The sequence below is a fragment of the Herpailurus yagouaroundi genome, unplaced genomic scaffold (genome assembly GCF_014898765.1).
Source record: "Herpailurus yagouaroundi ecotype Mexico unplaced genomic scaffold, PumYag 530, whole genome shotgun sequence".
Taxonomy (NCBI): Eukaryota; Metazoa; Chordata; class Mammalia; order Carnivora; family Felidae; genus Herpailurus; species Herpailurus yagouaroundi.
In genome coordinates, this window is record NW_024412747.1 from 3,156,711 (window position 1) to 3,300,889 (window position 144,179).

The window sequence follows — 144,179 nt, forward strand, 5'->3', positions numbered from 1 at the left end:
AAGAGATATTGTGAAATTTACCTTGCTGGGTGCTGGATATTTTTGTGTTCCTTTAGACGTTCTTGAGTTTTGCTCTGGAATATAGCTTGATCACTTGGAAACAGTTCTATCTTCCACAACTTGATGTCGAGGTATGTTAGGTGGCACTGAAACAGGGCTTACGTATAGTCAATTGCTTCAATTACCCCACTTCTGAGGCAAGACCCTTCTATGAACCTACCCAGTCGTGAGGCCTTCATGTCACTGGTAGGGCTCTATTCCTGGCCCTGTGTGAACGTGGGCACTGTTCCCTCTCTTCCCTTCAGATGGTTCTTTCTTCAGCTTCAGCAAGCCCTGACCAGCGCTCGAGGGGGACCCTCTCCAGATCTCCACCACTCGCTGTCTTCGAGGGTTTCTCGTCCTCAGTATTCTGCCCTACAAACTTTAGCTACTTGTTCTCTCTGGACTCTTAGTTCCGTATCTTCAACTCAGAGAATCCACTCTTCCCTGCCTGAGTTTCCTCTCCTTGGGCTGTGGCCAGGAAACTCTCCCAAGGCAACCATGGGGCTCCCCTCTTTTATTTCATGTCTCTCTGGGATGGCTGATAACTTAGTTGTCAGATGTACGGTGTCTTAAAGACTGTTACTTCATATATTTTGGCCATATTTTGATTGTTTCCAGTGAGAGTGTTAATATGGTCCTTTGATTATTCCATTCTGTTCCAAACTATAATTTCTTTCAGTGTTTTGGAATCTATTCTTGTGTATGGATTGAGAGGAATTTCTATTTCAATATTTTTTTTACTCCACCCAAATTACTCACCTCAACATCAGTTGTTGAATATTTTCTTCCCTGATTTTCTTTTATTTTAAATAATCTCAGAGAGGGAAGATGGCGGCGTAGGAGGACGCTGGGCTCACCACGCGTCCTGCTGATCACTTAGATTCCACCTACACCTGCCTAAATAACCCAGAAAACCGCCAGAGGATTAGCAGAACGGAGTCGCCGGAGCCAAGCGCAGATGAGAGGCCCACGGAAGAGGGTAGGAAGGGCGGCGAGGCGGTGCGCGCTCCACGGACTGGCAGGAGGGAGCCGGGGCGGAGGGGCGGCTCGCCGGCCAAGCAGAGCCCCCGAGTCTGGCTTGCAAAAAGCGGAGGGGCCTGACGGACTGTGTTCCGACAGCAAGCGCGACTTAGCGGCTGGGAGGTCATAAGTTAACAGCTCTGCTCAGAAAGCGGGAAGGCTGGAGGACAAAGGGAAGGAGAGCTGCTGAGCCCCCGGACGACAGAGCTCAGTTTGGTGGGGAACAAAGGCGCTCGCCAGCGCCATCTCCCCCGCCCATCCCCCAGCCAAAATCCCAAAGAGAACCAGTTCCTGCCAGGGAACTTGCTCGCTCCGCACAAACACCCAACTCTGCGCTTCTGCGGAGCCAAACCTCCGGCCACGGATCTGACTCCCTCCTGCTGCCACAGGGCCCCTCCTGAAGTGGATCACCTAAGGAGAAGCAAGCTAAGCCTGCCCCTCCTGCCCCTGTGCACCTTGCCTACCCACCCCAGCTAAGACGCCAGATCCCCAGCATCACAAGCCTGGCAGTGTGCAAGTAGCCCAGACAGGCCACCCCACCCCACAGTGAATCCCGCCCCTAGGAGAGGGGAAGAGAAGGCACACACCAGTCTGACTGTGGACACAGCAGTGGGCTGGGGGCAGACATCAGGTCTGACTGCCGCTCCGCCCACCAACTCCAGTTATACACCACAGCACAGGGGAAGTGCCCTGCAGGTCCTCACCATGCCAGGGACTATCCAAAATGACCAAGCGGAAGAATTCCCCTCAGAAGAATCTCCAGGAAATAACAATAGCTAATGAGCTGATCAAAAAGGATTTAAATAATATAACAGAAAGTGAATTTAGAATAATAGTCATAAAATTAATCGCTGGGCTTGAAAACAGTATAGCTGACAGCAGAGAATCTCTTGCTGCAGAGATCAAGGGACTAAGGAACAGTCACGAGGAGCTGAAAAACGCTTTAAACGAAATGCATAACAAAATGGAAACCACCACAGCTCGGATTGAAGAGGCAGAGGAGAGAATAGGTGAACTAGAAGATAAAGTTATGGAAAAAGAGGAAGCTGAGAAAAAGAGAGATAAAAAAATCCAGGAGTATGAGGGGAAAATTAGAGAACTAAGTGATACACTAAAAAGAAATAATATACGCATAATTGGTATCCCAGAGGAGGAAGAGAGAGGGAAAGGTGCTGAAGGGGTACTTGAAGAAATAATAGCTGAGAACTTCCCTGAAGTGGGGAAGGAAAAAGGCATTGAAATCCAAGAGGCACAGAGAACTCCCTTCAGACGTAACTTGAATCGATCTTCTGCACGACATATTATAGTGAAACTGGCAAAATACAAGGATAAAGAGAAAATTCTGAAAGCAGCAAGGGGTAAACGTGCCCTCACATATAAAGGGAGACCTATAAGACTCGTGACTGATCTCTCTTTTGAAACTTGGCAGGCCAGAAAGAATTGGCACGAGATTTTCAGTGTGCTAGACAGAAAAAATATGCAGCCGAGAATCCTTCATCCAGCAAGTCTGTCATTTAGAATAGAAGGAGAGATAAAGGTCTTCCCAAACAAACAAAAACTGAAGGAATTTGTCACCACTAAACCAGCCTTAAAAGAGATCCTGAGGGGGACCCTGTGAGACAAAGTACCAGAGACATCACTACAAGCATAAAACATACAGACATCACAATGACTCTAAACCCATATCTTTCTATAATAACACTGAATGTAAATGGATTAAATGCGCCAACCAAAAGACATAGGGTATCAGAATGGATAAAAAAACAAGACCCATCTATTTGCTGTCTACAAGAGACTCATTTTAGACCTGAGGACACATTTAGATTGAGAGTGAGGGGATGGAGAACTATTTATCATGTTACTGGAAGCCAAAAGAAAGCTGGAGTAGCCATACTTATATCAGACAAACTAGACTTTAAATTAAAGGCTGTAACAAGAGATGAAGAAGGACATTATATAATAGTGACAGGGTCTATCCATCAGGAAGAGCTAACAATTATAAATGTCTATGCGCCGAATACCGGAGCGCCCAAATATATAAAACAATTACTCATAAACATAAGCAACCTTATTGATAAGAATGTGGTCATTGCAGGGGACTTTAACACCCCACTTACAGAAATGGATAAATCATCTAGACACACGGTCAATAAAGAAACAAGGGCCCTGAATGAGACATTGGATCAGATGGACTTGACAGATATATTTAGAACTCTGCATCCCAAAGCAACAGAATATACTTTCTTCTCGAGTGCACATGGAACATTCTCCAAGATAGATCATATACTGGCTCACAAAACAGCCCTTCATAAGTTTACAAGAATTGAAATCATACCATGCATACTTTCAGACCACAATGCTATGAAGCTTGAAATCAACCACAGAAAAAAGTCTGGAAAACCTCCCAAAGCATGGAGGTTAAAGAACACCCTACTAACGAATGAGTGGGTCAACCAGGCAATTAGAGAAGAAATTAAAAAATATATGGAAACAAACGAAAATGAAAATACAACAATCCAAACGCTTTGGGACGCAGCGAAGGCAGTTCTGAGAGGAAAATACACTGCAATCCAGGCCTATCTCAAGAAACAAGAAAAATCCCAAATACAAAATCTAACAGCACACCTAAAGGAAATAGAAGCAGAACAGCAAAGGCAGCCTAAACCCAGCAGAAGAAGAGAAATAATAAAGATCAGAGCAGAAATAAACAATATAGAATCTAAAAAAAACTGTAGAGCATATCAACGAAACCAAGAGTTGGTTTTTTGAAAAAATAAACAAAATTGACAAACCTCTAGCCAGGCTTCTCAAAAAGAAAAGGGAGATGACCCAAATAGATAAAATCATGAATGAAAATGGAATTATTACAACCAATCCCTCAGAGATACAAACAATTATCAGGGAATACTATGAAAAATTATATGCCAACAAATTGGACAACCTGGAAGAAATGGACAAATTCCTGAACACCCACACTCTTCCAAAACTCAATCAGGAGGAAATAGAAAGCTTGAACAGACCCATCACCAGCGAAGAAATTGAATCGGTTATCAAAAATCTCCCAACAAATAAGAGTCCAGGACCAGATGGCTTCCCAGGGGAGTTCTACCAGACGTTTAAAGCAGAGATAATACCTATCCTTCTCAAGCTATTCCAAGAAATAGAAAGGGAAAGAAAACTTCCAGACTCATTCTATGAAGCCAGTATTACATTGATTCCTAAACCAGACAGAGACCCAGTAAAAAAAGAGAACTACAGGCCAATATCCCTGATGAATACGGATGCCAAAATTCTCAATAAGATACTAGCAAATCGAATTCAACGGCATATAAAAAGAATTATTCACCATGATCAAGTGGGATTCATTCCTGGGATGCAGGGCTGGTTCAACATTCGCAAATCAATCAACGTGATACATCACATTAACAAAAAAAAAAGAGAAAAACCATATGATCCTGTCAATCGATGCAGAAAAGGCCTTTGACAAAATCCAGCACCCTTTCTTAATAAAAACCCTTGAGAAAGTCGGGATAGAAGGAACATACTTAAAGATCATAAAAGCCATTTAGGAAAAGCCCACAGCTAACATCATCCTCAACGGGGAAAAACTGAGAGCTTTTTCCCTGAGATCAGGAACACGACAGGGATGCCCACTCTCACCGCTGTTGTTTAACATAGTGCTGGAAGTTCTAGCATCAACAATCAGACAACAAAAGGAAATCAAAGGCATCAAAATTGGCAAAGATGAAGTCAAGCTTTCGCTTTTTGCAGATGACATGATATTATACATGGAAAATCCGATAGACTCCCCCAAAAGTCTGCTAGAACTGATACATGAATTCAGCAAAGTTGCAGGATACAAAATCAATGTACAGAAATCAGTTGCATTCTTATACACTAACAATGAAGCAACAGAAAGACAAATAAAGAAACTGATCCCATTCACAATTGCACCAAGAAGCATAAAATACTTAGGAATAAATCTAACCAAAGATGTAAAGGATCTGTATGCTGAAAACTATAGAAAGCTTATGAAGGTAATTGAAGAAGATTTAAAGAAATGGAAAGACATTCCCTGCTCATGGATTGGAAGAATAAATATTGTCAAAATGTCAATACTACCCAAAGCTGTCTACACATTCAATGCAATCCCAATCAAAATTGCACCAGCATTCTTCTCGAAACTAGAACAAGCAATCCTAAAATTCATATGGAACCACAAAAGGCCCCGAATAGCCAAAGTAATTTTGAAGAAGAAGACCAAAGCAGGAGGCACCACAATCCCAGACTTTAGCCTCTACTACAAAGCTGTCATCATCAAGACAGCATGGTATTGGCACAAAAACAGACACATAGACCAATGGAATAGAATAGAAACCCCAGAACTAGACCCACAAACGTATGGCCAACTCATCTTTGACAAAGCAGGAAAGAACATCCAATGGAAAAAAGACAGTCTCTTTAACAAATGGTGCTGGGAGAACTGGACAGCAACATGCAGAAGGTTGAAACTTGACCACTTTCTCACACCATTCACAAAAATAAACTCAAAATGGATAAAGGACCTGAATGTGAGACAGGAAACCATCAAAACCTTAGAGGAGAAAGCAGGAAAAGACCTCTCTGACCTCAGCCGTAGCAATCTCTTACTCGACACATCCCCAAAGGCAAGGGAATTAAAAGCAAAAGTGAATTACTGGGACCTTATGAAGATAAAAAGCTTCTGCACAGCAAAGGAAACAACCAACAAAACTAAAAGGCAACCAACGGAATGGGAAAAGATATTTGCAAATGACATATCGGACAAAGGGCTAGTATCCAAAATCTATAAAGAGCTCACCAAACTCCACACCCGAAAAGCAAATAACCCAGTGAAGAAATGGGCAGAAAACATGAATAGACACTTCTCTAAAGAAGACACCCGGATGGCCAACAGGCACATGAAAAGATGTTCAGCGTCGCTCCTTATCAGGGAAATACAAATCAAAACCACACTCAGGTATCACCTCACGCCAGTCAGAGTGGCCAAAATGAACAAATCAGGAGACTATAGATGCTGGAGAGGATGTGGAGAAACGGGAACCCTCTTGCACTGTTGGTGGGAATGCAAATTGGTGCAGCCGCTCTGGAAAGCAGTGTGGAGGTTCCTCAGAAAATTAAAAATAGACCTACCCTATGACCCAGCAATAGCACTGCTAGGAATTTATCCAAGGGACACAGGAGTACTGATGCATAGGGGCACTTGGACCCCAATGTTCATAGCAGCACTCTCAACAATAGCCAAATGATGGAAAGAGCCTAAATGTCCATCAACTGATGAATGGATAAAGAAATTGTGGTTTTATATACACAATGGAATACTACGTGGCAATGAGAAAAAATGAAATATGGCCTTTTGTAGCAACGTGGATGGAACTGGAGAGTGTGATGCTAAGTGAAATAAGCCATACAGAGAAAGACAGATACCATATGGTTTCACTCTTATGTGGATCCTGAGAAACTTAACAGGAACCCGTGGGGGAGGGGAAGGAAAAAAAAAAAAAAAAGAGGTTAGAGTGGGAGAGAGCCAAAGCATAAGAGACTGTTGAGAACTGAGAACAAACTGAGGGTTGATGGGGGGTGGGAGGGAGGAGAGGGTGGGTGATGGGTATTGAGGAGGGCACCTTTTGGGATGAGCACTGGGTGTTATATGGAAACCAATTTGACAATAAATTTCATATATAAGTGAAAAATAAATAAATAAATAAATAAATAATCTCGACACCCGACATGGGGTTCAAACTCATGACCCTAAGTTCAAGAGTCACATGCTGTACTGACTAAGCCAGCCAACCTCCCCATTCCCTGATTGTTTTTGAAATTTACTTTGTACTATATTAAATACTCACATATATTTGGGGTCTATTTCTGGATTAGCTCTTTGGTACTGTAGATCTATTAATCTTTGTCCCAAAGCTGTATCTTTTACCTGAAGTTGCTTTCTCATATATTTTTATTTAGTTTATTTTTTTTTTAATTTCTTTTAGTTTATTTATTTTGAGAGAGAGAGTGAGCATGAGAGGGGAACGGGCAGAGAGAGTGAGAATCCCAAGCAGGTTCTGCACTGTTAGCACAGCCCAATGTGGGTCTGGATCTCATGGACTGTGAGATTGTGACCTAAGCCAAAATCAAGAGTCGAGTTGCTTAACCGACTGGGCCACCCAGGTGCCCTGTTTCTCATATATTTTTAATACCTAATAATGTTAATCTACCCTATTACATTTTTCCATGAAATTTCCCTCTGAAAATTTTAAAAATGTATTCTGTTATACTTATCCTTTTCTATCCATTTAGGAAACATTTTGTCAAATTTTAAAAACCATTCTGGGATTTTTCTCAAGACTGAATTAAATATGTAAGTTAACTTGAAGATGACACATAGACATTTTATATAATATTTGTCTTCCTTTCCAGGAGCATAATATACTATCAATCTTCACTCATTCAAATCTTTTGTTTTAATTTTCCGTAAGTTTTTACTGTTTCTTCACAAAGCTCTTGTGTATTTTTCTCTCAAGCCCTTTGTGTGTGGGTTTTGCTTTTGGAAATTGGCCCCTATTTGTAGGGTTGGTTTCCTATAATTACAGATAAAATGCTACGGACATCACGTGTGTGTGTGCATGTGTGTGTGTGTGTGTGTGTGTGTGTGTGTGTGTATGCTTGCACCCATACAGTTTCTTACATTCCATACAATATCCAGCTGTTTCGAGAGCTAAATGCTTGGCTTTCCCAGGTGCATATATAATCATGTTACTGGGAAATAATGGCATTTTCATTTCTTTATTTGCAATACTTAAATAACCCACATTAAACTAAACTGGTTTAATGGGTCTCGAAACTAGTTACAGCATGGAGTTATCCTACTAAAAATATTATTCTGGCTCCTAGTTAGTACTAAAAATAAACTAAAATCCTCAGAGAAGTCTTTTTTAAGATTACCAAAGGGAGGCTCTCTGCTCCTTCCCACTGGACAGACAGTCTCCTCTTCTGGTGCTTTGCCAGCCACATCCCTGGGACACAATGGGGAAGCTCAGAGTAAACGGATTTGGCCATCTCAGGCACCCGGTCATCAGGGCTGCTTTTAACTCTGGCAAAGTGAATACTGTTGCCATCAATGACCCCTTCATTGACTTCAAGTACGTGGTCTGCATGTTCCAGTATTATTCCACCCAGGGCAAATTCAACGGCGCAGTCAAGGCTGAAAACAAAACACCGGTCATCCATGGAAAACCCATTTTCACCTTCCAGGAGGGAGATCCTGCCAACATCAAATGGGGTAATGCTGGTGCTGAGTATGTTGTCGAGTCCACTGGGGTCTTCACTATCATGTAGAAGGTTGGGCCTCACTTGCAGATGGGCCTCACTTGAAGGTTATCATCCCTGCCCCTTCTACTGGTGCCCTCCACATTTGTGAGTATGGCGACACCCTCAAGATTGTCAGCAATGTCTCCTGTACCACCAACTGCTTGGCCCCTCTGGCCAAAGTCAACAATGACAACTGTGGCATCATGGGGGTCTCGTGGCCACGGTCCATGCCATCACTGCCACACAGAAAACTGTGGACGACCACTCTGGGAAACTGTGGCATGATGGCCGTGGGCTCGCCCAGAACATCGTCCTTGTTTCTACTGGCACCAAGGCTGTTTCTCCTGGCACTCAGGCTCAACCCTGAGCTGAAAGGGAAGCTCACTGTCATGGCCTTCTGTGTCCCCACCCCTCCCACGTGTCACTGGTTCATCTGACCTGCTGCCTGGAGAAAGCCGCCATATACAATGATATCAAGAAGGTGGTGAAGTGGGCACCAGAGGATACCTTCAAGGGCATCCTGAGCTACACTGAGGACCAGGTTGCCTTCTGCAACTTCAACAGTAACACTCATTCTTCCACTGTTGACACTTGGGCTGGTATTGCTCTCAATGACCACTTTGTCAAGCTCATTTCCTGCAATGACCACTTTGTCAAGCTCATTTCCTGGTACGACAATGAATTTGGCTATAGCAACCAGGTGGTGGACCATATGGTCCACATGGCCTCCAAGGAGTAAGAGCCCCCTGGACCATCAGCCTCAGTGAGAGCAAGAGGAAGAGAGAAGCCCTCAGCTGCTGGAGATTCCTTGCCCCAACTTATCCCCCAACACACTGAGAATCTCCTGGCCTCTACACAGTTTCCATCCCAGACTCCCCTGAAGAAAGGGAGGGCCTTGGGGAGCCCTCAATGAAGTGTACTGTACCATGTAATCATCCATAAAGTGTACTGTTCCAAGCCCCCCCCAAAAGAATACCAAAGAGAGAATACAAATGTAACAATAATAAAACTTAAAAAGATTGTTTTTCTCTGTTCACTTCCTATCTAATATCATCTTACACAAGGAGCTGTTCTTTTCTTCATCTCCAAACTCTTCTCTCTACCCCAAGTTCTTCAAATCCAGCCCACAGAGAGCTGCACCCTTCCCTTCCTCACCAACCACCTAAACTTTCCTGGGTTTTCTAATAACTCTTGTCATTATGTTTCTATTAATTTCTCCTTGCTGGCTTTCCCAGTCGTCTACCTCACCATGACCCTACTCAACACAAAAATCTCCCCAGCAGCAAATATTCAATTGAAATGAACTTAGAATGAGGTGAGGTTGGGGAAAAAGGGATTCAGCACATCTGCACCTACAATTAAGTGTATTTATTGAACGAATGACTGAATAATGCTCATTAGCTAAGAAAATCTAAATATTTTCGAATCCTGTGGTTCTCTAAATGCTTAAAAACATTATTTTTATGGCATTTTATAATACATGGAAAATTCTAGAAACCAGTTTCTTTAAAATTGTACACAATTTTTAAACTTAAAAAGTTTGAAAGCGGCTATTCCACGCGTTGCTTGGGGATACTGACTAATGGCCTCCCAGGATCAGGAAATTGCTTTAGCGCCATCTGCTGGCTCCTGGAGATATACCAGGCACTTACTCCAATGGATTGACTGATAATTTTTTATCCCAACTCTTAGCTCCCTACCACTGCATTTCAAAATAACCAGAAAAAATAATTGTAACTTCTGGGGACAGCACCACAAGTGCTCAAGTTCATAATAATTTAAATGGCTTTGACTGGGACGTAATGGGAAGAACCAATACTTAACTGCTCAGTCCATTTACCAAGTCATGTGTTTGTTGCCTAAAGTGTAGATTTCCCAGGCCAAATTTACATTGCTCATTTTATACATCTTGTTTCATCTTTCATCAATAGATATATTGTCAAGTATCCCATCAATTGTGACATATGATGCAAATAATGTGCAAATGAAAAAATTTTGAAGTTTCTGAATAGTTTACTTTCGTTATAGTTAGAATATCTCTCAGTCATTCCTGTCACCATACTACTTTCATTCACTTACATTCTGATATACGTTTCTTGACTAAGAAAGAGATACAGACAGAAACAGCTTATACACATTTACATTCGTTCACTCATTTGTTCAGCCAAGAAATATTTATTGTCAACCATGCCCCAGGCACGTTACTTCCCAGCACAGATCCGTTAGTAAGCATGAGAAAGCCCTGTCTTCAATACCACCCTTGGGCCAGAGTAAGGCCTGAATTCATATCATGAATACATTTAAAAATTTGTTTAAAGGGGCGCCTGGGTGGCGCAGTAGGCTAAGCGTCCGACTTCAGCCAGGTCACGATCTCGCGGTCTGTGGGTTCGAGCCCCACGTCAGGCTATGAGCGGATGGCTCAGAGCCTGGAGCCTGTTTCCGATTCTGTGTCTCCCTCTCTCTCTGCCCCTCCCCTGTTCATGCTTTGTCTCTCTCTGTCCCAAAAATAAATAAACGTTGAAAAAAAAATTTAAAAATAAATAAATAAATAAATAAAAATTTGTTTAAAAATGTGGGATCCTGTCCCTCAAAGTCTGCCTTTTAGAACTGCTGCAGCATAACTTGAACATCCAGTCTCTGATTTGTGTATTCAAGCATCAGGGAAATAGGTCTCTTGTCCTGTGTCCTCAAATAAAAGCAAACCCTGTTTGAATGCTCTGAAGGCTTATGAGTCGTACTGGCCTTGGACACTGTGTCAGAGCACAAGATTTGTACGTAAAAGGGCTTTAGGTGAAAGACAAATTGGTTAACTTGTCACGTTCTTGCTTTCAGACTGCATGAACACAATAGATTTCTGCATGATGTATTGTTATTCCCAAGCAGTTCCAAACACGTACTTTCTCGTTTCTTTTTGTTTTCCAATTTATGGGTTTGGATGTACTCATGAATTAGCAAAGTATTCCCAACAATTGGACATGGTAGCTGAAGATTGTTTCCAATATTAAATAATTCATGTGACTCTTAATTTGAAAATAGATATAGATGTAACATGAATGAAAGGTGATACTGATTCCTTACACTGGCAACTCGATGGACATTGAATGACAAACTTGTGAATAATTTATTTTTTGTGAAAATATTTAATAGGGTAATAACATTTACCAAAAAATAAAAAAGTTCCACTTTAATTTTATTTGAAAGTTTGTCATCAATTGTAATCTATTTTGCCTCCCTAAAAGAAAGACAACTGTTGAAAACCAGTGAAAAATAAAACGTATTGACTTTTTAGTTAATTTCCATTTTTATGAAAATATATTCAAGTTTTGTATACTTTGAATATAATTAAATTTTTTTAAATCTTTTTTTATCATTTTTGTCAGTGGAATGCCATTGATGAAAATCTGGCTTAAATAACATAACCGGTAATTTTGCTGAAATGAAAGCCGAATTTTTATGGGATAAATATATAGGAAATGTATTAGCTTTGTATGTCTTTATTTCTCATCCAAAATCATCAGTCAATCAACATTATACCCAGACAGGTGCAATAATTAAGTACTGTCATCTTTTATATTTTGCTGTCTTTCGTTCATATAAAAACGTTTTTATTTTATCATAAATGTTTACTTGTCAAAGTTGGAGGTTATCCCTCCAACTTAACAGTAGAGGAAGAGGAGTTAACGGTGTGTTAGGTTGACTTATAACTATTTAGACTGATAGTAGTTCAATGTCTACTTGTACACTTGCCCAGCCCCCGTGATCTTAGGGGCAGGCTTCATGCCAGCCTATATGAAGACAGTATTCAGGTGAGAAGACACAAGAAATAAGTAAGCGAACAGATGAGATCGATCAGGTAGTCGTAAGCGCTGTGCAGAAAATAGAAGCTTGGTGTATCTGATGGACAGAAAGAAGCTCTTTCTGTGACTGGAATGGAGTAAATGTCAAGATCAGTCCTGTCCGGGATGATCTCCGTATTGTCAAGAATTTGCAGTCAAGTCTCAGCTTAAATGTTCCCTCCTCAGAGATTTCTTCTCCAACCACTCAAACTAACGATGTCTTTTCTCTGTCACCCCTATCGTATGGCTTTGTAGCAGGATCATTAGAGTCCTTCTCACATTCCTTGATGCTTTTCTGGTTTATCTTTTTGCTTACAGTTTGTCTGTCTCTTCCTGGTGATATGTGGAGTCCATAAGAGTAGAAAGGCCAGCTGTCTTATTTACCACTATATGCCTAGCCTGGCTTAAAGGACACATGGAATGAATCAAAGTATCATTACTATATATTAAAAGGGGTGGGGCGAAGGAGGGAGACTATCTTTAAAAAAAACAACTCGTGGAGCACCTGGGTGGCATTTAATCCAATTGAGCACTGAAGTCCCCTTTGACAGTTCAGTTTGCAGTGGTCAAAAGCTCTAGGGGCTCAGTGGGTTAAGTGTCTAACTTCAGCTCAGGTCATGATCTCATGGTTCGTGGGTTCGAGCCCCGCGTTGGGCTCTGTGCTGACAGCTCAGAGCCTGGATCCTGCTTCGGATTCTGTCTGTCTGTCTGTCTCTCTCTCTCTCTGCCCTTCCCTGCTCACACTCTCTCTCTCAAAAAGAAATAAACATTAAAAATTTTTAAGAAAAAAAGAAAAAAAAACCAACTCATTTATTCAGATCACTCTTAGAAACTGTGGGGGTGGAAATAGAGTCCTTGCCCTGAATAGTGATTGAAATGAGGAACAAAATTCATTGCTCTGTCATAATGACATCCCTCATCAGATGAAAGAACATACAGTTAAACTTCCATCTCTGAAAGCCATGTTTATCCTTGCATCAAGAAATACGTATCAGTCATAGCTAAAATTATGGATTTAATGAATGTAAAATAGCAAAAGCTATGAAAAGAATTTTTAGGTAGAAGCAATGGAGAACAACACACGCCGTACAACTGATATTTTAAATTCAAATAACAACTGCAAAAGTAAGTTTGCTCTGTTCCTCAAATGAGTAATCAAACTGGGAGATGGGCATATAGTCACAAAATCCAAGGAAGAGATCATCAGAAAACAATCAGGAATATATCCAGAGAATTCTTCTAAAATGGAGAAAAATATCTAATTCAAAATCACAGTATATTTTAAAGTAAATGCTTTTTAAAAACATATATATGTATATATACATGCTGTGTATATATATCATACATATATATATTTCATATATATATATATATATGAAACTTTGACTTGTTTTCTTACTTTCCTAGTTTACGTCCAAAGTAAAATTCAACATGGCACCGTATACCGTTGGAACTGACATAAAAAGGCATAAAACATTTCAACGTGGAGCAAGCCAGCCGAGCTGAGCCTAGCTCTTTTAGGCAGGGTCGAGAGGCCAGAAAGGAGGAAGGCTTTAGGCACGTCCTCACAGGAGGAACCATGAACTTTTTGCCAGCTACAAGCCTTCAGCCTGGACTTCACTCCCTCATCACCATGACACCTGGATCTTTCCAATTAAGGAGGCAATTCAATTTGACAAGTTTCAATCCCTCATTTCTCTATTAAGCCAACCAATCCCAGTTAACCTACTTTTAATCCCTATTTTGCATAGAGGCCCTAAATGAAAACTGTACTCGTGACCTTTCACCTTTATATCTCTGCCCCCTCTTTGTCTTCTTCAGAGTGCAATTCAGGTTTCTATCTGACTCTGTCTTCCGAATTGCAATTCTCAGTGCCCAAATAAATGCCAAGTTGCTTAAATTCTCTGTGAATTCTTTCTGGGTAGATGAAGAGTTGAACCAAATACCTGTAGCACTTTTTCTTTTTAACATTTTCATTTTGATAAAGCTTTAAAAAAAATACTCAGAATTTTGTTTTAAAGTGGAAAAGCAAATATGCTTTGTGGATAAACTGGTACTGGTTTTCATTTTTTTACTACTTTAACTTCTCCCTAAGTTGATTGCTCTTGTTAAGCAAAATTCTCTTGACACATTAGAACAAAAAAATTCCTTTGAGAGGTCTGCTTGGTTGGATGAAATAGATATCACCAGAAGTTAAAAAGATCATGTTATTTTCCTAAGGCAATTAACACGACATAGTTATTATTGTAAAAGATTATTAACTACCTACAGATATTTTGGAGGTTGTTTTGAATGCTGTTAAAGCAAAACAGCAAAAGACTGTGCTAATGGGGCACCTGGGTGGCTCAGCTGGTTAAGAGTCGGACTTTGGCTGAGATCATGACCTCACAGGTTAGCGAGTTTGAGCCCTGCATCTGGCTTGCTGCTGTCAGCAAAGCCAGTCTGGGATCCTCTATCTCTGTCTCTCTCTCTCTCTCCTTTCCTAGCTTGCGCGCTTCTTTCTCAAAACAAAACAAAAAAACAAAAACAAAAAAAAACCATTAAAAAAAAAAAGACTGTGTTAATAAAAGGCAGAGAATACTTGTTAAGTATATAAGCAGGGAGCCCCCAAATTTGTAACTGTGTTTCCAACAATCTTCAGGGAAAAGGGTGACTGAAAGAGTGACATCCTGGTACGGAAGAAAGTTCCACCTCTTGAGAGTAATGAATGCATCCAGAAAGAGATGTAGGATATCCAATTACTCCAGCGACCTGGATAGCTTCTTGGAGAGACCACTCCGCTCCCTTTTGTAGTACCTACCACCTGCTTCGGAAACAGATGGTGGTATAGCCATGTTATTCAGCACCATTAACCTATATATTAAGAATATTATTCAGCAACATTAACCTATAATGATGCCAAGACCAGTGGTTGCCTGCGGCCAGGCGTAGGAGTGGGCATCACAGCAAAGGGGCAAGAGGAAACTTTTGGAGGCAATGGAAACTTCCTATGTCCTGAATGGGGAGAGAGTTACATCTGCATTTGTTAAAACTCATAGAACTGTTGAACTGAGTTGGGCAATTTGGTTTGTATATTGTATCTCAACAGGGTTAACTTTAAAATAAAATGAAAAAAATTAAGTATGCGTTTTCCAGGAATGCAAAGTGGTCGGTGACAGGATGGTCCCCAAGATCCAAGGCGGTGGCAACCACCATTCATAGAGCGGCTCGCATCGTTCGATCAGCAGCTCACCTCATGAAATTCTCAGCCTTTCCCCACTTCATAGAGAAGGTAACAAACTCAGATGAAATAATTCGGTGGAGCTCAGGGGCGCTAGCGCCGGGATTTGAGCCCACTCAACGTGACTTCATAGCTCACATTTTTAACCGCTGGCTAATCTGCTGGTACACAGTGAAAGCTGGTTAAACGTATGTTGAATGAATGGTTCCAGCTACAGATCCCTAACGCTCACAAAAGGCTAGCCCTGAGACTGAAACCCTCAGGCACAAAGCCCGGCGCGGACCGCCAGCCCCAGCACAGGAGCCGGACCCAACCCAGACCCAGAGCCTGAAATCTGGCACGGCGAAGGGGCGGGGCTTCGACGCAGGGAGGCGGAGCCATCGTATCGTACTTCTGGCAAGCTTGTACCTCTTCTCTTGCCGTAGTGCCTGAAACCGGAAGCCCCTGTGAAGCATGCTTTGAATTTCCGGGCGAGAGCCGGCCGCTTTGGTAGCATGTGGGAACTGCCGTGAAGGCTGGTCACTCCGGACTTGCGTCCCGAATTCGAGCTCTCGGTGAGCAGGAGCTGCAGGGGAGTAGACGGTGTACCAAGGGAGGGTGAGGTGTCCGCGGGTTTTCGAGTCTCGCGTGGTCGGGGCTGAAGAAAGCCACGGCGCGGCCCCAGGAACCTGCGTTAACGCTGTTGCTGTGGCGTCTGTACCCTGGGGTCCGTGAGTCCCGGGACAGCCGGCTGTGTGTCCGTGACGGCGCTGAGTGCGAAGAAAGTTACTTGTATGCGAGGCATTAGAGGCTCGTGGTTCAGCCACCTGTGGTTTTCTAGAGACTTCTCACAGTGTCTTTGTTTTTTAGCCTGTGTTTTTAGAAATCCGCCTGCGTGGGAGATGACGTCCTTAGCCCAGCAACTCCAACGCCTCGCCCTCCCTCAGAGTGACCGCAGTCTGTTATCGAGAGATGAAGTTGCTTCTTTGTTGTTTGACCCCAAGGAAGCGGCCACCATCGACAGGGACACCGCTTTTGCCATTGGTGAGCTACCCGTTAATTAAGAAAAGGTCTTCGAAGCACCTGTTTTGGGGATGTTGCTGTATTGTTTTCTCTTCTGACCCTCCCTCTTCCGTTAAGAGTTTCCAATTTGTTGACTTATGTTGTTCAGAGAAAGAGGATAACAAATAATTATGTGCTTGATGCTTGAAACGTGGCAGTGTCTGAATTTCACAGATGAAGAGACAAAGGTTGGGAGGTTAACTAATGTGTGGAGTGGACAGTCAAAAAGAGGCTGGAGGCGTGGCTGGGGTCGAGGAGGAGTCTTCCCAATTCCTATGGGAACTGGCCTGATTCTTGCAAGGGATTTTTTTTTTTTTTTTTTTTTTTTTAAAAGAATGGTACCTGCCAGGCAGAACTTTCTGTTCTGGTTGGGGAGATGATTTGTTTTTTATGTTGAAAACTAGAAATCTATGTTTGGGACTGTATTACAGGTTATACAGGATTTTTAGGGATAAGTAAAACTGAGTTTGCTTGCAAAGAATTGTTAAAAATACACCGTCCTTTTCCTAGGATGCACTGGCCTGGAAGAGCTGCTTGGGATCGATCCTTCCTTTGAGCGGTTTGAAGCACCGTTGTTCAGCCAGCTGGCAAAAACATTGGAGCGCAGCGTTCAGACCAAAGCAGTGAACAAAGAGCTGGATGAGAACATTTCATTATTCCTTATTCACTTGTCCCCTTACTTCCTGCTGAAGCCAGCACAGAAGTGTCTGGAGTGGTTGATTCACAGGTAACAAATTAATTTACAGAAATAACTATGGGCTAACAACTGTGATCTTTTTTTTTAAAAATTAGGCAATGAGAACACAAGCCAATTTAAAGCTGAGAAATTAGGTCTATGAAGAGGTTAACACGATGTCTGTAAGATGAGATAAGCTTGCCCTTCTGTTAAACTCCTTTTTGTTGACAGAAATACAACTACTGGAGATCTTGAGTTAATAGACCAACTATATTAGTTCCAAGGAGCTCACATCACTTTGCCACTACAAACTGTTACCGCGTATTTGGACCAAAGGATATTATTAAACTTCTTTCTTGCCAAAATAACAAAACCAGTGCTTTGGGAAGAAGCAAACAGTATCCTCTAAAATACTGTAACTTAAGAAAAACAACAATAGCTAATGTACATTGAGCATTTACATACCAGGTTCTGTGGTAAGCACTTTGCACGCACCGTCTCAATGCTCACAGCATTCCTACAGGAAGGTACGTGTGTTATCCCCATTGTACACTTTACAAAATTGAGGCATAGAGGGGTTAACTTACCTAGTCACACAACTAGTGATCTGAGATACAAGACTGTTTCCAGGGTTTGACTCTTTGGAAATTGTCTTAGTAAGGATATTCAAGTTTATTTCCTCACCGAATTGGTATCACATCACAGCTTACACACTTTTGTTTATTCTGCCACGTGTTGTATGTTTTAAAAGTAGAAAGAGCTTTATTTCATTAATTGGAGACATGGGGATAAAGTGATTTCCCTTCTGGACACAAGTGAGTCATTAAGAAAACGTTAAGTTTAACTTGGGTCTTCTGATGATCAGAACACTAGAGTCATCAGACAGAAAACAGCAATTCTGTAATATTTCCCTTTTTCTTCTAGCATTTAATTCCTTCCCCCCAGCATTGGTGGGATCATTAGCACAAGGAGTACTTTTTTTAATTTATTCATGTAACTAATTTATTAAGTAAACATTAGATTCAACACAAGGTTAAATAGGCTGCCCTTGGTTATTGTTTTGAAGTAAAGGTGTTTGCAAAGTTTGGGGCTGTTGTGCTGCCTGAAGTAGTTGAGGAAAGCTTCACGAAGAAAGCATCTTGGCGAATAAGTTTAACGTGTAATAGAAATAAGAGGAATCACTTCGCTGGGAGAATCAGGAAAAGCATCCTGAACACGGAAGCATTTGAGCTAGGTCTTCAAGGCTAGAAAGGCTTTAATGTATCTGATGTGGCTGATGAGCCTGTCTTACTATGGTAGAGGGACCAATACAGAGTTGTGTGAAGTTTAGGGACAAATTATATATAGTTGTAATCTGACAATTTATTCTAATTCAGAGAAAGTAATGTGATTTTAGTCTTCTGGTTTTAGAATTCTGATAAGCTGAGGAAGCTGAACTTTAGAGCATGGAGAGGAGCCGAGCATTGCTGCCTAGTTGACCAGTTGGTTTTCTGTTGATTTGACCACAGTGGTCCTGCAGTTATGTTAATTTAATAGTGTTTTTTGTTTTTTTTTTTTTAAGTTGAGAGAAAGTGAATGGGATGTAAATTTTTATATTGAATAGTAAAAACTATTACAGCATAAGAGTTGATGGAACTCTGTTGAGAAGTACTTTAATGCAAAGTAGAGGCTTATCACTTGGTGCTCTTTATCTTGCGTATCGTCATGTACTTGTTTTTACTGATACTTAATTCTGAGTGGTTCTAGCTCGTTGATAGAGAATCTGGACATGGAAGGAAATACGTGCTTGCAGGTTTTGTGTCATTTCAAATGGCTTGCTTTTCTCCCCCCAGGTTCCATATCCATCTTTATAATCAAGATAGCCTCATTGCTTGTGTTCTACCATACCACGAGACCAGAATATTTGTACGGGTTATACAGCTTCTGAAAATTAATAATCCAAAGCACAAATGGTTTTGGTTGTCACCAGTTAAGGTACGATTGTTGAATGACATGTGTCTATAATCATTACAGGTCTTGATTAAGGGATACAATTTGGAAAAAATGAAGTCCTTAGTGCTCCTACAGGTAGTCCAAGTATTATCTCCATCACTTTTATTTCCTGACTTCTAGTTGAATTTGGCATTTACTTGGCACCTGACATTAGGCTAGGCAATTCTCATTATATTATCTTTGTTTTTCACGAAACTGTTTTTACAGATGAGCACAGGCTAAGAGAATTACTTGCCCGAGTTCAAATAACTATAAAGTGACAGTTAGGATTTGAATTTAGATCTGATTTTAAAGTTAATATCTTTCCACTACACTACTGTCTGACATTTTAGATCTTGGAACTGAATTGCTTTTAAAAAAAATTGGAGGTGAAGAAAAGAAAAATACTTCAAAAAATTAAAAGGATAAGGATGATGGACTTAAGGAAATTATTAAAATTGATTAAAAAAAGATGCTTTCATTTAGTCTATAGATGATTAAAAGGATGGTTGCCTTACAGGAAGGGTCTGGTAAGGATCACTTAGCATGGTTTTGTGATAAAATGACTGATTTGGCCGTTTTCACTTTGTTTGCAACATACAGTAGAAGAAAGTACATTTATGTTGACAAGAATTTTACTGAATATTAAGAATGGCAATTCAGGCTAGGAGGAGCACAGATGGGGCAAAAGTAGACTAACAGACTGTGGGACCTTGAAAAGAGTTAATTTGATGTGTGATGATAGTGAGGTCAGTGATCAGAATTAGTCAAAAGAAAGGAATGGGAATTTTTAATTGGAAGTACAGTTTACGAGTTTGGATGTAAAGCACTTGAACCAATGAGTGTTCAAGAAGTGAAAGACAACCCATAATAAAGCTTACCAAACTACTCCCTCTGCTAATATAACATCAAGGTCATTTTTTTTCCCCTACTCTACACACAGACGCTGATGCTCTCTAGACACATTTGTTTCAGGTATGCACCTCCACTCACCTATTAAAGTTCACTTCAGATTCTCCTTTCTTTTAGTTATTCAGTGTTTATTGAGCACCCCGTACATGCCATGTGTGGTGTAAGCGGTGGGAATAGCAGTATAAGGTTTCTGGGTTCCTAGTCTATTTCTGTTACTAGTGTTCTTGTAAAGCAAAGACAACCACAGCACATTGGCTTAAAAACCCAATCTAACTAGTAGAGTTCCTAAGAATCTAGAGAATTCAGATATAGATAAATACATATGAAAATGCAGCACATGGTAAGTAGGCAGTATTCACTGAGTACCTCTACCCCCATTGCTGACCTCTTTTGGATTTCTAAAGTTTGCACAATTTTATATGTTCATTTCCTCTCTACCACCAGCTATATGGAGAGACTGTATTTTGTATTAACTGCACCAGTACAAAGTTGTACTGTGGTAGGTACTTTAAAAAATGATCAGTTGATCAATATCCCTAATGATGATTGGTTCTTTCTGTCTATAACAGCAACATGGAGTGCCCTTAGCTAGGGGAACTTTGATTACCCACTGCTACAAAGATCTTGGATTCATGGATTTCATTTGTAGTCTGGTGACAAAATCTGTGAAGGTGAGTAGTATCTGGTTCCCTGACTCTCTGATTCCATTAAAAGATTGCTTGCTTTGAGTGAAGAAAGGCATTCCCCGATAACTGTACTTAGAAGAAGTTCCTTTTGTTAAGCGAGCTACTGTTCTGGAACATGAGCAGCTTGAATCAGTCTTTCGTCACAAAAGGTGTTTTCCTACAAAAATAAATTACTCTGTTTCTTGTCAAATTCTGTTTACAGTGACTGTTCAAGAGGGGATCAGAAGTCAGGATTGTTCATTCTTGTCATATTTAATTGAACCATTGCATTTGTGTATTTAATGTTGTATATGGTAAACATAAAAATGTCAGTCTGAAGTAGTGGAGGGGAGCTGTAAACATTCTTATATGTTTATCTAATTGGCCTTTTTTTTTTTTTAACCTGTGCTCTGTGTTTTTTTGTTGTAGGTTTTTGTTGAGTATCCTGGGAGTTCAGCTCAGTTGAGAGTGCTCTTAACTTTCTATGCTTCTACCATCGTGTCTGCTCTAGTGACTGCTGAGGGCGTATTGGATAATATAGTCGCCAAGCTATTTCCATATATCCAAAAGGTTGGTCCTGCTCGGGTGTAGATTATTTTGTACTTGAAGGAGTTTCCTGGCTTTATGAAAATTTCACTTAGACATAACTATTTTTAAGTTGACAGCATAGTTCAGATGGTTGGCAAGATTTAATTTTTAGGTAAAAAATCTGACTTTTTTGTCTTAAAAACTTGCAAAAGTGGGATCTTATTTAGGGCTCATTAAGAATAAATGTTGGGTGGGGCGCCTGGGTGGCGCAGTCGGTTAAGCGTCCGACTTCAGCCAGGTCACGATCTCGCGGTCTGTGAGTTCGAGCCCCGCGTCAGGCTCTGGGCTGATGGCTCAGAGCCTGGAGCCTGTTTCCGATTCTGTGTCTCCCTCTCTCTCTGCCCCTCCCCCGTTCATGCTCTGTCTCTCTCTGTCCCAAAAATAAATAAACGTTGAAAAAAAAAATTTTAATAAAAAGAATAAATGTTGGCTATTTGGCCCTGACATTACCTTTCAGATTTGTTTTCTTAGCAGTCATCTTGACTCACTGGAAGCAGAATGGATTAGAAAGTCTCCATCAGGGCATATGCTCTTACTCTTTTTACAGTGACTTCCACTTCTCAGTGTTTCTTCTTCCCAGGTGCTTTGTTGCCTACCTACCACCCTCCCAGATTCCCTGTGGAGGTACTGCTTAGGTACTGCTTTCACTTCCTGCTGGTGTCCCAAAATTACTGTCTTTGTTTGTTTGTTTTTTTTTTAATGTTTATTTATTTTAGAGAGAGAGAGAAACAGAGCATGAGTGGGGGAGGGGCAGAAAGAGAGGAGGAGACACAGAATCCGAAGTAGGCTCCAGGCTCTGAGCTGTCAGCACAGAGCCCGATGCGGGGCTCGAACTCACAGACCGTGAGATCATGACCTGAGTCAGTCGGACGCTTAACCGACTGAGCCTCCCAGGCGCCCCTATTGTCTTTGTCTCTGAAGTCTCCTTTACACTGGTGGGTGTTTGCCCATAAAAGAAGAGCCTGTTGGCCCTTGTTAGCATATGTAGTGGATTTTCAAGTTGGGAGACCTGCTGAGATCCCTCCTCTCATCCAAGAGACTTAACCTCATCTCTGTGTGCTCAGGAAAGAGGCTAAATTCTGAAGAGTTGTTGACTCTTCAGCGTACGTTAGGTAGTATTAATCTCTCATTTATGGCATTTTTAATTTGTCAAGGTAAAGTGACATTTTAAGTAAAGTTAAAAAATACAGCTTATCATTTTTCCTTGTATCTTAAAAACTATTTAGGGGTTGAAATCATCTTTACCAGATTACAGAGCTGCAACGTACATGATAATATGTCAGATTTCTGTGAAAGTGACAATGGAGGACACCTTCGTCAATTCGTTGGCTTCACAGATCATCAAAACGTTGACCAAAATTCCTTCTTTGATCAAGGATGGATTAGGTTGCTTAATAGTGCTCATGCAGAGACAGAAGCCAGAGAGCCTTGGGAAAAAGTACGTACGATTGAATTGGGAAATGATGATAAATACAGGAGAATGAAAGTATTTTGAATAATTCTTTTTAAAGATAAATTGTATACTTTTTTTTTTAATTGCTATATATTATCTGACTTTTGAAGTTAGTATTTTATGTGCTTGTTTCTTCAAAGGCCATTTCCTCATTTGTGTAACGTTCCTGATCTTATTACAATACTTCACGGGATTTCTGAAGTCTATGATGTCAGTCCTCTTCTGCGTTACATGCTTCCCCATCTGGTCGTCTCCATCGTTAATCATATTACAGGTTCGTGGTTGTATATTATGTGTCCAGAAGCGTAACGTCTAAGATTTGATTCTCTTAAAATTGTTAATATCTGTAAGATATTTCAAGTTTGTGCTAATTGTTTTTGTGTAATTTTTTTTTTTTTTTAATGTGAAAAACATTTGAGGTGGGAGTACATTGGTTGAAGGAGATATTTGTTAATTGATATGCTCAGAATTCTGGTGTGTCTTTTTAATGTGTGTTCTATTTTAATGTTTATTTATTTTGAGAGAGAGAGTTTGTGCACAAGTAGGGGAGGGACAGAGAGGGAGAGAGAGAGAATCCCAAGCAGGCTCCACACTGTCAGCGCAGAGCCTGACACAGAGCTCCATCCCGTAAACCGTGAGCTGTGACCTAAGCCTATACCAAGAGTCAGATGCTTAATCGGCTGAGCCACCCAGGAACCTCTAATGTGTGTTTTTAAACAATCTCTTCGTTAAAAAGGCTATGGAATTATTTTAAAATGATTAACATATGTTACCCAGTAAAACTTTCCCTTCTCATTTAGATATTTAATGAACTTCAGTGACTCATGTACGACAAATATTCAGTTGCCAAAAAAGTTTTTCTCCTTGGAGTCAATGAACATAAAAGTCCTTTGAGTCACTGAACATGGCAGACCAAGAAAATCGCATACATAAAAAACCCAAATTTTGGGGCGCCTGGATAGCTCAGTCTGACTTAGGCTCAGGTATGATCTCACGGTCCATGAGTTCAAGCCCCATGTCGGGTTCTGTGCTGGCAGCTTGGAGCCTGGGGCCTGCTTAGGATTCTGTGTCTCCCTTTCACGCTCTCTGCCCCTCCCCCACTCACGCTCTGTCTCGATCTCTCAAAAATGAATAAATGTTAAAAAAAAACCAAAAACACCACGTTTTTAAGAAGCCGTAAAAACGGTTATTAAAAATGATTATTTCCATTATATGCTTTTTATCTTTCAATAAATAGAGAAGTACAAGAAGAAATGTTTGGTCCTGTTGCCACTTAGACTAAGAAAAACATACTAGGGAAGACATCTCTCAAGTGTGTCAGTTTATTGGAAAATGAGCTTTGCCTAACCGGATCTTGGTTTAGATATGTGTCAGAGATATGAGTAGCATGTATAAAAGTATATTTTTCCTATTCTGGTGGTGATGTGGTCCCAATCTTTGAAGGCAGGGCTACCAGCTGATTGGTAATATATGTGCAGTAAATGTGGAATAGAAGATGATGGCTCAGTTCAGTAAGGCGCATCAAGATGCAAGCTGAGCCTGCTTTCAGAGCTAGTTTCCTGGGCTCTAGGCTTGGGTCCCAACTTCAACCACTTGTAATATGACCTGGCACAACTATGTTTTGGACCTCTGTTTTATAAATAAAGCATGGAAAACTTGTTTTTAAAAACGTAGAGAATTTCAGGTAAAGCATAAGTGAGGGTAATGTATACAAAAATGTAAAAAATATACATAGCTGAATAGGTGAGATACACTTTTATAAACAGGTAAAAAGCTGGATACCAATATATATGGTTTAAAATGATTCCTGTAGAAGACTTTTCTGCTGTAAGTAAATTTAATAATGTAGGTGCAAAAGAATTTTTCCCCATCAATTTTGATTTATGTTGTATGCTAAGGTGAAGAAACTGAAGGGACAGATGGTCAAATCTACAGGAGACATTTAGAAGCTATACTTACAAATATATCACTGAAGAACAACTTAGACCATTTGCTGGCTAGGTAAGCTGTTATTTCTGACATGCTTTTGGTTTGTATCTTTGGGGCTTAGTATACGTTTTAGAGTTGGGTAGCAGTCTTCCAGTTTCTCTTTATGATGCATTTCTTGATTTGTCCATACCATTTCATTAATTACTTAGTGCAATAATGATGGCAGTAGAAGGAAAAAGTAATTTGTTTTTAATGCTTAAACGGGATTATGGAAAGTTAATAGTTAAGCTAAATTTGGGTTATAGCTACATGGAACTAGTGGTTGATTTGAGATTCCTATTAATAACTGCGTCAAAATGCCTGAAACAATGCATCACAGTTAGTATTTAGTAAATATCAATTAGAAACTTAATATTGAGGGTGTGAAGTGAAAATTCTTTCTTTTCTGTAAAGATAGTTCAGTCTCCCATTTTCTTTTTTCACTTAAAGGGCAACTTGATACAGTGAAAAGAATGTAGGCATTACAGTCAGACATGGGCTTGAATCCTTCCTCTCTCATTTCCAGGAGAGTAGAGTAGTAAGTTCTGAAGGTCAGACTGCCTGGATCTGGTTTTGCTGTTGTGTAACATTGGCCTTTCTGCTGTTGTGTGTCATTCGTGCCCCTCGCTCACGGAATTGGCTTGTGGATTAAATGAGAGTAGACGTGGGAAGTACTGTTGAGAGTGTGGGCCCCGGAGTCCAGCAGGCTTTGAGAACCTGCTCTACTGTTGATGGCACAGGAGGGCTCGCTGAGCACTGGCTGCGATGGCTGTCCTCTGATCGCAGGCAGATTACAAGAGTTCTCAGCCCTGGTTTTTGCATATGTAAAATAAGAATGACTGGTACCTTGTGGAAATATGGCAGAAGTATTTCTGAAGCATCTAAAATATAATGGGTGCTCAATAAATAGTAGCTCTCATGTCTGCTGATACTTGTTTTGTTTTGCAGCCTTCTTTTTGAAGAGTATATTTCATATAGTTCACAGGAAGAAATCGGTCCTGATAAAGTATCTTTGCTTAACGAACAGTTTCTTCCACTTATCAGACTTTTGGAAAGCAAGTAAGTTGTGTGTTTCTGCCCTTGTTGAATGTGTGTGTCTTGTTTTATTAAAAGAAGATTCACAGGTCACATCATAACATAGGGAATGAATTGTAAAGAGGCTGGTTCCGCGCCCCCCCCCCCCCGCCCCCGCCTTAAGGAAGACCGGTATGGGATTAAGTGTATTTGACCTATACTTTCATATAGGAAATAGGGGATGTTACTGTTGGAATACTTTTAAAGTTTTATTTGTATCTTTTTTATACACGTATCATGTGTGTGGTTAGTGACTTCGTTAAGAATAATTAGCTCTTTATTTTCTTCCCAGGTATCCCCGAACATTAGATGTTGTATTAGAGGAACGCCTAAAAGAAATTACAGATCTAAAAAAACAGGAGCTTTTTCATCAGTTTATCTCTCTTTCTACAAGTGGAGGAAAGTATCAGGTAAGTTTTTCTTCGGAGGAATTACTACAATTATGGGTATATTTGTGTGGTTATTTAAGGAATTCTGGAGATAAATTGGCTAGTTCACTCCTTTCTTTGCAACTTTCGTGGACAGGTGAGATTTAGTACAGTTTCCCTAGTTCCCTGAAGGGAAGCTGTGAGGCCTCAACTCAGTTATGCATTGAATTGTTGGAAAAAGGCATGGCAACGTAAATAACTGCATGTGATACTTCTTTCAGGAAAAGTATGTTTTGGAAATGTTATTAGCAGTCATCAAAAGGGGGCTTCACTCAGGTTTCCAGTGTGTCCTTATTTTTTTGCTATGTGTGCACTAGCCGCATGAGGCTGTTCAAGTCACTGGTGAGCATAAGGGAGGCAGATTTTAATTTCATGATCATGTTAGAACTTCAGAAATTTTCTGTCATTTCACCCTAGATCGATCTATTTCTACTAGAAGTTAGACATTTGAGCAGTTTTTACAGTTAGCCTTGAAAATAAATGTTATGAGGAGAAATGTGATTGTTTAGGTTTTTCTCTTTTGTAATTAGACCTTCATCTTTAATTAGTTTCATTTCCAATATTAGGATAATAGATTTCCTTTTTAGTCTTTTTACATAAGTGAGGTAAGTTGTCATTAATTTGACTGTCATTGTTTTATGATTTAGGTGAATTGCTTTCTGTGTTCAGTGACCAATTTTTTTAATTCATATTTTCATTTAGGTGCTAATACACTGATTTATTTCAGGTGTTTCTCAGTCTGAAGTTAGATCCATATAACGAATACAAAGTTACTTCACAGAATTGCTTCACTAAATAAACCTACACATAGACACAAGTGTACTCTCAAAATCACAACATTTACAATGCTCATTTTTTTCATCTATTGTAACTCATTACATTCTAGAGACAAAGATTTTACTTCTTGGTTTCTGGATTTAGATGGTTGTTATCAAATGAGTTGGGCATTTTAGGGCAGTTTTCTCTGGTTTTTATTCTTGATCAGATGCTCAGATTTAATGGTGAAATCATTTGGTGATTGTGATGAATTCTGTAGTTTTTAGCAGATTCTGATACGTCTTTGATGCTCAGTCTGAACCATCCACTTGCTCCTGTGAGACTTCTGGCTATTAATCATCTGAAAAATATCATGAAGACATCAGAGGTTTGTTTCAGATAGCTTCATTTGTGATATTTTTATCCTTAAAATGCACAGTGTAATTCTAGAAGAGGAAATTGGAACTTACCAACTACAATTGATATTATGTAATTACAGACACAAGGCAAATATCACAGAGAGTACATTGGACCATACATGCCAGTAACCATCATTTATTAGAGCAACCATGCTCTAATAACCTCTATATTCGTGTTTCCACATTGCAGATTATTACTTCATTGTTTTTCAGGCTATGATTTCTAGATCATTTACAGAGGTTCACCAATTATCTGAGAATGTTGTAGTTTTGAAATTTGACTTTGGTACTCTTAAGTTCAACATGAGTGTATTTGGGGACATTGGAATTACAGCTTTTCGAACACTGTTCCGTGATTTCAGTACCTCCGGTTATATTTGTTTCAGATTTTGGTGGCTGTGAATAGTAAGTACGAAGGCTAACTTAATTTGTAAATAATGTCTTTTTACCAAAATGGTATTTTACCAAGACTTTGCAGTAATTGAAATGGAGCAGTATTTTCTGAGCTTCAGCCATTCAAACAATTGTCACAATTTTTGCTGTTCGAGCTTATCACTAATACTATGTTTTTAAAATTTTTCTCTGGCTTTCAAATGGATTAATTTTTTTTTGCATTGTTGTCAAGTCATGAGTTTGAAGGGTTAACTGGTGTAGACATTTAGTGTAGTTACTATAAAGGAAGAGTGTTCATCTGTGTGATAATCTAAATCTTCTCATGTAGTACTATTGCATATTTGGAACATTTCGGAAGAGAAAAGTGGTCCTAGAGTTGAGTGTCCTCATGGCACACCATAGTATGAACATGCTGAACTTGAACTTGTGTCATGATAGCTAGAGCCAGATTCATATCACAAATAGAATTTAATTTCAGAGTGCAATCATAATTACCATAGTAAATTCATTTCAATTTGAGTTTTTTGGTTTTGCAGGGTTTTGTGATAGTGGACTTAAAATTTTTTGGTTTATATTTATGTTATCTTTGGTTTACTTTATATTTTTGTGTTACTTCGTTTTAAAATGATATGTAAATAATAATAGCAACATTAGGATTTGGGAGGATTTTTTTTTTTAACATTTATCTTATTTACGTATTTTTTGAGAGAGAGAGAGACAGAGACAGAGACAGAGAGACAGAGCATGAACGGGGGAGAGACAGAGAGAGGGAGACACAGAATCCGAAGCAGGCTCCAGGCTCTGAGCTGTCAGCGCAGAGCCCGATGCAGGGCATGAACTCATGAGCTGTGAGATGTGACCTGAGCTGAAGTTGGATGCTTAACTAACTGAGCCACCCAGGCACCCCAAGAATGTTTCTTTAAAAATGGTTGATGTAATACTCAAATTTATAATCTGTAGCTTTGATTCATTTCTGTTCTGGCATAAATTACCTCTCACAAGGTGTTGATAGGTTTGCGTTAGTGATTTGCTGGATAATTAAACCATAGCATACTGGTCTTCATTGTGATAGGAAGATCCCAGTGTCTAGAATGAAAAAAAGGATTCCTAGAAGCTCCTAATATTCTATCTGAAGGTGTTCTTGTCCTTCTTTTAATCCCTTTCTTTCCTGTCCACTTCTGGATTTGGTTAGTGTTTCAATAAAGGCCGTTGTACACATTCACCTTTTAGATTTAAGCATGGTTAACTGTCTTCAGATTGGGATATTTGACTACTTGCTAGCTATTTAGAAAATTTTGGTGATATTTGCTATGTGAAAGTTGGACTTCAGTTTGTGAATTCTAGGGATTTTAGTTTTATCTCCCAACAGAGTGCCTTATTATTTTTTGTAGCATTATTTATATTTTTTTCACCACCCATAGATAAGGATATACTTAGGTTGATTTGCGATCTTACCTTTTTGTTACTGTGAATGATTACGTGCTTTATTTTCTTTTGTAAATAAAAAAAATAATCTTTTTGGCAGACTGGATTCGCAGTGCTTGTCCTTACTCTTGTAAAAATCTTGATAATAATAGCTGACTTTAATAGTGTTTACTACGTAAAAGGCCTCGTTCTAAGCACTGATGTGTATTGTTTAATCTTGTAGCAGTTCTTTGGAGTTGGTACTGTTACTAGCTCTGTTCTCTGGAGGAGAATAGTGAGGCCTGGAAAGGTTAAATTACCCAGTCGGTCGCACAGCTGGTAGGTGGGTAATGCCAGAATTTAAACCTAGATATTCTGGTTCTTGAGTCTTTGCACTCTCAATATCCAGGCTCTGATTTAACAAGATGAACTTCTTAATGCAAAAATTATATTTGAATTATATATATTCTATTATATTTTCAGTAGAAACTGGAAAAAGTTTGTACCAAATAATTACTCATCTATAAAGGCCCTTTAGCATTGAGGAGGGCACCTGTTGGGATGAGCACTGTATGGAAACCAATTTGATAATAAATTTCATATTAAAAAAAATAATAAAAATAACAAAAAAATAAAAAGGCCTTTCAGAGATTATCTAGTTCAGTGCAGGTATGTTTAGAGTGTTTGAATTTGCATCTAGGCCAGAGCCTATATTTCTTACTGATAATCTGGAGTGCTTTTCACAAAACCAAGCTTCCTATCTAGGGTAAAATCTTAGGAGGTTTTAGCAGCAACTAAATATATTTTTTTTCTTATTTAGGAGAATGTCGATGAGTGTTTCATAAAAGAAGCTGTTTTAACCCGATTAGGTGATGATAGTTTAGATGTTGTTTTGTCGGCTATAAATGCTTTTGAGGTGAGTGAATTTGTTGTTTGTTGAAATACACAATTTGTAAATATTTCCTCCTCATGTGATTCTCTGCTCTAGGCAGGAATATATTGGAAATTATTCCTTCATTGGAAATTTGTTCTCTTGAGAGCATAGACTTAAGCCTGGTTAAGGAAAGCTTATGGGAGAAATCAGACTGCACAACTTCATATTACATAGAAGTTCTTCAAAAGGGAAAAGTGTTTTATAAATTGTTATCGATAGTAAATACCTTGGGATCGTGGAAAATTGGCTCATGAATGCCACTTTTGAGAAATAGCTCTCATAAAGCCTTGAAATAGTTCAAGGACTGTTGGGAGACGAATTCTTTACAATTCATTATTTTTTTAAGTGTATTTAACAAGTACCGTATGCATTTGAAGCAGGTGAAAATTTACTTATGGCCATTTTTTCCCCTTTAGATTTTTAAACAACACTTTAGTTCAGAAGTGACTGTTTCAAATCTTCTAAATCTCTTTCGAAGAGCAGAACTTTCAAAAAATAGGGGATGGTATGTATTCATTTCTCTTCGTACTGTTTTGAATTGACAAAATTCTTATACCTGTTTCATTTTTTGTGTTTACATGTTTGCATTTTCTAATTTAGTTATATGGTCATGGTAGTGGAATGAATCATAATGTAATTCTTGCATTATGTAAAGAATTAGGATTTGTGTGGCTTCATTATACTATTCTTTGAAATTTTTTCTCCATAAAATGGTGAGAGTCTATAATGTGTGACATAATACTGAAATCTGAGAAGTAGGGTAGTAGGGAGTTTTAGTTTTATTTGAGTTTATTTTTTTTGAATTTTTTAAATGTTATTTTTGAGAGAGACGGAGTGCGAGTGAGAAAGGAGCAGAGAGAGAGGGAGACGCAGAATCGGAAGCAGGCGTCAGGCTCTGAGCTGTCAGCACAGAGCCCAATGTGGGGCTCAAACCTACGAACTGTGAGATCATGACATGAGCCGAAGTCAGATGCTTAACTGACTAGCCACCCAGGCTCCCCGGAAGCTTTAGTTTTCTACTTTATATAATTCTATTTGATTATTTTTTCCCAGGATAGTGTATTACTTTATAATGAAACACGAACTTATGAAAGTAAGCACAGAGGCACATGGTTACCTTCTGTACTATTTGATGAGCTCATTTTTGGCATTTAAGCTTTTTTCATGGAAAAATGACTAAGTTCCTTAGAGGAAGAGAGCATGTCTTGCAGGTTTTTGTTTTGTATCCATCATATTTAGTTCTTAGCACATAAAGGAGATTTTTTTTTTTTTAATTTTTTTTTTCTTCAACGTTTATTTATTTTTTGGGACAGAGAGAGACAGAGCATGAATGGGGGAGGGGCAGAGAGAGAGGGAGACACAGAATCAGAAACAGGCTCCAGGCTCTGAGCCATCAGCCCAGAGCCTGACGCGGGGCTCGAACTCACGGACCGCGAGATCGTGACCTGGCTGAAGTCGGATGCTTAACCGACTGCGCCACCCAGGCGCCCCAGTTCTTAGCACATAGTATGTGTTCAGATTTTTTTAAAATTACGAGTCTGTGATTTCTAGTGGAGTTATATATAGTGTGACGTGTTTTATGTTATTATAGTTAGCCTAATGGTTTCTCAAAAAAAAAGATTTGACGGAGTTAGTTTAAAATTGTTCTCCCAAATAACTCACCTTTTGGCATGGATTTTAAGTGATTGTGTTGGCTGTGTCTGAATAATGTGTTTGTTGAGACCAGGATAATGTCAGCTGAGCAGGGACAATGCAATGATTTGGGGCTGAATTTAAGTTTCCTAATGGGTTTCTCAGCCAAATCTGTTTGTGTCTTAGGTACAAGGTACTTGAGGTAGCAGCAGACATACTAATTAAGGAAGAGCTACTGAAAGAAAATGATCACTTGTCAAATCAGGTGGTGGTACATCTGCTGCCGTTTATGATTATCATCAATGATGACATGGAATCTGCAGAGATGAAAATCGCTATATATTTATCAAAATCAGGAATTTGCTCTCTGCACCCTATATTAAGGGGCTGGAAGGAAGGTAAGAAATTCAGTTGCCTTGTAGAAAAAAAAAAAAAAACAGCAAATGTTGGCTGTAACTTATTTGAAATCACATTTGCTCTGTTCTGTGTCAGCAAGATTGTTTAAGATCAAAAATCTAAGATCAAAAACCTACAATCCTTGAGCAACAACAGATTTGAACTGCACAGATTTACTTAAATGTGGGTATTTTTCAATAAATACTGTACAGTACTCTGCATTTTCTCTTCCTTAGAATTATTTAAATAGTACTTTTTTCCTTCTAGCTTTATTAAGAGACTACAGTATGTAATACATATAAGATACAAAATCTGTGTTGTTGATGGTATTAGTAAGACTTCAGGTTAACAGTAGGCTATTAATGGGTTTTTGAGGAATCAAAACTTATATGTATATTTTCAGCTGTGTTGGGAAGTGGGGTTGGTGCCCCTGTTCCCACGGTCCGTGGTCAGCTGGACAGTGGAAAGGAAGCTGACCCACCCACAGATTCAGAATTGGACAAAAGGGAGAATACAGAGCAAACCTTCATAGGAAAATTATAAAACTTTTGCCTAAATTTCTTACTCTGTAGAATTCTTTAGGTGAGTATTCATGATACAAGGACCCTGTGTTCATTTTTTTTTTTTTTTAAACAGCTCTTGAAAATGTGATTAAAAGCACAGAGTCAGGAAAGCTAATTGGTGTGGCAAATCAGAAGATGATTGCATTATTGGCTGACAATATAAGTTCAGGGGATCCTTCTTCAATGTTAAAGATGGTAAGTTTGCTGTCAAAGAACACCCCTGGATTTCTCAGTGTTTGCTTCACTAGATTTTTTTTTAAATAATGTTTGCATTTTTGACTAAGTATATTCTGCAGATTGTTTTATATCTTTTAAGTTTTATATAAATTTTTTATTGTGGTTTTATATTGGACTAATAAGAATAATATGTACCTTTTTGCCTCCCTGTTTCCTTTTATTTAAAATATGAAAACCTGGGGGCGCCTGGGTGGCTCAGTTGGTTGAGCATCCGACTTTGGCTCAGGTCATGATCTCGCGGTCTGTGAGTTTGAGCCCTGCGTCAGGCTCTGTGCTGACAGCTCAGAGACTGGATCTTGCTTCGTATTCTGTGCCTCCCTCTCTCTCTGCCCCTCCCTCGCTCATGCTCTGTCTCTCTCTCTCTCTCTCTGTCAAAAATTAAAAAAATAAATTAAAAAAATAAAATATGAAATCCCGTTTTTTGTTAAAATAGCAAAATATCAAAAAGTTATGTTTTTGTTTTTTTTGCCTTAGTAAATAAAGCTTTGTCAAGGCATTAGATGTATAATTTTAAAGCATTTATCTGGTTGCCAAGTGCAGTTATTTATGTTCATTATAATTCTGAATTTTTTAATTTTTTTAATTACAAGTCCGTGCTTACTACTTTTTAAAGGCTTTGTATTTGTCATCTCACCTTAAATGTAATACCCAGATAGGTCTGGGGTAGAGAAAATTGTTTTATGTGAACTAAGAGCTACCAGTAATGGAGAATGTTTATTTTTCAAGGTGGAGGATTTAATAAGCCTTGGGGAGAAGGACTGCTTTAGTCTGAAGCAGAAAGTGACTTTTCACCTGGTCACGGCTGTGCTGGTTTCTTGCTGTTCATCTTTAAAGGAAACTCACTTTCCATTTGCAATAAGAGTCTTCAGTTTGTTGCAGAAAAAAATAAAGAAGCTTGAAGGTGTCATTACTGCAGTGGTAAGTAGTGCAAAGTGTCTGGAACGTTGAGTAAAGTGGCAGTCTGGCTTGTTAATCACAGCAAAACTGAAAATTGGGGGCTGAAACGCTGAATCTTTGGATTCAGTTGAATGCTGAATTAGAAAAGTTAATTGAATTACAGAATGTCAAGGTCGTGATGTTTTATACCTAATGGTTGATTGTCCCCTTTATTATCTTTATTGGGTAGTTATCTGAGTTATGCATAACTATCCTTCATGATGAAGAATTCACTATGTATGTCAGTGCTTGAATAAAATATTACTTCATTCTATTGTCTCCTAAGAATTGATCTTTTGTATTTTAATGTTACATCAGATTTGGATCTCACCAGCTTACTCTTTGTCTTTGACGGTATCAGCTAAGAAACATGTTTCAGTTGTTTGTATTTTTACCTAGTACCGTATCTTGAGGTAATAAGATTATTTCTTTTAATATCTGCCCCCTGTAATAGTATTTAGTTTTTATTTGTCCTCCATCATTCAGAGGGCTCTTCATTTTAGGATTTGCAGAATGAGTCAGCATCTTTTTCACATTTACATATACCCTCAGGATTTTACAAGTTCTGGTCATGGTCATTGTTAACCTAAAATCATATAAATTTAGAAAGAGTAATACATTTTTGTATTTTAAAAAAGTAGCCCAGATAAGCCCTTCTTGAATTCTTTCTTTCTTATCTTTTGTGGATTGTGGTAACCTGAAGGGTGTTTGCCCTTGGTGTTAAAAGTGTGAACAATTTGGGGGTGTGTGTGTGTGTATATATATATATATATATATATATATATATATACACACACATATATACATTGTGTGTGTGTGTATATATATATATATATACACACACACACATATGTATACATACACGTACACATATGCAGATAAAATGCTTTATATTTAGTACCCTTTCTGGGAATCATGGGCCTCTTTCTGGCTGTAGCAGCATATCGAGTCAGTGAAATCCCTCCAGAGAGACGTTCTCTTAGAAGTCTGGCTCTTTCCTTCCAGGTTACTGCTGTGTGCTCTCCTGTACAGAGTCTCATAATTTTCCTTCATATTTTCTCCTGCTTTTTAGTATCTGCAGTATAATTTCTAAACACCTCACATTTTGCTGCTTATTTGCAGAATTACCTGCAAGTTTGGAGATTTTACTATGTACCCTCTTCAGATTACCTGTAAAAGTGGGACATGAGAAAGGTCCCATTAAGGGTCTCTTAGAAATCCAGCTCCTTTCTGTGTAGAAATGTGTCACTTGATAAACACAATATATGTGACTAACGTTTGTTTTTAGATGTGTGTGTTGAGAAAATATAGGTAACATGAAACTGTGGATAACTTGGATCTTTTTTGTTTTTTTTGTAAATAGTTATTGATGGTTGAATCTCTTTACAAATGTGATTAAAGCTTTTAATTCTCTCACATAAATATGCACATAGAGACACAATTTTGCATATTACCCAGACATACACATCCATTGCGGTTCTCCTGTGTATAACCCATGTTCAGAATCCCTTGTTTGTGTTGTCTTTGTCTCTTTTACCATTTCAGGAAATCCCCTCAGAATGGCATTTTGAGCTGATGATGGACAGAGAGATACCAGTGGAACTGTGGACACATTACATAGAACAGCTCAACACTGCCCAGAATATTGCTGTGGAGGATTCAGTTTTACTCATATTTTCACTGAAAAATTTTATTCATGCACTAAAGGCCCCTAAATCCTTTCCTAGAGGTAGGACAGAGTGTGACTTTCGAATGCGATACTCTAGAAATGGAACTAGTGTCTTGAGTCAAAAGTTCGCACCAGTGTGTCCACGTAAGTTTCTTTACCGTCTCTTTGTCTCCATGTCCGTGTAGAGGACGTGTGGTGGGACCCCGAACAGCTGCGAGAAGACAGCAGGGCCTATGTGCGCTTGCTCATTGGGCTCTTTGAGACGATACTCACCGGTGCTGATGCCGTTCATTTTAGGGTCCTGATGAAACTGTTCATAAAGGTACGAAGCTCCTCTTTTTCAGGCATACTCTTCCCTCTAAGAAGATATCGCAGGGTATTTTAGTTATGACAGTTTTAATGAAAATGAAAATAATGTGTGCTGATTATGGTGAAGAGTGTGCGCTGGTAAACATGGCCCTGTGAGGTAGCGCTGTCGTGACACCAATCGGTAGGTAGGACACAGGTGCACTTTGTTGCGTGCCTGCTAGTGTGCTAGACCCGTTAATGTGTTTCATAATCACAACAGCCCAGGCTGTTTGGTTGATGAGTGCCATTACCAGTGAGAAAGTGCTGTTCACAGGGCTGATTTAGTATATTTTGCTACTCAGCTAAGAAATTTCAGTGACCTCCAGTGGTCGAGGCCTTTGTTCTTGGCTTCTTGCCCCTCCACAGCATTTGACACAGTTGGTGATGCTGACTCCATCTTTGAGGTACTTTCTTAATGAGGCCTCTCCAGCATCACTCGTCTTGGTTTTCTGCTTAGTGTTCTCATTTTGTTGTTGTTCGGTGTGTTCCAATGTAGAGTTGTAGCAAGTCCTTTGAATTCATTTGCATCCTTCTCATTGGTTAAGTGTAGAAAATTTTAAGTCATGAGACAAAGCAGCAGAACATTGCAATGAAATATTTGTTTTGTGTAATTACACACTAGTGAAAAGAGGATTTGGAACCAACCGAATGTGAGTAAAAATTAAACTTCCCTGTTGTTGATTTGTTCAATTTAGGTGCATCTGCAAGATGTTTTTCAGTTCTTCAAGTTCTTTTCTGTTTTATGGACGTATGGGTCTAGCCTTTCAAATCCACTTAACTGCAGCGTGAAAACAGTGCTGCGGACCCAAGCTCTTTATATAGGGTGTGCGATGCTCTCTTCTCAGAAAGCACAGAGTAAACATCAGCTGGCATCTGTCTCTTCTCCAGGTATTGTGAGTAGCCTCTTACGTTCCGTCATGACCAATTTTAATGCTTTCTCTATATGTAGTTTGTGTGGATTGTACTTTGGAGAATTTCTTTTTAATTTGTTTTTAAGTAGAATGCTCATAGGGGTGCCTGGGTGGCTCTGTTGGTTGAGCAACCGACTTCAGCTCAGGTCATGATCTTGTGGTCCATGAATTCGAGCCCCAGGTTGTGCTCTGTGCTGACACCTCAGAGCCTGGAGCCTGCTTCAGATTCTCTGTCTCCATCTTTCTCTGCCCCTCTCCCTCTCAGTCTCTCAAAAATAAAAAAAAAAAAAAGTGCTCACTCACATGTGCATGCACTCTCACTCACGTGCTGTGTATACATGTAATTTATGTAGATGTGTGTGAACTGCTACATGTGTATAATTTTTTTATTTAAAACAAAATTTTTAGGGGTGCCTGGGTGGCGCAGTCGGTTAAGCGTCCGACTTCAGCCAGGTCACGATCTCGCGGTCCGTGAGTTCGAGCCCCGCGTCGGGCTCTGGGCTGATGGCTCGGAGCCTGGAGCCTGTTTCCGATTCTGTGTCTCCCTCTCTCTCTGCCCCTCCCCCGTTCATGCTCTGTCTCTCTCTGTCCCAAATATAAATAAAAAACGTTGAAAAAAAATAAAAAAAATAAAATAAAAAAAAATTTTTTTTAACATTTATTTATTTTTGAGACCGAGAGAGACACAGCATGAACGGGGGAGGGTCAGAGAGAGAGGGAGACACAGAATCCAAAACAGGCTCCAGGCTCTGAGCTGTCAGCACAGAGCCCGATGCGGGGCTCGAAGTCACGGACCGCGAGATCATGACGTGAGCCGAATCGGACACTTAACCGACTGAGCCACCCAGGCGCCCCTACATGTGTATAATTTATATACGTATATGTGAACTATATGTGTGTATGTATAAACTACTTCTAATCACCAAAACATAATAAAAATGGCAGATGATTAGTCATAGGTTGTTAATATCCTGCTCATTTTCTGAGTTTCAGCAGTTACAGGGTTATCTGGGGAAGCCAGATCATTTAGTATAGTTCCAATATTCAGCTGCTTATAAAAAGGTCTCCACTCTGACAGCCTTCTTGGATTTGTCTCTTCTATCAGGTGTAAGTCATTTTCAGGTTGGACACTCACTAATAAAACACTTATATTAAATTTATATTTTTTGATAAAGTGAAATTTGCAAATTTTGTAAAAGATGCAGAATTTCCTGAAGTTGATGAACATGATACTGAAAAATAGATATTTACAAGCTATTGACAAATGAGAGAATCTGACAGATTTAGACCCTGTAGTGATTAAAGATGAGGAAATTGATGAGGATGATGGAGATGATTGATTCTTCAAACCAGAAGGATTTTAATGTCAAAGGAACAAGAGTGGCTCTTGGGAAATTTGATTATGTTCTTGATTTTTTCTTTTTTTTATTCTAAAATCACTCTTTATAAATGTTCTATGAAAGCAAAATGAACGATATATGCTTTTCCCAGAACAGTTTCTCAGTGTTTCTCTTTCATTAGCTTTGTGAAAGAGCACATAATTAATCATTATAATCAAGGTTTCATTAAATACAAGGTAAAGTATGTATTTAAATTTAAGTTTTTACTTGTAGAATAAAATCCCATGAATTATTTCATTACTACTTATTATAAAACTGCAGTCCCTGATTTTAGGTGGACTTAATTTAAGAAGGCTTTTTCAGGTTTTGTTTTGTTTTGTTTTTTCCTTTGGATGAGAAAGATTTACTGCACATTTTTTAAAACTTTAATCCTTTAATTAATATGTTATAGGTATTGTTCTATATTATTACTTAGTAAACACAGAAATTTATTTACTTGCAAATGTCTGCAGACTATTCCATTGCATGGAAATAGCCTGATTTATTTAAATGGTTATTTTCTGTTAAAGGTATGTATATTTTATTTAGAGGTCATAACTACTTTGATTTTCTAATTAAGTATAAAATGTCTATTATCTTTTGATATCAAAGGCAGAGGTTCCTGAGGGATAGATGTCTCTTCGTCTATAAATAGCAGGACCAAAAGACTTCACTTTTCCCCAGAATTGCTGCAAGATCGACTCCCTGTCTGCCCCCTCTGCCTTGTCGTCTGTCACCTCCATTCTTCCTAAAGAACTTTTGCATTTATGCTGCTTAGAAATGTCCCAGTAGTCCACCGAAACCAGGACAGGTGCACCTAGTTCCCCTTGGAAGCTCAAGGCCTATGCACTGGAGTCCTGGAGGGCCTGTGTGGAAGGTCACTCAGTGCCCCCAGCCTCCGGGCACCCACTCCAGTGCACAGGGAGCTTCTGTCTGCACCTGCTCTGTAAGGACTCTGGGAGGTGCTGGTATTTGTTTTAATCTGTTTATTAAAAATGTGACAGTGTTCAAAAGAAAAAGATACTGCAATATGAAAATATTACAGTACAGTATTTATGAATTTTTGTCAGTGGTTTAGGAATCTAACCAACATTTATTACTTTCTGTGGAGATATGCGTTCCAGCTCAGTCTTGCATATAGCGAGTTTTGTTAAATGAACGTTTAACATCATTTGTAAGATGTAGACTGCCTTTGGTTTTTTAATAGTTGACCAATATAGTAAATGTATTCATAAGTTTAAAACCAAAGCTCAGTATTTTTTTCAATCTTTATGTAAAATATCCTGTTTTAAATCTAAATAAAATGACTTGGGAAAACAGAGTCACATAGACTTTTAAACAGAAGAAAATTCCTAAAAGCTGATAGTTTTAATAAGGTAGCTTTTGCTTACTGTGAGTTCTAGTATTTAACTTGAAGGTGGTAACTGTAGTACTTAGTACTTTGATTTGTTTTTGGATTTGGATTTTTCTGGAAGCTCTGTACCACTATACAGGGAATTTTAGCAAATAGTGACTTGGCCTGAAGCTGCCCTTTGTGTGAATTGCAATTTCCAGCTGTTGCTGACTTTATTTTATAAATTAACCTTACAGAGACTAGGAAAGATTGCCAGCCTTTACATGACCTTCTCAGAAAAGTTTGACAGTTTGTTGAGCTCTTTCTTAGCATTCCAGAAATGAAATACGTGGAATGGATCATTAGTAGCAAAATGAAAGTCACCACAGTTTGCCCCAGTAGATAGCATGGAATAAAGCTTAAATAACACCGTGAGAGGAATTTAGGAGTCTTTTTATCCCGGAGTCATAGTTTCAAAAGACTTCAATCCAGTTGATCTTACAGATGCATTCTGCCAGATCTTGAAAGCAGGTTTTTCAGTGCTGTTGGACTGAGCAGGACATAAAACAAAGGAGAGCTTCCAGATTCTTTGTCTAAAATGAGTATAACATTGAAAATTGACAACACTTAGAGACAGAAACAAGACAACAGGCCAAGTTGCTTTGAATAATAATGCAAAATTTCTAAATAAAATATTTGTAAATTGAGTCCAGCATATTCTTAAAAAGCAAGTATCTGCCCAAATAAAGTTCATTCCAACAATATAAAATTGGTTTAAAATAAAGAACTCTTAATTGGCCATATCAGTGTTAAAGGATTATCATTTTCCAAGAATTTAAAAGGCATTCGATAAAAATCAGTAATTCTAATTTTGTGGTAGCAAAATAGGAGTAATGAGAAAAATACTCAAATCAAAAGCTAGCATCTTCATAGCAGAGTTGGGAAAACAAAAGCATTCCTGTTGAATCCATCACTATACTGGACATGGCGTTAGAAGTAGTAGTTGGCAGAAATAGCTGTTTGAGACACTGATGGAATGTATGAGTGATGAGGCTGTGGGATTCTTAGGTGCGTTATTAAATAGGACATCTGAGGCTAGCCGTTTGAAAACATTTAAATAAAAGTTGACTCCATCCTTATTTCCTTAGACAAAATTTCACATGAATTAAAGATTTCACATTAAAAAAGAACAACATAGCTCTAGTGTTAGAAGAAAACATGGAGTGCGTGTGGCCTCTCTAAATATTTAATATAGATTCAGACACTTGAACAGCTCAGAGCAGGGACGGCCTCTCTAAGCATCATACAAAATTAGAAGAAAAGTGGGACTGAAACTTCTACATTATAAAAAATTCCAGGGGTGCGTGGGTGGCTCAGTCAGTCAGGTATCTGACTCTCGATTTTGGCTCAGGTCATGATCTCATGGTTTGTGGGATCAGACCCCACATCAGGCTCTGCGGTGCTTGGGATTCTCTGTCTCTCTGTCTCTCTGCCCCTCCTGTTTGTGTGTGCGTTCTCTCAAAAGAAATCAACTTAAAAATTATAAAATACAATTAAGGACAAAGTATTTGCAAAGTATGGTGCACAATGAGAAGTTTCCTCTGCACACTTACCAAGACGTATGTATGTATGGAGATGCTTGTTGTAGCAGTTTTAATGCTGAAAGACTGGAAGCAGCTGAACTTACCAGTAAGATAATGGTTTAATACAGAAAATGCAACGGAGAACAATACAGTTTTAAAAGAATGATTTTATATACAAACATAAACACACACACACACCCTTGGGTGGCAGACAGTTCCAAATAAATTTGAAATGTGATAGTTCTTGAAGCAGGGTGTGTGCATATGTACACCCCTGTGCTCTGCTCTCATTTGTGTGTTTTCAAAAGGGTAAGCTCGCATATATCCACGGTAAACATAATTAAACAGTGAATGGTCTTGAGAGAGAATTTCAGTGGGGGGGAAAACTTCAACATCTACCCTTAGGTGCTATTTCAGTTTTGTACTGTTTCAGTTTTTTAAATTGCTCAAATTTTTTTCCATTTGGTTTTAGTGGTGACATCTCTACTCATTAATCTGGGAAGCCCCATAAAAGAAGTACGAAGGGCCTCCATTCTTTGTCTCCAGGCCCTCAGTGGAGTGGTGTCTCATTTCCATCTGGTAATAGATCATTTGGTTCCTAAAACAGAGGAGATCACCTCAGACGCCACCTATGTTACTCAGGTAAATTCCTCCGCAGAGAAGGTTGAATGTGTGCACTCCTGTATGGACACACGAACAGTTTCCTTCTCCTTTGACATTTTGCTTTATAGGGATTTTGATCGACTTAAGTCACTGAATTTAGAAACTGATGGCAATATCCGTACATCTTTCTCCTCCCATTTTTAAAAGATAGGAGTACAGTGTTCCATTCATTTCTGCTCTGCTTTCTTTGGCTAAAAGGCCAGTATTTGGCTTTTAATCATAAGCTAACTGAGAGGTATTGGTACCCTTTCCAGGGGAAATGAAAAATGATAAGTAGCATCACATCATTTGAGAAAGAATCTTCCATAATTAACACATTTAGCCTTTGTAGTTCCTTAGCTCTTTTTCATCCAATTTTCTTTTTGGTGCCCTAGGATTTGGCTGCTTTATTTGAAGAACTGCGGAGAGAAAAGAAACTAAAATCTCATCAGAAATTATCAGAAACTTTGAAAAACCTACTTAATTGTGTATATAGTTCCCCAGCTTATATTGCAAAGGATTTGATGAAAGTACTTCAGGAAGTCAGCAGTGAGGTATGTGCAGTTCAGGCGGCTTGTAGTTTTGTGTGTTCTTACTAAGCACTATTAGAGCTGCTCATCGTATCTAGGAAGATGTGGCCAAGGGTTAAGCAGATGCGTGCAGCACACTCAGAAGTGAAAATTCTCTTACTCGTTTGGGAGGGGGAAGCATTATAGTGTAGAAAAAGACACAGGATGCAAAAAGCAAATATTGTGGGGGTTTTTTCTTTTTCAAAATTGTGTGTTATCCCTACCTAACCAGTTACTTGGTTTTAAGTGAATTTAAAAAAACATACAGGGGGAAACACTGAAGAGGCACTGCTGAAAAAATTGTTGGTTTGTGTCTTTTCTTCAGGTGAAAATCCTCCACAAGGTAATAGTTTTGGACATAAGCCTGTGAACATTCCAAAATCGTTTGTTCATTTTTTAAATGTATGTGGTTGACCATTTTTCTAGGGGGAAGGTCCATAGTGTTCATGATGTTGTTAAGGAAGCCTGTGATCCCAGTGAAAGAGGTTGTGAAGCACCTGCTTCTGTGAAGAAGCATGCTGGTCAGCACAGGAGAAGCTCTTCATCCTAGGGTTCCAAAAATGCCTAGATGCTTCGCCAGTCTGGGACTGACGACAACTTGGAGAACTGAAATGGGATAAAGTGGTGTGGAAACCACATGATCAGATTTTCCTGGTGGGAACAAACAGATGGCATTTATCAGCTCTGTGTCATCCCTGGTGTAGTTTAAACTAGGAATTGATGGGGCACCTGGGTAGCTCAGTCAGTTAAGTGCCTGGCTTCTGGTTTCAGCTCAGGTCATAATCTCACCGGTTCGTGAGTTTGAGCCCCGCATCAAGCTGTGCCCTGAATCGCCTGCTTGTGATTCTCTGTCTCCCTGTATCCCTGCCCTTCCCCTGTTTGCTCTCTATCTCTGTCTCTCTCTCAAAATAAATAAATATTTTTAAAATATTAAAATAAATAAACTAGGAATTGACAATTTTGTTCTGTAAAGAACCAAATAGAAATATTTTAGGCACTGTAGGCTACACAGTCTTTCTTGCAGGTACTTATTAGCTCTGCCATTGTATTGCGAAAGCCATGGTCACTTACGTAAACAAATGAGCATAGCTATGTTTCAGTAAATAAAATTTACAAAAATACATGGTCCTCTGGATTTGGCCCACAAGCCATAATTTGCTAGCATTTTGGTTTAGTTTTTAAAGGCTTCACATATATAACATGAATTAATATTATATCAATTTGGAAGCTCTGGGGGAAACATGCGATGTTTTAGAGAAAGCTAAAACTTCTTTTTGTGGCCTAAGACTTTAGTTTGTATTTCCTGTTTTCAGAAAGTCTTGGGACACTCAAATGATTCATCTCTGAAGGGTTTAGAGCCTTTTTTTTGGTAATGTATTATTTATTTATTTATTTATTTTTTATTTATTTATTTATTTAAATTTACTTATTTTGAGAGAGACCGCGTAAAGCAGGGGAAGGCCAGAGAGAGAAGGGATCCAAAGCAGGCTCCTTACTGAGAGCAGAGAGCCCAATATGGGACTCGAACCCACAAACCTCTGAGATCATGACCAGAAGTCAGACGCTTAACCAACTGAGCCATCCAGGTGCCCGCCCCTGTAATGTTTAGTTTTGAAAGAGAGAGAGAGACAGACAGAGCATGAGTGAGGGAGGGGCAGAGAGGGCTCAAACTTATGAACTGTGATCATGGCTTGAGGAGCTGGATGCTTAACCGAGTGAGCCACCCAGGCGCCCCTAGAGCTTTTGGCCATAACAGAATGAACTTCAGGGGAGACTTCAGTGCTTAATTGGATTAAATGCCATTTCTCATGTCTAAGAGATCATCTTTATTGGGGCTTTTTTCTCCAGGCTGTGCTCCCAGTCTTGGAACATCATCTCTTTGGATGTCTTTGTAAAGCAAGCAAAATTATATATCAGTAACTGTTTACTATTGAATTGCCCAAACTTTAGATGGTGCTTTCTCAGCTGTTGCCTATGGCTGAACAACTGTTAGAAAAGATCCAAAAGGACCCGACAGCTGTCCTGAAAGATGAGGCCATTATTTTGCAACTCACTCTGGGAAAATATAATGAATATTCAGCATCCCTTTTACATAAGGACCCAAAGAGCCTAGATATATTTATAAAAGCCGTGCATACAACAAGGGAACTTGGCGCAGGAATGCCAACCGTTCAGATTACAGCCCTTGAAAAGGTCAGTGATTTTTTTCAGAAACTAAAATATGTTCAAGCTTTTAAATTTTGTACTGTTTTACTTGGAGAAGCTTAAGTGGAAATGTTTTAAAAGGAATATAATATATTTGATCTGTTTTTGCAAAATTGAGTGATGTACATGTGTGTCGAAAAGAACTGCATTTTAACTGACAAAATGAGTAATGATTTTACGTTGTAAGAGAGAGTGGCTTTAAGGTCATTTTTGGAATTCATGTTTGTTCGTTGAGCTCACTTGCCTTTTTTCTATTCCCTCTAGATTACAAAGCCATTTTTTGCAGCTATAGCAGATGAAAAAGTTCAGCAGAAGCTTTTGCACATGTTGTTTGATTTATTGGTGAACTGTAAAAATTCACATTGTGCTCAGACCGTTAACAGTGTTTTTAAAGGGGTAAGTTGCAAACTTTCTGTAACTTGTTTATTAACGTTTGTTCTCTCCAAGGGACACCATGTTTAACTGTCCTCTGATTTCCAGTGCATTTAGAAAGTCAGATGTTAGCGTCAACAAGAATCCTGGACAAGAAGCTCATAGAAAAGTGCAAAATCAAAATATAAGTTTTCATCATGATTTTTATTGTGTGAAATACTTATAGTGTTAAGCAGGTAGGGTATGTATGTTAGGTTGGATCTTACTCATATTAAATGGGATCTACCTGGTTTATTCAAGGATGTTCAACTGGGTATAGGCTATACTTAATAGTTGTGTAATGACATACATATAATGAGACTGAGAATCTGCTTGTTGATTTATGTGTATATTAAAACATAGCTGTACATCAGAATAACCACCTGGTTATTCTGTGTTTGTTTTGCTGTTAAAAAAATAACTTAGAAAACAAGTTCACAAAAATAGGTAATAATATGGGCAAGTTCTATCCAGTTTTAGCAGTTCTCAGAATTTTGACATATTTTCTTAGATTTCTAAGATGCATTAAATGAAACAAATTAAGGTACAGAGTAGTGTGTATAATACAGTCCTGTTTGTGTGTGTGTGTTTTAATATTTATGCAGGTGTTGGTATGTGGGAAGTACATAAGGTGTTTGCCTTTGGGGATTGATTTGAGCTCTAGGGTCATAGGAAAATGTAAAAGTGACATGGATGTTTTCACTGTATCTTTTTTTTTTTTTTATGTTTATTTTGAGAGAAAGAGTGTGAGTGGGGGAGGGCAGCGAGAGGAGGGGAGAGAATCCGAAGCAGGCTCCATACTGTCAGCTCAAAGCCTAATGCAGGGTGCATTCTCATGAACCGTAAGATCATGACCTGAGCTGAAATCCAGAGTAAGTCAGTGTTTATTTCTGTGATGTTATCCCGTGCAAGTGTATCATCGACCATTCTTCCTTCATATTTCAGATTTCTGTTAATGCTGAACAAGTCAGAATAGAACTGGAGCCACCAGATAAAACGAAGTCCTTGGGCACAATTCAGCAAACAAGAAGGCAAAAAATGCAGCAGAAGTAAGAGCTATGTGTTCAGTGAGAAAGTGCCCTTTGTTCCCCAGGCCTTAAATGTTATGAAACCATTACGATTTTTTTGATACCTGTCAGTTTGGCGTATGTGGGTATGATAATTTTTACTTAGCATTCATAATGTTTGCTTTTCTAATATTTTCATACCTGTTTCACAGAAAATCACAAGATCTAGAATCCGTTCAGGAAGTTGGAGGTTCTTACTGGCAAAGAGTAACCCTCATCCTAGAATTACTGCAGCACAAAAAGAAACTCAAAAGTCCTCAGATACTGATACCGACTCTTTTTAACCTGCTAGCAAGGTAATGACACTTGCCTTTGCCTTTGATCTGTGAGAGAATAGGATTCTAATTCCTGCATGTCTTCTCTAACAGTCTGTTTTCAACAGTCTTTTCTTGTTTAACTAGTCTGTAAAATAAAGCAAGTACTGTAGTTGAAAGATGAAAAGAAAGGTTTTAGGTACCCTTTGCCAGTTCCCCAAATTGTGTAGTAAGTGACCACTCCTCGTATAGCCTACTTTTTAACTTTCAACACCACATCTCTTGGGCATCTTTACTTGTATTGAAAGACACAGGGTGAAACTTGCTATGTTTTTAGGTGTAAATTACTAGATTGATAGCTCTGGTATATGCCACTGTAGTGTGGATATTCTCTTTTACTGTCTGAAAAGCAGAGTAATTTGCAAGGTTGTCCTCTAAGGTTTCAGGTAAGTTCATGGAAAGTACAACAGAGAGGGTTTGACATTAAGCACCTACCTGCATGAGAAAAAAATTAGCATTAGAATCTTACATCTTGTTTATAGTCTATGTTTGATGTTAATATTTTAGTTATTCCTAATGAAGTATGTGTTGTGGACAATGGTCTTTAATGTATCACTGAAATTATGTAACTCTTTGATTTCCCATTATGTTTTTTTTCTGGGGGGTCCTGAAGGAGTTTAGAACCTTTGCCACCAGAGCAGGGAAATATGGAATACACCAAACAATTAATACTTAGTTGTTTGCTTAACATCTGCCAGAAGCTCTCTCCAGAAGGTGGCAAAATACCAAAGGGTATGTACTTTGTTGGAAGGAAAGGGTGGAAGAACTCACTGCTCTGCGTGTGAACGTACCTACCACTTAGAGAGTTTTTTCTTTTTCGTCACTGTAGATGTTCTAGATGAGGAGAAGTTCAATGTGGAATTGATTGTCCAGTGCATCCGTGTTTCAGAGATGCCTCAGACCCATCACCATGCCCTTTTACTTTTGGGTACTGTGGCTGGAATATTTCCTGTAAGTATTAAGTTTGAGACTTCAGCAGATATTTTAGGTATTTTCTTTCTTCAGTGGAAATAACCTAAGTGCTCACTGGTTTGAAATCAGTGGACTTTGGGTCTCATTGGCGGGACTCTCAGCCCTGTCTCTTAATAGCCTGAGACAGTGTGAGCTGTTTGATCTTGCTAAGCTTCGGGTCCTCCTTTTGTAAAGTGGCAGTAATAGTAACCTTCTCGTAGGATTATCGTGAGGATGTGACTGGGTAGTTTATGGTTCGCACAGAGCCCAGCACAGTGTAACTGTGTTAGTGTTATTTGAAAAAATTTAACTGTCCTGTTATCCTCAGACAGCTTTCAACCAGTGACTTGAGAAAAGTAATAATTGGATTATAAACTGCCTTAGTTAGAGAAATCATGTCCGTTACAGAAATACATCTTTTGAAGAGATTGAAGTTTTTTCCTGTCGGGGATTTAGGTCACGGGTTCTTAACTGGGGTTCTCCGTGAGCTTTAGCGGTCTTTCTATACTAACATCATGTGCTAGATTTTGAGTCTAGGATTTCTTTTTCTTTGAAGAGAGTCAGTAGCCCTCAGAGGAGTTGATAATCCAGCAACAATTAAGAATCATTGATATTTTTTCTTTGTTTTTATTGAAATATAGTTCATACACCATTAAATTCAACCATTTAAATAGTTGTACTATTCACTGGTTTCAGTATGTTCACAAAGTTGTATACCCATCACTATTATCTCCTTCCAGAACATTTTCATCATGCCAAAAGAAACGCCATGCTCATTAACTGTCACTTCTCATTCCATCTGTCAGTACAGTTTCTGCCCTGGCAACCATTAATCTACTTTCTCTCTATAGGTTTGCCTCTTCTGGACATTACCTATAAAAAGAACCCTGTAATATGTGCCCTTTTTAATGTCTGAAACATTAAAGTGAAAACACTTAAGCATCATACTTTCCAGGTTCACCCATGTTGAAGCTTGAATCAGTATTCCTTTTTATGGCTGAGTAATACTCCACTGTATGCAGATACCATGTTTTGCTTATTTGTTTATCAGTTGATGGATATTTAAGTCGTTTCTACTTTCTGGTGTATACCTAGTAGTGGAATTGCTGGGTCATAAGTTAACTTCAATATTCTAAGAAACTGCCAGACTGTTTCCATAGCATCTATAATACCATTTTGTAACCACCAGCAGAATATGAGAATCCTAATTTCTCCATATCTTCACTGCTAGTTGGTACTGTCTTTTTTTTTTTTTTTTTTTTAAGTTTATTTTTGAGAGAGAAAGTGTGTGTGAGCAGGGGAGGGGTAGAGAGGGAGTGAGACACAGATTCCGAAGCAGTCTGCAGGCTCTGAGCTGTCAGTACAGAGCCTGACAGGGGGCTCAAACCCACAAACTGAGATCATGACCTGAGCTGAAGTCAGATGCTTAGCTGACTGAGCCACCCAAGCATCCCTTACTTTTTTTTTTTTGTCATCCTAGTCTGTGTGAAGTATCTTATGATTTGGAGTTTGCATTTCCCTGAACAACTGATAATGTTGAGCATCTTTTCATGTGCTCAGTGACCATTTGTTTAATCTTTGGAGAAATGTCTTTGGAAATCCTTTGCCTGTTTTTCAGTGGGGTATTTCTTCTTTTATTACTGAGTTATAATGAATCATTGATATTTGATATGCTTAAAATAGAAAATGCTGAAAGGTGTATTTCCTTTCAGGATAAAGTTCTACACAATATCATGTCTATTTTCACATTTATGGGAGCCAGTGTCATGCGTCTAGATGATACTTACAGTTTTCAAGTTATTAGCAAGACAGTGAAAATGGTTATCCCAGCACTTATTCAGGTAAGCTGTTTTAATACCATTGTTGGTATTTCTTTTAATTTTATAATTGTATATAGTGTGAAACTTAAGTGACATTACAAGCCTTTCTGAAATGCTCAAGTGTTTGTGCTTCTGAAATTTTAGAATGATGGAGCTAAGAATGAGTCTTAGTAACAATGTCCTTTCCAAAAACATGAACATGCATCGCTGCTTCTGCTTTGCTGGGAGGGCATAACTGTACACATGTCTTAGCATTAATCTGACAGAGTGAATTTACATTTGCTGTATATTTCAGGACATTGCAGTTGGATAATACCCTTACTCATGTCAGTGAAGATAGGACATTTTAGAGCTCCAGTGGCAAATTTGTGAATACGCAATTTCAACAGACATTTTCCAAATGTTCTCTAAGAGCCAGGTACTCAAAGAGATGATTGGGTCTCTCTGCCAATTTGAAAAGCAGCCTTGAAGGTGAAAGAGCTTGGTCATCTGCTTGAGTTTGCTGTTTACCCCTACTTGTTGTTAATGCCTTTCTCACATTATTGACCGTTCCAGGGATGACAGCACCGTCTCCTTTTAATCTTGGTATTTGGTTGATATTGTCTGTCCAACAGGTCCCAACAAGTAGGGGACACAGATCTAAAAAAAAAATAGCTGTATGCACAGTAGCATGTATGCCGGTAGAATAGATGAGTGGTGAAGGGTTCAGAATAGAGGATGGCACATGTCGGCCCCGAAGACCACAGTTTCAGAAGAAATAGAATTTGAACTGGCATAAATGAAGGGCAGGATTTGCTTGGTAAAAAGGCGAGGTCTGGGAGCATGCACCGGGTGTGTGAAGAAAGTGACGTCAGTCAGTTCGTGGAGTGCAGTGTTGAGACAGGGAGAAGTGGGGGGCTTTGGTTCATTCGTTCATTCGTGCAAGAGGTTGTTATTCATTCTTTAATTCAACAGCCACATTTGAAGGATCAGTACCAGAGTTAAATGGTTTGAACTTTATTCTGAAAGCAGCAGGGAGTTGTTGGCCTTTCTGTACTCTGCTTATGTAGACTGTACCCGTTCTTCTTGGGGCAGAGCACAAGTCCTGCTTGATTTGTGCAGCCTCCTGGTTGGCCTGAGAGCAGACCTGTTGTAAGTGCCCCATACTTGGCATCTGCCATTCATTGCCTGCTAGTGTTCTCTTTCCACGTGTGAGTCTTGTTTCATACAGATGATGTCTTCGGGGCTGGGCTCACATCCTACGCCTTGTATTCTCCTGGGAGCCAACAGTGCCTGGGACACCGTCTGTACTCTTTGAATATTTATTGATAGGTCTTTGATTATTCAGATTCTTTTGATAACTTTTTTTGGAGCATCTGAAGGCCGTGGACATTCCGTGTCCACTTAAAAGCTTCTTTTGTGGAGGGTTGTTTGCTCCTACTCACTGTCCCTGCTTGCTGTTCTGCAGTCTGATGGTGGAGACTCGGTGGAAGTCACAAGAAACGTGGAAGAGGTCGTGGTGAAAATCGTGAACGTATTTGTGGATGCGCTGCCCCACGTCCCAGAGCACAGGCGCCTGCCCATCCTCGTTCAGCTTGTCGACACACTGGGTGCAGAAAGATTCCTCTGGGTCCTCCTCGTCCTGCTTTTTGAACAGTATGTCACGAAAACAGTGCTGCTGGCTGCCTGTGGAGAAAAGGTCAGAGTATAGAGTGGGGTGATTAGAAGGAAAATGTTCGTGTTTATGAAGCATGGGGCTGCTGGTGCTCATGTCGATTTAACAGTCCTTGCTCGCAACCGTTTGTAAAGAGGTTTTTGATGTTCTTTACAGCTGCTTTCCGAGCCTGTGGCACTCTGAATATCCTCCATAGAAACTGATATCTGCTGTAGGTGATTCGACCTAAGAACTGGTCTAGTACGATGCTGGGTGGTTCTGTTTTCAGCCTAACAGCACAGCTGAAAAGTGATTAAACTGTGTCTCTTGAAAGTGGTTTTTAAGGCGTTTCTTGGGGGAAAGGGAGGAATGTCTACGTCATCAAAATGGTTACAACATGGTGGTGGTTTTGAAGAGCCCTGTTTGGATGGATGAGGGCAGAACTTACAGGCCGAGGACTGCTTTTAAATGACTTTCTAGACACAGGATCTGGGAATAGAGGTAGACATATTCTGAGTAAAAGGGTATGTTCAGTTCTGCTAAAAATCATAATGCAGATTATCCTGGAATAGTGCCAACATTCTCATAAATTGGCATTTTTAGGTAAGAAGCTCAGTAATTCATTCATCTGGTGATACATGTGACTATAAGGAACAGTATATAATGCCTTTGCATGCCAAGAAATATTTTTCAAATACTTCCCTCATTTGTACTTAGTTACATAAATTTGATAGGGATAGTTACATAAATTCGATATCGAATAGGGATAAATTCAATAATTTCTTTTCTCTATACAGGATGCTATTTTAGAGGCAGACACTGAATTTTGGATTTCAGTCTGTTGTGAATTTAGTGTCCAACATCAGATACAAAGCTTGATGAATATTCTTCAGTACTTAATGAAGCTGCCCGAGGAAAAAGAAGGTCAGTCATAATCAGGTGTTCATTGTTGAATCTGAAAGCTGCAGAGGTGCAGAAGACCAGACGGGTCATCCTCAGAGCACATGGTACATCTTAGAAGGGATTTTATAAGTAACTTAATAATTTTTATGTGATGGTGTGCTTTCTCAAATCCTTACAGAAAACGGTAAGTAGGATTTCTCCTTGCCTCTCCTCACACATTGGCATTGACTTTTTTGTTTAAGTTTATTTATTTAAATTCAAGTTAGTTAACATACAGTGTAGTATTGGTTTCAGGAGTAGAACCCAGTGATTCATCACATATATAACACCCAGTGCTTATCCCAACAAGTGCCCTCCTTAGTGCCCATCACCGATTTAACACATCCCCCCTACCCACCTCCCCTCCAGCAACCCTCAGTTTGTTCTCTCTTTAAGAGTCTTTCATGGTTGGTCTCCCTCTCTCTTTTTATCTCATTTTCCCTTCTCATCTCTTTTGTTCACCTGTTTTGTTTCTTAAATTCCACATGTGAGTGAAATCATATGACATATGTCTTTTCTCTGCTTGACTTCCTTCTCTTAGCCTGATACACTCTAGTTCCATCCATGTTGTTGTAAATGGCAAGGTTTCATTCTTTTTGATCACCCAGTAGCATTCCATTATGTGTATATCTACATCTTCCTTATCCGTTTGTCAGTTGGACATTTGGGCTCTTCCATACTTTGGCTACTGTTGATAGTGCTGCTATGAACATTGGGGTACATGTGCCCCTTCGAATCAGCACATTGGCTTTTATACCTCTGTCCTTTTGTGTGGGTGTGTTGGCTCTGGAGTATTACAGGTATATCCAGGATGAATTGTAGTAAAATGACAGCAGGTTAGCAGCAACGTATTAGCTGTGTCTTAACTTCTCATTAGAATATTGGTGAAGACGTTGACAGGAAAAAAAAAAAACAAAAACAGGTGCCACAACTTTGGTAACTAAATATTAAATTTTTACCATATATGTGAGTCTTGAAAAAAATTCCACTAATTGCAGCACCAATTAGACTGGTTTAAGAAAGGGTTTGATGTGTTAGTTCTTAGTCTTAGGGTTTGATGTCTTAGTTCTCTGCCCTTTGAAACAGAGCAGCAAGGAGCATTGGAAAGAAGATACTAAGGACCCCATGGAGACTGTTTTCTGTGTGGCCAGCCGTTTGGCCAGGCTTGTGGTCCCACAGTCTGCTTAGGTTTGGCCGGGACAGACCAGGAGCCTGGAGAGCCGTGTGTGGTGACTGCTTACGGGAGAAACCTTCAGTTTGAGTCACTCTCTAGGACAGTGAGTGGTTTTTAAGTGGCCCACTGTGGACTCCCCAATCACTGCACCCTCAAACCCTTTTATATTAGATAAATTCGGATATAGGATTCTACAGAGTTTTAGAACATACATCTTTAAACTTTGAGAATTAAATGTTGAAGGCTAGAGATGACCCTCCTTCAGATTGTTGTGAGCCAACATGTAAATACTTCTGAGGCTTCAGAATTGGGGATGGAGGCAACATTTAAAGGTTCCTTTTTAAATGTCTTTGTCTTTCATTTGCTTGTCTCAGTTGTCCTGTTTTTTGTTTGTTTTTGTCTTACTCTCTTCTCTGGGCCCTTGGATACTTTGTTGGTAAATACGCGTCTTTCACTAATTCAGGAGAGGAAAAGCGGGGTGTGACAGATTCACAAATTCCTCGCAAAATCGTATCCCTTTTACTCTGCTCATTATGTCTGTGTCTGTAAAGATTCTGCTTGAAGATGAGTGACGTCACTTGTCCTTGTTGCTCTTTTTCAGAAGCTGTTTCCAAAGCAGCATCAACTAAAAGTGAATCACAAGAAGAGGTGCTACAGATTTTTAATATAGACACTCACACGAGCAAGCAGCTGCGGCATTTTAAATTTTTGTCCGTGTCCTTCATGTCTCACCTCCTGGCTTCTAACAATTTTATCAGAAAGGTGATGTGTTCTTTTAAATGTGTTTATGACAAGATGATTTTGCTTTTTCTAAAGGAACTATCTTTTAAACTAGTAAAAATAGATTGGCAAATATGAAAACATGAGGCATGCCTTTAAAGATAATAGAAAAAAGTCAGGGGTGCCTGGGTGATTCAGTTGGTTAAGCGTCCAACTTCGGCTCAGGTCGTGATCTCACGGTTCTAGCCCCACATCGGGCTCTGTGCTGACAGCTCAGAGCCTGGAGCCTGCTTCGGATTCTGTGTGTGTGTCTCTCTCTGCCCCTCCCCTGCTCATGCTCTCTCTCTGCCTCAAAAATAAATAGAACATTAAAAAAAAAAAAAAAAAGATAATAGGAAAAAATCAGAGCATACCTGAACCATTTGGCATGATCTGGTGAGGCTGTACATGTATCAACCCTGCGACTCAATAATTCCATCTCAAGTGGTACACAGGCATATTGCACGTTTTACTGGGCTTCGCAGATAGTGTGCGTTTTACAAATCATAGGCCTGTAGTAACTCTGCATCAGGCAAGTCTCCCAGCACCATTTTTTCAATAGCAGTTAGTCATTTCATGTCTCTCTGTCACCAGATTTTTTCATTATATCTGTTACGGTGATCTGTGGTAACTGATTATGACTTGCTGAAAGCTCGGATGGTGGTTAACATTTTTAGCAATAAGGTATTTTTTAAGGTACATAACATGGGTTTTTTTTTGTTTTTTTTTTTTTTTGATATAATGCTATTGCACATGTAATAGGCTATAGTTAGTGTAAATACAACTTTTTTTTAAAGTTTATTTTGAGAGAGAGAGAGCGCGAGTCGGGGAGGGGCAGAGAGAGAGGGAGAGAGAGAAACCCAAGCAGGCTCCATAATGTCAGCTCAGAGCCCAACGCGGCACTAGAATCCATGAACTGTGAGATCATGACCTGAGTTGAAGTCTTACACTTAACTGACAAAGCTACCCAGGTGCCACTAAATGTAACTTTTGTATGCACTGGGAAACCGAAAAACTTACTTGACTTGCTTTATTGTGATACTCTCTTTATTGTGGTGGTCTTGAACTGAACCTGCAGTGTCTTCAAGGTATGCCTGTATACCCAGCAGAATGTATGAGCATAGGCACTAAAAGACGTCTACAAGAACGTTCATAAAAGCAGTATTTGTGGTAGCCCAGAACTAGCAACAAGCCAAGTGTGTATCAACAGTGGAGTGGATAAAGGGTCTGTCATCAAAAATGGACATGAGGGAATCTCATAAAGGTAATGTTGAAAGAAGACAGGCAGACACAAAAGAATATATCCTATGATTCTAGTTGTATAAACTTTAAAAACAGGCAGAACAAATCTAGGGTTGTAGAAGTAAGGACAGTGTTTACCTTTGGGAAGGAGGGAATAAGCAATAATGAGGGTCCAATAGAGGAAGGATTCTGGAATGCTTATAAGAGCCTTTAATAGGCTCTTTTCTTTACCTGAATATAATGAGCTCTATATGTGTGATTTGTATGCCTTCCTGTTTGTGCGTTAAACTTTAAACAGAGAAGAAGGAAATACAGAAAATGAAGACCTAAAGAAACAGAGAAGGATCAGGAACATCAGAATGGTTGAACATTAATAAGAAAGTCTGAGTTGTGGTCTCCTGCGTGAGCAGGTCAACGGGAAACCATGTGATCATCGAAGTATTTGTAGAAAAATAATGTAATAAATTCAGTACTTATGATTTAAGGAAAAATCCTCTTAGCAACCAAGATAGATGGGAACTTCCTAATGAAGTTCTGGCCTAATGAAGATACCAGAAACTGCTTTACATCACCTTTCATAATGAGACAGACTTTATAAAGTCTGGAACAAGGATATCCTGTCATTGTTTCTGTTCAGCAAAAGAACAATGTGTAAGAATCCGAAAACAATCAGCAAACTCCTAGAACAAATGATTCGTTCAGGTAGCTTGCTTGATAGGGATAAGTGTAGACCCTGCTCTGTCTCAAGTGGGCTTGCCAAGGACAGTGGTGGTGCCAGGTCAGTCAGGGGGGTCAGTGTGACCGTGTCCGGTCTGTCTAGACACATACCCTGTGCACATGGAAGAAATGCTTTCATGTGGAAGGGGCATTACAGAGTAGTTAGGAAAAGAGAACTGTCCAGTTACTAGAATGGGCTTGATTTGTTTTCCATGTGGGGAAAGACTGGCCTCATACCACATACAAAAGACAATCTTAGGTAGGTTAAAAAATTACTTCAGTGTGATTTTAGATAGATTAAAAAATTACTCTTTCAGTGTGAAAAGGAACACTTAGAAGGAAATGAGAACATTGTTACCAGAGGAACACAGAAGAATTTCTTTAAAAGTGCATTTCAACAAAAAGCCACCATAAACAAAATGAAAAGAAAGCCACAGACATAAATTAAAAGTATCAGTTCCTATGAGAACATCTGGCAAAGAACATGAATTCACAACAAACGGCTAATATTAACATACAACAAGGTAACCTCTCTAGTAAGGAAGGGAATTGCAGATTAAATGCAATGCCACTATGATGTCCTATCAAACTGGCAAAAGTTTAAAAGCCCTTAATAGCAGGAAGTGGCAAGGCTGTGGGGACACAGTTATTTGTGTACCCCACTGTGGGTTAGGTCTCCGGATAGCCGCTTCAGAAAGCGAGCAGTCAGCGGTCTCCAGTCAGGTTGGAGATGCGCATCTCTTGTGATCTAGCCGTTCCCTTTCTGGGGTATATGCTCTACAGAAAAGTGCCTGCTTGTTCAAGGAGACATATAAAAATGTTCTTTTCTAATGTCTTTACTGACAGAAAAATGGACGTAAACTAAACATCCATAGTAAACAGATGGATGAGCAGATATGCCATGGTGTGTACCGTGATGTATGCAAGGAGTGTTAAATGAACACTAGAACGACATACATCTCTGTAGATAGATCTCAGAACTCTGATACTCCCAGAAAAGCATGTTGCTGACTGTGGTGTAAACTCTGACATTTAACGGCAGGTTCAAGTTTGTGGGGCTGGGGGCACTTAACCAAGGGAAGGGATGAGAGAGGTAGGGATTACGCTGGTATCTGTAACGTTCATAATGTCATGCAGTTACTAGGAGCTAATGGAAGCATTTCATAAAATTAGTGGGTAAACGAGTATAGATGGCTGTATTTTTCTGAATCTTTCTAGTACTTACAGAAATCACAGGTATCCATAGAGTATAATCACTCTGTGAGTAGAATAACAAAAGGGAATAGAGTTACTACAGTTTGATGGGGAAGGTCTCAACCTGATTAAATTGTACGGTCAGAAAACGGTCCCTGGGAGGTTTGAATTGAATAGTCTTACAGATGAGTTTCACTGTATATACTTCAAATGATTTTTTTTTTTATATCTAGCTTGCATACTGCTCTGATGATGTTTTCTTTAAAAATTAGGTGGTTGAAAGTGGTGGTCCTCAGGTTTTAAAAGGCCTTGAACAGAGGTATGTTACCTTTTAAATTTTTTAAAAAATTTTTATTTGGAAATAATTTCCAACTTTTTAACAAAATGCTGGAAGAATAGTGGACAGAACTCTCATATAAGCCTCCTTTGTTTTAGGTTGCTAGAAACAGTTCTTGGCTATATTAATGCTGTAGCACAGTCCATGGAGAAAAATGCAGACAAGCTAACTGTGAAGTTTTGGCGGGCACTGCTTAGTAAAGCTTACGACATGTTAGATAAGGTAGGCTTCCATTTCTCCCCATCCACTGTGTTTTGCTGTTTTTATGTCATCGTGAAACTATTTGATAGAAAGTTTTACTTTAGGAATAAACTTAGTGATAGTTTTTCTTACCATAATGCAGCTCACATTTTTCTCGGAAAAGAGTCTCTTCATGGCTGGAGATAAATTCATCTGAAAATGATTATTTACCTACAAATTATGAGAGCATGTGCTTCACTAAAAATGATACTTTAAGATTGAGTCATCTAATACTGTATAATATTCTACTTTATGCAGTGGAATAGAAGAAAAATAGCTTTTTAGATAGAGTATGTGGGATATTAGAAATATCACTGGCCTTGACATTAGGATCCCTGTTCAAAATCTAGCTATAAGACTTTGAGCAGTTCACTTAGTCTTAGCATCGGCGTTTCTTGTTTGTTTGCTTCTTTTGTTTCCTTTTAAATGTGGTTAGTAATGTCTACCTGAAAGGTTAGTGTAAGAAGTTAAAAGGGCATAAACTGCCTGGAACCTAGAAGGTATGCAGCAAATAGAAATCAGTCTTAATCTGAATGGATCTTCCCTTTTTAAAATTTTTTTTGTTCAATGTAAAACTACTGTCCAGGTCAATGCCTTGCTGCCCACGGAAACCTTCATAGCTGTGATCAGAGGGCTGCTGGGTAACCCGCTGCCATCTGTCCGCCGGAAAGCACTGGATCTTTTGAACAACAAGCTACAGCAGCATACATCCTGGAAAAAGACCATTGTAAGTGAAGACCGTCCGTCGTACCCACTCACCACTCTGCTTTATCAAAGAGCTGCATTTTAACTCCCTTGAGTTTGTCGCTTCCCTGAGTGCTACGATTTAAATAAGTATAGTAGTATTTGAATATGATGCCAGTAGACGTGTTTCTAAAATGTGATGTTAATTCTAATAGGAATTGGGATAAGAGTTCTTAGAATGGAATCACAGCCTAATAGAGTTGTTGCTCATTTGGACCCTACGTTGTCTTAGCTTTAGCATGATCTAATCCTCTTTTACTCCAGACCAGTGGATGCATTACGTAAATACGTCCCAAATGGGTCACAAGCACATACGCTGGCTCAGTGGTGAAGAAGGCAGATAGAGAAACAGTTGCTTGTGTATAATCGTGTGGCACAGGGCCTCAGGCAGTCGCAAGCAGTAAAAAATGGAAAAGACGGACTAGTATGTTTTCTCTGCAGCTCTAATTATTTAAAATTTTTGGCTGACCTCTTCAGGTTTATCGTTTCCTAAAACTGGTTCCAGTCCTTTTGGCCATTGTGCAGCATAAAAAAAAGACGGAAGAACAAGCAATAAACAGACAGACAGCTTTATATACTCTAAAGCTTTTATGTAAGAATTTTGGTGCAGAAAATCCAGAGCCTTTTGTCCCCGTGCTGAGCACTGCTGTGAAACTGATTGCACCAGAAACAAAAGAAGAGAAGAATGTCTTGGGAAGTGCCCTGCTGTGTGTGGCAGAGGTGACCTCCACCCTGGAGGCGCTGGCCATCCCTCAGCTTCCCAGGTATGCTGATTAGGACCTGGAACAAGAGCCATCATGTGGGGTTTCTGGTACAAATTGAAAAATAATACCTTAGCAATTTTTTTTTTTTTTTGCCTCTCAGTAGAGGTTACATAAGATTAGATTTGTTAAAAATTTAATTTTTTCTTCAAACTAAAAACCACTAATTAAAAGCTTTCTAATTTCCTTTATGATGTTTGTTGCCTTCCACTTTTCACTCCCCCTTGGCCAGCTGTAACTAGGAAACAAGGGGTGAAGCCCCGCGATGGGTGTTCCATCTGTTTGGGCAAAAGCTGCCTCGTGCAGCCCAGGTTCAGAGTTGAATGCTCCTGACTTTCCCCCTTGGCTTTGGTATTTTCTAGCTGTGCAACCCTGGGCAGCTTACTTGGTCTGTTAGAGCTTTGCCATCTCTAAAACCGAGACCAGACCGACTTCATGGGATTCCGGTGGGGGGTGCACGTAAGGCTTTTTGCACAGCGCCTAACACGTAGGAAGCATTAAATTGAAAGTCCCTGTTATTTTTTAAAATGACTGAGTAACAATGCTACTGGGAGGTTTCTTGCTCTGAGTCTCATAAAATGTGTAGACACGTTTTGTCGGCTGTGACATAGCATGATGTAGCGGGCACAGTTATTAGGAGTTTTGCATAGTGACTTCTCCATTCTCTGTTCTTTTTTGTTTATTTATTTTTTGGGGGACAGAGAGAGACAGAGCATGAATGGGGGAGGGGCAGAGAGAGAGGGAGACACAGAATCCGAAACAGGCTCCAGGCTCTGAGCCATCAGCCCAGAGCCTGACGCGGGGCTCGAACTCCCGGACCGCGAGATCGTGACCTGGCTGAAGTCGGACGCTTAACCGACTGCGCCACCCAGGCGCCCCTCTCTGTTCTTAAAGTTACTCTCAAACTCTTGCTTTTTTATATCTAGCCTGATGCCATCATTGCTGACAACAATGAAAAACACCAGTGAGCTGGTTTCCGGTGAGATCTATCTGCTTAGTGCTTTGGCGGCCCTGCAGAAGGTTGTGGAGACCCTCCCACATTTCATCAGCCCTTACCTAGAAGGTGTCCTGTCCCAGGTGAGCCCACAGTACCTCAACATGCTATGCCCGTTTTCTCTCCCATCATCCCTCCTGCTTGGTCATGACGTTGAAATGGTCATCGCTTTCTTTTTATAAGGCTCATCTCTTTTTTGATTTTGCAGAATGTGTTTTATTGCCTTTCTCTCCCCTCCATGAGATCGTTCGTGTTGGGCTGGAGCTGCCTTTAATTACTTGCAGAAACTTGTGTGTCCTATTTGCTTCTAATGTAAAGGGTTTTTTAATCCTAAGGTGTCTTTCAAAATCAGAATCCCTCTATTGCTGTTCAGTGGTTACTTGGCACATCGGCAGTGGGCAAGGGGCATTTCTAACTGACAGTGCCCCAGAACGATCCTCACTCTGTTCTGTTGTACTGGTCATTTGCCATTATGAGGTTAGGAGCTTCAACTGCCGTGATGAAAATAATTTAGCTGATTCACACACTCTTGTATCCAGGGCTTGAAGGTAGACTTTTTATAGAAAGGGACCCCTACATCTGAGGAGGTTTGTAGATAGATTTTTTAGCAAGAACAAACACACTTGGCTCTTCTCATGGTCTCTGGATTCCTGTCCTCTTTAAAAACAAAAAACCCATCAGTCTGAGTGCTCTGTGTTCTTCTGCCTTCCACCATTTACCTGCATCCCTGACTCCACTTGGGGAAGAGGCATCTGTTCATTTGTATCTACAGATGTTCAAGACTGCTTTGAAAGGAATTCTGTGAAGCGATAGTGCTCCGAGCTTTCCCCAGCCGCTAGCCTCTGGGTTGACTTCTGTAAGTGTGCAGACATTGTCAGTGAGTTCTCATATTGGCTTTGGTCATGGTTTCTGTATTCCTATAGGTGGTTCATTTGGAGAAAATCACTGGTGGAATGGGTTCTGCCTCACAAGCTAATATCCGCATCATGTCCCTTAAAAAGACACTGGCTACCACACTGTCACCCCGAGTCTTACTGCCAGCGATCAACAAAACGTACAAACAAATTGAGAAGAACTGGAAGGTTAGATCATACTGGGTTTTAGACTTTGGAGAGGGGAGATGTGGTACTGAAATTTCTAAGTTTTCACTTAAAGAAGAGGATGGTTATTTAATTGATAAACGCACTAATGAACTCGGAATATTTAAAATTGGCATGTCTCTTTACTGTGTTACTGGTAGAAGCACATGCGTCCATTTATGAGCATCTTGCAAGAGCACATTGGGGTCATGAAGAAGGAAGAGCTCACCTCCCATCAGGCTCCACTAACCGTGTTTTTTCTGGAAGCCCTGGACTTCCGAGCACAGCACTCTGAAGTAAGCTTATTTCCACTTCCCCAGATCCTAAAGTTATCTACTTGTTTAAGAGCCAGAGAAAAATCTAGCTGTGTAATCTGTTTTACTTGCCAAAGTTATTTAGAGCTGCATGTTAGTAATCTGGCTAATCTTCTGTTTTTTAGGATGATCTGGAGGAAATTGGAAAGACCGAAAATTGTATCATTGACTGTCTAGTAGCCATGGTGGTGAAACTTTCTGAAGTCACGTTCAGGCCCTTGTTCTTTAAAGTAAGCTTGCTCCTTCCACGTCTCCTTTGTACCCATACATAAATGTTACAAGATATGTAGAATAAACTAATATTACTTTATCTTTTTAGCTGTTTGATTGGGCTAAAACAGAGGATGCCCCGAAGGACAGACTTTTGACGTTTTACAACTTGGCAGATAACATTGCTGAAAAACTTAAAGGGCTTTTTACTCTGTTCGCTGGCCACTTGGTGAAGCCTTTTGCTGACACCTTGAACCAGGTGAACATCTCCAAAACAGGTTGGTAGCTGACTCCAGTCGATACCTTTGCTCTGTGTACCTTACACAAGGCACAGTAGGTATAGTAAGCATAAGGAGGGTGAAGGTTTTACTTCATAATCAGTCAGTAGGCATTGAAGTCTTTGCTTGAGCAGAATGAAAACCTATTAATAACAACTGACTCACTTAGAAGTAAAAGTAAGGTAAATGGTATGTGCTACTCTAAGTTATTGGAAGTAACTTTAAAATGTTAAGATTTAACATTGGTGTTTTCTTTACTGCTAATAAGCAACCCACTTGATAAGTGGTAATTTAACTTGCCAAACTAAGTGATCTAAACTGAGAATCTTGACTCCTACAGGAGCCACTTACCCGAGAGCTGCCCATTTTATGTCATGTCTTCATCCTGATTTTCTGTATTGTTTTAGAAATATTCTTCTGAGTGTAGTGTTAATAGTGATTTGAATTTAAACATTGGAGGTTAAATTGTGAAAATCAACTGTTTTTTCACTTTTACTCTTCCCATCTACAGATGAAGCGTTTTTTGACTCTGACAATGACCCTGAAAAGTGCTGCTTGCTATTGCAGTTTATTTTGAACTGTTTATATAAAATCTTCCTTTTTGATACTCAGCATTTTCTCAGTAAAGAGAGAGCAGAAGCCTTGATGATGCCCCTGGTGGACCAGGTAACCACATGGAACCCATCTTTTTGACAAACGATGAGGAAATTGCCATCACTGTTAAATTTTTTTGTTAATTTTATTTAAATCCAAGTTCGTTAACATATAGTGTAATAAGGTTTCAGTAGAATCTAGCGATTCATCACTTATATACAACACCCAGTGCTCATCCCAACAAGTGCCCTCCTCAGTGCCCATCACCCATGTAGCCCATCCCTAACCCTCTTTCCCTCCAGCAACCTTCAGTTTGTTCTCTGTATTTAAAAGTCTCTTATGGTTTGCATCCCTGTTTTTATCTTGTTCTTCCTTCTCTTCCCCTGTGTTCATCTGTTGTGTTTCTTAAATTACACATGGAGGTGAAATCATATGATACTTACCTGACTTCTTCCGCTTAGCAGGATACTCTCTAGTTCCATCCACGTTATTGCAAATGGCAAGATTTCATTCTTTTTGATTCACTGTTAAATTTTTACTAGATTTATATCTACTAAAATTAGAGCTTGCTGGGCTTTCTTCTCCAGGCTTTTTTTTTAATGAAATTTTTATTTCAAAAATTTTTTATTTTTAATGTACAGAACTTATCTTCATAGTGGCATACACCAGGTTTTACTTTTGAAGGTTTCAAATGGAAGGCAGGATATAAGGACTCATGGTTAGATTTTTAATTTTCTAAAATTGGATTTATTGAGAATGTTTTAGGACTGGGCCGCCATCTGGAAGAACGCCTTTCAGCTGTTCTCCTGGAGGGAGGGGTGACGCTAAGGGCCAGGACAGTCTGCCTCGGCTCCAAAAGGTGGTAAATTTGCTCTAGAGAGTGTTAGAATTACACACCTGGCCATCGAGTCTGCTGATATGAAAAAACAAGTTTATTTATACATTGGGAATTTTTCAGACAGAAAACTTGTTGCTCAGAGTCCCTCTCTCCCTCATAGCTAGAAAACAGGCTGGGAGGAGAAGAACGGTTCCAGGAGCGAGTGACAGAGCACCTCATCCCGTGCATAGCGCAGTTTTCCGTGGCCATGGCAGACGACTCTCTTTGGAAACCACTGAACTACCAGATTCTGCTGAAGACGAGAGACTCCTCACCCAAGGTGGGCGCTGTGGTCGACAGGCACCGAAGCTGCGTGCGTTCCCCATATAAACCAAACAGTCCCAAAGCGGTCGTGGCTGTAGGCCCATGGTAAACGAGCTGCTTGTCTTCTAGGACCGGAGGTTGCCCTTTGGGGCAGAAGTTTGAGCCTGAGAAACGTTTGGCTTTTACTTAAAGGCTATTTATAAATAATAGAAGTCCTCTCCCCCACCCCCACGGTGTGTTAGACGCAAGTAGTGACATATTTAAATGTCTTTGTGCTCCCAGAGACTGTCTTTCAGTCTGTTCACAGAACATTCCTTTGAGCTAGAGCAATGGATTATCTCTGTCATGTGTATCAGGCTTAGGGTTTTGTGAAATAATGGAAAATAAGGAGTGGTGGACACTCAACTCACGTGGGCGAGGATGAACGAAGTTACAGTCCCCTGCCTGCGTCTCAATTTCCAGTCACCAGTTCTCAGTCTAATTAGCATACGAGAACCTCAGTGAATAAAGCAGACCGAAGCAGAATTTTGTCAAAAGATTTATTACTTGAAATATATAACATTTATTACAGGAGAGAACAATGAGGCTATTTTCATGAACCCCCAGATTTTACATTGTAGGTTCTTACAAGCTTATAGCATTAAATTTGTCTTAATGTTTTGTTTTGAATGTACAATATCAGAAAAAGTCTGGCTTGAACATAGGTAGTTCATAGGCTTTTTAAAGAAATCATTTTGCTTTATCCGAATATTTTTTTTTTAATTGTCCAAAACCGGAAAGAGGATTAGTACAGCTTTTGTTTCAAAGTGAACCACTAACAGAGCCAGACCACTGCTTGCATTCCATAGACCAGAAATATGAGAGAATATATGAATTAGGTATATGAAATAGGAATAGAGAAACACCCAGACTTTTTTTAAGTTCCCAGATCCGGAAGTCACAATACATTATTTTTAATTCCGTGCTGAATGCCCGGCCCCTCCCACCACTGTAGTCAGGAGGGAGGGGTCCTGCCTGAGGGGGCCAGGCTGGCCTCATCGCCCACAGCCCAGCAAGCCCATGAGCTTCAGTGCACATAAACTTGATGACATACTTGAGTCTGTGTGTGCCTTTTTGATTGTTGTTTTTAAAGGAAAATGTTAGAAAAAGGTATTCACATTAAGCCCTGCAGTACTGTAGGACACTTTAAAAAACACTGGTTTGTATAAGGCTGCCCGTATTATAAACAGACCCCAAGTTGTTAAATAAATTGGTGTTCTGAGATGGAAGTGGAGTGGACAGAGGGGGAACCAATTCGTTTAAAAAGTCAGAGCCTGTCTCAAGTTAGACAGTTGTGAGATATAAATGTAGCAGTGCTAGTCTTGGGCGGGGGAGGGGGGGAGGGGTTAAATCCTCTTTCTTTACCTTTTTATCTCTTTCAGGTTCGATTTGCTGCTCTGATTACAGTATTAGCACTGGCTGAAAAACTAAAGGAGAATTACCTTGTCTTGCTACCAGAGTCCATTCCTTTCTTAGCTGAATTGATGGAAGGTAATTCCTAAACTACTAAGAAATAATGGCAGTAAAATTCTGTGAAAATATGCCCAGTGATCATGGAAATTTGGATAGAACCCCATCCTCTGCCCCCTCCACGTCTCACATTACAGACAGGAGGCGGGGTGCTTGTTTTGGGTAGGGTTGAGAGACCATATTAGGTGGCCACCCCACGATCATCTGAAACTTGTCTACAAGGAAGTCTCCACCACCTTTACTTTTGCGTTTATTGAGGTTTCTCATTGTATTCATACATTTATATGATTATTTTAGTCCCCATAGATTTACTCTGTCAGAAGTGCCAATAAGATCACAGCAGATTAGCTACCTGTTAATACCAGCCAACATTTCCTCCATGCTCTGCCTGGAGGATCTCATTCAGTCCTCACGATGTGTGTGCCATTATCCCTGTTTTATAAAGGAAGAAACTAGAGGCTTTCAAAGGATTTTGACAAACTAACAAAGTGAGTGTGACGGGTGTTCAGGCCAGGCTTGCAGAGTTCTGGGCGTGGCGAACACCCTGCCACCAGGCCGCACGAATCAGCAGGGGTGAGGAGGCAAGCAGACAAGTGCTCGTCTACAAGTACATGCCCCGGTGTCTCCTGCGGCCTAGAGCATGGGCGTCACTAGAAGTTGGGATTCCCACTGTGTACCGCTCTTTCGGGGGCTGCGAGGAGGGTGCCATGCTTTCTGCTTCGTGGGCAGGTTTCATTTCTGTCCTTTGACTGATCGGTGGCCAGACGATGCAGGAGCTGAAGAATTAGACTAACGATAACTGAGGCAGTTTTTATTCTTGTGTTTAGATGAATGTGAAGAAGTGGAGCGTCAGTGCCAGAGGACCGTCCAGCAGCTGGAGGCCGTACTGGGGGAGCCACTCCAGAGCTACTTCTAAGACTCCAGGTTTCGGGGCTTTCTTACTCTGTTCAGAGGTCGGATTTATTCATGTTTTTATTTGTGGGTGTTTGGTACCATATTACTTTTGGTGCCCTCACCCCTGCGCGGACTTCTGTATGAAACCAGCTGGCGTGCTGCCCTCCCACCCCTTGTATGGAACTGCAGTAAGAGTAAACGATGCCTATTTTTATACAGACTGCTGTTTGTCTAAGCATTTGTCACAGTCTTTTCTGATTGAGGTTATTGGTATCGCAGACCTGGTTAATTTTAGCACTCAAAGGTAAAAGCACCTCATCTTTAGACAGTTAAAGCCTGAACTTTTCCTGTAAAGGGATATCTTACGTACGTGGTATCCATGTTGGATTTCATTCAAGGTAGCTCTTCGAGAAAGTGACAGTTACTCAGCACCAATGCTTTGGACTATAAAGCTATTTGGAATACTGTTCACATTTTGGGTAGATGATACTTCAGCCATAATTTTTGTGCGTGGCCACAGTGGGAATTAGTTCTGGAATGCATTTTCTACTTAGGACTATGATTGTCTTCTGTACCCTTCAGTCTTTGGTGGGGGCAGAGGCAATAGGCTCTCAGAACCCACAGATAGAAAAGGCCCAGAAACACTAGGTGGCATGGCTCCTCCAGAATTAGAAATGGTCAGACTTCCCCTGATGGTAATTCAAGAATTACTTGTATGAGAAAGTTTCAAATTTTTTTTTCAAACTTTATAATATATATATATATATATATATTTTTTTTAATGTTTACTTTTGAGAGAGACAGACACAGAGTGTGAGTGGAAGAGGGTCAGAGAGAGAGGGAGATACAGAATCTGAAGCAGGCTCCAGGCTCCAAGGTGTCAGCACAGAGCCCAGTGCAGGATCGAACTCACGAATGAGATCATGACCTGAGCCAAAGTCGGACACTTAACCGACTGAGCCACCCAGGCACGTTGGAACTTTGAAGTTTTCTAATCCCTGATGTCATGGTAAAAGTGAAGGCTCAAATAAAATAAACTACCTTCAATAAAGACAGATTTGTCTAATTTGTGCCTTAAAAATAAGTTTAAAATATCTAAGAACTATCCCATGGTTTTAGTTTGAAAGCCTTTGTTCTAATTTAGTACAGAAATTTCATGCCAAATTGTGACAGAGAAGCAAAAGACTGAATTGTAGCTGTAGAGATATAGCTTGCTAGGAATGCGTACTCCCTTTTAAAAAATGTTTTGATAAGATTAATCAGTAAAACGCTAATAGCTTCTTTTCAATTCACATCTTATTGTTTTGTATTCTGTCAAAGAATCAATCTCACGTCTTAGTAATAGCTCCACGTAAAACAAAAAGTGAAGTATGTTTAAGAATTAGAGGAAACCATGTATGTGGGGCTTTTTTCCTGAGTGGCCTATAGTCTCCATCTGAGTCACGCCCTCTGATGTTTTACATGAAGGAAAAAAAATAACCAAAACCCTGGGGGATTCTTTCTTCAATTCTCCCAATGAAAGCTGGGACCCCCACTCCACCTGCCGTGAGCTTGGCAAGATGTAACATGATAAATTAACATGAATAGAAAAGAATCACGTGCCAGAATCTTCTACACTGAGTACTTTTAAAAAATCAGATTGGTAGTAGTATTCTTTTCAGTATATGGGTACAAATAATATCTAACCAAAATCTGTAATGAAAATAGTCCTAAATCCTGGCAGCATATTCAGCATAGCAATTTAACATGATAAAATGATCAAACTAACTTGACTTTTTTACCTCCCCACTCCCAAGACTTTGAAATTTCCTGTGACAAGATCTGACCTGTAAGAATTCTATAAAGAATTTCTGCCAACTCACTTCAAAGAATAATGAAAAAATTACAGAAATGCAACAATTTAACTTGCTGATACAGGTTTGATTTTAATCACTTAAAGTAGAACAATGTTTTGATCTGGCTTGTTAATGATGAGGGACTAATCTTTAGAAGAGCAGAGAGGTGGGGTTTGTTTGCATGCAGACAAGCAACAGATTTTTATACTGCTGCTCTCTACCTCATTGGTCTCGGTGTATTTTATTTTCTGATAGTGTGTGCCTATTTCATGAACAATCATTAAATCTAATCTTGACAATTGCTTTGTTACACCCATATACGTTTTACAGATTGAAATCATCTACCTTAAACTTTCTAGTGGAGTGTGTGTAGACCTCTAACTCCAAGTGCATGTACTGTAAGCATTTACTGGTATAGACATCCATGGCCTTCAGATTGACATCAACTTAACTTTCATGCCATTTGTTTCGGTGCGTTTTTTTGACTTTGCGCTGTGTCCGGATATCATAGTGTTATTTCTTTGGCAGTGCTTGTAGCTAGCAGAGCTAGATATTTAGCATGTTAAAGAAAATTGCCAAATGTAAGGGCAACGTCGATCCTTTCAGTTACGGGATATGATCGAACTCTGGTTACGAAAGCAATGGCTAGAGAAGGAATAGTGTCTTGTAAATTCGTGCATAGGTGACTTAACAGTTGAGTAATTTTTCTAAGTCTCTGGTTACTTTATACAATTAATGCCTATAGAAATATTGGTGACACGAGGGCAGAGCCCAAAAGATTCTGAGCTCAAGAGGGAGCAGAGTGGTATTATGTTCCACTGTATACACATCCCCAGCTTCTAGCGCAGTGCTGGCAGGAAATAAGTACTCAGTGTGTTAGCTGCTGTATTACTAGCTACTTATTGATCTGAATCGCATTTAAAAAAGGAAGCCAAGGTGGGAGAGAGAACAGAAAGGCCTGAATAATGGCTGTCAGTTGTTGCTGCCTTGAATTTCCTTACCCTGTGGCTAGACAAAGCCACGCTGGGTGGCAAGACTCAGAACACCTAGGAGGACTTTGTTATGCAAGCTCATTTTAACAATATATACAGTAATAGTGAGATGCACTTTAGCAAGGCCAGTGTCACATAAGCCATTTTGTATTTCAGTTTTTGTAGCAAGCATGTCGGCTACCAGCTTCTGACTTCCAGTAAGTGAATATCTCCATCAATTTCCAGCGTGTCAATATTGCTAAGCTCTTTAAATCTGTGTTTGTACTCCAGGCTGTGTACACCATTTACGGCAACCTTGAACTCTCTAATGTCACAATAAATTATCATCTGGAAGGAAAGTACACACAACATTAGTGGCTTCCCTCGGTTTAGGCAGTTCTCCCAGCCCGCTGGTGTTAACGTCCCTTCTTACTAAGATTCTGACTAAAGTGTATCCAGTAGTGGCACCTTCTGCCTCATCCCACTTGGGGAAGGGACTCTGAGCATGCTTGCAGCTTCACGCTGTCCCCGGGGCCCGAGGCCTGCCTTCCCTCAGCACCCTCCATCCACTGCACCTTCTCCCAGCGAAATGGGAAGTCGTTCCCTCCCCACACCCCCCTCCCCTCCCCGTGTCTGGGAACCGTAATGACGTAGGAAAACAGCCATCTTGACCCTTACAGAGGAGCCGACTGCAAGTAACAGGCTAGAAACCAAGGGACCTGGATCATGACCCTTCGGCCTTAAACCCCAGGAGCTTAGACAAATGCCACAGTAGAGAATTTCAGAGCTTTTAGGGCACTCGCTGGGACTGCACAGCCGCGTGGCAACCTTGACTCCATTTCCACCCCAGCTCCGCACATCGCGGTCTCCCATCTGTGTCTCAAGCTCAGGACTCTGTGGCTCTCTGGAGCAACTGGCCTTCTGGCAGAGTGAGTTCACGTCTGTGGCCAGTGTCAGCCTTCTGTGCTAGCCTTTCGGAGCTGTCTCTGCCTAACACAAACCCATGAACAGCAAAAGAAACTACGGTCCTTTCAAATCACTTTGACACGTCAGCCTCCTACTTCCCGCTGCCGGCCTGGCCACCACGCTACCGTGTATTCTCCAGCCACACCGCAAAGACCAGTCTGGTGAACCTGCACCACGAAGCTTCTGAAGAGCAGCTCAGCCTGCCTCGCACCGGCTCCACCCCTGGGGGCCAGACGGAGGCAGAATCTGAATCTGCAGAGAAACATGTTATTTATTCTGCTCTGACTGGTGATAAATGGCTGCTGGGGGCGATTCCTTGGATAAAACGGTGAACGGACAGAAACAGGCTCTAGGTCTATGTAGAGAACCGAGGAAAATACCAGTAACTGGAAGCACATTATCCTCACAACAGTGCTGGAAATCCCAGTTTCAACCAGGAGGAAGGGACCTTTGGTAACATACATTTAACAGAAATCTCAACACAAAACAACAGCCTCATGCCCAGAAGGGAAAACAAGCTGGCATCAGAGGCATGTAGTGGGAAGGTCCGTCAGTCACCAACATCGTACGACACAGCGGGTGCGGCGCCCTGCGTTACCGATGGATAGGAAGGGCACGCGGCCTGGAAGATGCACTCCTGCAGAACAGATACTATAACCATGTGCAAAAGCCAGTCCCAACCCCCCCCCCCAACTATCTGATGTTACAGAACAGCTCGTAAGAACATGATTTGATTAAAACAAACAAAACTCACAGATGAAGTTACAAGACAAAGGTATTTTTTAAACGAGTAGCTGGAACTGATAAATGAATTTGAAACAACAGGGAACAGAAGATAACTGGTTAAAATCAAAGTAATGGCATAATGGGAAAATCCAAGGATCTCAATAAAAGCATATTAAAAAGGCAGGAGTCTGAAGCAGAGAAAAATCGATCACTACAGAAACTTAAAAATAATCCAACATGAGGTAATGACTGTTCCTGAGGTAGAAAACTAAGGAAAAGATTTTAAAGGAATTTTTGTCCTTTTCCATTTTAATCCAGTAGCAAACATGGGTGGGGCCCAGATCAAAAAGCAGGTTAGTCACTGGTTTCCTGTCACCAACCACAAGGATCCACTTCCTTCTGGAGCAGTCACTTCTGTCTCCCTCCAGTGAGCCCCAAGTGGCCTCTTATACCTGGATTCTTGCCAAGCCGACAAACCCCTGTGCTGGCCTGCGCTGCCCTCCCCATCTCCAGGGACTTGTTCAAATCATCCCCTCCATCTGGAAAACCCACCTTTAACTTCACCCTCCTGCATGCTTCTGACTTCCAAACCAGTATCCACAATTTCCAGGGACCTTCCTACGATGAGGTCACAACTGTTACCCCACATACCGGAACTTAGGAATACACATTCATGTCCAGCTGCTGTCTTTTATTCAGTCTTGGTGTTCCTGCTTTTTAACAACTGGTTTTGATGAGTGCTCAAAAACTCAACCTACTGGTCCAGAGCAAGTGACAGTTTTAAAATGCAGAAGCAGGACCCTAAATCAGTGACCCTAAATGACCATGGGAGGCAGTACGTCACCTCAACTAGTGACTGAACCTAGCCAACCACCCAGTGTCCGCGTCAAAGAAACTACTGTCTGCTGAGCATCCAGAAACGCTTTCGGAAAGGTTATGTCACCACAATATTCACACGTTTGGGGGACCCGGGACGGTATGTCCTCAAGTCACACAACATGAGGGGCCCTAAAAAAGTTACCTGACCTTCGAGTTCCAGGGCCTAAACATCTCTTTCCTTGAATATATACAAACAGGACAAACTCCCTGTAAGAAAGGACTGCCACCTAAAGCTGTCTATAACCAAGACGGCACGTGACGGAGAGTGCAGGCAGTTTTATAGTTCCTGTGTGCTCATGTACACAGGGGATTATCCTAAACGTGTTTTTCCAGTCCTGAGGCAAGGCTCCTGTTAAAATTCCTATTCCTCAAATTCCTATGAACTAATATGGGCCACACAATAAGAATCCCAGGGCAAATAATACAGTATTCTACTGGCTGTGCCATTCAGACTGATTGTATTTTGAATGCCCCTTTTATAATGCAGTCTCCACATAAACAAAAACTACCTGCTGTCTCCACATATTAAGCTAGGACTTGATGTAAGTAGACCATTTATCCCACCCCTCCTCCCAGGATTCTTTTTCCTGTCCCATAAGATCATCTTACCTCAAAGTACATCCCGGGACTAAATGGGAAACAGGTAATATTTCTCTCTTCTTCTCCCCAGGACTCGTGAAGAAAAGAATTTCTTACAAATGCTTTAACATTCAGGCGTGGGTTCAAGTGGAGAGCAATATCCTTGGATTTTCCTGATATTAGGTCAACATTAAAGCTTTTGAGAGAATAAAAAAAAAAACAAACCCTAATTAACCAAGTAGAAGGAAGTGCAGTTTCTGCCATTTTAAGAATCAGAACTGAACTCTGATCATGACACAAAACACATGTATGCACACAGACAGGAATGCAGATGAAGGTAAAATTTTAAATTCAGTTATCGCTCCACTGATAAAAATATAAAAAAACTTATAGTTTTTTAGCCTCAGTGTCGAGGCCACAGGTCTGGTTGGGAAGCAGCTGAAGAGCAAGTAAACCACACGCCTATTACTTTAGGCTGCCGGGGGATGGGGTCCTCGCAAGTGTTCCGTTCTTGCAAATGTACTATTTTCTAGGAAATAGCTAATTTCAAGCTTTCAGAAGTCTGAACATCTCTAGGAAAGGTAGTTAAGTCACATGCGGTGAGGGGCCCTAACCGACGTTACCTGACCTCGCAGCTGCCCTGGAGTTCTACAAGGCAGGCGGGGGTGGGGACAAAAATGCCACCCTCTTGTCTGGCCACAAAAAGCCTAGCTCAGAGCACTGGGCCTGAGTCCTGGTTCTGCCCCGACCAGCCGTAGACAGTCTGGTTAGCGGCGTGACTTCGAAGCTCTTGCTCTGATGGTCTCGGCTTCCAGGCGAGCACTGGGACACGGCTCCCGCCTGTCCCACAAGACTGTCTGGGGTCTAAGGCAACGAGAGAGACACGTGCAAACTCTTCGCACCATTATTGGTAACGACGGTACTGACCCTTTGGCATTTGTATTCACTTCTCCTTTAATGACGACGGTTCGTCCAGGGCCCATCGAGGAGTTCAACCTCGCAACGAATGGCAGAGTCTGTAAAGAGACCACAGTCGGCACCAGGAAGCCTGCAGAAAGGGGTCTCGTGGGACAACTGTCCGAAGACACGTTTTAACGTTTAAAGGCCATGACCCTGTAAAACCCCAGTGATCGGCGCTGCCTGGCTCACAGCAGAGACGCACCGAAAACGGTTCATGCGATGAAATGGGTTAACGGGACACGGGACCTGCCTGCGTTGGGGACTGCAGCTGGGCCACACGTCCTGCCTAAGGGGAGACGTTAAGGAAGCACACTCCTGGCTCAGAGACTACTCCCGGCCAACTCTGATCTGTCCAGGATCAGCACAGAAGTGCAAAGTGGCTCCTGTGGGTTTCTACTGAGGGTGGAAGTTACATATACCAGCTAACTAAAACTTAATTTGTTAAACAGAATTAAGAAAATTTTTGGCTCTTCAAACCTTTGACAAACAGTTGGTAGGTAGTATTTTGGCGCAAGTCAAACTGTGATTGGCAGTCGAACCTTTGCTCTTGGTGTAGACAGTTCTGGGTACGATTTTAGAAATGTCTCCTCTATTACTAGGCTGTTGGGGAAACAGTTCTGCAATAAGGTGTGGAAAAAATGAAGCTGGCTTCCAAGGTTTAAACTATTCATTTCCTGGGCGATTCAATAAAACATTCCATATATTATAATCTAGGCAAAAATACTTACAAACTGTGATGTGCCAGACTTTTGTACCTATTGGAAGAGAAAGTCAAAATGAAGACATTTGAAAGGGAAAAATTACAACACGAGCAGTCAGATCTTACTGGTTGAAATGGCCAGAGCCCGGGGTAGTAGCACCCGCTTGGCCTTGGATGTGACACACAGCGGCCTATGCTTTCTGACAGGTGTGGTATCGGGCTGTGAAGGGTGCTCAGACCGGGAACACGGTCTGATAGTCCTACAGTCCTAGGACCACACATGAACTTTACACGTTTTACTTCTTCTTTCCAAGGGGCTCCCAAAATGCTGAGATTATATTCTCTGAGGTCACATGCTCTGAGATCAGTAAGATGTAACTTTTTCCATTAATGACAAAGACTCAGTGTTTAGACTGTACTTGTTCCTACAGGGGAGAAGATACATGTGGAAGTTTGCTTCCCAATGCGCCGACTTTGTTCAACATTTATAAATACTGTGAGACAGTTTACTCAACAGTTAAGAGAGAGGTTTTTTACAGAAGAATGGTGGGTGGTGGTCACAGACACTGATGGCTCAACCATCTGCGAAACTTCCAGTGCCTGGTCCCACAGAAGTAGATGCCTTAGTCTACAAATGATTACTCCCACCTTCTTGATATTAAAAACAATTTTTCACAAGTTAAAAACATAACTTTGGGGGGCGCCTGGATGGCTCAGTCGGTTAAGCGTCCGACTTCGGCTCTGGTCATGATCTCACGGTTCATGAGTTCAAGCTCCATGTCAGGCTCTGTGCTGACAGCTCGGAGCCTGGAGCCTGTTTGGGATTCTGTGTTTCCCTCTCTGTCTGCCCCTCCCCAGCCTGGCGTCTCTCTGTCTCTCTCAAAAATGAACACTAAAAAAACCCTTTTTTTTAACATAACTTTTAAAAATTCAGCCTGCCTGCCACCTGATTTACTTGACAACTAAAAGAACATTTTTAAACTGGTGGTTATTTAAAAGATGGAATATTTACATTTTCTTTACTTATCTCTGTCAGTTCCAGAGTAGACGTCTGGGTACTTCTTAAATCCTAAAGATAAGATTAATTTTTGACATCCGTCAGAATTCTAAATATAACCTCCCTGACATCTCAAAAAGAATTACAAATAGGGTTAAACGTGAAAATAGGCTTGAGAATCATGATCCAAAAATGCACTTAACATTAGGGTCCTCTGCCCCCTTATCAGATGGGCAGACCTCAAAGAGCCTAAGAACGAGTGTCGAGAGGAATGTGACAAATGGGCACAGCTGCTGAGACTGCACACTGCTAGAATCTTCTTGAAGGGCAAGCTAGCGGTATCTGTCATAACTTAAAATGCAAATACCCTCTCAAGACATTCCGCTTCTAGGAAGTGATCTCAGGAGAAATCCTCCACTGTTCTCCTGTGTCAGGGAATTAGCCCCTGTTCCAAAGGGTTTTGTTTTGTAATTACTGTTTGGGGTTTTTTATTGTTGTTGTCAGAACCATACTAGATTTAAGATCCTACAGACATTAGAGCGCTAAATGGCGCACTACTAGTCTGAACGCTTTGTTTCTAGGAAATTAACATACTCATGATGGAGACATTTATAGTATTTTTATCTTAAAGGAAGATGTTAATTAAAGATACTTGCTACCATTTCATCAGAAAACATCATCAAAGACCCCAAGCTATGGAAGGGTACTCACCGAGCTGAAGCTAAAACCAACTGAGTGAATATTCACTTTGCCATAAATGCCCAGAGTGTCTATCTTCTCCGGGCTAATCCTATGGGCATAGAGCAGGATATGTTTCCCATTTACCGCCACCTAGATGGACACAAAACACCCCGCCACCCCCAGAAAAAAAAAGTTAATACGTTAACGTGTCCAAATTTAAGTCCCGTTTCCTTGGGTTTCATTTTATACCTCTTCCCCCAGGTCTGCACATTACACGTCTGATCAAACTGTGACTGAAAGCATCCATAACACTAGCAGTGGTTCTTAACTTCCTTTGAGCTCTGATCTGATTAGTCACCATGGACCCTCTCCCTCCACACCAATTAGGCATTCATGAATATATTACATGCACATGTGCACCGACGCGTGTACACGAGGCATCCGGGGTTCAGAGGTTCCCCGGATGCACTAGGCCTGTGAACCCAGGTTAGCAATCTGCCCGGCAAGCTTGCCCACCTGCTCTCCTTGAGGACCACACTCTAAGGAAGAGGACGCTGCACGTGGCAGGCTTTCAGTAAATATTTGTTGAATCCTGAATGAACGGACATGGGCAAGCTACTCTAAAATTTATCTGCGATTCCTGCTTAGAGCAGGACAAAGCTCTCCCTGAAGAAAGGGGCTGCTGTTGTGATCTAGTCACTCCCGTGAGTGCCCGCAGCACATTGCCTCACGGCAACCCACTCCCTGTCCCTCCCTCCCAAATAGGGAATGTCGGGAAAACAAGCAGGATACGAAACGGTCTCGGACCTCAAGGAGCTTAAAATCCCCTTGGCACGTAAAATAAACACAGGAAAACGCACAACAGGACAGGAACAAGGGTTTTAGAGGAGGATACAGGTACAAGCGCCCAAGAAGCCGGGGAAGGGAGGGAAGAATGGAGTCCGCGCCCGAGATGGGAGATTTTCACGCTAAATTGTGCGAATCTCTCTCTAGTCTGGGGGGCTCGAGGTTCTACGGGGCTTGCGGGCAGGTGCATCCAAAGCTCTAGGGCCACCCTCTCTATCACACGTACGCACTATAAGCACTGTGTCTAGACCGCTCGATGAAGCCAGCGGTGGCACTTCTAAGAACTCGGGATCTAGAATCTCACGATCCTGAAGGACTTGTGGCAGGATTCCCCATCGATCTGTTAGTTCCAGATTCCCAACCCCCACCCCGGGTGACGGTGACCATAGTTTACTCTCCCACAATTTATACAGCTCTGCGCCAATTCAGAAGTAAGCTCGGCTGTGCAGCAGAAATGCCACACACAAAGAGGTCTGGAGGCCCCGGCCCCACAATTCCGGATGCCACGAGGTACAGGCAGAAGCTGCGCCCCAGCTCATACTTAGGTACCCGCCGCGCCCCTACTTCAGGGCAAAACGATAAAGCCACTCTTTCTCTAGACTTAAGTAACGTAAGGGTGGGTTTGCCAACGCGCAAGCCTGCCTTGGGTGCCGCTCGCTTCTCATTACCTTCATTCTCCCATACCCACCTGGAATTTGTCTTTCAACACCATAATCACAATTTCAAAAGATTTTTCTTTTTTGAAAGGCGTGTCGTAGGTGATCTCCTCCCATCCCCATTTTTCATTTTTCAGAGTATTGCAGACGATGCAGTCGGACCACTTGAAGCGCGGATTGAAATGAAAGGCCACGTCGGCGCGGGGCTTCACGCTGCTGCCGCACTGCAGATCCACCTGGAACCTGCGGGAGTGAGGAGGAGTGAGGAGGGAGGGTCGCGGGAAGCCAGGGGGCCGGCTGCAGGTGGAGGCCTGGCGGGCTGAGTGACCCGCGACTCACCCCCGCACACCCACCCAGCTACCCAGAACATGGAAGTGAGGGCCGGGTTTCTAGCTGCCGCGAGCCAGGAGAAACAGGAAGGACCTCGCCCTGGGGACAGCAGAACGGTGACCCCGAAGCCTGCTTCTCTAGATGACAGTCACCTGGAAATGTCTGGGCTTTCTCCTTCAGACTTCACTCTCACTTATTTAAACCACTGTTACCCGGGCATCAGCCACAGAGAGCTGGCCCGGCCCTGACACCGCCTAGTCCGCAATTTGTGCCCAAAGCGAGCCTCAGACAAAACAGCCCGAAATCGATCTTCAGAGATGCCGTGGGGGTGTTAGACGGCAACCAGACCTCGTCCCTGGCGTCTGACCACAGTCCCTGTCATTAACCGTGTATCTGATCATATCCCAACCACACTTCGAACAATAAAATGAAAAACTCAAGTTTTTTGATTTCGGTCTTCATTCCAGTCTCCTCGGCATCTTGGCCTCAAGAGTATCAAAATGGTCTCCCCACATCAGTTTCTGTGGTTGTTCCACAGTCACGAGAAGACAGCTTAGTCACTTCCTCCATCTCACACCATGGTTTTTACCTGTCCGAATCACAAGGAACATGCCCACGTATCACAATCAAAGTTCCAGGCTCCAACTGCTCAGGAATCGTCCCGACATAGGGGATTACCTAGGAAAAATGATTGTAACAAATGTACATTTACATAAACAAAATGGAAAGACTACATTTTGAAAGTCTGCATACAAATCTGCTCAGAATCTAGCATTTTCCAAATCACTGTTCAAACAGCTGAGATAGTGACAATATCTATACACCTGAGTTCTGTGGGAAAAGACACAGCAAAAGTTCACAGAACATTTTATTTGGCCGGGGGCTTTGTGAAATAAGATACTTAATAGGACAATTATGATCTAGAAAAAACAACTTGCTGGAAGTCAGGTCCCCTCCCCCTCCCCTTTTCCTAACATTCCATGGATGATCCCGACGGCAGGACCGAGACCACACCAGGTCCCTCGCCCACCCTGATGGAGACCGGGACACTCATCGGCCGCTGGTAGAGGGGCACCAGGTGAGCCCCTCCCCCACACCTGGGATGGGGGTGTCTAATCCCTGCCAGGCCTCCCGCCCACAGCTCACCGGCCCTGCTGGAAACCAGAACCACGAGACCTCAGGGATGACCCTGGGCGCCTGGGGCCTCTCTGGACGCAGCAGCACCCCCCCCCCCCCCCCCCCCCCCCCCCCCCCGTAGCCTGACCCGGTCCCAGCCACGGGCTTGGGTTCGACACGGTATCCGTGTCTCCGCTTGCCCCCTCATCACCCGGAGCCCCACCTCTTTGGGGCCGGACGCACCATCAGATCTTGTCGCTCCCCTTCCGCAGGGGTAACCCCACCACGCTCCCCCGTCCACCGGCTGCGTCCGCGGCATCACAACCCCCACCCTCTTCCGCTCGGGAGCGTCGCAGCGAGCCAAGCCGGCCGGACCCCATCAGACCTCCCGCCAAGCTCCCCCGAGTTGTGTCACGCATGCTAAAACCTCTCCAAGGCAGCCGGTCACCAAGAGCTGAGGCCTAAAACAAGAGAGGGCACATCCAAGTGGTTGCGGATTGGCCGCTCCTAAGCTGACATTCTCGCCTCAAGCGCGGTCTCCTCCATGGAGCCCTTTCCGGACCCTGGGCCGTGGCACCGTACACCCCGCCCGGCCCGTGAGCTGCACGGGGCGGGCCAGCTCCTTTACATCCCCAGGACCGAAGTCAGACGAACGCGCTCCCGCCGGCCCGGTGCCGGGGTTCCGGCAGCCCCACACGCAGGACGAGCAGCGCGGGTCGTGGCCTTAACCGACGAGCAGAGAGGAAGGAAAACCGGAAGTAACCGAGGCCGGCGGACATCGGGCATCACGGCAGACGCAGCGGGCAGGGCGGCTGGGATGAGCAGCGCCCGTCACACCCAAGAACACCCCCCAGATGTGCACGGTGTGGCCGCGGCCGCCCGTCAAAGCCATGGGTTTTGTGCAGAGAACGTGGAAGGCCCTCCGCTCGCACACTGATCTTCTGGGCCGCGGCGGATTCCCTTCCTCAGCGTAAGTCTCTTAATAAACTGAGACCTGCTTTTGTAGCTTCAAGTCTTACGCCTATTCAAATTCTATTGACGCAGAATGTTTAATAATGCAAAAATGTTAGGGACGATATTAGTGAGAAAAGAGCCTACAAAACTATACATGGTTTGATCCCAACTAAGTTAATAATAAACATTAAAAAAAGAAATAAGGCAAAAATGTTAATAGTTTTCTTGAGGGACAGGATTGTGTTTTTCATCATGTATTTTCATATTTTCCCGAAAATAAGCGTTTATATTTTTATAACCGCAAGTTTTGTTGCATAATTTTAGGGTTGGAAAGGGCTTTCTGAGACCAATAATCTATTCCCATCACTGCTAATACGTTCTTTGCAATCGTTACTCAGTTGTTCCAGTCTAAGAAACAACAGCGCTGAACATTTTAGTCACTTGCTGTTTTCGGCATCTGGACGAATGCTTTCTGCTTGGGAGAGCACCCTAGATGATGTAACCCTCGAGGGACCTGGGCCACGTAACACAAAATGCCCTGCAGCCCACAGACTCAACTCAAAACTGCTCCTGTGAAAAGCGAGAAGGGCATGATTTTGTAGGCAACTTCAAGCTTTGATGCTTCGCAAATAATTTATGTGGAAAAAAATTAAAACACAGTTACGATCGCTCGGGAGACGATACCAGAAGCTTAAGCCCCACTCGTCGAGTGTAGTGTTTTCTCCCAAAACATCCTGACTCATCCCGCTTCGCCTGTTTCAGGGTTACTTATTCAGTGTCTGCTCCACACGATGGTCGTGGGTGGACTCCAGCTAGAAAGACTCACGACGGCCCATCCGTGAGGCGCTTCTAGTGCAGCCGGGAAGAAGTCAGATACCCGTGGAAGGAGTAGAGGAGAAACGTGACCCTCTGGCTGTTCAGAATCACAGTCTCCTTCCACGACTGGAAGATCCTCTCCACCTGGCGAACATCCGGCCTCACCCAGACTGCAGCGAGCGGCAAGGGTGTACGACGAAACCCGGTCACTCAGCAGCCCCGCCTCAGACTCGAAGTTGGAGCCAGGGCCAAGAAGCCGCAATCAGGCGGCGTTCGCTCCGCCAGCCGGCAGCGGCCACGCACAGGCGCAGACGAGGCGCCGGCGGTGTTGCCAGTACCAGCTGTGTCCAGGGGTGGCGCCAGAGGTCTCGGCGGAAACACTTCAGGCGGGACTTTGGACGTTGTCCGTGACCAGGCCTTGCAAAGTCCGGTTCTTCAAACCTACCAGCGATCCGGAGGACCACGCAGTATCGTTTGATAAATCTTAGTTTAGCAATTAATAAATTAATCATCTCTGCTTAGAGACTGGCTTTTATGCTCGCAACTACAAACCACGACTGACTCAACGGCTTAACACATGGGGTGGTAAGCCAGTGCCAAATCAGTGCTTCAGAAAAGTGTATAAAGAGTTACGAGCTGCCCAGAGACACTTTATGGTGGAGGTGTGATTTGAGCTAGGAGCTTAGGAGGAGAAAGCCAGTTCGGGTAGAAATGTCCATTTACAAAAGCAGAGAGGCAGGAAAAGATAAAACATGTCTGCTAGAGAGTAAGCAGCAAGGGAGCAGTGCCAGACAGGCAGGGCCAGATTTTAGAGAGCTACAATGAGGGGTACCTGTGTGGCTCAACTGGTTAAGCCTCGGACTCTTAACTTCTGCTCAGGTCATGATCTCCCGGTTCGTGGGCTCGAGCCCTGCCCCAGGCTCTGGGCTGACAGTGGTGGAGCCTGCTTGGGATCCTCTCTCTCTCTCTCTGCCCCTCCCCCACTCACACTCTCTCTCTAAACAAACATGAAAACAATTTTTTTTAATATGTTAAAAACAAAAAGGATGATATAATGAAAACGGGGTTTAGGAACAACAGTCCAGGGGGGTAAAAATGTGCCGGAGGGCAGGGGTTATCTGGGAGACTGGCTACCTGCAGGAAGCCTGGCATAAGGAGAAAATATAATCCAGGCTGATGGAAGCAGACACTGCAGGCGGGGAGAGGAAGAGCGAGGTACGAGAAATATTTCAAAGGAAACCATCTATATCGGGCCACCAACTAAAATGGTGAAACTGGGGAGGAAACGGATTCAGAAGGATGATGAGGAGTTTAGTCCTGAACGCTTCCCGTGCGACGGCTCAGCAGGACATCTAAGAAAGAGCTCATTTGACTGAACAGAGTGGGAGATTCAGCACAAGTTAAGTGAAGGGCCAGAACTCATGCTCTAAAGTCAGAGCAGAGGTGATTATTAAAGATATCCAGGTAGATAAACTGAGAGGAAGGAAAAGTCAGGGGCCAAGCCTCGATGGGTTTGTAAAGCGAGGGAGTGTGCAGAAAAGGGAACAAAGCAGAACTGACTGCTGTCCTTGAAAGGTGGCCTCCTTACGAGGTTGGCCCTTGGCTGGTGTCTACGAACTTGGATTTGGGGATGGCACCCACCACCCACACGGAAAAGGGTGGTCTCCTGTTCGCCAACTGTGTGCAAACAATCCAGTTTATGCTAAAAACCTGCTCTCCTTCCAGGAGTCTGGAATTTCGGTACGTGCTAGGCAGAAGCAGTCTGCGAGACCGGCCCCAGATACGATCTCCCGGCAGTGAGTCTCTGATGAGCTTCCCTGGTAGGCGACGTTTCACATGCACCGTGACGGCTTGCTGCTGGGGGATTTAAGTCCATCTTGGGTGACTCCACTGAGAGAGGACCCAGGGGACCTTACGCCTGGTCCCCCTTAGACTTTGCCCCAGGTGCCTCTCCCTTTATGACTTTGCTATCACTTCACTACAGTAAGTCGCAGCCGTGAGCAGGACTGTGCCAGTGAATCGTCACAATGGGGTGTGTGTCGGAGACCTTGATGCAGCCAATGAGAGAGAAAGGAGAGAACAATCGATTGGTCAGGCTGGACAGTCATATCAAGGAAGTCCTTTCGATACGGGAAGACTGTCAACATCTCGGACACGGAAAAATACAGAAGATTAAAAAAAGATAATGAAATGGCAATCATATCTTTTGGCCCAGTGATTCCGCTTTTACAGATTTATCCTATAAAATACTGGCACGTATGCTTAAAGACGCATATACTGGGATGTACATCACAGCACTAGATACAATCACAAAAGGAAACAGTCCTTTAATGGAAACTGGTTAAAGGAGTTAGAGTATATCCATACAGTGGCCCAATTATGCAGCCATGAAAATAAGTGAGAAGCTGTAAGTGTGCCAGTCTCTCCAAAATGTATCAAATGGAAAAAAGCCACATACACAACAGTTTATATACAGGCATACCTCGGAGATATCGTGGGTTCAGTTTCTAAACCGCTTCAATAAAGTGAACACTGCAATAAAGCTATTCAGATAAATTTTTTGGTTTCCCAGTGCATAAAAAAGTTGTTTCGGGGTATCCAGGTGGCTCAGTCAGTTAAGCGTCTTTTGATTTCAGCTTGTGTCATGTCCTTGCAGTTCGTGGGTTCGAGGCCCACATCGGGCTCTGAGCTGACTGCACAGAGTCTGCTTGGGATTCTCTCTCTCATCTCCCTGCTCCTCCCCTGCTTGTGCATGCTCTCTCTCTCTCTCAAAATAAACTTAAAAAAAAGTTACAGTTACATTATACTGCAGTCTGTTAAGTGTGCAATAGCATTATATCTTTAAAAAAGTGCATTCCTTAACTTAAAAATATTGCTTAAAAAAGCAAACCATCATCTGAGCTTTCAGGAAGCTGTAATCACCGATCGCCATAACAAATATGATAATAATGAAAAAGTCTGAAATATTGCCAGAATCTCCAAACTGTGACACAGAGACATGAAGAGAGCAAAAGAGAGCAAATGTTGTTGGAAAAGCGGGCTGCCACGAGCCCTCGCTCTGTGCGAAGCACTCGGCAAAACGGGGGATCCTATTGTACGACCCAGATGCGGAAGCAAACAGGATCAATGAAGTGATACACACAACACGCACGCTCGGACACTCACGTGTGTTCTCAGGAAGGATCTGCAAAACCTGCTGAATGTGACTGCCCTCAGGGAGGGGAACTGAGCACAGGGTAGATGGCAATTTTATGTGTTCGTGAAACCCTCAAATACTCTTTGAATTCTTACAAATGGTTTACACATACTCTCTTCAGATTTTAAAAACGATGATAAAGGAAAAGCCACTGACGTTTGACACAAATGAAATGAAATTCTGAACGCAGCTTCTGTTCAAACTATGCAGGGCTTGGCGGCACGGGAACAGCAGAAGTTAAACAGCAGAAAGACACGGACAGAAACGGAAACAAACCCAAGAGAGGGGAGCTGATCCAGGGAGGAAGACATGACTTTGGTTTTGAACTAAGAGGCGGGAGCCTCAGGTAAAAGGCCGGAACAATTTATACACTGTGTACACGCTCAAAAGGTCTGACGATGATCAGGAAAGACACAAAGAGAAAGCAAAAGACACGACTAGTGAAGACAAGAAAGAAATTAAGAAAGAGTTGAAAAAAATTTAAGAAAGAGTAAAAAAACAACAAAAACAAAAACCAGAAGGCAGAGCTGTGGTGAGGACATCAAGTCCGCAGAAACAGACGCTGACGCTCTCAGGACCGGGACCAGCAAGGGAAGAACAAGGGAACAGAGGCTGGAAGGGACCTCGGAGGTTAAAAGATTTTACTGTTTTGTTTTAAGGTCAAATGGTAAGGGACAAAGGATGTCAGGTCAAATGGTAAGGGACAAAGGAGAAAAAGATAATGTGCAAGCGAGCTTCCGAAGCAGAGCGGAATGGTGAGCTTTTGAGCGCCAGGTGGAACGAATGGTTACAAGTGGCCTATTAACTCACAACAGCCAATCTGAGCCGCTGCTAAAATTCCTGAGATTTTAAGGTAATCAGCCGGGATACTGTACAAGCTAGCCTTCGAAAACACTACTTTCTTGCGTTATGGTTATTTTGTTAGTGATCAGTCAAAACCCTGAGGGAGAGCTGGAGCCGAGTGTGCGTGCTCAGCGCTGCGAGTATTTAAGAGATGAAATTTAGGGGCGCCTGGGTGGCGCAGTCGGTTAAGCGTCCGACTTCAGCCAGGTCACGATCTCGCGGTCCGTGAGTTCGAGCCCCGCGTCAGGCTCTGGGCTGATGGCTCAGAGCCTGGAGCCTGTTTCCAATTCTGTGTCTCCCTCTCTCTCTGCCCCTCCCCCGTTCATGCTCTGTCTCTCTCTATCCTAGACATATTTAACTTTTCAGAAAAAATTAAAAAAAAAAAAAAAAGAAATGAAATTTAAAGACAGAGTTCAATGTCATTTTTGCTATTAAGTTCAATCTTTCTACCTCCATCCTTTTCTGCTTGTGAGAAGAGACTATACATATACATATATATACATACGTATGCTATCTGCCAAAATTATTTGCTTTGGGACACTGTCACCACCACAAACCATGCTCAGAACGGCAGCAAGGCCTTCTGGGAGCCCTGGCTGCATTTCCTGCCCTGGGGCAGCACCACTTCCCCAGGCCCTTCCTCAGGAAATGAACGTCAGCGTTGATGTGTTTCAACCCTAGAGCTGCCTGTGCTAACCCCAGAAAATCGGGAACTGTCCGTGTGCTCACATCAAGATGCGCGCGCACGTTAACGTGCAAAACTGCTTTCGGAGTAACGTTCACAGAAGTCATCTTACTGAAGCTCAGAACTGAGGAGTGTAACCTGACCATCCCTCCCCCTCCAGGCCAGCGCCAACACGGTACTTCAGTCACCCTTGACAGGCAGAATTTTTTTTTTTATCTTTGCAGAAAGTCAGTCTACAACCTTGAGATGTTTTGAACTCTGGGATCCAGAAAAGCATTTTAAATGTCTCACTGACTTCAAATGCAGTAAGTCTTCCTTTTGAAGCCAGTACTATTTAAGGCTATTTCTTCTAAAACTGAGTTTTGCTTGATGTGGCAATGGTACCTCATTCTGCACAATGACGTCAAAGCTTAGGTTAAGAAAAAGAGTTACAACTACAAAGTAAATAACAAGAAAATGAGACTGGGTCAGGGTCATGCTTCGGGGACCCTCACCATCCCTCTCTTGCCCACGAGTCTCTGGGGACAGGGGGTTATTTTAAAAAAAAAAAAAAAGTAACTCTATCTTAGACCTAAATTCAGGATCCAGCTTCATATATGTGGAAACTAGACATTTCTAAAGACTCTTAATCACCACGTAAAACTAAAACCAGTTCATTATTTCCAAGGACGTACACTGAAAGTTCCAGCAACTGCAGTCCCTGGGGCCCTTGAACCACAAGACTCTCATTCTTCTCTTTCTCCATCTTGCCACTAGCTTTTGGCCTTTTCCCTGCTCAAGTACGAAGCAGTATTTGAAAGGCAAGGGAAAAGCTGAGACATTTACTTCTCATGACCAGGGTCTAATTAATAAAGAAAATTAAAAACTTTTAGAGCAATGAATCCATTTTCCTTTAAAGTACTGTCTTGTGATGATCTTCCCATCACCAAAGTCAGCTTCCCTCCACCAGACCCCATGCTCTCCATTCAGAACACGTTCTCACCACCCTGTATGGTCACCGTGACTTTGTCCTCCACCAGACCGAGCTCCGAGGGCCGCATCTGTTTTTCGGTCAGCAACCGGCACAGTCCCTCTCACACAGTGGGTACTTTCCATACACGTTCACTGAATTTGATGGTCTCCCCTCCCCAGGAATGGATAATTACTATCCAATTGGATTTGCTCTACATCCTGCCACAGATAAAAAGTGATTTCATAGGAATCAGTTACCGGGTTATAGATGACATTCTGCAGGTTGTTTAAGGACAACATCATTCTTTTCCACCTTATCGTTGATTGAGGTCTCTAGTCTACGTATGATCGAAGGTTTTAAGACTTCTCAGATTGAAACGGAGGCACCTGTCCTGGGTAAAATCAAAACAGAGGGAAAGAAAAATTAGCATGCATCGTTTTTCTTCATATCATAACTGTCTCCAAGTTTAAGTTATATTAGTTTACTGGTAGTTACCAAATAACAGGTTTCTATTATCATCAACGATCTGACCCCCATTCTTCCCTCGTGTATTTACACACCAAACAATTTGGGATTATCAGCAGGAAACAGGAAACAGTGACTTAAAATATACATTAGTAGAGGAGAGGGCTCAAAATGGCCACACGGGAAGATCCTGAGCTCACCCCCTCCCACGGACACAGCGACTCTACTGCTACACATGGACTACCTCCTTTTGAAGGGGACCTGGGATCTGGATGAACAGAGCCTCCGCAAGAAGAGGCAGAGATACAGCCTCACGAATCGAAAAACCACACCCCAGGCAACGGCATTCCACTGTCCAGACAGATCTCAAAGGCATAGAAATTTTCCCAGAGGAGTCAGAGATTCAAGCTCACATCAGGCACCCCAACCAACCCTTCTATCCTGCACAGATGGCCCGGCCCCCAAAACAGATGGCTTTCAGAACCAACAGGGAATCACCCATGAAAACTACAGAACTATAGGGGAAGGAAAACCCATTCTTGAAGGGCCTGTGTGAAGACTCCCTCGGCCCAGAAACCAGTACAAAAATACCAGACCAAAAAACACACAGACCAGAGGTGAAGGAGACACACTTATTAACCCTGGAGCATCTGCGAGAGAAGCTAGGACAGCTGGGCCTCTCCCGGGGAACCGAGACACAGGCGGCAGTCATTTTGCTCTCTCATTCTGCCATGCTGATCCTGGAGGACGCCATTTTGGAATCCGCTTTCTAGACTGCTCATGTCAGGGGGTGCACACTGCTGAGAGCCCCACATAACCTTATGTCTCAGCATGGCCTTGCTGCCAACAGGACAGCAACCCTGCCCAGCAGAGCAACCTGAAGCGGTTCAGCCAGGCCCAACAGCCAGCGGAGCAGGAGGCCAGCCCTGCCCACCAGAGCACGTACACAGTCGTAGCCCTGCAGCAGGGGAGAACCCTGGAGCGACTGGCTCTGGGGGCCAAGGGGGAGCGCGTGTCTGTGCCCCATAGGACATCCACATAAAGCCACTCCTTCAAGAACAAGAAGACCAGGAGACAGAGCTGAACTACCTCATACATACAAACACAGAGTTAGGCAAAACGAGACAGAACAGTATGTTCCAAACACAAGAACAAGACAAAACTTCAGAAAAAGAATGAAACAAAACAAAACAATGTACCCGATAAAGAGTTCAAAGTCATGGTCAAAAAGATGCTTACTGAACCAGGGAGAAGAGCGAATGAACAGTGAGAACATCAGCCAAGGGAAAATGCAAGAAATTACCAAAAAAAACCAGAAAGGAATCTAAACATAACATGAAAGAAAGTCATAAAGTCACAAGAGAAGAGAGCAAGAGAACTGTAAAATCAACCAGAAAACCATCAACAAAATGGCAATAAATACATACCTGTCAATAATTACTTTAAAAAAGTAAATGAACTAAACGCTCATCAAAAGGCTTAGGATGGCTGAATGGATTTCAAAACAAAACACAAAAACAAGAACACACAAGGTAGAGGACTGTGGGAAGACGGTGGAGTAGGAGGACCCTAAGTTCACAGTGTTCCCACATAACATTCATATCAGCAAAAAACAGAAAATGGCCCAAAGGCAGAACAAACTCCACAACTAAATGAAGAAAAAAGACCACATAGAAGAGGGTAGGAAGGGTGGAGACACAGTGGAAAGCTAAACACACAGTCCAGGCGGGAGGAACCCACAGGTGCAGAGAAGGGAAACGGACTATCACACCAAGAAGACCCCACAGGGAAGACAAATCCCCGTAACATCTGGCTTTGAAAACCGGAGGGGCTAAATTTTGTGAGTTCATACAACCTATGGGATTTAAACCTGGAATTTTAAAAATCAGTGGGCTCAGCTATGGGAAAGCCCGGAGGGAGAGAAGCTGAATCCTTGACCTTAAAGAAATGGCTCAACAAACAGCCCAGAGATACTGCCTAGATAAGCAGCAATTTGAAAAATGCCCGAGGCACATGGGAGATGTATTCACTCATTTCAGAGCACATCCAGCAGGAACAGAGATCAACAGGGTACTGCTCCAGGAGCAAAGACCCTGGTGAGCACTATTTCCCTCTCCCCACCCTGCATAAACACACAGCCACCTGTGGGAGCCAAAGCTGTGCTGACATTCACGACTTAAGTTGCTTCCACTGCTTCAGGAATCTGCCCCTTCTAGCCAGGCCTGCCTCATTCTGCTTCAGGACCTCTCCTGCGAGAAAACCAGCAGCAGGCAAACCTTGCTAACACCACTGCCCCACCGCACCCCTCTAGCCCCCATGTTGGGGGTCCACCCCCTCCAATACGCTCTCGGCTGGAGCCCATTCAAACCAAGGCCACAAGCCTGGCCATGTGCAAGCGGCCCCAACCAGGGCCAGCACCACTCCTAGGTGACTCCCGCCCTGGGGAGAGGGGACAATAACCACACACACCAGTCTGACTGTGGACCCAGCAGTGGGCTGGGGGCAGATACCTGCTCTGACTGCAGACCCCACCCACCAACTTAAAGCTTCTCAGGGAACAACACAGACGGCTCACCCTGAAGTTCGGAGCTACTGCATCTCTGGCAAATGCCTGCTCTGACTCAACTCAAGCCCAAGGCAGCCCGAGACTGGTCCACTAACACCACAGGGACCAAACACTGTCCGCAACTGGCAAAGACAGCTGCTGCAAATGAATGGGCTGAAGTCAAAAGTGGCTCAGCCACAACAGCAGGGTGCATGCAACACACACAGGATACCCCTCAGTGGACAGGAGCTCCTCTTCATAAAGCCATGATTTTCAAGAGCAGGAAATGCAGGTGACTTTCCTAACACAAAGAAACAGACCCAGAGAGTTAGACAAAATGAGAAGACAGATGAATATGTTCCAAACAAAAGAGTAGGACAAAACCACAGAGGAGACCTAAGCAAAAGGGAGACAAGTAATATGCCAGATAGACAATGCAAAGTAATGGCCATAAAGTACACACCTGACTTGAGGAAGAAAGTGGAGGATGTCAGTGAGACACTGAACAGAGATTAAAAAAACAAAACAAAACAAAAAAAAAAACAATCGAAGATGAGGAACACAATAGATGAAATTAAAATACACTAATGGAATAAATAGTAGAGTACCAAAGCAGAAGAATGAATCAATGACCTAGAGGAGAGAGTAATGGAAAGTAATCAAGCTGAGCAGTTGAAAGAAACAAATTATGCAAAATGAGAACAGGGAACTCAGTGACTCCATCAAGCTCAACATTCATACTATAGGAATCCTAGAAGGAGAAGCGAGAAAACAGGGGACAGAAGTGTTATTTGAAGACATAATAGCTGAAATCTTCCCAAATCCAGGAAGAAAACAGACATCCAGATCCAGGAGACACAGACAGCCCCCAAGAAAATCAACCCAAAGTGGTCCACACCAAGACACATAGTAATTAAAATGGCACAAAAGTAGTGACAACAAGAGAATTTTAAAAGCAGCAAGAGAAAAGAAAACAGTTACATACAAGGGAAACCCCATGAGGCTATCAGCTGATCCTTCAACAGAAACCATGCAGGCCAGAAGGGAATAGAATGATATATTCAAAGTGCTGAGAGGAAATAAATCTGCAGCCAATAATACTCTATCAAGCAAGGCTATCATTCAGAATAGAAGGAGACACATACAAGCTAAAAGTAAAGGAATGGAGAAACATCAGGCAAACAGATTTAAAAAGAAAGCCAGAGTAGCAATACTTATATTGGTCAAAACAGACTTTAAAACAAAGACTACAAGAGGCAAATAAGGATACTATATAATCATAAAGGGGACAACCCAACAAGAAGATATAACAATTACAAATACTTATGCACCTGATATGGAAGCACCCAGATACATAAAACCATTCATACCAAACATAGAGGAACTAATCAATAGTAATACAATAATAGTAGGGGACTTGAACACCCCACTCATATCAGTGGACAGATAATCCAAACAGAAAATCAACAAGAGAACAGTGGCTTTGAATGACACTTTGGACCAGATGGATTTAACAGACATCAGAGCATTCCATCCTAAAACAGCAGAAAACACATTCTTTTCAAGTATACATTCTCAACAACAGATCATATGTCAGGCCACAAAACAAGCATCAATGAATTAAAAAAGGTCAAAATCATACCATGCAGCTTTTCTTCTAGTTTCGGTGAAACTAGAAGTTGACCACAAGAAAAAATGTGGAAAGAGCCAAATACATGGAAGTTAAAACATGCTACTAAACAATGGATGGGTCAATCAAAAAAATCAAAGAGGAAATAAAAAAATATATACATGGACACAAATGAAAATGAAAACACAACAGTCCAAAATCTTTGGGATGCAGCAAAAGCAGTTATAAAAGGGAAGTTTAGAGCAATACAGGCCTACCTCAGGAAGAAAAATAAAAAATTAAACAATCTAGGGGCACCTGGTGCCTCAGTCAGTTAACTGTCCGACTTTGGCTCAGGTCATGATACTGTGGTCCATGAGTTTGAGCCCTATGTCAGGCTCTGTGCTGATAGCTCAGAGCCTGGAGCCTGCTTTGAATTCTGTGTCTCCCTCTCTCTCTCTGCCCCTCTCCCACTTGCACTTGCTCTCTCTCTGTCTCTATCAAAATAATAAATAAACATTAAAAATAAAAAAACAAACTAAGCAATCTAACCTTAAACCTCAAGGAACTATAAAGAAAAAAAACAACAAAACCAGCAGAAGGAAAGAAACAATAAAGATTAGAGCAGATATAAAGGCTACAGAAACTTAAAAAACACAACAGAACAGATTAGTGAAACCAGGAGCTGATCTTTTCTTTGAAAAGATCAACAAAATTGATATGCCTTTACCCAGACTCATTAAATAAGTAAGACCAAAAAAAATCAGAAATGAAAGAGGAGAAAGAACAACACAGAAATACAAACGACTGTAAGACAATATTATAAAAAACTATATGCCAACAAATTAGGCAAGCTAGAAGAAATGGATAAATTCCTAGAAACACATAACCTACCTAAATTGAAGAAATAGAAAATTTGAATAGACCGATTACTAGCAATGAAACTGAATCTGAAAATTAAAAATGCCCAATAAACAGAAGTCAAGGACCAAACGGCTTCGCAGGTGAATTCTACCAAACATTTAAAGAAGAGTTACTACCTATTCTCAAACTATTCCAAAAAAGATAAAAGGAAGAAAAACTTCCAAATTCATTCTATGAGGTCAGCATTATCTTGATACCAAAACCAAATAAAGATATCACAAGAAAAGAGAACTACAGGGGCGCCTGGGTGGCACAGTCGGTTAAGCGTCCGACTTCAGCCAGGTCACGATCTCGCGGTCCGTGAGTTCGAGCCCCGCGTCAGGCTCTGGGCTGATGGCTCGGAGCCTGGAGCCTGTTTCCGATTCTGTGTCTCCCTCTCTCTCTGCCCCTCCCCTGTTCATGCTCTGTCTCTCTCTGTCCCAAAAATAAATAAACGTTGAAAAAAAAAATTTAAAAAAAGAAAAGAGAACTACAAGTCAATATCTCTGATGAACACAGATGCAAAAATCTTCAACAAAATATTAGCATATCAAATCCAACAATACATTGAAAAAATCATTCACTACGATCAATGGAACTTACTTTTGGATACAGGGGTGGTTCAATATTCCCAAGTCAATAAACATGATACACCACATCAATAAGAGAAGGATTAAAACCATATGGTAGTTTCAATGGATGCAGAAAAAATATGTGACAAAGTACAACATCCATTCATGAGAAAAACTCTCAACAAAGTAGGTTTAAATGGAACATATCTCAATATAATAAGATCCATATATGAAAACCCACAGTTAATACCATCCTAAATGGGGAAAAACTGAAGAGGTTTTCCCCTAACGTCAGGAATAAGACAAGAATGTTCACTCTCACCACTTCTATTCAGCACAGTACTGGAAGTACTAGCCACAGCAGTCAGACAAGAAAAAAGAATAGCAGGGACCCAAATTAGTTAATAAGACCTGTCACTATTTGCAGATGACATAATACCATGCATAGAAAACCCTAAAGACCACACCCAAAGAACTACTAGAACTGCTGAAGCAATTCATTAAGGCCACAGGATACCAAATCAATGTACAAAAATCTACTGCATTTTTATACACTGATAATGAAACAGTAGAAAGAGAAATTAAGAAAACTCCCATTTCCAATTGCACCAAAAACAGTAAAATATCTAAGGAATAAAGTTAACCAAGGAGGTAAAAGACTTGTACTCTGAAAACTGGTGAAAGAAACTGAAGATGGCACAAATGGAAAGACATTCCAGGCTCGTGGGTTGGAAGAACAAATGCTGTTAAAATGCTGATGCTACCGAAAAACCACGTGTATGCTACCCGAAGCAATCTACATATTCAACACAATCCCTACCAAAATAGCAACAGCATTTTTCACAGAACTATAACAGATAATCCTAAAATTTGTATGAAACCATAAAATATCCTGAATTGCTGAAGCAATCTTAAAAAGGAGAAACAAAGCCAGAGGTATCACAATTCCAGATTTCAAGTTATATTACAAAACTGCAGTATTCAAAACAATATGGTACAAAAATAGACACATAGATCAACTGGACAGAATAGAAACAGAAAATAAACCTGTGATGTTATGGTTAATTAATCTCCAGCAAATGAGGGAATAAGGAATTGGAAAAAGAAAAAAAAAACCATGCAATAAGAAAAAAAAACATTCTCTTCAACATCTATATGCTGCCTACAGGAGACTCACTTAAGATCTAAAGACCAACTCAAAGTGAAAGGATGGAAAATACATTCTACACAAATAGGGAAGAAAAGCAAGCTGGTACAGCAATATTTGTACCAGACAAAACAGTTTTTAAAACAAAGACTGAAACAAGAGACAAAGGAGCATTACATAATGATAAATCAACCCAACAAGAAGATGTAACAGTTATAAATATTTATTCACCCAACACAGAAGCACCTAAATATATAAAGCAAATACTAACAAACACAAGAGGATAAATTAACAGCAATACAGTAACAGTAGGGAACTTCAACACCCCACTTACATCATTGTATAGATCATCCAGGCAGAAAATTAGTAAGTAAACACTGGCCTTGAAAGGCACATTAGACCAGGTGGACAGAACAGATACATTCAGAACATCCCCTCCAAAAAGAGCAGATTACAAATTCTTCTCAAGTACACATGCAAATAAATTCTCTAGGAAAGATCACATGTTAGGCCACAAAATAAGTCTCAATAAATTTAAGAAGACTGAAATCATATCATGCAACTTTTCCAACCACAGTGGAATTAGAAATCTAGAAATCAATTACAAAAAGAAAACAAAAAAAACCCCCACAAACATGTGGAGACCAAAGAACACGCTACTAAATAACCAAAGGGCCAATGAAAAAAAGTCAAAGGAGAAATAAAAAATACCTTTAAACAAATGAAAACACACCATTCTAAAATCTATGGGATGCAGCAAAACTAGTTCCAAGAGGGAAGTTCATAGCCTACCTCAAGAAGAAAGGAAAAAAAAGAAAGAAAAAGAAAAAAAATAAACAATCTAATCTTAAACTTCAAGGAAATAGAAAAAAAGAACACAGCACAAAATTAGTAAAAGGAAGGAAATAATAAAAGTCAGAACAGAAATAAATGAATAGAGACCAAAAAAAGTAAAGATCAATGAAAGGATTCTTTGAGAAGATAAACAATACAGATAAACCTTTAACCAGACTCATCAAGAAAAAGACAGGGGCGCCTGGGTGGCTCAGTCAGTTGAACGTCTGACTCCTGATTTAGGCTCAGATCATGATCCCAGGGTTGTGGGATTGAGCCCCACACTGGGCTCGAGCCCCACACTGGGCTCCACACTAAGCATAGAGCCTGCTTGGAATTCTCTCTCTCTCCCTCTGCCCTGCTAGGAAAGAAGGCAGGAAGGCAGGAAAGGAGGGGAAGGAGGGGAAGGAAGGAGGGAGGGGTGGGGAGAGAGAAAGGAAGGAAGAAGACAGGGACCAAAAAATAAAATCATAAATGAAAGAGAAGTTACAACTGATATCCAGAAATACAAAGGATCGTAAGACACTACTAGGAATGATCATCTGCCAAAAAATTGGACAACCTACATGAAATGGATACAATCTTTCAAGACTGAATCAGGAAGAAACTGAAAACCTGAAGAAACTAATTACTAGTAATGAAATTGAATCAGTAACCAAAAAACTCCTAATAGACAAAAATTCAATACTAGAAAGCTTCACAGGTGAATTCTACCAAACATTTCAAGAATTGGGGTTATTTTGTTTATTTATTTATTTTGAGAGAGCGAGAGAGAGTGCACATGTGCAGGGGAGGGGCAGAGAGAGAGGGAGAGAGAGAATTCCAAGCAGGCTCCACACTGTCAGCACAGAGCGTAATGTGGGGCTCGATCCCACGAACCATGAGATCATAACTCGAGCCGAAATCAACAGTCAGACACTTAACCAACCAAGCCACCCAGGCACCCCAACATTTCAAGAATTGCTAAGACCTGTTCTTCTCAAACGATTCCAAAAAACTGAAGAGGAAGGAACACTTCCAAACTTATTCTACAAGGCTAACATTACCTTGATACCAAAACCATAGAAAGACACTACACAAAAAGAGAAGATTATCGGCCAATATCCCTGATGAACATAGATGCAAAAATCCACCACAAAACATTTACAAACTGAATTCAGCAGTGTATTAAAAGGATCATACACATGATCAAGTGGGATTTATTCTGGGGATTCAAGGTTGTTTCAATATCCACAAATTGACGTCATACACCATATTAATGAAACAAAGAATGAAAATCATATGACCATCTCGATACAGAAAAAGCTTACATTCAATATCCACTTAGGATAAAAAATCTCTATAAAGTGAGCACAGAGGGAACATACCTAAATGTAATAGAGGCCATATACAGGCCTACAGCTAATATCATACTTAACAGCAAAAAGCTCAAAGCTCTTCCTCTCGTATCAGGAACAAGTGTGCCCACCAATATCACTTTTATTCATCACAGTTTTGGAAGCCCTAGTCACAGCAATTAGGCAAGAAAAACTAAATAAAAGGCATCCAAATCGGACAGGAAGAAGTAAAACTGTCAGTATTTCCAGATGACCTACTACATATAAAAGACCCTAAAGCCTCTGCCAAAAAACTATCAGAATAAAAGAATTCAGTAATTTGCAGGATTGAAAATCAATATGCAGAAATCTGCTGCATTTCTGTACACTAATAATGAACTCTCTGAAACAGAAATTAACAATCCCATTTACAATCGCATCAAGAAGAATCAAGTACCTAGGAATAAATTTAATCATTGAGGTGAAAAACCTGTACTCTCAAAACTACAAGGCAGTGATGAAAGAAACTGAAGACAACACAAATAAGTTAAAAGATATGTCAGGGCACCTGGGTGGCTCAGTCGCTTAAGCGTTAGACTTCGGCTCAGGTCATGATCTCACAGTCTGTGAGTTCGAGCCCTGCGTCGGGCTCTGTGCTGACAGCTGAGGCTGGAGCCTGCTTCAGATTCTGTGTCTCCCTCTCTCTGACCCTCCCCCGTTCATGCTCTGTCTCTCTCTGTCTCAAAAATAAATAAACGTTAAAAAAAATTAAAAAAAAAAAGATATGTCATGTTCACAAGACTGGAAGAATTAATGTTATTAAAATGCCCATACTACCCAAAGCAATCTACAGATTCAACGCAATCCCTTTCAAAATACCAATGGCATTCTTCACGTAACTAGAACAAACAATCCTAAAATCTGTATGGAACCACAAACAAAACCAAAAACAAACAGCCAAAGCAATCTTGACAAAGAACAACAAAGCTGGAGGTACCATGCTCCCAGATTTCAAAGTGCACTACAAAGTACATAATCAAAAACAGACACATGGGGGAAAAAAACCAGACACATAGCTCAATAGAACAGAACAGAGAGCACAGAAATAAACCCACGCTTACATGGTCAATTAATTTATGACAAAGGAGGCAAGAATGGAGAAAAGATAGTCTCTTCAATAAATGATGGTGAGAAAACTGGACAAGCTACATGCCAAAGAATGAAACTGGGCCACTTTCTTATGCCATACACAAAAATAAACTTAAAACGGATTAAAAACTTAAATATAAAACCTGAAACCATAAAACTCTTAAAAGAAAAAACATAGGCAGTAAGCTCTTTGACGCCAATCTTAGCAGTATTTTTTTGGATCTGTCTCCTCAGGCAAGGAAAACAAAAACACATTTTGTTAATAACAAATTAACGAGTGGGTCTACATCAAAATAAAAAGCTTTTGCATAGTGAAGGAAACCATTAACAAAAAGGAAACTTACTGGATGGGAGAATACATTTGCAAATAATGCATCTGATAAGGGGTTAACATCCAAAATACATGAAAAAACTCCTACTACTCAACATCAAACAATCAGATTAAAAAATGAGCAGAAGACCCGAATAGACATTTTTCCAAACATAAACCTCGTATAACTATTGAATCACTATGTTACAAGTGAAACTAACACAATGTTCTATGTCAACTACTATTCAATAAAACAAGAAACAAGTTTATCAGATCATGCAGGCACCTTAACGCAGGAGAAGAGGTTAATTGTGATAAGTAAAATCAGCACTAACTGTCCTTTATTTTTACCACCAAAATCCTGAGGTTGCTCAAACAGAAATAAACCAAATAATAAACTTAAAACAATACACTCCTAGAAATTCTCTAACTTGGAATTACTAAAAATAAAATAATAGCAAATCGTCCTGTACAACTACCAAAGATACTCATTTATCTCATCGGTAAAATGAAAATAATAGCATTCACCTGACACGTTTGTCCTGAGGGTTAAATGAATTAATAAAACAATGGAAAGAAAGTGCTTTATAAACTTGAGCTCTTATTTTAATAGAAGGCATTCCTCTTCCTCCTCCAAAGGAAACTAGTCAAAAAGAAAAAAGTCTAATCCCTTGAATAACAAGGATACAGTTGTCCTTGTGGCTTAAAACTATGGGGGGCGGGGGGCAGGGGGCGGTTGCTACGCATTAGCCACAGTTTGAAAGAAGAAAGCACCCCACTGACAGAAGTACCCATTTAACAGCTCCAGCGAAGATTAAAGCCATCAAGCACAACTAAAAGAGAAACGAAAGTAAAACTTCCTACATTTTACTTCCGCCAATTCTCTCATCGCAGCAAAGAACAATACGCAGTAACCACAACTATGAGTTTCTATTAAGAAAAACAAGAAACTGCATCCTTCTTGGTTTACCACCTGAATGCCCTAAACGGTCATTAATTTAGAGTTAGTCAAAACCTCGAAACTCTTCCTTCTGCTCCGGAAAATTCAGGAAGCGCGAATACGAGCAGAGGGAAAGGATACAGAGATGCCATAGCCACATTCATAATTTACATCGCGACCAGAGAGTGACCCGATTTAATCCACAGGCTTGCATGAAACCGGTTGTTCCCAAAGGAGCCACACGGACGGGTCCTGCAGTTTATTCGCTTCACAAAGAGCCATCATTATGTTTTGCGGACCAAGCAATTCCAATGACCTCCGTTTCCGAACTTTAACACTGCAGTCAAATGACTCGGCATCTTGCACCAACGTGTTCAGGGTCCGGGAGAGCAAAGCAGGTCTGTCACTAAACGCACAGAACTTGTCTTTTTAAAGGTGGCGCAGGAGAACCCCGGGCAATCTGGCTGGGGGGCAGCAGGTGCGAAGGCAGACCTGGTGGGGAGGGTCTGCGGCGGGGCAGCGGGAAGGGCCGCGGCTCCCGATACCCGCTCCCTCCCGGGAGCTTTCCCGCCACCCCGCCCCACGCTGCCGCGGAGAGGACCGGCGGGACGGGGTGCACCCAAGAGGTTCCACCCACCAAACTCCAAAGTGGAGACAGCGATGTCCGCATCCCCTCCTCGGCCGGCGCGCCCACCGCAGCACCCAGCGGCTCCCCGCCCCGGAGAATGGCCGCCGTCCGACTCACCGCGGGATCGGCGTGGCCGCCGCTCCACGCACCCGGCTCGCCGCCGCGCGTCGTCCGGGATCCCGGGATGTGTGGGCGGCTACGGGAAGCGAGAGGAGTCAGTCCGCTTCCATTTCCCGGTTCGCGCGCCGCGGGGGCGTCGCCGTCGGCCCCGCCTCCGTCTGCTGGGCGTGCTCGGGGCTCTGCTGGCGTGCGGCCACCCCCCAGCCGGGCCTCCTGCACAGCCTCCGGGGATCGGAACGCGACCGGCTTGCTGCGGGACGAACGGAGGGGGAGGACGGCAGAGTGTGTTTTACAAATTCCCGAGAGCACCCACCTGCCCCTGCCCCTGCCCCGTAGTCGGGGTGGGAGTGGACGGAAATGGGTTGGAAAGGAGAAAGCTGACGCTCCCTCGGCCCGGGGCTTTCCGCCGGCTCCGGTGTCCCGGCCTCTGCCGTGGGTCAGAGTCCAGATGGTGCTATGAAAGATAACCCGACGTGGACGCGCCCCTTTTTGCCAGTGCACACCCTGGGGTGTCAGTGAAATGGTGGGGGGGATAGGGTCAGTTTGGCTGGACTGCGCCCAGCCGGGGGCGCCCCGTCTGGTTAGTCTAACGGACTTGCCTCCGCTGTGGATCACCCGCCAATTACTTCGTGTGTTGGTGTTTCCTAAATTACACACCTCCCTAGGGAAAAATGTCAGCAGTATGGGGCACAGTAACGAGCAGAGGAGATGTTCAGTAAAGGACCGATTTCTCACCCAAGGACCCACACTGACCACTAGTTTGCAGTAAAAACAGAGAGATACAAATAAAGTCATGTACCTTGGACAGCTGGCTGCTTTCAGTTTGTTTTCTGTTAGGGACCGCAAAGTTCTCACGTTCCTACTTGTCTCTGCTGGATTTGTAACCACGTTTGTTTTGAAAGACCGTTTTGGTGTCCCGGCTCTGGGCTTTCTTCTCGGTGGCTTTGGTTTTTATTATTTTGTATTTAAATTGAGAAATTCATCACAAATCCCATACCTGTGAACTCACGTTCCGATTTACTACTCCTTTTTGCTCTCTCTCCTACTCATTTTCCAAGTTTGATTCACTCTGCAGGATCCAGTTTCAATATCTGCATTTAACCCTTGACATGCTCTACCTTGGATTTGTACTTCTGCTTCTGCGGGTTGTGTTTTATCTATCTAATTCGATTTTAAATTGAAAAGAGAAACTTGTCTTGTATGTTCCCCCAATGCCCAGTGTAACGCTTTATGTGAAATAGACACTGAATATTGAGTTGAAATAATAGGTTATTGACAAGGTGGGGAGCAATTAAATACCTACGCAATTTTGCCTGGGTTTAGTACCTCTCCTTTGCAAAAGAAGTTGAACTCAATACACATCAGTGCTCTTTTTCTTTGTTAAGTGCAAATGTGACTAAGTAAAAGAGCCAGAAATCCAGTGTTGAAGTAATTCTATATTAAAATATGCACAAAACGAGAGAACCTATTCTTAGAAATAACCCACTCATTAGTTCCTGTTTTGTTTAATGAGCTCAGTATGTTTTTACATCATTTAAAATCTTACAAATACATGCTGAATGCCCACCATGACAAGGCAACAGTGATAAGGGGTACAGGTATACTAAAAGGTTTTTGTAGTGTTTGCCTCGTGGGACACTTCTAGACGCAAAGAAGAGACATAGGGGCGCCTGGGTGGCTCAGTGGGTTAAGCGTCCGACTTTGGCTCAGGTCATGATATCACAATTTGTGAGTTGGAGCCCTGTATCAGGGTCTGTGCTGACAGCCTGGAGCCTGCTTCGGATTCTTTGTCTCCCTCTCTCTCTGCCCCTCCCCCGCTTGTGCTCTGTCTCTCTCTCTCTCTCTCTCTCTCTGTCTCTCAAAAATGAATAAATGTAAAAAAAAAAAATTTTTTTTTAAAGAAGAGACATGAATAAATGGAAGTTCCATATCTCTTCCTTGGATTATTGCAGAAGCCTCATAATTGGTCTCCCTGCGTTTGCCCTTGTTCCCCTGCAATCTGATGTCAACTCAGCAACCAGAGGGATCAGGACAAAACATAATTCAAACAATGTTACTCCTCTGCTAAAACTTGCCACTGACTGATGTTCCTTCTTTGAGTGGATATCCGCGTCTTTACATGATCTGCCCACCATCTCCACACACACTCATTTCATTTCCTACTTCATGTTCATGCCTCCCCTCTCATTCTGCAGCAAGCACTGGCCTTCTTGGTATTTTTATGGCACGCTCGTCACACCTCCCCAAACCTTTGCATCTGACATTTCCTTTTCCCCCTAAAGTCCCCCTAAACTCAAATATCAATTTTCAGCGAAGCCTCTCCTGACCACCATATTAAAATTGCAAACACCCTCCCAACACACACACACACACACACACACACAATTCCTATCACTTTTCCTTCATTTTTCTCTAGAACTTACCATATGCCAATTGACCTTTTTATTTTATATGACTTCACCCACCAAATGATGAGCTCCATGAGGACAGAGGGTTTTCACTATTCTTGTTTCCACGGGGTTGACATTCCCATGGGGGACACAGATAGTGATGAGTTTCAGAGAAGACTTAAAAAGGACGGTGTCATTGGGAGCACTTGGGTGGCTACTTCAGTTGGGTGCCAGGGAAAGCCCCTCCAAAGAGGCGATATTTGAACTGCTGGTGAGTGAAAGAGGAAGCCATGGCAGATCTTGGGAAAGAGCATTCTAGGCAGAGGGAACAGCCCGCGCAAGGTCCCTAAGGCTGAGAAATGCATTCAGTGTGTTCAGGAACAGAGAGGCCACAAGCATGGCAGAAGCAAAGCAAAGGAGACAATGATGTGAGAAGAAGTCATGGGATTTGATGAGGTCACCTAAGAGCGTAGATACATGGAGAATCTGATCGAGGACAGAGCCCTGGGGAGATAAGTCAGGAAAAGAAAAGTCCATGAAAGAGACTGAGAAGAGGCAGCCATGCAGCCTTGCCAGGAGTGGTATTCTAGAAGCCAAAGAAAGGAAGTGCTTTAAGGAAGAGCAGCCAGTTGTGTCACATGCTGCCGAGAGGTCAAGGAACATAGAAATTTCCAATGGATTTTGCAACATGGAGGTCATCAGTGACTGACTTGTAAGTGGGTTGAGAAATACGAGGTGAAGAAGTGGCAGAAATCACGACTAATCAATATTTTAAGTTTCGCTGTGAAAACCAGAGAAACTGCCGTAGCTCAGAAAGCAGTGGGGTAAAAAGAAGATTTTGATTTCGTTTTGTTTCTATCTCCGTGTTTAAAAAGAGAAGCTACTAACTACAGCGATGCTTGGCAGACTTGGGACAAGCCAGCCACAATAAGAACCACGTTTCCATCGTGACTTGTTACATACGTACTTAAAATCGTGAAAACAAAAATTTGCAAAACAATACCCGTGTTATACAACGCGTTCCAATTCTTCATTTAAAAATGCTGCTTATTACCCACTAAAATGTTTGCAAGCCCCACTAATGGATTGGAAACTGAGGTTGAAGAACACTTTCGGGGAGTGTCGGAGCTGGCTCACACTGGCTTGCAGGAGCCAATTTTGCACACCTCTTCCATGTTGATAGCTTGAGAATGGCCAGGAACGGAAGTACTTATACCAGGGACATAGACAACCATGACAACTTAGGGCCACCCCCCACTTCCCCCAGCCCAAAGCCAGGTGTTAAACATTTACCACCACACTACTGACTGTACTCATATGAACGATCCAGTAGAGCGGAAAACACTAACCATGTAGAAGAAAGGGACGGTCACAAGAGTGCTTCTGGAGATGATGTTGCCCAAAACACACAGCAATAAAATTTTGGAATATCAGTTCAAAACAACAACATAGAGATTACCAATTATTTGCAGACAATTGTCTTAGAGTTCCAAAGCTGAAGGGATCATTTCTAGTGGGATCAATTTCATCTCTTAATGGCCTCTTTCCTTAATCAAGAAGACACATTCATATAGTGTTGTGTGGCTGCAGATTTGGAAATAGTATGATACAGAGATATTGTCTTACAAGCAAAATGTGAAATAATGTATATTTAATGATGTGCATCACGTTGTTTAAATGTGGGAAGCACTTCTGGTAGTGATTTTGCTTATTATTGTGTTGCTGGGTTTTTGTTATTATAAGTAAATTTTTTTTTTTTTTTTTTTTGCCTCCAAGCATTGATTAAATGGTGGTGCCAGTGCTGGGAAAATACGCCTGAAATTAATAACTGTGGCATACAGGGGCGCCTGAGTGGCTCAGTTAGTTAAGCCTCCGACTCTTGATTTCAACTCGGGTCATCATCTCATCGTTGTGAGGCGGGGCTCTGAGCTGGGCATAGAGCCTGCTTAAGATTCTCTCTCTCCCTCTCCCTCTGCTCCACCCTGTTCTCCCTCTTTCTCTCTCTCGTGCTCAAAAAAAAAAAAAAAAAAGTAATAATTTTGGAATACAAGTTAGATGTGCTAAAACACTGTAAAGTACTTTAAATGATTGCTTTGATAATTATTCATGCTGTGAATTTAGAAGTCAAAACTCTAGAACCTTTAGCAAAAATAATCTATAAAAAAATTCAAAACCTTGCGCAATAATTATAGATTTATGAGCTCTGAGACTATATACCCTGCTTTCCCTTTATTTCTATGAGAAAATTGTTCTTGAATTATGCAGATTTTAAATTATTCAGTCTTTAAGACTGCATTCTTTTATTTCCTTGTTTTTTAAGTAATCTCTACATCCAATGAGGGGCTGGAACTCAACCCCGAGATCAAGACTTGCATGCTCTATGGACTGAGCCAGCCAGGCACCCCAGAAGTGCATTCTTTACAATACCATAGCACTTATATTCCTTAAACCTATGTCTACTTCCCAGGGAAATTTCATGGTTGGTGCCATTGACCTCTTCTGATTGATTACCCTCCCCCACTGTAAATGGACTCATTTCTTCTTTGAACCCTCTTGCTTTGAACAAATTCTCTCACACCTCAATACTAACTAGCACTACCCAAGAGCACTCAACCCTTTTTTCCAAACTTCAGACCCCCCTGTGTTTTGATCCATCCAGCTTACCTCTTATGTTCTACACGATCATGTCCCTGATCCAGTCTTTTCAAGTGTGAGAAACAAGCTTCTAGAACTATGGTTTTGTCATAAAATAAAAGAATCTTGAAGATGTGGAAGATCTTCAGAGGAGTGTAAATTAAATTAATTCATCCCAATGGCTCAAAGAATGAGATACTGTCCTAATTTTAAAATGCTGGGGCGCCTGGGTGGCGCAGTCGGTTAAGCGTCCGACTTCAGCCAGGTCACGATCTCGCGGTCCGTGAGTTCGAGCCCCGCGTCGGGCTCTGGGCTGATGGCTCAGAGCCTGGAGCCTGTTTCCGATTCTGTGTCTCCCTCTCTCTCTGCCCCTCCCCCGTTCATGCTCTGTCTCTCTCTGTCCCAAAAATAAATAAATGTTGGAAAAAAAATGCTTTCCTTGGGGCGCCTGGGTGGCTCAGTCAGTTAAACATTCAACTCTTGATTTGGCTCCGGTCATGATCCCAGGGTCATGGGATCAAGCCCCGAGTTGGGCTCCACGGTGGGCATGGAACCTGCTTGGAATTCTCTCTCTCCCTCTGCCCCTCCCTTTCTCTCTCTCTCTCTCAAAATAAATAAATATTTTTTAAAAATTAAAAATAAAATACTTTTCTTGAAAGTCTTAGCAAACTAAGGTATGTTAACTACAGAATAATGTATTGTTATTTTATATGAGAATATATCTGAAGTTATGTAATTTTAAAAGTAGAAACACAATAAAATACTTAAAGTCATATATATATTATACTAGGTAATATTTTAGGCACTAGAGATACAATGGGTAAAAAAATATAGCTCCCACTGGAGCTTACATCTAGTGGGAGTTAGATAATAAGTAATTATACACATGTATTTTAAAATTCAAAAGGATGATGTAAGTAACTGTTAATGCTCATTGTGATCTTTGTTCTTGCAAAATAGCTGAGATTCTTAATACTATTAAAAGGTTTCCCTCAGCAATGCAATATGAATATTTAACCAATCCTTCTTGTGTATAACTAATTGTCTTCTAGCTTGTATTTACACAGCTCATTAGAATTTCTGTGACAGGTTATTTCCTGCCAAACCTGGAGTTAGCAATTTTTTTAAGCAATTTTTCCAAGAAAATTTTTAGTGGGAAATGGTATATAGAGACCACAATTTTGACTAGGGATGCTTATGGCCACTGGGTTTGTTTCTAGACTTCGTCAGTAGGTGAAGCCAAGAGGAATGTTTAAAAAAAAAAAAAAAAATATATATATATATATATACACATATATAATATAAATAAATTTAAAATAATACATATTAAGTATATAAAATCTATTTCAAAATATGTATCTTATATATTTAAATATATATTTAATTTAAAATATATAAAATATAAATATATATCTAGGTTTACACTGATTTCATTCAATTTAGGATTACAATGTTTTCATTTAGCTTTTTTATTTTATATGTATTCCTCATTTTTGAAAATAAAAATCTTGGTTTCTAATAGCACTAACATAATTACTTATTTACTTTATTCTACATATATAATAGTTTGGGGATAAAAAGTTAAATATTGTTATAACAATATGATTACATAACAAAATGAAGGTTTATTTGCATTTATTTTCTGTCTTTAAGCCATATCGCACAGGAGATATACAATAACGCTTCTGTGTTTTAAAGTAATTTGATAATACTATCCAAAGCGATCTACAGATTCACTGCAATCCTTATCAAAATTCCAACAGCATTTTTTGCAGAAATAGAAAAAAAATCTTAAAACTAATATGGAATCCCAAGGGACCCTCAATAACTAAAACAATCTTGAAAAAAAAAGAACAAAGTTGGAGGTCTTACATTTCCTGATTTCAAAACATATTACAAAACTAGTAACCAAATAGTCTGGTGCTGGCCAAAAGGACAGACCTATAGACCAATAGAACAGGAATAGAGAATAGAGAGCCCTGAAATAAATCCTTATGTTTATGGTCATATGATCTTCAATAGGGTGCTAAGACCACTCTGGGGAGGGAAAGATAGTCTCTTCAACAAACGATGTTGGAAAAATTAGATATTCCCATGCAAAATTGAACCTTTAGGTTACACCTTATACAAAAATTAACTCAAAATGGATTAAAAACTTAAACAAAAAACATAAAACTACACAATTCTTAGAAGAAAACAAAGGGCAAAAACTGCATGACATTGGAATTTGGCAATGAGTTTTTGGATATGACACTAAAAGCACAGATAGTAAATTAAGAAATAGACAAACAGAGGGGCACCTGGGTGGCTCAGTTGGTTAAGTGTCCGGCTTCAGCTCAAGTCATGATCTCATGGTTGGTGGGTTAGAGCCCCGTGTCAGGCTCTGTGCTGACGGCTCAGAGCCTGGAGCCTGTTTCAGATTCTGTGTCTCCTGTTCTCTTTGCCCCTCCCCTGCTCGCACTCTGTCTCTCTGTCTCTGTCTCTCTCTTTCTCAAAAAAAGAAATAAACATTAAAGATTTTTTTTCTCTTAAGAAATAGACAAATAGGACTGTATCAAACTTAAAAATTCTGTGCACAAAGGTCACAATCAACAGAGTGAAAAGGCAACCCAAGGGAGGGGAAAATATTTGCAAATCATGTATCTGGTAAGGGGTTAATATCCAGAATATTCTGGATATTAACCAGATATAGATTCTGGATATTCTAGATATCCAGCAGTATATGTATATGCATGTATATATATATATATATATATATATACACACACACACACACACACTATGAATTATATAATATATAAATTTTAATAATATATATATATATATATATATAACTCCTATAACTCCACAACAAAAAACAAATAACCCAGATCAAAAATGTTCAAAGAATTTGAACAGACATTTTTCCAAAGATGATACACAAATGACCAACAAGTTCAATATCACTAATCATTAGAGAAATGCAAACCAAAACACAGTGAGGGGGCACCTGGGTGGTTCATTTGGTTAAGCTTCTGACTCTTGATCTCAGCTCAGGTCTTGATCTCAGGGTGGTGAGTTCAAGCCCTGTGTGGGGCTCTGCACTGAACATGAAGCCTGCTTAAAAAAAACAAAAACAAAAACAAAAATATACAAAACCACAATGAGACACCACCTCATACTCATTAAGATGGCTTTACTAAAGAAAGGTGGAGGGAAGAGGGAAAGAAAGAAAGAAAGAAAGAAAGAAAGAAAGAAAGAAAGAAAAACTAACAAGTATTGGCAAGGATGTGGAGAAATTGGAATCGTTATGCACTATTAATGCACCAAAATGATGTAGCCTCTATGGAAAATAGTATGACAATTCCTTAAAAAAATTAAAAATAGAATTGCAACATATCCAGCCATCCTGCTTCTGGGTATATATCCAGGAAAACTGAACACATGATCTCAAAGAGATATTTGCACACCTGTGTTCACAACAGCATTATTCACAATCCAAGAAATGGAAACAACTCAAATGTCCTTTGACCAAGGAATGAATAAACAAAATATTATATACTGTATATATACATATACATATACATATATGTATATAATACATATAGTAGAATATTATTCAGCCTTTAATATTTTTTTAACATTTATTTTTGAGACAGAGAGAGACAGAGCATGAACAGGGGAGGGTCAGAGAGAGAGGGAGACACAGAATCCGAAACAGGCTCCAGGCTCTGAGCTGTCAGCGCAGAGCTCGATGAGGGACTTGAACTCACGAACTGTGGGATCATGACCTGAGCGGGAGTCTGACGCTTAACCGACTGAGCCACCTAGGCGCCCCTATTCAGCCTTTAAAAGGAAGGAAATCCTGTTGCATGTGACAACATGGATGAATCTTGAGGACATTATGCTAAATGAAATAAACCAGTCACAAAAGACAGTTACTTACATGAGATATCTAACAAAGTCAAGCTCATAGAAACAGAAAGTATAATGGTAGCCTCCAGGGGCTGGGACAAGGACAAAATGGGGAGGTGTTTGATGGGGATAGGATTTCAGTTTTGTAAGATGAAATAGTTCTGGAGATTGTTGTACAACAATGTGAATATACTTAACACTACTGAACTGTGCACTTAAAATGGTTAAATGGTAACTTCTCTGTTGTGTTAACCACAGTTTAAAAAGCAATAATAACTTGAAATAATTTATCTCTGTGTCAATAAGCCACCAACTCAATACACCATTAGATTCATTGGTTTCATTTTTGTTTTCAATTCTTGAGGCTTGCTTTTAGTTTATTTCACTTCGATTTAATTCTGGATTACAATCTTATGAAATAGTTACATGGTCCCAATGCCAAATTTACAAACACATTTACGAATAAGACACGTTTGGGGTATCTGGGTAGCTCAGTCGGCTAAGTGTCTGACTTCAGCTCAGGTCATGGTCTCACAGTTCGTTGAGTTCAAGCCCCGCATTGGGCTTGCTGCTGTTAACCTGTCAGCACGGAGTGGCTTTGGATCCTCTGGCCCCCTCTCTCTGCTCCTCTCCTGCTTGTGCTCTCCCCAAAATAAAAATAAATGCAAAACAAAACAAAACAAACAGAATACATTTGTGGAATCCTAGTTTCCATCCCTGTCCTCTCCATCCTATTCCCTCCCTGACTCTACACATAATACATGTAGATGGTTTTTATATTCACATTCACACTGTAGAGAAAAGATAGCACACTGTGCATAGTTTTGCACTTTGCCTTTTTTACTTCACGTATAGCCTGATGACCACTCCACAATAGTATACACAAATATTCCTTATTTCTTCTTCTGCTGCATACTGTACTATTGCCTGGATGTAACTGTGATATTGTGATGTGTAGTAAGAAATATACATTTGGTCTTTGTCCCTTTTACTGACACGGAGCTCCCTGGAATTTCCGAAGGGATGAGAGTCAGAAAGGCACCTTTTGTTATGCTAATGAGGTGACTTTTGGACCGCACTTCAGGATGGAGGCTGGTTGCCAGCCATCCTAAAGGATGGGGCTAGGGAGCTCCCGGGTTGCTGAACTCCTAGAGATTTAGAAAGAACGGTAGGCTCAGGGAAGACATGGAAACCGCACCCTTTCTCCACACCCGCCCTGCGTATCTCTTCCATCTGCAGTTCTGGAGTTACATCTGTTCAGAATAACCTGGTAAGCTAGTAAGTAAAATGTTTCTCTGAGCTGTGAGCTGCTGTAGCAAATTGAGCCCAAGGAAGGGTCCTAGGAACATTTAGTCTACAGTGGGTCCTTCAGAAGCACGGGTGCCACTGGCATTTGAGGTAGAAAGGTGGTCTTGTAGGACTGAACCCGTAAGGAGTCTGATGCTATCTCTGGGTAGATATGTCAAAATTGAGTTGAATTGTAGGAACCCTCAGCTGGTGTCAGACAATTGCTTGTTGGTGTGGGGAAACACCCTGCTCCCCCAACACACACTCACACACGTGTGCGCACACATACACACACACACACACATACACACTCACACACACTGGAATTGAATACAGAATCCTTTAGTACCATAGTTTGTTCACCCTGTTGACCTTTTGCTATCATAAATGATGCTTCAGAGTATAGGTTTGCACACATCTTTTTGTATATTTGCACACTGTCTCTCTGGGATAGATTCTGAGAAGTGACATTTTTGTGTCAAAGTTAAGCACTATGTAATCTTGCTAGACATGAGTTTAAGTACTTTTGGAGAGTTCATTCAAATCCTTTGTTCCTACTCTACCTTAGGGGAAGGTCCAGGCTACTCTTATGGGAAAGGGGTGTTGGGGGTGACCCCTGAGGGGTTGCAGTGGAGAACCTGTCACCTGAGATGACAGGAGAACCAAAACCAAAGGCGTGAGCAGGACCAGGAACCACAGGGAAGACCAAAGTCAAGAAGCCAGGAAGGAAAGCTGGGAGACTTCAAAGAGGGGCCAGGAGGACATATGAAAGCTTCCGTCCAGGAACAGAAGCGTGGGAATAATAAATGCAAGTGGGTTTGGAACAAATTGGGAGAGGTCCAAGGTAATTAACCCAGAACAGTGCTACTCTTCTACATTCTTTTTCTGGCTGGCTGGCAAGGAGTCATTGCATATGTTTATACGAGGGCAACAGCTGAGCTAAGACACAGTAGCTGAAATGCAGTCTCTACTTGACATGCCCAACTGGCATGATGCTGCATCTCCAGGAGGAAGGGGTGAGGGTGGGGTTAGGACCACCTCTTTCTAATATGCACAGAGGTGTCCTATGACCTAACCATACCTTGCTCAGGTTGGCTGGGCTTAAGGGCTCTGCAGAATGGGCAACAATCATCCAAAACCTCCTTCCCCCTTAGTGGTTATATTCACTTTTTTCTCTATAATTCAGCTATATTTTTGGCTATAATATTGCACTCTAAAACTATCTCTAGTAGAAAGGTGAGGCTGAATTGTACGGTCTTTTGCGTTGGAGCCCCAGTAAGGAGTTGTTTATTTTAATGAAATGGTTTATTTTCATAAATAAAATGGTCTCTTTTAACAAAAATGGCTTTTAGGTTAAACTGTGACTGCCAACTGATGAACCTTTCATGTTGTGTGAGGTGAGGCATGTTGATACTTTTGTTAATTTGGAAATAGGAGAGTCAGGAAAGCAGCAAGCCAAGCATTACCTGGAGATGATATGGAGCTTTCCTTATGAGCTTTGAGCTCTGGAGTTGAGAAAGAAAGGGAACTCAGTGCTGGCTTGACCATATACTACTTTAGATAAGTGGTCTTTAAACATTTCTACTCACATAACCTGTGATAGAATTTTGAAAAACGATGTAACCTTTCCTCTAACATGGTACTAGAAGTCCTTGCTAATGCAATAAGGCAAGGCAAGGAAAAAAGAGATGTACAGATGGGAAAGTAGATGTAAAACTGCTTCTGTTTACAGATGACATGATCATCTATGTGGAAAATCTGAAAGAATCAACCAAAAAACTCCTGTAACTAATGAGCGATTATTGCAAGGTTGCAGGATACAAGGTTAATGTACAAAATTCAATTGCTTTCTTTTATACCAACAATGAATAAGTGGATTTTTTAATTAAAAACATAATATCATTTATATTAGCGCCCCCCAAAATGAAATACCCCGGTATAAATCTAACAAAATATATATGAGATAAACTACAAAACTCTCGTGAGTGAAAGCAAAGAAGAAATGGGGATATATTCAATGTTCATGGATAAAAAGATTCAATATTATCAAGATGTAGATTCAATGTATCCTCACTCAAAATCCCAGGAAGCTATCATATGGATATTGACAAATTGATTCTAAAGTTTATACACAGAGGGAAAAGACCCAGAATAGCCAACATAATATTGAAGATGAACAGAGTTGGAAGACTGATACTAATCAACTTCAAGACTTACTATAAAGCTACAGTAATCAAGTCCGTGTGTTAATTGGTGAAAGAATAGACAAATAGATCAAAGGAAAAGAATAAAGACCCCAGAAGTAGACTCACATAAATATAGTCAACTAGTCTTTGACAAAGGACCAGAGGCAATAAAATGGAGCAAATACAATTTTTTCAACAAATAGTCCTGGAATAACTGAACATTCATACACAAAAAAAATCTGGACACAGACCTTACACCCTTCACAAAAATTTACTCGAAATGGATCATAGACCTAAATGTAAAATGCAAAACTCTAAAACTCCTCTAAAATAACAAAGAAGGGGCACTGGGTGGCTCAGTCAGTTAAGTGTCCAACTTCGGCTCAGGTCATGATCTCACTGAGAGTTTGAGCCCCACGTCGGACTCTGTGCTGACAGCTAGGAGCCTGAAGCCTGTTTCGGATTCTGTGTCTCCCTCTCTCTCTGCCCTTCCCCCACTCATGCTCTGTCTCTCTCTCTTAAAAATAAACATCAAAAAAATTTAAAAAACCCAAATATGCTCATAAAAAAAAAAGAAACTAACAAAGGAGAAAACCTAGATGACCTTGGTATGGTGATGCCTTTTTAGATACCATACCAAAGACATGGCCCATGAGAGAAATAATTGACAACCTGGACTTCATTAAAGTAAAAACATCTGTCTAAAAGATAAAGTCAAGAGAATGAGAGGACAAGACACAGACTGGAAGAAAATACTTGCAAAGGACACTCTGATAAAGGACTGTCATCCAAAATATACAAAGAACTATTAAAACACAACAATAAAAACACAACCCAATTTACAAAATGGGCCCAAGTCCTTACAGACACCTCACTGAAGAAGATAGACTGATGGTAGATGAGCATATGAAAAGATGCTTCACATCACATTTCATTAGGGAAATGCAAATTAAAACTACAATGAAATAACATTACATACCTATTAGAATTGCCCGAATCCAGATGCCAAGATGCCAGTCAGGATGTAGAGCAGTCGATACTCTTCCTACATTGCTGGTGGGAATGCAAATGGTACAGCTTCTCTGGAAGACAGTTCGGCAGTTTCTTACCAAGTTAAACATACTGTTAACCATATGATCCAGCAATCACATTCCTTGGTATCTACCCAACGGAATTGAAAGCTTATGCCTGCATAAGATGTCTATGGCAACTTTCTTCATGGCTGCCCAAACTTGGAAGCCACCAAAATGTCCTTCAGTAGGTGAATGGACAAATAAACTGTGCTATATCCAGATAATCGGTGCTAAAAACAAATGAGATATTAAGTTATGAAAAGACATGGAGAAACCATAATAGCACATTTTTAAGTGAAAGAAGGCTAAGAAAGCTACCTACTGTAGGATTCCAACTATATGACATTCTGGAAAAGGCAATAAAATGAGAAGTGGTTGCCAGAAGTCAAGGATAGGTGGGGAGCAGGGGGTGGGGGACAGATGAACAGGTAGAACACAGAAGACGTTTAGAGCAGTGAAAATACTCTGTGTAATATTATAATGATGGACATACATCATTACACATTTGTCCAAACCCATTGAATGTACAACACTAAGAATGAACCCTTGGGTAAACTATGGATTCTGGGTGATTATGATGTGTCAATGTTCCTTAGCAAAAAATATACCATTCTGGTGGGTGATGTTGGTAATGGGGAAGGCTGTGTGTGTGCAGGAGGCATGAAAAATCTCTGTACCTTCCTCCCAATTATGTTGTAAACCTAAAACTGCTTTTAAAAAATAAGAAGGTCTTTAAAAAATAGTAAACTATGCAAGCTTTCACATGTTTTACATGGATGTTTTGGCTTAATTGGTTGGAAAGAATGTAACTTCTAGAATACTGCAAATATTGACATTTTATTTTATTTACTTTATTTATTTTAAATGTTTATTTTTTTAATTAAAAAATTTTTTTAACATTTATTCATTTTTGAGAGACACAGAGAGACAGGGCACAAGCACGGTGGGGCAGAGAGAGAGGGAGACACAAATTTGAAGCATGCTCCAGGTTCTGAGTGGTCAGCACAGAGCTGGATGCAGGGCTCAAACTTACCAACCGTGAGATCGTGACCTGAGCGGAAGGCGGACACTCAACCAACTTAGGCACCCAGACGCCCCTAATGTTAATTTATTTTTGAGAGAGAGAGAGACAGGGCATGAGCAGGGGAGGGGGCAGAGAGAGAGGGAGACACAGAATCCGAAGCAGGCTCCAGGCCCTGAGCTGTCAGCACAGAGCCTGACACGGGGCTCGAACTCACGAGCCATGAGATCATGACCTGAGCTGAAGTCGGATGCTTAACCGACTGAGCCACTCAGGTGCCCCTATTTTTATTTTTATTTTAGAGAGAGAGAGAGAGAGAGAGCGCGCGCGCATGTGAGCAGGGAGAAGGGCAGAGGGAGAAAGAAAAAGAATCCCAAGCAATTTCTCCACCCAGGGCGGAGCCCAATGAGGGGCTTGATCCATGAGATCATGAGATCATGACCTGAGCCCAAATCGAGAGTCAGATGCTCAACCAACTGAGCCACCCAGGCACCCCTGGACTTTCTTCTTATACCTCAGGGCAATGCACCATATTAAAATATAGGAAGGATGGGGAGCCTGGGTGGCTCATTGGTTAGACATCTGACTTCAGCTCAGGTCATGATCTTACAGTTTGTGGGTTCGAGCCCCGCATCCAGCTCTGTGCTGACAGCTAGAAGCCTGGAGCCTGCTTCAGATTCTCTCTCTCTCTGCCCCTCCCCCACTTGCTCTCTCTCTCTCTCTCTCTCTCTCTCAAAAATAAGCATTAAAAAAAATAATAAAATAAAATAAAATATAGGAAGGGTCGGGGCGCCTGGGTGGCGCAGTCGGTTAAGCGTCCGACTTCAGCCAGGTCACGATCTCGCGGTCCGTGAGTTCGAGCCCCGCGTCAGGCTCTGGGCTGATGGCTCAGAGCCTGTAGCCTGTTTCTGATTCTGTGTCTCCCTCTCTCTCTGCCCCTCCCCCGTTCATGCTCTGTCTCTCTCTGTCCCCAAAAAATAAATAAACGTTGAAAAAAAATTAAAAAAAATAAAATAAAATATAGGAAGGGTGAAAAGTTTGGTAAAGTGGGAGAAGGGCAATCATGAAATGGGAAGTATTTCCTACTTCTAGTCTGTGGAGCCAGTTTGATGCCCCAGTGCAGGTACTTCCTCAGGCAGGTCAATGTTCTGAAAGGGTACAATTGGTGGTTGCTGATTCTTAGCTGAGGACCACAAGCAGAGTCGTCATCTATGCCCGGACGTACGCATATCCCAGTTGGAAGGTGGGTGGCCCATGTGAAGTTAGGTGAGATTCTTCATGAAATGGAGAATAACAAAGCCTACATGTGGAGTCGTGAGGACGAAACAGGGTAGTGTGTGTGAACTGCTCACACACATCACCCTATGTGAGCAAACACAAGCAGATGTCGTCTTCTGCGTTGGCATTCATTCTTATGGTACCATTATTTTGGTGGTAAACTTATCATTGATAATAAGAATAAGGGATGAAGGTATTTGTTGCAAGTTTGCAACATACCGTTATCATTCCAGTTATACCACTGGGTTGCAATGACCTGTTTCCTTATCTGTCTTCATTCCTGGACTCGTTGGCCCTTTGAGGTGAGGACTGTCAGTTGTCAATTGTATTCCCAGATAGATAGCAGAGGATCTGACCACAGTAAGTGATCAGGAAATGTTTGTCGGGGTGCCTGGGTGGCTCAGTCGGTTAAGCATCTGACTCCTGATTTCGGCTCACGTCATGATCTCGTGGTTCATGAGATCAAGCCCCAAGTCAGTCTCTGCACTGACAGCAAGGACCCTGCTTGGTATTCTCTCTCTCTCTCTCTCTCTCTCTCTCTCTCTCTCTCTCTCTCTCCCTCTCTCTCTCTCTCTCTCTCTGTTCCTCCCCCACTCACACACACTCTCTCTCTCTCAAAACAAACTTTAAATTTTTTTTTAAATAAAAGGAAATATTTGTTGCCTGAATTAATGTGGTTTCTCCTATTAGTATGTATTTAACATTAAAACTAGAAACAGAAATCATCTAAAAGAGGTGGAAGCCGTTAGTCCAAATCTCTAACTCCAGAAAAGTAGCTCTTACTTGATGTTTTCACTTCAGAGACAGACACTTGGAGGAAAAAGCAGTCCTTGTCATTTATTTCTCTTTGGCAAAGAAAAATGGGCTAAATAATTGTTTTTATTCGTGCTGTTGCCCACATGGGCCATCACAAAGCTCTGGCTGAGTGTTTACTTGGGCCTGAGATGCACCATTTCCCTAAGGGGCTCAATGAAAACAAATTATTGTCCTGACCAAGAGAAAGAAAAGCTTAGCAAGCAAAGGGAGACTTCTTCATAAAAAATGTTTGAGAATTAATTTCCTCATGTTGAAGTAAGTGTATTTTATTGAACTGGAAGCTATTACTGTTTCTACAGCTGTAAAATTGGTCTCCTGACAAATTCCAGAAACCCTCTTATTCTAAAAGTATGTGTATGCTTAATTACATGCATACCATATGCATACTATAGTGGCCAATTTTCACCAGACTGCCACATTTTCAGCAGCTCCTTTTTTATTCAAGCATTATTTTCACGATGATGTAGCTAATAGTAATGCATCAAAGGCAGAGAAATAATTTCAATTGGCTGAAATGTTTCCTCATCACAAACTTGTTTCTCTTTGGCTCAAGTCTAATTTCTTTTAGATCTTTTTTTTCTGTGTGTGTCTAATTTTTTCCCTAGTTGTATATACAAAATCTTCACAAGAAAATAAAGTTCTGATTCACCGGAGCTTTAACAAATTTGGTGAATCATGGGGGCACCTGGGTGGCTCAGTCAATTAAGCCTCCAACTTCAGCTCAGGTCATGATTTCGGGGTTGGTGGGTTCGAGCCCCGTGTCAGCATCTGTGCTGACAGCTCAGAACCTAGAGCCTGCTTCGGATTCTGTGTCTCCCTCTCTTTCTGTTTCTCCCCTGCTCACATTCTGTCTCTCTCTCTCTCAAAAATAAAAAAAAATTTTTTTTAATTTAAAAAAAAATGAATTTGGGGAGCATGCAGAATGTGTATGTGACAGTAAAAAGCCGCAGCCATGGACATCTATGTTGCACAAACGTTTCCAGGAGCAGACTCTGGCCTTTTAAATCTGTATAATTAGGCAAGAAAGCATCTGGGTTTGTCAACCACAAACACTCAGGAGCCCTGTGCTCCTCATGTTATCTGCAGATCATCACCCTTCTCATATGTGGAGCAGGTTCGTTGGAAAACTGTTGGATTCCGACCTCACTGTTGGGAAAATCTGTGTGGGACCCTGAGGGGTGGGGGGCTTTTAGGAGAAGGAGTCATGAAAATAATTACCCAGGAAAGTTAGCACAGGAGCTGGAATTTGAGACCATCAGCTCACCTTACTTCTTATTCTTCCTTACCTATCATTTAATAACCAGCCACATTATTAACACACTCATTGTATAGGCACCGGGGACATAGATGTATAATAAGAGTCACTACTCAGAATCAGAGCCATTCAAAGTGTGAATACTGTCAAAATTCGGCATGCCGTGAGGTTTGGTCCTGAGCGCTGCACCTCATGGCACAGAGACTAGGCCTGCCTTAGCACCTTCAAGGAGAAGAGGCCATACATGATAAAGAAGCTGGCCTGTTTCTAGGAACAGAGCCGTCTGCTTGTATGGGGCCCCGCGTCAAGTTACAAGGACAATTTGACCTTTAGCACTTCAGGTGGTGAATGTGTTTGTGAAACTACAGCAGTTACTCTTAATGGTCAGATCATTCTAGAAAACGCACATGAAAGAGCACACCTTAAGAGAGTCAGCCCGATACCCCTTGAGAGTTTTTCAAGAATGAACCCTTGAGATTTGGGAGGCGGAACTGGCCATGATCACTAGTTCAGGCCTTTAAAGCTAGATTCACTTAGAAACTGATTTTTTTTTTTTTTTTTTTTTTTTTTTTTTTTTTTTTTTTTTTTTTTTTAGTGTTTATTTTTGAGACAGAGAGAGACAGAGCATGAGTAGGGGAGGGTCAGAGAGAGAGGGAGACATAGAATCCAAAGCAGGCTCCAGGCTCTGGGCTGTCAACACAGAGCCCGATGTGGGGCTTGAACTCACGGACTGCGAAATCATGACCTGAGCCGAAGTTGGATGCTTAACCGACTGAGCCACCCAGGCGCCCTGAAACTAAATATTTTAAAAGAGGTGAAGACAATCTAATTACAAATCTAATACGATCCCAAATGCCCCGATGCTTTCTTTCTATAAAATCTCCCCATCCCTCAGTGACAAGCTTTAGAAAGAAAGGAAATAGAGTGATTTTTATCACAAAACCTGATGGTGGGGCAGACTGCAGGCCAGGATTGACTCCCATCAGCAGGATGAAGGGGCACAGTGGAGTTGAGAGACTGACTGGCACATTTAAAAATTTTTAAGTTTATTTATTTTGAGAGACAGGAAGAGCAGAGGCGGGGGAGAGAGAGAGAGAGAGAGAGAGAGAGAGAGAGAGAGAGAGAGAGAATCCCAGGCAGTCTCCACACAGTCAACATGGAACCCGATGCAGGGCTCGAACTCACCAACTCTGAGATCATGACCTGAACCAAACCCGAGAGTGGGACACTTAATGGACTGAGCCACCCAGGTGTCCCCTGACTGGCACATTTAAAGAGAGCGCTTAACCAGTTCTGAGGGCCTGGGATCAGCCAGCACTGTCCTCTGTGTTGTATTAACACCCCGAGTGCTAGATATAACGGTACAGGAGTTTCCTCTGTTAATTGCCTGTCGTGAAAAATAAGCCCACGGACCCAATCAAAGGAGGGATGCGGGAACTCCCAGCACAACGAAGCGAGCCTTTAATCAACCTTCTTGCAAGAGCGGGTGTCTGATGGGGCAGTTACCCAAGACAATTTATCTCCTAGCACGCAAGCCCCTCCCCTGGTTCCTCATTGGCTGAGAACTACAAATGTTACAGCCTTAACCCTGAAATCTCTATGCCCACGTAAGGCAAAAAGCAGCCTGACCGGAGCAAATGTGCATTCCCTGAGGTGAGGCAGGGACTTCAGTTCTTTGGCGCAGGCTCATTGCAAAGCCTTGAAAATAAGCCCCCCAAGTGGAGGTGGGGGGGCACTTCGAAGAACCAGGAAATGAAGTGTCCAAGGGTTTGGGACTCCACTGTGGGGAGGGGTGGGTGTTCGTATTTATTTCCAATAGGTTGTAAACCTACCGTTAACTAGACAGCACAGCTTTTATTTGGTGTTTCTGGAAATGAATCATTTCCCTTACTTCTTGCACTATGCACCACAGAGATGAACAGAATCCCAGCTTCCCAGCCACCTTTCCAGGCCTCACCCCAACACTGGCAGGCTTCCTTCTAGCATGCCACTCTGCGGTGAAGTAGTGTGTTGCTTTAAGAGACAGAAGACTCAACCCGGTTGACACTTCAGATCTATGTGCCACCACAACTTCCTCTGCGGATGTGTGTCTTTAAGTCAAGACACGTCTGTGTGGGATCTTAGCTCTTTGAAAATGATCCATATCTGGAGGCTGTTAGGCGAAAATTGTAATTTCGGGTTTTTTAAGATTCTTAATTGGCCATCTCTGCTAGAATTACAAAGGTGCACAGCTCGTAAAATTCATCAAGGAATTCGTCCTCTGTAGGTAGTTTTTCTTCCCCCCAAGCTAGTGCAGTAGATAACTTATATCCACATACTTATCACTTCCTTCTTGTCCATCTAAACACATAGGCAAGATTACACAATGAATGTGTGTGCATAGGAAAATAATTATTTACCCAGTCCTAACACAAAGTTTTACGGCAAGGAGGCCTTAACAACCAGGGAGGTGTTTATTTAATTCGCTATCACAGCAGACACATAGTCAAACCAATCTGGTAGGGGCATATCATGTCCAAATATTTAAGATAAATTCTGGCTGTTTGGTTTAGAAGTCTGGGCTTTGCCAGTGGAACGCCCTGCCAAGACATGCAGCAAGCCTAGCAAATGACCGGCTGCATCCTACACACTAGTATACCCGAAAGCTCTGTGGCATCCTCTAAAAAGCACGAGATTTCTCTCCCACTTTCGTTCATGATTATGCCAACCTCAAAATGTAACGTGTTAGTTCATCAGAGGAAACTTCAGGGCCTGGCCTGAGGATCTTGATTTTTCACATCAATTTGCATCCTGAGTTTTTGTGTGGCTCCTACCTGCTCCCCTGTTTCATTGAGCACCGTTAGCCTGTGGCCTCTATGCTCATGAACACACACACTTCTTAGAGAATTTGGTTGGGGGCCACTGATGCAAAGACATTTACTCACAATGTACACTTCTGTCCCTGAGGCCTGAGTGAACCTTTAGCCCTGTTTTTATTTTGTATTTTATTATTTTTTTATTAAAAAAAATTTTTTTACATTTATTTATTTTTGAGAGACAGAGAGAGACAGAGCATGAGCAGGGGAGGGGCAGAAAGAGAGGGAGACACAGAATCTGAAGCAGGCTCCAGGCTCTGAGCTGTCAGCACAGAGCCCAACGTGGGGCTCGAACCCACAAACCATGAGATCATGACCTGAGCCGAAGTTGGACGCTTAACCGACTGAGCCATCCAGGCGCCCCTGTATTTTATTTATTTTTAAAATGTTTATTTATTTTGAGAGAGAGAGCAAGAGTGCCTGAGCAGGGGAGGGGCAGATGGAGAGGGAGAGAGGGAGAATCCAAAGTAGGCTTCACGTATAGTACAGAGCCCGATGTCGGGCTCGATCTCACAACCGTGAGGTCATGACTTGAGCTGAAATCAAGAGTCAGATGCTTAACCGACTGAGCCATCCAGGTGCCCCCAGACATTTTTAATCTTGGGTAAGTTTCTTATTTCATTTAAACAGAAAGTCCAAGGGCTACTTTCTCTTAGAAGGAGGTTTGTATAGTCATTTTTGTTGTTGCTGTTTTAAATGAAATCATCTTTACATTTTTAGTACAAAGTCAGTAGGTTGTTATAGAAACAATGTATAAACTAGAAGAACGCTAACATACCTGTAGTTACACATACCCAGGGCAACCACAGAGAATGAACATCTTCATATGCCAATAAAGATGCTTTTTCTGCAACATCATCGTTTACGTGCAAAACTCCACGAATTAATCCAGTTTACAGAGGTGTTTTGTTTTGTTTTTTTTTTTTTTTGTTTTGTTTTTTTTAAGTCATCCTTTAGAATAATCTAGGTCATGGGGCACCTGAGTGGTTTAGATGGTTAAGCGTCTGACTTCAGCTCAGGTCATGAACTTGCGATTTCATTAGTTCAAGCTCTGCATAGGGCTCTGTGCTGACACAGCTCAGAGCCTGGAGCCTGCTTCAGATTCTGTGTTCTCCCCCTCTCTCTGTTCCTCCCCCGCTTGCACTCTGTCTCTCTCTCTCTCAAAAATAAAGATTATTATTTTTTTAAAATAATCTAGGTCTTGTAAATATTTAATCAACTTTCTCATCTGTGTAGTGTAGGACTAATGTGGTTTGAGAAAAATCAGGTAATCAGGGAAGTACTTAAGGGTCCCTAAAACCAATTCCTGATGGCCTCCACACAAGTCCTACACCCCCAGTTACTAGAGGTGTGTGCAAAAAACAAGAGAAGTGAAATTATAGACATTCCAGGAATCTTATGACTTCCCTGTGGTAGTCATTTCTGACTGTGTGTTTCTTCACTTCCTATCCCGAGGTTGTTTTGAAAGCATAGCTGACTGGTGCAGCCCAGAGCCTCTGGGACCAGACTCCTGCGTGGGAATCTGGATTCTGTCACCCGCTAGTACTGTGACCTGAAGCAAGTGACTTAGCCATTCTGTGCCTCAGGCTTCTCAGCCATAAAATGGAGTTAAGAAGGGTCCTTACCTCCTAGGGCTGTGAGGACTGAATGAGTTAACATATGTAACATATGTAAACAGGTGGTAAATGCCGTGTGAGTACGTTCACTGTTATTACTTTGCAAACTTCTGGAAATCCCACATGGCTTTTGGTTCGGATATGGCTTTTGTCATATTTAGGTGTCACAGAGGTACCCCCCCCCCAATTTCTCTCATAGCAACAGAAAATAAGGATAGGTTATACCTTCATTCAACATTTATCATATTTTAGTATATGTGCTGCCGAAGCGAGCACAACATTTATCATATTTTAACTAGGTCTTTCCTTGCAAAATGAGATAGCGTTAAGAGAGCAACACAGATGGAAGTGGCAGGAAGCGGGGATGTTTTCTGACTCGAATCCTACGACACAGGCAACTGCTGTCCCCGCCAGTTATGGGGATTTAGAAGGAGTGTCCAGGCCACTATCAAGAATGGGCACCAGAGTCTCCAAGGTAAGGGAGGGTCTTAGAATTAAATACTCTTGGCATTGAACCTTACTTGATGTTCGGCATAAGTATCTCTTCATCCTTGTGCTAGTCATACGGAGAATGAACGAAATACAACTTCAGATAAGTGGGTCTTAGAATTAGTTGGTTATCTGACAGTGTGATCAAGGGTGCACTCTTACAAGCCTAACTAAAACATGGCGATATAGAGCTGCCATTCAGGTTTCCTGACTTGGTCAGAGCTAAGAAGAGCGTTCCTGCTTTCATTCAAACTTATAAAACCCTCCTTTTCCAACTAAAGTGGTTTTATTGTACACAGCTGGGGGTGTAACTTTTTAAAAACTAAGTAAGTCAAGCTGCTGTGAACATGTGTATTCAGGCTTCTGTGTGGATAAGGCCTTTGGGTAAGTACCAAGGAATGTGATTTCTGGATCACATGGTAAACATATGCTTAGTTTTGTAAAGAAATTTCCATACTGTCTTCCAAAATGTTTGAATGGTTTTGTATTCCCCTCCAGCAAGGAAGGTGAGTTCCTGTGGCTCCCCATCCTTGCCAGCATCTGGTGTTGTCAGTGTTCTGGATTTTGGTCATTCTAACAGGGGTGTAGTGGTATCCTGTTTTAATTTGCCATACCCTGATGACATATGATGTGGAGCATCCTTTTTTTTTAAGTTTATTATTTGTTCTTGAGAAAGAGAAAGTGTGAGTGGAGGAGGGGCAGAGAAAGAGGAAAGAGAATTTCATTGTCAGTGCAGAGCCTGATGTGGGCTCGAACCCACGAACTGTGAGATCGTAACCTGAGCCGAAGTCGACACTTAACAGACTGAGCCACCCGGGCACGCCATTTTTTTATCTGCTGATTTGTTTCTTTTCTTTTTATTGAGGTATAATTGACATATAATATTATATTAGTTTCCAGTATATGACATAATGATTCAATATATGTATATAGTGTGAAATGATCACCACGGTAAGTCTGGTCAACATTCACCACCACACATAGATACAAAAATTTTGTGTGTGTAGTGAGAACTTTTAAGATCAACTCTCTTAGCAACTTTCACATATGCAACGTTGCTAACTATCGCCACCATATTGTACATCGTATCCCCGTGACTTTTGACCCGCTTCACCCATTTTGGCCTGTCCCCCACCTCCTGCCTCTGGCAACCACGTATCTGTTTCTCTGTATCTATGGGCTTGGTTTTTTTGTTTGTTTTGTTTTCAGATTCCACATATAAGTGAGATTACACGGTATTTGTCTCTCTCTGTCTGACTTACTTCACTTAGCACAACGTCCTCAAGGCCCATCCATGTGGATCCAGCCTTGATGATCTTCCAGGTGACTCTCTGCCCCCAAGCCCTCCATCATTTTTTAAAAAATGTATTAAAATAATTTCTAAACATTTATTAGACACTTGATTTCCTAAAAGTATTCCAGTTTCGGTCAAGCATATTGACATGCTCTGATGGCTAATTTTTTGGTGTCCACTTGAGTGGGCCAGGGGGTGTTCAGACATTTGTCAAACATTATCCTAAGTGTGTCTGTAATCATGTTTTTGGATGACAGTAACATTTGAATTTGTAAACTGAGCAAGAAGATTGCCCTCCCCCATGTGGGTGGGCCTCACCCAGTCAGTTGAAGGCCTCCCCCGGGACTCCCAATGACCGATGGCCTTGGGCAGGGGCTCGTCTTCTCCTGCCTTTACATTTAAACTGAAATTTCGCTCTTCTTGGGTCTTGAGCCTGCCAGCTTTCAGACTGGAATGTAACGTGATCAGCTTTCCCGGGTCTCTTGCTTGTCAACTCACACTGCAGATCTTGGGATGTGTCAGCCTCCAGAACCGCATGAGCCAATTCCTTAGAATAAATCTTTTCATGGATGTATATACACACCCTATTGGTTCCGTTTTGAAAATCCCTGGGCACGGGGTCAGAAGGGCAGGGCCATGTCTACCTGGGTCCTCGGGGTCTGGCACGGTGTTCGCACAATAGCGTTATTTGCCAAATGAATGAAACTTTCAGAAACTTCCAAGTGAATGCCCGCCTCCATTTGAAAGCTTTCTAATTAAATATTCAAATGTTAACTTGCAGCAAAAGATCATCTTCGTAGTTTCCATGCTTGTTAAGAGCTAAGTTTTCTTTGCCAAGAACAGATAAAACGATGTCCATTGTATTATTTTTTTTTCCTGAGTGGTGTGTAAAAGGACTTTTTATTTTCATGAATAGAAGTAAAAAATAGATCCGTCGGGGCGCCTGGGTGGCGCAGTCGGTTAAGCGTCCGACTTCGGCTTAGGTCATGATCTCGCGAGATCTCGCGTGATCTCGCGTGAGTTCGAGCCCCGCATCAGGCTCTGGGCTGATGGCTCAGAGCCTGGAGCCTGCTTCCGATTCTGTGTCTCCCTCTCTCTCTGCCCCTCCCCCGTTCATGCTCTGTCTCTCTCTGTCCCAAAAATAAATAAAGGTTGAAAAAAAAATTAAAAAAAAAAAAATAGATCCGTCAAGGACCTGAACAGAATGTTACTTCTGAGTTACCATATCGCTTCGAGACAAACATACATCATGTCCCTGGAAAGAGTGGAAACAGTGTCATTTGCTTACAGGGACAGGTATTTGATCTGGCTGGGGGAAGGGAGGGGAGAGTGCAGGGGCAGCAAATAAAGGAGGTTAAGCAGGGGAGTGATCTGACTCGGAGTGGTGAGGCATAAAGGGAAACCTTATCAGACGGCTGATGTTTCCTAAAAGTATTCCAGTTTCGGTCAAACATATTGGCATACTGTGCTGGCTAATTTTTTCTGTCCACTTGACTGGGCCGTGGGGTGCTCAGACATTTGTCAAACATTATCCCAAGCGTGTCTGTAATCCTGCAGGGGGGTGGTGGGAGACAAGTTATGATGACAGCGATAAGCCAGACAACAGCAGATGAGGCCATGGGCTGGTCTGGGCGGTAGGGACCGAGGCAAGACCGATAGAACTGGTGGGCACCAGGATGTGGTCATGAAGGAGGGCAATGCCAAGCTTGACTTCCTGGTTTCTTACTGGGGTAAACGGCTCTCTTCTCTGAGATAGGTTGTGGAGGGGGAAGAACAGATATTGGGCATGAAGTGATGTCTGCCATTTTTGATGTGTTATATTTGAGGCCCCTGGGACTTGTTCAACGGACAGTTGCATTCACGTATAGGAGGCAAAGGGGGGTGGTCAGGGCTAGGAAATAGGATCATGGGGTTACCAGCACAGAGGCTGTAATCAAAGCCAGAGAGACTGGGCATAACATGAGAAGGGGCAGGGAAGGGAACGTGCAACACTGACGACCACCAACACTTAAGGAGACAGGTGAGGAAGAGGAAGCTACCAAGGAGAGGAGAAGGAAAAAAATCAGAGTAGAAAAGAATCAAGAGAGAACGGCTTCTCAGAAGCCAAGGGAGGGAGGAAAGAAAGACAAATTTCCCCAGCTTCTCACTTCTACCTGCAGACATGAGGCCCCCAGCACCCTCTGCGTCCTCTCCAACCAGAAATGGTTCCCCAGGAGTCCTTGGGGGCATCACATCTGTGTTTCTCTCCCATGGGATTCTTAGGCTTCTCTGGATAAGTCATTTCTCCCCTGGGCATGGTGGGCCCTTGTCCAGCCACATGGCTGTGGCTCCACAGTGGCCGGGGGTCTAAAACTGCAACTCCCCACTCTGTTATTCATGGTCTTGTTCTGCCATGGTCACCCTGAGCAGTCAGGGTGCCAAAGCTTCAGGGAAACCCGAGGCAGAGTGAGGGAGCATGGGCTCCTCCCCTTTGAGCCACAGTTATGTTGTTTGTTGGCGGGATCTCGAAATTTGGGGTATCCACCGGGGGAAGAGTCAAGAAACACCCACTGTAGTGTGCTGAAAACCCCTGCTTCCTTTCAGTGATATGTGTCGGAACCTTAGGAGTGTTTGGGTTTTTTTTAAAGTTTATTTATTTATGTTGAGATAGAGAGCAAATGGGGGAGGCACAGAGGGAGAGGGAAAGAGAGAGAGAGAATCCCAAGCGGGCTCTGTGCTATGAGTGCAGAGCCTGAGGTGTGGCTCGAACTCACAGACCGTGAGATCATGGCCTGAGCTGAAATCAAGAGTCGGATGCTTAACTGACAGAGCCACCCAGGTGCCCCATACTTGGCTTCTTTTCTCAGAATGTGCTCTCTCCTGGGAGGCCCTTGCAAATATGACTTTGGGGAGAAGACCTGGCCAATTCCCCCAACATTTCCAGATCTGCCTAGCAGTAGCTGTGATGAGAATTCTTTCCCAGCAGCAACTTGGATCCCAAGCAACCATTCTCTGTTGGGTCTGTGGTGTCACTTTGCCAACAGATTTGAGCCTCCCAGTGGACCCTAGAGGCTAAGCATGAGCAAAATGAGCTCTTTTCTACATAAGGCTGTGGGTTGTTATGGATAAGTGGATACTGCAGTAGTTAGAAGGTCATTCTTCACCTCTGCCAGACACTTCAAAGAGTCAGACTTCAGCAAGTCACAGAACCCAATGGGAAATTAAGAGTTCCAGACCAAGGGATGCGGGGTTGGTCAGACGGTTGAGCATCTGACTCTTGATTTTGGCTCAAGTCATAATCTCTCGGTTTGTGAGATTGAGCCCCCCGTTGGGCTCTGAGCTGACAGCATGGGGCCTGCTTCCTCTCTCTCTGCACCTGCCCCCCTCAAAATAAATAAACATTAAAAAAAAAAAAAAAAAAGAGTTGTAGACCAAAAGAGCAGACAACTCTTTCAAGAGGCTAGGCTGTGAAGGAAAGGAGACAGATGAGATGGGGGGTAGCTATACACAACCATGAAGTTGAACTCCAAGGCCTTTTGTTTTGTTTTGTTTTCAGGTGGGAGAAATTCAAACGGAAGACAAATATCATTATCTTTTGTCTTTAATTTACACTCCCTTCTGTTTTTGGGGTCCAGTTGGTCCTCCTCCTCTACTTACTGAGGCTGCACCAAACATACGACAATTTTCTGTAACTTGTACAAATCCAACGGTGACAGCCCTGATCACTTCGGCTCTTCTGTGTTTTGTTCTCTTCTGTTCCGGGAGACAGAGGGGCTGAGGCGCCATCAGGGTAAGGTGGTTGGATGCATGGTGGCATTGGGAGCAGGGCCCCTGGCTGCACAGACCCTCTGAGGAGGAAGATCTTCAGCCCTGAGGCACATCGAGAGGAGAGCAAAGGAGAATGGGGCTCCAGGGTGCTTCCTGTCACCTTGCTGTCACTATGAAGAAGGATGACACTTTACCTGGTTAGGGGTCACAGAGCCCAGTCTTTACTGGCTGTCCTGTTTCCTTGGTTTCTGTTTTTACTTTTTTTTTTTTTAACTTAAAAAAATTTTTTTAATGTTTATTTATTCTTGAGAGAGAGAGAGAGAGAGAGAGCGAGCATAAGCATGAGCAGGAGAGGGGCAGAGAGAGATGGGGACACAGAATCCAAAGCAGGCTCCAGGCTCCGAGCTGTCAGCACAGAACCCGGCACGGGACTCAAAGTCAAGAGCCATGAGATCATGAGCCAAAGTCGGACGCTTAACCGGCTGACCCACCCAGCTCCCCCATTAACTTTATTTATTTTGAGAGAGGCAGAGACAGCATGAGTTGGGGAAGGGCGGAGAGAGAGGGAGTCCCAAGCAGGCTCTGTTCTGTCAGCTTGGAGCCCGATGCCAGGCTCAGACTCACGAGATTATGAGATAATGACCTGAGCCCAAACCAAGAGTTGGACGCTTAACTGACCGAGCCACCCAGACACCCCTGTTTTTACTTTTATATTTCATTTTATTATTTAAAAAATAAATTTTTATTTGAGAACGTTACATTTGTTTCAGGCACGCAGCCAGCTTCTTGCTCGCCTTCCCGCCTCCCGCCTTCACCCTGCCCCTTCCCCCCTCCAGCACCAGGCCCCTGCCTCTCAGCGGGCAGCTGGCCTTTCTGCCTCACGTTCTCCTGTGGGGACAGCACTGATTATTTTTTAAGCTCTTTTTCTCCCCCACTTGGGGTACAATTTACCCAACATGAAATTCACCATATCAACCATTTTAAAATGCCCAATTCAGCGGCTTTTAGCGTATTCACAAAGTTGTATGCCTGTCACCGCTACCTAAATTCCACAACATTTTTGTTTTGACCTTGTAAGCCCACGAGAGGGACGGGATGGGGGTGAACGTCATCAAAATGAACAAGAGTTCCAGTGTCCAGAGGCATTCACGATTCGGGAAGCGAATCTCCTCATTTTGTATTTTCTACTTATAATAATGTATTTCTATTTCCTCCTCACAGGCCATGCGATCATAAAGACAGGCTTCGCTTTACTTAGTGTCTTTCATTTATTTATCCACTAGCTCCATTTCACTCCTTCAGCATATTTAGAACCTCTCCTAGCCCAGTGAGTACTGATGACCCAGAGGTGAATGCACAAGCAAGGCTCCTGTCCTGGGGGGTCTGCTGCCTTGCAGGACGACCCTGCAATCAAGGGGTTACGTTCGTGGTTTGTGCTGTGGAGGTAAATGAGGTAAATGACAGGAAGACAGCCAAGTCTGGGAGTCAGGTGCAGTTTCCCTGAGCTAATGGTGTTGTGCCTCCGAGCTGTCAGCACAGAGCCTGACACGGGGGCCTGAACTCGGGGCACCCAGGGGCCCCTTTATTTTTTAAATATTTTATTTATTTTTGAAAGAGAGAGTGATCACAGGAGGGGTAGAAAGAGGGAGACAGAAGATCCCAAGCAGGCTCCACCCTGTCAGTACAGAGCCCAACATGGGGCTCAAACTCACAAACCGTGAGATCACGACCTGAGCCAAGACCAAGAGTCCAACGCTTGACTGATGGAGCCACCTAGGCACCCCAGGACACATTTTAGAAACTCACAGGTTTTCTGACTGATGACTGACCAACAGATCACATCAATTACTGATTGTGTTGGAATCTCCATAAAAGCACCAAGTAGGGATAGTGGTTGACATCAATCTCTAATTTTGTAGTACCCATTATTATAGTCAAAATAATCTTTAGTTATTTATAAGACAAATACAAAATCATACAAGAGATCAAAATGAGGGCGGCCTAAAAAGCATGCCATTAAGGTATATAAATAGAGTATCCCCAAAATTCAGTAGTTTAAAAGCATTGCCTTTATCAGCTGACGACGCGTCCTCCCGGAAGCCTCTGAAGGCATGCCTCAAAGGAATGGCCAGCTGTCACAGGACACAGAAGGGCACGGCTCAGCTTGGGGAGCCGTGAGAAGCTACCCTTTTTTACATTCCCAAAGGGGTTAATAACCATTTCATCTCGAGTTGCACTGTTGACTGCTTTGATCACTTCAGTTGAAGGGTGGTGTTCGTTTCTACAGGCATACTCAGCTAAGCACAGCCCCAGGAGGACAGACGACAGGCCGCCCTCTGCTGTGGGCGTCCAGGTGGTGAGTTCCCCAGCTGCGGCACCCACCCGTCCAAGGCTCCAGCCGGGGCCGCGCATGGTGTGGCACCACGGCTACAGGCTTCTCTATAAATGTTTTCTTTTTTTTTTAAGTTTTTCTTTATTTATTTTGAGAGAGACTGAGACAGCGTGAGTGGGGAGGAGCAGAGAGAGGAAGGGAGAGCTGCAAGCAGGCTCCACCCTGCCAGCACAGAGCCCGACTCGGGGCTCGACCCCACGAACTGTGAGATCATGATCTGAGCCACTGTGAGATCATGATCTGAGCCGAAATCAAGAGTCGGAAGATCAACCAACTGAGCCACCCAGGGACCCCAACACAGGCGTCTCTAGACCCCGAAGAAGCAAGACTTGCTCTCATCCATTTACACCCAAGTGTACAGGGCTCGGAAGTGGAGTGTGAATTCGCAAGCAGGAAATCATGCAACAAACTGGGTGAACGTTTCTCCTCACTTCTTGGGGCGGATGTAGTCATACATGTTTCGGTTACAATGTTTCGGAGGGAACAATTTTTTAACACTAGTAGGCCCAGAGTGTCATTACATACGGAAGATGATTCAACAAACTGCATCTGCATGTGCAAGGGAGAAAGGAAGCAGACATTAGCTCACAGCTGGGAGGGAGAAGGCCATGGGCACAGCGAGGAAATCGGACTTGAGAAATGAGGGACTAGCTCTAAAATGAGCAACACAAAGAGCAGAGACACGGCCCCAAAGGAGAGGAAGATTGTATTGTATTTATTTTTTAATATATATTTTTAATGTTTATTTATTTTTGAGGGAGAGAAAGATAGAGCATGAGCAGGGGAGGGGCAGAGAGAGGGGGAGACACAGAATCCAAAGCAGGAGCCAGGCTCCGAGCTGTCAGCACAGAGCCCGACACGGGGCCTGAACTCACAAACTGTGAGATCATGACCTGAGCCAAAATCTGATGCTTAACTGACTGAGCCACCCAGGCACTCTGAGAGGAAGATTTTAGAACAGGAAGGGCAGAAGCAGAAAATATTATAAGGAGGATGGTCTTGGGTCAAGACTAAATGAAACATTTATTGATTTAAGAAAGAAAGAAAATCTGCTAGACCTTAGTTATTAATATTGTATTTAAAAGGATCTATTTTTTATACTATAAATTATAAAGGACCCACAAATAGCTAACTGTAAATCTACATGGAGGAAAGGTCTTACTGACAATTCCCAGACCGTGGAACTGTTATTAGAACAGACTGGTCACATACGGGACCTGAATGACAGGGCTATGTGACAATGGACATCTTCGGGCCACTGGACCCTCATCTCAAATATGCTGGCCTCATTCTGCTTATGTCAATTTGTAAAGTAACTGCACTCTTCCTATCTTTTATTGGGGGCTACGTATAAGGGTTCTAACATAACACCAATAATGAATAACAAGGTTGGTTCTAGGCTGTTCTGAGGAAGGCAGCCAAACCAGAAAGGATGTGTGTGCAGATTCTATGCTCCAGCAGAGGGCAGTCCCACACAAAAATCACTCTCCAGGAAAAACTGACGTCTGTTACTGCAAATTTCCCATGTTACTGAGTAAATGTTATTCAGCGTCACCACAATGGGCGACTTGTCCATACGGGGTATCCTGAAATATCGGTGGGCAATCCTGGCAAACAACTGAAGCCCTAACCATTTTAAATCTTAAAAATTTTAAGGAAAGCGTGCCTATGTGAGCCTCCTTTTCCACAAGCCTTCCTCTGGGTCTGTGTGTCTCGGGCGTGTGTGGTGTTTACCGTGACTTTGCCTCCCTCTCTCTCATGTGGTGATTTTCTACGCAAGCAAATAAAATTGGTTCGTAACATAAAGCCTCGCTCCGTAACACTATCGGAAGACCATCTCCTGGAACTTAGCTAAAGTGATTTCATCTTCCCAGTAGCAAAAGGACCTTATTATAAGCAGTTTCGTTTCTAACGCGGTCAACGTAACCTAGATCCTTAGGAGCAGCATGAGAAAAACTCTCAGGTGTAATGAACCTGCGTTTTAAGTTATTTGATCAATTAATCAGAAAGCGTTTTCCTTCTTTTCCACTCTCTCTTTTGTGGAGTCTCGGCATATTTATGCTGTTCTATTTATTTGCTGAAAATTAACTTGAAAAATTTTTTGGCTTATTAGGCAGTGGAGTTTGATATGTCTGTATGGAAGAGAGAGAAAAGCTGTCCTACCTTTAATCAAAGTCTAGGGGCTGAATGAACTTGACTTGAAAAAAACCTTTTAGTTAAATTTCTCTCTGCTAATATCATACTTCTAATAACTAAAACTTTTCGTGAACTCAAATGCCACCTGATACAGATGTTGAGGATGGGCAAATCACGGTAAATTCAAATTCAAACAGCACGTGTCCATCAACTCCCCCGCACACAAAAATCCTGTCCACCCCTAGCACTGCCCCCATGCAGTTACAAACAGGAATTTTAAGCCTTCGTAGCCAGTGGTGGAAGTTACTAGCAATCAGGACTTTGGACATAATGATGCCAAAAGGAGAGATAAGGGCGTGATACCCTGTGCTCACACTGTTTTCCTGGAAGTCCTGACTTTGACCGTAAAGGAACACACTCAGCCCTGCCCACACCTGAATCACCTAAATTCCGTCTTAACATTTTTTAAATAAATGTGTGTCAAATTAACGTTTTCCCTATTTTTAAATGTTTATTTACAATCTCATTTTTGACAGAGAGTGAAAGAGAGATAGTGAGCACAAGCGGGAGAGGGGCAAAGAGAGGGAGACACAGAATCGGAAGCAGGCTCGCAGCTCTGAGCTGTCAGCCCAGAGCCTGACACGGGGCTCCAACTCACTAGCCATAACATCCTGACCTGAGCCAAGGTTGGACGCTTAACCGACTGAGCCACCCAGGTGCCCGTTAATGTTTCTGATCCAACTCACAGGTAAACTCAGCTGACATTTACAAACAACAGCCATGTTCAAGATACGATGATGAGTTCAAAGTCTGTTTTGAGATGGAGATTCTGAGTTTGGCATAGGTGGATTTGAGAAACTTAACAGAAGACCATGGGGGAGGGGAAGGGGGAAGAAAAGTTACAGAGAGGGAGGGAGGCAAACCATAAGAGACTCTTGGATACTGAGAACAAACTGGGGGTTGATGGGGGGTGGGGGAGAGGGGAAAGTGGGTGATGGGCATTGAGGAGGGCACCTGCTGGGATGAGCACTGGGTGTTGTATGGAAACCAATTTGTCAATAAATTATATTTTAAAAAAAAGAAATTTTGAGTTTGAAATCGGAATCATGTCCAAAAGTAGTGCCAACAGGGACCATTCCCAAGCCAGCTTACGAAAAACTTTTAATTCAGAAATTTGTGAGATACAGAACTGACGGTTCTCAAGAACCTAATCACCACGTGTAACAAGTGTTTTCATGGGAAAAATTTTCACCATTCTCCAGATTTAACATCTGGGACATCAGCAGCTTAAATTTTTTTAAATGTTTGTTCATTTTTGAGAGAGTGAGAGAAAGAGAGAGAACCGGCACGGAGGGGCAGAGGCGGGGTGGACAGAAGATCCAAAAGCAGGCTCCGTGCTGACAGCAGTGAGCCCGATGTGGGGCTCGAACTCATGAATCATGAGATCCTGACCTGAGCCAACAGATGCTCAACCGACTGAGCCACCCAGGCGGCCCAAACTTGAATTTTTTTGTGAAATTTGCAGCTGTGACCCTACTGAATGGAAATTTAGAAGGCCACGTCCCCCAGCTACTGCTCCAAGCCACCGAGGGTGGTATGTGATGTGCCACGGGTTTCAATAAAGCGGAGTATCCACTGAGCTGGGAACTGGGGGGGGCGGGGGGGTGTGTGACGGGGAAGACCAGGGAAGATGGAGGGAGGGCGCCTTGGTGGGGGTGTTGTTATTCCAATCCTCTCCTCCACCAGGTTGCCCTGTCTTCTGGCGCTGTACCTCTCTCTTGTGTCACCGGGGGTGGAGGGAGTCTCTGGGAATAAAGGAACCTTCCCATCCTCCCACTGTGGGAACGATGGCTGGGGTTGGGGGTGGAGGACCACCTGCTCTTTTCTGTCTCCATTTGGAGACAGTGGAGACCTAGAGGGGGGAGGGGGGAGGGGGAAGATGGCAGGAGGGAAAGGGCTTTTTCCTCCCGTCTTTCCAGCAGCAAACCCTTCCATCAACCACACTTCACCTCCCCCTAAAACCATCTAAGAACATCAGATATTCTTTGGAACCAATTTTTCATTCGGTTTGAAATCTTTTAAAAGTTGGATTTTAATGCCAATCTCCTGCCCCAGCGTCAGCGTGAAAGATTCCCCATTCTTGGCTAAACCTCTGTGTAGTGTTTGTTCGTGACCCTGTATCCAGCTGGGACAGTAGGTACTAGAAGTGGTTACATTCCAACGTTGGGCCTGGTGAGTTTTGTTTCTTAACGAAGCTTGATCTCATGGGTGAAAACACTCAGCCTTACACAAAAGATGGAAAAGTACATATTAAGTTAATTTTTAAAAAGTCTTGGGTAACAAAGGGCATTCTGTGTACTCTCTTTGTGAAACACTTTCCTAAGGTCCTTATTCTCCCTCCTGATTCCTGACTCTTTCCTCCCCAAACCACTATTTTTTATTTCTTGCAAAAATACTTGAGCAGATGACACCTTTGACAGTGCATGGATGACAAAAGCATTTGAATAAAAAAGATGGCACGTGTGGTCTGAAGGCATGGCCCCATAATACCAATATCCTGCTACTTCACCTAAGTACAGTAAAACCTTGGATTGTGAGTAACTCGTTCTGCTAGTGTACTGCAAGACGAGCAAACGCTTCTAATAAATTTTAACTCGATAAACGAGCGATGTCTTGCCATACGAGTCGTACGTGACGCTGAATGTCACATGGTCACAACTGAGCCAATGGTTCTTGAAATTCGCTTTGACAGACAAGTGCTTTGGATTACAAGCATGTTTCTGGCACGAATTATACTCGCAAACCAAGGTTTTAATGTCCCTTATGTTTCTTCTAAGCTGTGGGCGCCCCGTCCAGCATGAAGGATCCTATGGATGATGATCAACTGGGGCCATCAACAATCTTAGTTCTTATTTCAATCTTCCACAGTATTTAAGGGAGAGGATAATTTTATTTTCATCATGGCATGAGTCCATTCTGATTGTAGTCTTTGGCCCTGGTCCCTATGTGAGTCTACAAAGTATTTTTCCCAATTCCAGGTTCAAATGTTAAATTAAAACAGATGTGCAAAACTAAACAAACAAAAATCCACCACCAAAACACAACCTACCCCTCCAAAAAAAACCCCACCAGCTTTGGGGAAAACCAATGTCCACTGTCATGTGTCCTCATCCTAAACCCTTAAGAAAGAACAGATCCACATTCCTCCTTAACCTGTGGCTGTTTCAATGTCCAAAGAGGCCAGCGGGAAGCGGAGAGGTCTAGAAGTTCCTGGGGTGGTCTCCACGCCCCCTCTTGGGCCACTCCTCATCCACCCACCTGTGCAGGACCTTCTCCACGTCGGCCCTGTGGTAGAGCCTGCAGAGCTCCATCAGCTGGCCCACCGGCCTCTGACTGTTCCGGAGCAAGAACTCCAAGGTGGGGCTCTGAGGCCTCTGCTCCAGGAAACACAGTTCGTCATAGGGCATGCCCCATTTGCTTGCAAAATTCCTCCAGTTTTTTACTGTCGGGTGATACGGATCCAGCTTTATCCTGATGACGTCTAGTAAGTCCTGATCATTGAGTAAGTCACTTATGGTGGGGGCCCGGAGCGAGCAGGCGGGACAAATGCAGTCCTCCTTGCAGGACTCGCCTCCGCTTATATCTGCAGAAACAAACAACACGGTCCCCACGTCAGCAAGGCAGCGAGCGCACGCGTCCATCTCCTCGGTCCTTTATTCTCCTGCTCGAATGCCTGCTCGAACAGCACTGGTGTAGATACCACACACTGTATCTTACAGAGGGATGTTTCAGAATACTCATTTCTGTAGACCCCCACAACAAATGGGTTTAAAAAAAATTTTTTTTTAATGTTTATTTCTGAGAGAGAGAGAGACAGAGTATAAGCAGGGGAGGGGCAGAGAGAGGGAGGGAGACACAAAATCTAAAGCAGGATCCAGGCTCTGAGCTGTCAGTGCAGAGCCCGACACAGGGCTCAAACCCACGAACCCCGAGATCATTACCTGAGCCGAAGTCAGACGCTTAACTGACTGAGCCACCCAGGCGCCCCAACAAATGTGGTGTTCTTGACAACCAAGGGTGGGTTGCTTTGCCGGATGCACTAGTAAGATTTTATACAGTCGATTTCCCTTTCTTTTGGAGACTCCCTGTGTCTTACATTGTGCATTTGTGACAGTGTGGACCAAAATCTGGGATCCGAGGAGCAAGGCTCTCTCTGTAGGCAGGTCACCAGCGGGAGTCAGACTCTGTCCCGTGAGTAAACCAGCCCATACTTGCCTGTACCTCAACCCTTACCCTTTCCAAGCTACAAGTCAGCCCTGACAGCTCTTTAATGCCAAACACACAGCACATGAGGGTATAAAGGATTGTGCAATGTTTTAAAAGGCCTTTAAACACACACACACACACACACACACACCACTGAAAACTGGAATATCCACCCCATATGCATATTTGAAACGGAGTGATAATTGATAATGCCAGAAAACGTACTTTTCAGATTTACGGCCACCTTATCATCGCTTTGCCTTTATCTGTGTTTTCTTCACCCACGGGGCTGCCTTTGAAGCGGAGCCAACAGCCTGAGGTGTGCACAGGGGGCTGGATGAACAGGAGGCTTTTGAGCTGAGCCTCACCAAGAAGGGCACAGCCCCAGCCCAGAGGAAGGGCAACATTCTTCCATCAGTCATCTTTAGCTCACTTTAATACTAGGAAGCATGTTAGGAGGGGGAGGAAGGGGTAGAGAAGTCCTTTACAATAAAGTCGCAAGTGGGTTTGCACAACATGGTAACCTAAGTGACTTAAATTCTACATCAGCACTAGGTCTCCTGGCTCCTTCTGCCTAGGGATTTTCACTTTTTTTTTTTTTTTAATGCTTATTTATTTTTGAGAGAAGAGAGAGAGCGAGCGAGCAGGGGAGGGGCAGAGACAGAGAGGGAGACACAGAATCTGAAGCAGGCTCCCAGCACCGTGCTGTCGGCACAGAGCCCGATGCGGGGCTTGAACTCACAGACCCTGAGATCGTGACCTGAGCTGAAGTTGACACTTAACCAACTAAGCTCCTCAGGCGCCCCACGGATTTTAATAGCTACGCTATGCTAGAGATCTCTAGCTTGGAAAATTCTGGGAGGTTATAATGACCTTTACTACACTGAGCCCTGGACTTCCCGATTTAGGAAAGTAAGGAATTTGGAAAAAAGGGCGTCACTTTGGTGATCGTTGGGAACGATCTGGTGGCAAATACAAATGACAACAAGGACCGTGAAGATTACGCTCATGCTCTTTGACCTGTTAACATAACTTCTGGGAATAAGAGATAATCTACACTATGTATGACAATTTTTAATTACAGTCTTATCCTTATTATCCACTGTTTAAACAAATGTCAAAGAGAAGGGGCTCGTGAAACAAATTGTTGTACAACTTGACGGAATATTAGTTAAGTAACTATGAACACTGTGTAGCAACCCAGAGAATGCTTGTGCTATAATGTTAAATGAAAAATGCAAGATGCAAGATGTAAGATGTGTGTGTACTCTATGTTAGAACTATGTGAAAACTCTATGTTACTATTACTCTGGAAGGAAATGTACAAGAATAGTAACAGTCATTATCTTAATTCGGTAGGATTACGCTTCTGTTTTCCAAACTTTCTCCAGCGGTTGTGTTGTTTCTGTGATAACCAGCACAGCGTATCACATGAACATGCAGGTCCCCACTTGACTTTGAAGGTCACCTGGACCCCTCCTGCTGCTTCTAATGCCCCCCTTCACCCTGGCCCCCCCTTAGATATGGCTGCCTCCCTTCACCCTAGCCCCTCCTTAGATACGGCTGCTTCTGGAACTGATCCCAATGCTCCTTTGTCCCTTTGGACACTGTATATGGCACGGCAGGCTGCATCCTCCCGGAAGGTTCCTTCTGACAGCGCTGGCCCAACACCCCCATGTCCCCGCTGCATCCTTTCCCCTGGCGTCTGACACGCTGAGATCTCCGCCTGTCTCACTGCTGAGTCCTTGAGAGTGACAAGAAGGTGCTCTGGTACTGTTCTTAGCACTAAGCTCTCCCCGTCCACACTCCCTCCCTTCGGTCCCCTCCCCCACCCCCAACACCCCCCACCGGGCGCTCCCGCTGTAATGGAAGGCCCCTTCTTTTTGCATCTGCCGACCCAGCATAGCCCTTAGCATACAGCAAACGCTTAAGCACTGTTTGCTGAGTGAGTGAATGCATGAGTGCATAACTGCTCTTTTGCACCCCAGAACTGACCACTGGAAAGCCCCTCTTGATGTCTAGATGAATCTCCAACTCAGGGCAGACGATACAGTAACTCCCCCCCAACCCCATGCACCAAAAGGACTCTGCCTCCCCTATTTACACTGGCAGTTTCCTGGTGTCCTTGCAGACTTTTTCATTGTATCCAACCAGTTACCACGTCCCAGCCTCTACTGGAAACTCTCCATGCTACAATTCCTGTCTTATTTCCTTTTTAAAAAATTTTTGTTTAATGTTTATTTTTGAGAAAGAGAGAGAGAGAGAAAGAGAGAGACAGAGCGCAAGCAGGGGAGGGGCAGAGAGAGAGGGAGACAGAATCTGAAGCAGGCTCCAGGCTCCGAGCTGTCAAAACAGAGTCCGACGTGGGGCTCAAACTCACGAATTGTGAGATCATGACCTGAGCCGAAATGGGACGCTTAACCAACTGAGCCACCCAGGTGCCCCTTATTTCCCATGACTTCCTTAAATATAACCTGTGCTCTAGACAAGCTGGACTGCTCTGTTCCCTGAACTTCATCCGTCCTATAAAACCTACCTCAGATTAATTAAAAGAAAGACTAACATCAATTTGGTGTAGAAAATTTGGAAATTGTATACCATTATAGGTTTTGTATAAACTACTCACCATTTAGGGTTTTCACACATTCTCATGACAATGAGGAACAATTTGATGCAGACCTTTGCATATATACTTTTGGCCACATCTTTATTCACCTTCCTAGTAATGGGATTATTAGGCTCAAAAGTATGAGCATTCCACAGCTGACAATGCATGAGCCCAAAACTGCTTTCCAGAAATAACGGTGGTTACCAATTTATACTCCAATCAGGGAACAGCGATGGGGTTCATCTCACTTGACCTTTGTCAGCACCAAGTAAAAAAAAAAAAAATGTTTGTCAATTTCTTTTTTTTCTTTTAATGTTTATTTCTCAGAGAGACACACAGAGTACAGGTGGGGGAGGGGCAAGAGAGAGGGAGACATAGAATCTGAAACAGACTCCAGGCTCTGAGCTGTCAGCACAGAGCCCGACGTGGGGCTCGAACTCACGGACCATGAGATCATGACCCGAGCCGAAGTCCCACGGGTAACCATGTTTGTCAATTTCATAGGTGGAAAAGTTATAGCTCATATTTTGTTACCTTCATGTCTTTCCTGGTGTTTTCTCTCTGATCAATTTTCTCTCTTCTCTCCCTCTGTTTAACTTCTCTCTCTCTGCTCAACCCTCAGCCACCTTACAGACCCCACGTGATTCACCCATTGCATGAAATCTCCCCAGCCAACGCCCAGAACACTGCCTCACAGAATCCCATCACTTTGTCTGTATCTCCTGACTCCGCCTTCCAGTGAGATGTTCTGTATGGTTTTCTGGCTCCTCATTCATTACACCTTAAATGGCCCAAGACCAGATCCAGATCTTTCTGCAATGTGTTCCACATCTTAGAGTTTAAAAATGTTGCATTACATTTCCATGTATGGAACTAATCTTCAGCCACATTAATAATGATGTATTAGGAAGTAAAGCTTTAGCACGATGGGACAGAAGTTTATTTAAAAAACGAACTTGGTAATGGTAAAGGTGATTTCTCACTAAAAGAGGTATAAGGGAAATTTTGCAATTTTCTTTGCTCTTATTTAAAGATAGGGTCATGGGGCGCCTGGGTGGCTCAGTTGGTTGGGTGTCTGACTTTGGCTCAGGTCATGATCTCATGGTGAGTTTGATCCCCGCGTGGGGCTCTGTGCTCAGAGCCTGGAGCCTGCTTCGGATTCTGTTTCCCTCTCTCTCTCTGCCCCTCCCCCAATCACGAGCGTGCTCTCTCTCTCTCTCTCCCCCTCTCAAAATAAGTATACATTAAAAATAAATAAATAAATAAAACTTAAAAAAAATAAAGGTACAGTCAAATGCACAATATTCTGTCAAATGGCAAGGAAAGCAGGTTACTAAAGAGTATGCCTAGGGGCACCTGGGTGGCTGGGTCAGTTAAGCATCTGACTTCAGCTCAGGTCATGATCTCAGGGTCCGTGAGTTCGAGCCCCGCGTTGGGTTCCGTGTTGACAGCTTGGAGCCTGGAGCCTGCTTCGGATTCTCTGTCTCCCTCTCTCTCTGCCCCTCTACCACTTGTGCTTTGCCTGTCTCTCTCTCTCAAAAATAAATAAACATTAAAAAAAAAAGAGTATGCCTAATTCCATTTTTATAAAAAACAAATGGTATAGTCATTCATATCCACGTAAAGCATATATTATATACATATTCACAGGCACAGAAAAAGTCTGGAAGTATGTATAACACACACGTTAACAATGGATATTTCCTAATTTTTTTATATGATTGTGTTTCTTTGGATACTTTAAAAAATATAGTTGTTAAATGTTTATTTATTTTGAGACAGAGTGAGAGCAAGCAGGGGAGGAGCACACACAGAGAGAGAGAGAGAGAGAGAGAGAGAGAGAGAGAGAAATCCGAAGCAGGCCTCAGGCTCAGCATGGAGCCTGATGTGGGGCTCGATCTCATGAACCTTGAGATGATGACCAGAGCTGAAATCAAGAGTCGGATGTTCAACGACTGAGTCACCCAGGTGCTCCGACTTTAAAAATATTTTTAAATGTCACAGAAAAATAAAGGAGGATCTGTATCTCAAAGTCCAGAATTAAATGTATTGATGTTCGAAGGTCCTCCCCAGCATCTCCTGTGTCAGATTCAGGGTTGGCAAGTTTTCTCCATTAGGAGGAAGAGAATGATAATCACTTCTCAGCCTTTTGGCTAAGGTCAAGTGAAGAAGAATAAAAATAATATAATAATAAATAATATAAAAAAGAAGAAACACATCAGTAAGGTTCCTGGGAAGCTCCTTTAAGCCTTCTAGTGTAAGAGAAGCTTTTATTCTTTGAACAATTACGCTGACCATTTATCAGTCTGTTTTACAACACATGACGTGCCAAAACCCTATCGATGTTTCCTTTTGTATCTCTCATGACACAAATCACAAACCACTCGCTGAACTGAAATCTACCCGAACTGGCAACGGTAGCGAATGTGAAGCTGCCGTTTGGAATCATAAACTATAATTAGCTCTCTGGCAGACCGAAGTGGAGGAACATGTTTTGTTTTGTATCCAACACATTTTGTCCTGCCCTGCTTTAAACACCTATCATGTAATAGTGCACATAAAACGCTAGACTGGGTGATGCCTTGGGGGAGAAACAATTGTGGGGGGAGAGAGTCATAGCACCGAAGAAGCTTTCATCAGAAATGGGGAAAAATGGGAATATTATTTGATGCCTCTCAAAAAACAAGCACCGGGTTGCTGTGTAGGTGAAGTTCAGAAATTGTCTGCCAGATGAATGAATGAATGAGAACTATACTTTCTCCCCAGGAGACAAGGCAGATTTGTTCTTATTATCTGATGCATCTTATGACCTGAAGAATAATAAAGGAAAAGGAATGTTGCTTGTGTTTCTTGAGCAATAAACAGGTATCGGTGGAAAACAGTACAGAATTGGTCTTAAGATACAAGGGGATTCTAGATTTGGGGGCAGAGAGGAGAGGGCTATTTCAAAAAAGAAGTTACTTATGTATAAAAATTCACTCAGATTCTCTACTAATGAGGGTCCTCACTTGCCATATTTGGACACCTGACTTGTGTATTTTCTGCTGATGCAAAGCAAGAATGGAACACACCATTAATTTATGATGACTTCTTATTTTAGAGACCAAAACCCTGGAAAGACTTGCTCTCTGTGAGTCTAGTCTGAGTACTGGCTTAAACTCGGGGAGACTTTGTCAGAGCAAGAAACGCCAGATTTCTCAATGTCTTTTCTTCTTTCTTTTTTTTTTTTTCTTAAAGTCTATTTTGAGAGAGAACAAGCAGGGGAGGGGCAGAGAGAGGGGGAGAGACAGAATCCCAAGCAGACTCCACACCACCAGTCAGGAGCCCGACACAGGGCTCGAACTCCTGAACCATGAGATTATGACCTGAGCCGAGATCAAGAATTGGACACTGTGACCAGCTGAGACACCCAGGCTCCCCTCAGTGTCTTTTCATCGGGACAATGGTCATTCATGGAATGGCTAACATACGACCAGCCCTGCACGGAGCAGCATCTTCAAATCTCAGCCCTCCAACCTCCTAGAGCTTGACCTCTCCATGCATTTAACATCTACGGACTTCAGGTTCCTCATCTATAAAATTAAAATGATCATTTCTGTATCTCATGAGTTGAATGAGATAAATGATGTAACGGCGTTTCTGTCAGGTCTTATGTAAATGTTATTGAAAGATGTTAGATTTAACATTTTTTTAAGGATACGTAAAGAAAAAGAGTCCCCACGCAGTGTGGCCTCTGCTGCTATCTCCCAGCTCAGTTCCTTCTCTATGGCTTCTCCCTGCCCACACTTGTCCCTAGAACATGCAGCTCAGCCCTGCCCCAGGACCTTTGCACCAGCTAGCTCTTCTCCCCGGAGTCCTCCTTCCTCAGATCTTCACACGGCTGGCTCCTCCGCATTGTTCAGGTCTCTGTGCATCTTCTTAGCTAAAGCAGCACCCTCCCCTACCAGGCAAAATTCTGTTCCCCTCGTTATTTTCCTCACGGTACACCTACCACCAAATGTAATGACTGTCACTCCCAGTGCCTGTCACTCCCAGCTAGTATTAAACTCCAAGAGGAAAGAGACTTTGGTGTCTGATGTCACCACTTCGCTCCAGGCACACAGGAGGCTTTCAGTAATATTTGTTGAGTAAATCGAATGAGTGAAGACTGTGTCTTAGAGAAACACTAAAGCTCTGGGCAGAAAATTTCAGATGAACTGAAGCTTTTTTTTGTTGTTTAGTGCTGAGCACATACAAAGCAGAAGAAAGACGCCTGGTTGCTATGGAGAAAGAGCACACACTGTGTACGGCCAATCAACAACAAGAGCTTTAGAGACACCCCAGCTGACAGTCAATGCCCATCAGCACGGTGCAGGTGTGCAACTTGGACTGGTAATGAGCTTGCTAAGGCCACAGCCTCACTCTCTGACCAGGGACAGTGGGATCTACTTCCCAAGGTTATGGAGGGGATTAAATGAGATCATCCACTGAAACTTCATTCTGTGCACAGGTGAGCAACAAAGGATTAGTAGCTGGGGGTGAGGAAGCATAACCAAGAGCCTTTTTAAAAGCACTGGTTCTGGACCTTTGGCCGCAAGAAGGAACTCCTCCTGACCCACCCCCCCCACCCTCTCGGCCAAGGAGATTTACAAAATCCTGACTCTGACCAGGGATCGTCTACCGAGATCCTTAGTTAAGTGGTGTGGGGTGCAGGCAGACATGGGATAGTTAAAAGCTCCCCTGGGAATTCTAATATGCAGCCAGGGTTGAAAACCATTGCCTTAAAGACATCTGCAGGGTAAGTTCTTGGCCAGAAGGGGCTGCCAAATGACATTTTCTTTTTCTTTTTTTTTTTTTTGGAATCAATTTTATTTATTTACTTTTATTTATATATGAAATTTATTGTCAAATTGGTTTCCATACAACACCCAGTGCTCATCCCAAAAGGTGCCCTCCTCAATACCCATCACCCACCCTCTCCTCCCTCCCACCCCCCATCAACCCTCAGTTTGCTCTCAGTTCTCAACAGTCTCTTATGCTTTGGCTCTCTCCCACTCTAACCTCTTTTTTTTTTTTTTTCCTTCCCCTCCCCCATGGGTTCCTGTTAAGTTTCTCAGGAGACCCACAAACGTATGGCCAACTCATCTTTGACAAAGCAGGAAAGAACATCCAATGGAAAAAAGACAGTCTCTTTAACAAATGGTGCTGGGAGAACTGGACAGCAACATGCAGAAGGTTGAAACTAGACCACTTTCTCACACCATTCACAAAAATAAACTCAAAATGGATAAAGGACCTGAATGTGAGACAGGAAACCATCAAAACCTTAGAGGAGAAAGCAGGAAAAGACCTCTCTGACCTCAGCCGTAGCAATCTCTTACTCGACACATCCCCAAAGGCAAGGGAATTAAAAGCAAAAGTGAATTACTGGGACCTTATGAAGATAAAAAGCTTCTGCACAGCAAACAACCAACAAAACTAAAAGGCAACCAACGGAATGGGAAAAGATATTTGCAAATGACCTATCGGACAAAGGGCTAGTATCCAAAATCTATAAAGAGCTCACCAAACTCCACACCCGAAAAGCAAATAACACAGTGAAGAAATGGGTTTCACCAAATGACATTTTCGAATCAGAGCTGCTACTTTTCTTCGCGAGATAGCATGTCGGTTTGGTCGTTAAGTCTTTGAACAGATAACACTTCTCCACCCTCAAGAGTAGATGAATGGGTTTTCCTGTGGGGTGTTTTCAGTCTTCTCTCCCTGTGCTCTATCGTCTCTCTCGCACACATTTTCATACACTTTAAGGAAGAGTTCAGGATTCAAGAATGTTCACTGACGGGATAGGTCTATGTCACTTAAAACAATGGTGAGAAACAGGTCATGTCCGACGGTGCAGGGTCTAACTCCAGCTTGGGGCTGGCAAGGTTTAAAATAATGGCCAATTAACAGTTAATTATGAATTGGAACAGGACTCCAGGATCCACAAAGGTCATGATTAGTTGGGTCTAGAAAATGGCGCCAGCCAGGATTTTGGCAGTGGATCACAGACTGACTTAACGTGTCTCCCTGCAGGGGTGAGTTCCGTTTTATCTTGTACACTCTGGCTGTTCGAGAACTATTACCACACGGGTGTTTCCCTCCAGTGTGCTCAGGACCACTGCTCGCTCTTAGATCATTTATAGTAACGTTCCCCGGGGTGACTAGGTCTTGAGTTAATTCAGACAATTAAACGGGAAGCATTTTTTTATACTGGCAACTTTGCAAATAGCAAAATATTGTGATCCTGAAATAAAATAACTCTATCCCAGGGGTCTATAAACTATTCGATTTGGAGCCTGAAAATACCAACTAGGGTCAAAGCAGAGTCGAGTACTTCTGCAGTTGTGTGTGTTAAGGGTATAAATTCATGTTTTCCTATGTGTGGTTTCCAATGTGGGTGGAAAGAAATATATTTAAAATGTCAGTTTATGGCTTTGATAAATCATTGGGATGCACACACACACACACACACACACACACACACCCCATTATTCATCAGAGGTGGTTTATATGCTCTGAGCTGGAAAATGATGAACTATTTTTATCTCCAAGAAACTACCCCAAGGGCGTTTGGTGGGCGTTTGATCTCTTAACCGAAGGGAAAAACAATATAATTTCATTCTCTCTCTCTCTAAAACACCCCTTTAAGGAGACATCATGTCGGCGGCAGCACTGGGGAGTCTAACTGACAAATTGGAAGGATCTAGGCTAGCAAATCACGCTGTGCCTCAATTGTGTTATCACCCAAACTCAGAAGGTAGAGGCACTTTCAAAAGGAAACGAACCTATGTTAGGAAAGGACCTGGGTAAAAATTCAGCACAGAATTCC

The 144,179-nt window shown here is 42.0% G+C and overlaps 3 protein-coding genes and 1 pseudogene across 19 annotated transcripts in view; 2 read left to right on the forward strand and 2 right to left on the reverse strand.

Annotated features, from left to right (window-relative positions):
* Positions 1–8,088: 8,088 nt before the first annotated feature.
* LOC121023181 (glyceraldehyde-3-phosphate dehydrogenase-like) lies at positions 8,089–9,176 on the forward strand (annotated as a pseudogene).
* A 6,726-nt stretch (positions 9,177–15,902) lies between these two features.
* On the forward strand, positions 15,903–66,087 carry HEATR1 (HEAT repeat containing 1). Its single transcript, XM_040464972.1, has 45 exons — positions 15,903–16,016; positions 16,312–16,485; positions 17,014–17,230; positions 19,012–19,153; positions 20,632–20,733; positions 21,157–21,297; positions 22,542–22,753; positions 22,909–23,042; positions 24,667–24,769; positions 25,685–25,795; positions 26,103–26,220; positions 27,275–27,382; positions 30,031–30,126; positions 30,561–30,649; positions 31,963–32,174; positions 32,809–32,930; positions 33,699–33,890; positions 35,454–35,637; positions 35,763–35,899; positions 36,621–36,813; positions 41,604–41,773; positions 42,169–42,327; positions 44,293–44,535; positions 44,812–44,943; positions 45,904–46,007; positions 46,178–46,321; positions 46,953–47,071; positions 47,169–47,290; positions 49,003–49,131; positions 50,558–50,788; positions 51,541–51,667; positions 53,461–53,621; positions 57,044–57,090; positions 57,207–57,330; positions 57,935–58,075; positions 58,570–58,856; positions 59,780–59,930; positions 60,771–60,929; positions 61,088–61,222; positions 61,366–61,470; positions 61,560–61,728; positions 62,240–62,394; positions 63,321–63,479; positions 64,885–64,993; positions 65,800–66,087. Exons 2-45 carry the CDS (start codon positions 16,344–16,346, stop codon positions 65,886–65,888), a joined length of 6,426 nt encoding a protein of 2,141 aa, XP_040320906.1. The 5' UTR covers positions 15,903–16,016; positions 16,312–16,343; the 3' UTR covers positions 65,889–66,087.
* Positions 66,088–67,765: 1,678 nt separating this feature from the next.
* On the reverse strand, positions 67,766–103,197 carry LGALS8 (galectin 8). 11 transcript variants are annotated; one of them, XM_040464974.1, is made up of 13 exons: positions 103,147–103,197; positions 98,892–99,034; positions 98,090–98,342; positions 85,812–85,940; positions 77,582–77,670; positions 76,695–76,905; positions 75,191–75,310; positions 74,495–74,551; positions 73,511–73,537; positions 73,260–73,382; positions 72,750–72,838; positions 71,853–72,018; positions 67,766–69,020 (listed from the first exon to the last, which is right to left on the reverse strand). In XM_040464974.1, exons 4-13 carry the CDS (start codon positions 85,854–85,856, stop codon positions 68,871–68,873), a joined length of 1,077 nt encoding a protein of 358 aa, XP_040320908.1. In that variant the 5' UTR covers positions 85,857–85,940; positions 98,090–98,342; positions 98,892–99,034; positions 103,147–103,197; the 3' UTR covers positions 67,766–68,870. The 11 variants fall into 11 exon arrangements, with proteins under 11 accessions (XP_040320908.1, XP_040320907.1, XP_040320915.1 ...); XM_040464973.1 differs by having other exon boundaries at positions 85,812–85,945; XM_040464981.1 differs by lacking the exon at positions 74,495–74,551 and having other exon boundaries at positions 85,812–85,945.
* Positions 103,198–133,350: 30,153 nt separating this feature from the next.
* EDARADD (EDAR associated via death domain) overlaps positions 133,351–144,179 on the reverse strand; it is a 97,574-nt gene continuing 86,745 nt past the window's right edge. For all 7 annotated transcript variants that reach the window (XM_040465009.1, XM_040465008.1, XM_040465010.1 and 4 more), the window contains one exon: positions 133,351–134,098. In XM_040465009.1, coding sequence (XP_040320943.1) covers positions 133,716–134,098 — 383 coding nt within the window. In that variant the 3' untranslated portion in view covers positions 133,351–133,715. The remainder of the gene's footprint in view (positions 134,099–144,179) is intronic.

What these genes read in the sequence shown, in the direction of transcription:
- HEATR1 (XM_040464972.1), top strand. Translation starts at nt 16,344, where the DNA reads ATGACGTCCTTAGCCCAGCAACTCCAACGCCTCGCCCTCCCTCAGAGT. An exon ending in TGATGAAACTGTTCATAAAG is followed by an intron (nt 35,900 to 36,620) that starts GTACGAAGCTCC and finishes TGTTCAATTTAG; the next exon opens with GTGCATCTGCAAGATGTTTT. An exon ending in CATCCTGGAAAAAGACCATT is followed by an intron (nt 58,076 to 58,569) that starts GTAAGTGAAGAC and finishes TGACCTCTTCAG; the next exon opens with GTTTATCGTTTCCTAAAACT.
- LGALS8 (XM_040464974.1), bottom strand. Translation starts at nt 85,856, where the DNA reads ATGATGTTGTCCTTAAACAACCTGCAGAATGTCATCTATAACCCG. An exon ending in CAGAGATAAGTAAAGAAAAT is followed by an intron (nt 73,538 to 74,494) that starts GTAAATATTCCA and finishes CTCTTCCAATAG; the next exon opens with GTACAAAAGTCTGGCACATC. An exon ending in GTGAATACAAATGCCAAAGG is followed by an intron (nt 72,019 to 72,749) that starts GTCAGTACCGTC and finishes TTCTCTCAAAAG; the next exon opens with CTTTAATGTTGACCTAATAT.